The 144,179-nt window shown below is 44.6% G+C and overlaps 1 protein-coding gene across 2 annotated transcripts; it reads left to right on the top strand.

Moving 5' to 3' along the window:
* The first annotated feature begins 25,843 nt into the window (after positions 1–25,843).
* On the top strand, positions 25,844–103,931 carry WNT6 (Wnt family member 6). 2 transcript variants are annotated; one of them, XM_040439389.1, is made up of 4 exons: positions 25,844–26,192; positions 82,099–82,319; positions 90,078–90,382; positions 102,546–103,931. In XM_040439389.1, the coding sequence occupies exons 1-4, from the start codon at positions 26,116–26,118 to the stop codon at positions 103,005–103,007; spliced, it is 1,065 nt and encodes a 354-aa protein (XP_040295323.1). In that variant the 5' UTR covers positions 25,844–26,115; the 3' UTR covers positions 103,008–103,931. The 2 variants fall into 2 exon arrangements, with proteins under 2 accessions (XP_040295323.1, XP_040295324.1); XM_040439390.1 differs by having other exon boundaries at positions 26,082–26,192; positions 82,104–82,319.
* Positions 103,932–144,179: the final 40,248 nt, after the last annotated feature.

Here is a 144,179-nt window from a genome sequence, read left to right as displayed (position 1 = left end):
GCTTGTGGTCTTCCAGTAATGGCTGCAGGGCGTTCCCTCTCTGATGTTTCTCACCTGACACGCCAACGTCCATTATTCGTTGGAGAAGATGACTCTTTACCAATCATCGGAGGTCCAATTCAGATGCTGCCGAGAAAATTGGGGCCTTTTCTGCTGATGCAGCTTCATTATCAGAGGAGCAGTGACCGTCCGTCTGCTCCGGGGCCCCGTACACAGCAGGGTCTCTGATCTGTTGTGTTACACACGTCTGGTGCCCCCTGGGTCATTCTGGCGGTGAGCTGCTCCCCTGTAGGGAGTCTTCTACCCTCGAGCACCTTCGTAGCCGACGTTCACCTCTCACATCAGTGGCACGTGGTGCTCCGCAGTTTCCACGTCTCTTATTCACAATGGCGCCATTTGTCCACTCACCAGACACTTTCACCACAGCAGCACGAGAACAGTTCACTCTGCGCAGTGTCAGAAATACCGCCACCCGGGCCTGAAAGCCGATAATCATCCCTTCCTGCAACGCTGATAAACGGCCCCTATTACCCATGACAGCAACGAGGGACATGTGTGCAGACAGTCTATAACATAGCTTATATCCCACCGAGCCACCATAGTACACCTTATATACCCACCGAGCCAGCTCAGCACACCTTATATACCCACCGAGCCAGCTCAGCACACCTTATATACCCACCGAGCCAGCTCAGCACACCTTATATACCCACGAGCCAGCTCAGCACACCTTATATACACACCGAGCCAGCTCAGCACACCTTATATACCCACCGAGCCAGCCCAGCAAACCTTATATACCCACGAGCCAGCTCAGCACACCTTATATACCCACCGAGCCAGCTCAGCACACCTTATATACACACCGAGCCAGCTCAGCACACCTTATATACACACCGAGCCAGCTCAGCACACCGTATATACCCACCGAGCCAGCTCAGCACACCTTATATACACACCGAGCCAGCTCAGCAAACCTTATATACCCACGAGCCAGCTCAGCACACCTTATATACACACCGAGCCAGCTCAGCACACCTTATATACCCACCGAGCCAGCTCAGCACACCTTATATACACACCGAGCCAGCTCAGCACACCGTATATACCCACCGAGCCAGCTCAGCACACCTTATATACCCACGAGCCAGCTCAGCACACCTTATATACCCACCGAGCCAGCTCAGCACACCTTATATACACACCGAGCCAGCTCAGCACACCTTATATACCCACGAGCCAGCTCAGCAAACCTTATATACCCACGAGCCAGCTCAGCACACCTTATATACACACCGAGCCAGCTCAGCACACCTTATATACCCACCGAGCCAGCTCAGCACACCTTATATACACACCGAGCCAGCTCAGCACACCGTATATACCCACCGAGCCAGCTCAGCACACCTTATATACCCACGAGCCAGCTCAGCACACCTTATATACCCACCGAGCCAGCTCAGCACACCTTATATACACACCGAGCCAGCTCAGCAAACCTTATATACCCACGAGCCAGCTCAGCACACCTTATATACCCACCGAGCCAGCTCAGCACACCTTATATACACACCGAGCCAGCTCAGCACACCTTATATACCCACCGAGCCAGCTCAGCGCACCTTATATACACACCGAGCCAGCTCAGCACACCGTATATACCCACCGAGCCAGCTCAGCAAACCTTATATACCCACGAGCCAGCTCAGCACACCTTATATACCCACCGAGCCAGCTCAGCAAACCTTATATACCCACGAGCCAGCTCAGCACACCATATATACACACCGAGCCAACTCAGCACACCTTATATACTCACCGAGCCAGCTCAGCACACCTTATACACACACCGAGCCAGCTCAGCACACCTTATAAACCCACCGAGCCAGCTCAGCACACCTTATATACCCACCGAGCCAGCTCAGAACACCTTATATACCCACCGAGCCTGCTCAGCACACCTTATATACCCACCGAGCCAGCTCAGCACACCTTATATACCCAACGAGCCTGCTCAGCACACCTTATATACCCACCGAGCCAGCTCAGCACACCTTATATACCCACCGAGCCAGCTCAGCACACCTTATATACCCAACGAGCGAGCTCAGCAAACCTTATATACCCACTGAACCTGCTCAGCACACCTTATACCCACCGAGCCAGCTCAGCACACCTTATATACCCACCCACCGAGCACACACAAGCTCATTTGCTCAGCTCCTCCTGCTCAATAACCTGCTGCCTGCAGCTCAAACATTATGTTTAACAGGACAGGTTCCCTTTAAACAGATATTTTGTAGTACTCTCTGGAAGGTGTGTATCTAAGCCTATCGTGTGATTCAGTCTGGGGTCTGTGTATCTGAGCCTATTGTGTGTGATACTGCTTTCTGTTGGGCAGCGGTATATAAGCCCATCATGTGTGATACAGTCTGGGAGCTGTGTATCCAAGCCTGTCATGTGTGATACAGTCTGGGAGCTGTGTATCCAAGCCTATCACGTGTGATACAGTCTGGGAGCTGTGTATCCGAGCCTATCATGTGTGATACAGTCTGGGAGCTGTGTATCCGAGCCTATCATGTGTGATACAGTCTGGGAGCTGTGTATCCAAGCCTATCATGTGTGATACAGTCTGGGAGCTGTGTATCCAAGCCCATCATGTGTGATACAGTCTGGGAGCTGTGTATCCGAGCCTGTCATGTGTGATACATGGAGTGCACACAGTATATATCAGTCTTCCCTCCGGACACGATGTGAATCCCGGCTGTGGCAGGGGAAATGCTCTGGATTGCCTGTAATGCCCCTCGTGTCTGCGGCCCCAGCACAGATGATTGGAGCTGCATACTTGGGCTGTCAGTATGCACTGCAATCAGTTTCTTGCCCCTGGGCTGGTGGGGGTCTGGAGAAGCCCCTCACATGTCCTGCTGATATTGAAGCTGCCAGGATCTTGGGAATTGTAAGGATGATCCGCCGACTGCCTGACGGGGGGATAAAAGACCTCTCACCTCCAGATACAGCTCTAGAGCAGGGATCACCAACCTTCGGCACTCCAGCTGCTGTGAAACTACAACTCCCATAATGTACCCTTACTCCACTGTTCAATGTGGATTCTGGGAGTTGTAGTTTCTGAACAGCTTGCTGATCCCTGATCTGGAGCCTCCAGGTGACTGCACACAATCGTCCTCTCTGGGCAGGGGTCCTCAGCGGGCTAGGACCCTCCACACAAGGAAGGTGTTCACATTGTGGGGGCATGTCCCCAATGGAAACATCCAAATGCTCTGGGTGCAGGCTATTAGGTGCCCCCCTGTCTACAACACCATTGCACAGGGCATATGGACCCAGATTAGCAGTGGGCCTTGGTATCTGCCCAGTTTTGCCCCACATCCTGATACTCACTCTTCTCATTCCTCTTTACCCCAGGGGTCTAACACAGACCACGTGTGAAAGCAGGAACAAGCAGGGGAGAGTATCTGAAGAGTCTGGGGTCTTTATTAGTTTTGAGGGTCTTGGTTTAATCTGGAGTCTGCATTGATTTAGGGGGTTTGCTCTGGTGTCATGAATGGGGTCTGCATTTATTTAAGCATTTTGATCAGGGGACATTATCTAGGGGGTCTAGTTTGTATTACTTGAAATGGTTATAACTGGGGCCTGTATTTTTTTTATGGAGTCTGGTTTGGGAATTGTATTTAGGGGGTTTAGAATGGGGTCAGTATTTATTTAGGATGTATGGTCTGGTGGTCAGTATTTATTTAGGATGTATGGTCTGGTGGTCAGTATTTATTTAGGGGGTTTAGAATGGGGTCAGTATTTATTTAGGATGTATGGTCTAGGTGTCAGTATTTATTTAGGGGGTTTAGAATGGGGTCAGTATTTATTTAGGATGTATGGTCTGGGGTCTGTATTTAGTTAGGATGTATGGTCTGACGTCTGTACTTATTTAGGATATATGGTCTGGGGTCTGTATTTATTTAAGGTCTATGGTCTGGGGTCTGTATTTATTTAGGATGTATGGTCTGGGGTCTGTATTTATTTAAGGTGTATGGTCTGGGGTCTGTATTTATTTAGGATGTATGGTCTGGGGTCTGTATTTATTTAGGATGTATGGTCTGGGGTCTGTATTTATTTAGGATGTATGGTCTGGGGGTCTGTATTTATTTAGGATGTATGGTCTGGGGTCTGTATTTATTTAGGATGTATGGTGTGGGGGTCTGTATTTATTTAGGGGGTTTGTCGTGGGGTCTGTATTTATTTAGGATGTATGGTCTGGGGTCTGTATTTATTTAGGATGTATGGTGTGGGGGTCAGTATTTATTTAGGATGTATGGTGTGGGGGTCAGTATTTATTTAGGATGTATGGTCTGGGGTCTGTATTTATTTAGGATGTATGGTCTGGGGTCTGTATTTATTCAGGTTGTATGGTCTGGGGTCTGTATTTATTCAGGATGTATGGTGTGGGGGTCAGTGTTTGTTGTGGGGTCTGTATTTATTTAGGATGTATGGTCTGGGGTCTGTATTTATTTAGGATGTATGGTCTGGGGTCTGTATTTATTTAGGATGTATGGTGTGGGGTCTGTATTTATTTATTTAGGATGTATGGTGTGGGGGTCAGTATTTATTTAGGATGTATGGTGTGGGGGTCAGTATTTATTTAGGATGTATGGTCTGGGGTCTGTATTTATTTAGGATGTATGGTCTGGGGTCTGTATTTATTCAGGTTGTATGGTCTGGGGTCTGTATTTATTCAGGTTGTATGGTCTGGGGTCTGTATTTATTCAGGATGTATGGTGTGGGGGTCAGTGTTTGTTGTGGGGTCTGTATTTATTTAGGATGTATGGTCTGGGGTCTGTATTTATTTAGGATGTATGGTCTGGGGTCTGTATTTATTTAGGATGTATGGTGTGGGGTCTGTATTTATTTATTTAGGATGTATGGTGTGGGGGTCAGTATTTATTTAGGATGTATGGTGTGGGGGTCAGTATTTATTTAGGATGTATGGTCTGGGGTCTGTATTTATTTAGGATGTATGGTCTGGGGTCTGTATTTATTCAGGTTGTATGGTCTGGGGTCTGTATTTATTCAGGATGTATGGTGTGGGGGTCAGTATTTATTTAGGGGGTTTGTTGTGGGGTCTGTATTTATTTAGGATGTATGGTCTAGGTGTCAGTATTTATTTAGGGGGTTTGTCGTGGGGTCTGTATTTATTTAGGATGTATGGTCTGGGGTCTGTATTTATTTAGGATGTATGGTCTGGGGTCTGTATTTATTTAGGATGTATGGTCTGGGGTCTGTATTTATTTAGGATGTATGGTGTGGGGTCAGTATTTATTTAGGATGTATGGTCTGGGGGTCAGTATTTATTTAGGATGTATGGTCTGGGGTCTGTATTTATTTAGGATGTATGGTGTGGGGGTCTGTATTTATTTAAGGGGTTTGTCGTGGGGTCTGTATTTATTTAGGATGTATGGTCTGGGGTCTGTATTTATTTAGGATGTATGGTGTGGGGTCAGTATTTATTTAGGATGTATGGTCTGGGGGTCAGTATTTATTTAGGATGTATGGTCTGGGGGTCAGTATTTATTTAGGATGTATGGTCTGGGGTCTGTATTTATTCAGGATGTATGGTGTGGGGGTCAGTATTTATTTAGGGGGTTTGTTGTGGGGTCTGTATTTATTTAGGATGTATGGTCTAGGTGTCAGTATTTATTTAGGGGGTTTGTCGTGGGGTCTGTATTTATTTAGGATGTATGGTCTGGGGTCTGTATTTATTTAGGATGTATGGTCTGGGGTCTGTATTTATTTAGGATGTATGGTCTGGGGTCTGTATTTATTTAGGATGTATGGTGTGGGGTCAGTATTTATTTAGGATGTATGGTCTGGGGGTCAGTATTTATTTAGGATGTATGGTCTGGGGTCTGTATTTATTTAGGATGTATGGTGTGGGGGTCTGTATTTATTTAAGGGGTTTGTCGTGGGGTCTGTATTTATTTAGGATGTATGGTCTGGGGTCTGTATTTATTTAGGATGTATGGTGTGGGGTCAGTATTTATTTAGGATGTATGGTCTGGGGGTCAGTATTTATTTAGGATGTATGGTCTGGGGGTCAGTATTTATTTAGGATGTATGGTCTGGGGTCTGTATTTATTCAGGATGTATGGTCTGGGGTCAGTATTTATTTAGGGGGTTTATCCTGGGGTCAGTATTCGTTTAGAGGTTCTGGTCTGGGGTCTGTATTTATTTAGCGTGGTGGGGCAGGTCCATATAAATCACAGAAAAAATGCACCAAACGGATATGCCACTGACTATACTGGCTGGTCATAAATACAGATATTAAAAGCTGAGACTTTCGCCAATATATTCCTGTCAGGAAAATATCGGAGCCCATCATTGCACCACGTCACGGTCACTCAGCATGGCAAAGGGTCCTACCACTACGCTACCTATGGTGTGAACACGGTCTGAAGGCGATGTAATCCAGCTCGCAGCCAGGCTTCCACACAAACGCCTAGCAGGACAACTAGTGCAATGTGAACAAAGCCAAGACTGCAAGCCACGCCCATATCAGACCCTGTGATGGAGGTCACCAGGTGCAAAAGAGTGTTTGAATGCCAGGTAACGGCACATACACTACATATAGAACAAGACAACAACACAGAAATATAGTGGCAATACTGGAGGAGCGGCTCAACCCCTAACACTGTAGCGTGTTTTACATTGGAGGAGCAGCCCCACCGCATGTGGACCGCAGCAAACGACTATCCCCAGCAAAAAATGCATACGGTGGAGGATGTCGGCGCGGTCCACATGCACCACAAGAGCATCCTACACAAAACGGAGCATTGTGCGGATGTAAATACAATCATATAAATCACAGAAAAAATGCACCAAACGGATATGCCACTGACTATACTGGCTGGTCATAAATACAGATATTAAAAGCTGAGACTTTCGCCAATATATTCCTGTCAGGAAAATATCGGAGCCCATCATTGCACCACGTCACGGTCACTCAGCATGGCAAAGGGTCCTACCACTACGCTACCTATGGTGTGAACACGGTCTGAAGGCGATGTAATCCAGCTCGCAGCCAGGCTTCCACACAAACGCCTAGCAGGACAACTAGTGCAATGTGAACAAAGCCAAGACTGCAAGCCACGCCCATATCAGACCCTGTGATGGAGGTCACCAGGTGCAAAAGAGTGTTTGAATGCCAGGTAACGGCACATACACTACATATAGAACAAGACAACAACACAGAAATATAGTGGCAATACTGGAGGAGCGGCTCAACCCCTAACACTGTAGCGTGTTTTACATTGGAGGAGCAGCCCCACCGCATGTGGACCGCAGCAAACGACTATCCCCAGCAAAAAATGCATACGGTGGAGGATGTCGGCGCGGTCCACATGCACCACAAGAGCATCCTACACAAAACGGAGCATTGTGCGGATGTAAATACAATCATATAAATCACAGAAAAAATGCACCAAACGGATATGCCACTGACTATACTGGCTGGTCATAAATACAGATATTAAAAGCTGAGACTTTCGCCAATATATTCCTGTCAGGAAAATATCGGAGCCCATCATTGCACCACGTCACGGTCACTCAGCATGGCAAAGGGTCCTACCACTACGCTACCTATGGTGTGAACACGGTCTGAAGGCGATGTAATCCAGCTCGCAGCCAGGCTTCCACACAAACGCCTAGCAGGACAACTAGTGCAATGTGAACAAAGCCAAGACTGCAAGCCACGCCCATATCAGACCCTGTGATGGAGGTCACCAGGTGCAAAAGAGTGTTTGAATGCCAGGTAACGGCACATACACTACATATAGAACAAGACAACAACACAGAAATATAGTGGCAATACTGGAGGAGCGGCTCAACCCCTAACACTGTAGCGTGTTTTACATTGGAGGAGCAGCCCCACCGCATGTGGACCGCAGCAAACGACTATCCCCAGCAAAAAATGCATACGGTGGAGGATGTCGGCGCGGTCCACATGCACCACAAGAGCATCCTACACAAAACGGAGCATTGTGCGGATGTAAATACAATCATATAAATCACAGAAAAAATGCACCAAACGGATATGCCACTGACTATACTGGCTGGTCATAAATACAGATATTAAAAGCTGAGACTTTCGCCAATATATTCCTGTCAGGAAAATATCGGAGCCCATCATTGCAGTGGCATATCCGTTTGGTGCATTTTTTCTGTGATTTATATGATTGTATTTACATCCGCACAATGCTCCGTTTTGTGTAGGATGCTCTTGTGGTGCATGTGGACCGCGCCGACATCCTCCACCGTATGCATTTTTTGCTGGGGATAGTCGTTTGCTGCGGTCCACATGCGGTGGGGCTGCTCCTCCAATGTAAAACACGCTACAGTGTTAGGGGTTGAGCCGCTCCTCCAGTATTGCCACTATATTTCTGTGTTGTTGTCTTGTTCTATATGTAGTGTATGTGCCGTTACCTGGCATTCAAACACTCTTTTGCACCTGGTGACCTCCATCACAGGGTCTGATATGGGCGTGGCTTGCAGTCTTGGCTTTGTTCACATTGCACTAGTTGTCCTGCTAGGCGTTTGTGTGGAAGCCTGGCTGCGAGCTGGATTACATCGCCTTCAGACCGTGTTCACACCATAGGTAGCGTAGTGGTAGGACCCTTTGCCATGCTGAGTGACCGTGACGTGGTGCAATGATGGGCTCCGATATTTTCCTGACAGGAATATATTGGCGAAAGTCTCAGCTTTTAATATCTGTATTTATGACCAGCCAGTATAGTCAGTGGCATATCCGTTTGGTGCATTTTTTCTGTGATTTATATGATTGTATTTACATCCGCACAATGCTCCGTTTTGTGTAGGATGCTCTTGTGGTGCATGTGGACCGCGCCGACATCCTCCACCGTATGCATTTTTTGCTGGGGATAGTCGTTTGCTGCGGTCCACATGCGGTGGGGCTGCTCCTCCAATGTAAAACACGCTACAGTGTTAGGGGTTGAGCCGCTCCTCCAGTATTGCCACTATATTTCTGTGTTGTTGTCGTGGTGGGGCAGGTCCATGAATAGATTTTGTGAGATTTGTATTCATTTTGGGGTGTGATTAAGGGGGTCATTTCCACTACTTCTGATTCAAGTTTGGACTTTAGCCTATATAAATGGGCGGTGTGCCTCTTTGAGTGACACACACACATATATAGTGATATACACAATAGTGCACAAAAAGGGTTAATACTGGGAAGGTCACAGGGTCGGCTGGACCTGCAAGTTCCCAGGTATTGTAATCCGATACAGAAGTGGCTGCATTGGGGGAGTGAAGCGATTAGTCACAATCCATGTGCTGCAGCAGCCGGACCCCTGTAGCTGGGCCTGTAAATTAGGATGACAAGGGTTTTGTTATCACCATGTTTCAGCAGCTCTTCGTGGGACTTGGCGGGGCGACCCTCCTGCTCACCCGGCAGTCCTCAAACATAAATACATTAAAATTCTTCCACTGGCCTCAAGAATGTGCAAGGAAATAATGGCCTTATAATTTGTAACAACAATGGAACAAGAGGAAGAGGGGAGAGTCCGGTTAGAGAAGCAATGGGGCCGCGGACCCCAGCCACATCGGCATAGGGGCGTCATCAGTCAGAGGGGTGCATTGCTAAAAACTGGGCCACCTGTCCATCACAGATGGTGCACAATGCTAAGAAGTGATGGTCCATAACCTGCAAATCTCCAGCTGTTGGGAAACTACAGCTCCCAGCATGCCCTGACAGCCGCAGGCTTCTAGGAGTTGTAGTTTTCCGACAGCTGGAGAGCCACAGGTTGGGTAAATCTAGAGTTAAATGCAGCTTCTATAAAAAATATTCATACTCCTTGGACCCACACAGGATGTCAGGAGATGCTGGGAGTTGTAGTTTGCCAACAGATTCAAAACCAGAGGTTGCAGACAACGGTTTTAAGGCAATAACATGCTTGAAATAAACGGATTATAAAGAGCATGGTTAAAGGGGGTGTCCAGGATATGAAAAATATTGTTTGCCGTCTTCCAGACACAGCACGAACCTGTCGTGTAGTTGGGTCTGATTGTGGCTCAGCGGCAGTGAAGTTAGTGGGACTGGGCTGCAATACCAGGCACGACCTGGGGACTAAAAGAATGCAACTCCGTTGTCACGTCTGAGAGGGGAGTTGTCTGTGTATCTAACATGACTGGATGCTGCACCAGTCACAGCAGGCAATGGAGGGCTTGAGAGGGTGCAGGGTAAAATGTAGAGGGGGAGGGTAAATGCATGAGAGGGTTGTGACACAGTGAGATTGTTTGGTCTGGGAAAACAGGTATTTTCCTCCCAGCATGTGCTGCCGGGCTGATTTACAGCCAGGTGAGGTCAAATAAAGGACCGGATTTTAAGTGCCGGTCCAGGTTTTGGCAGCACCTGGCTGTCCTTAAATAGGCAGCTGGGCTCAGAAGCCAGGTCTCTGTGTTGGGATCTGGGAGCCTTGTGTCTGGATGAAGGCTTGCTATCTGTTTGGTTGGTGCTGCTATGGTCAAGAACTCTTTTTGCACTGAAAGTTCTCAAGAGCACAGTGGCCTCCTAAATTCTTACATGGAAGACGTTTGGAACCCCACCAAGAAGCTGGTCACCCCACCAAACTAAGTAACTGGGGGAGAAGGGCCTTCGTAACTGGGGGAGAGGTGACCAAGAACCCAATGGTCACACTAGTTGAGCTCCAGAGATCCTGTGTGCAGATGGGAGAAACTTCCAGAAGGTCAACCAACACTGCAGCCTCCACCTATCTGGGCTTTATGGCAGAGCGGCCAGAAAGACGCCAAAGCCACCTGGAGTTTACAGAAAAGCACCTAAAGGACCTCAGACTGTGAGAAACAAGGTTCTGTGCTCTGATAAAACCAAGACTGAACTTTTTGGTCTCAATTCTAAGCATCATATCTGGAGGAAACCAGGCGCCGCTCATCACCTGCCCAACACCATCCCTATAGTGAGGCATGGTGGTGGCAGCATCATGTTGGGGGGGACAGGGAGACCGGTCAGGGGGGGAGGGAAAGCTGAATGGAGAGATATTCTTAATGAAAACCTGATCCAGAAATCTGGACCTCAGAATGGGCTGAAGGTTCACCTTCCAACAAGACAATGACCATAAGCACACGGCCAAGACAAGACCGGAGCGGCTTAGGGACAACTCTGTGAATGTTCTAGAGTGGTCCAGCCAGAACCCTGACTTGAACCCAATGGAAAAATCTCTACAAATTGCTATACACTGATGGTCCTCATCAGGGTGTTTCACCCAGCTTTCTTAGAATCCAGAATGGTAAATGATACATAGAGTCACACACTAATATGTCCCTGGTCCCCATACTGCTGCCTGTCTAGGAATATTTACTGTTCAGTACAGGAAAGTTGGGTAATAACCCCATTTATATTGGTTGTCACTCACCTTTTCTAGAATCAGAAAAAAGTAAAATAGAAATATTCCTCTAAATTTGTTATGCACAAATGACCTCCGTCTGTTCTGGAAGCCTATGCTATACTCTGCTCCTGTGTCTCAGTGCTGGGGCTTTTGTGGGAGCCGTCACTCATATGGCGAGCAGGCCGGGCGGCAGGACTGGGATAATGGAAGCTGCACGGCAGGTGTCATTAGGAACTGGCAGCGCTTTTGTTTTCCCTCCAGTGTTTAGCTTGGATCCTCGCTTTTGCTTCGGTTACTGACATTAACTCATAATTTTCCACATTTTTTACATTCTGCAGTGTAATATCTGCACGTTCCAATAATAGTTTTTTTTACATGCATTTATACTTAAAGGGGAAAAACAGTTTAATTCTTTGCTATTTTTATCTTTTATTTGTTGTCTGCAGGTTCTGATTGTCATGCGTTAGATAAAGCTGATTAATTATACAATAACTTCCCCAATTATTCCTATGTTAAAGTTAGGCTACTTTCACACTTGCGACAGAGTGATCCGGCAAGCAGTTCCCTCGCTGATCCGGCAATCTACATGCAAACGGACAGCATTTGTAGACGGATGCGGATTTGCTTACAAATGCATTGCAAGAACGGATCCATCGCTCCGGATGTCATCCGAAGAAGCAGATCCGTTATATATATTTTTTTCACATTTTTACCGGTCTGCGTATGCGCAGACCAGAAGGACGGATCCCGCATTGCGGTATTTTTAATGCCGGATCAGGCACTAATACATTTCAATCCTGCATGCTGTGGTATTTTCTCCGTCCAAAACTCCGTTCAGTGACTGAACTGAAGACGTCCTGATGCATCCTGAACGGATCGCTCTCCATTCAGAATGCATTGGGATAAAACTGATCAGTTATTTCAGTTATTTTCCGGTATAGAGCCTCTAGGACGGAACTCAGTGCCGGAAAAGAAAAACGCTAATGTGAAAGTACCCTTATCCTTCTGAAGAACCCTGAGCTGAGGTGTGATTGTTCTTTCCACATGTAATTATATATATATATATATATAGAATGCAATATACAGAATAAAATCACAATAATTATGTAATATCACAGTGTAACATAGTAACATATAATAATCTAGAATCTAATGTCAGAGATTAATTCAATAATATCTGAACCTAAAATATAACCTAATAATAAATAACATAATATGATGTAATAATACTGTATAGAATATAGAACATGATGCAATATGCAGAATCATCACAATAACAGCATAACATCACAATGTAATGTATAATAATTTAAAATATAATCAAGTTTTAATATCATTAAAACAATAATATAATATATTAATCTAAAATATAACTTAATAATATAAAGTAATAATATATAATGTAGTGATAATATAATAATCCAAAGCATTATATAATCCAATATAAAGTACAATATAGAAATAATAATATATTATTGTGTAATATTTAAAGGGTTGTGCCAGGTTTAACCCTTTTCTGACCACTGCTGTACATATACAGCAGAAGTCATAACTTTAAATAAGGCATTGGGTCGTGAGAGCAACAGCTTCCATAGCTACCAGGTTTCTGCTGTTTAGACCTGGGACTAATGTCTGTGATAATGACTAGCATTGATCGCGAATTTTTATCGCGAATATTGGCACTTCGAGAATTTGCGAATATCTAGAATACAGTGCTATATCTTCGTAATTGCGAATATTCTAGATTTTCTTTCATCGGCATCCATGATCCCTCACTGCTTCTTGCTTGTGGGCCAATGAGTAGGCTGCAATATCTTTGACTTCAGGAGTAGTGTTGATCGCGAATTGTCGTATCGTGATTTTTTATCGCAAATTTTCCCATTGCCAATTTTCGCAATCAAGAAAATAATGACTGGAGATCACGAATTCTCGAATTCGCGAATATATGACGAATATTTGCGAAATATTGCAAATTCGAATATTGCCCCTTTCCGCTCATAACTGATAATGACAATTGCAGACATTTATCCCCTCATATTCTGTGGTCAATTGCAACTATGGTATCTGAGGCAGCTTTCCCTGGGAATGCTGCGCTCCCAGAGCTGAACAGCTTCCCCGAGCGGAGATCGGCAATTCATTATAATGTAAGGGTAAAGCAATCTAATAATTGCTTGTTATAGTCACCTAGAGAAACAAAAACAATTTTGAAAAGTTTTTAAAAATATAAAAAATAACAATTAAGAATATAAAAAATCAATCACCTCTTTTCCCCTTAATTAAGATAAACATAAATTATTAAAAAAATAAACCTCATCATAGACGCCCTTCATGTCCACAAATGCCCTAATTAATTAAATATAAATGTACTTATCCTGTATGGTTAATGCCCTAATTGAAAAAAAAAAAAGTATAAAAAAGGTGATTTGTCATTTTTTCGTTGTTTCACCTCCCCCAAAAAATTGAACAAAAAGTCATATACAGTACATGCCAAAATGGTATCAATACAAATTCCAGATTGCCCTGCTAAAAGTGAGCCCTCACACAGCTACATAGACTAAAAAAAAGTTCTGAAGGTCAGAATATTGCTATGAAAAGAAATAAAGGAATTTCCAAAGTTTTTATATATTTTTTTTGTGTTAAAACTCAAGAAAAACAATATAAATGTGGCATCACTGTAATCACACTGACCCAGAGAATGAAAGGCAGAGGTCAGTTTTACCACATAGGGAATGTCATAATAACAAAACTCATAAAACTGTGGCGGCATTGCGTTTTTTTTTTTTTCAATTCCATCCAATGTGGAATTTTTTCCCAGCTTCCCGCTACATTGGGTGCAACAACAAATGATGCCATTAGAAAGTACAAAAAACAATCCCTCATACGGCTATGTGAAAGGAAAATTTAAAAAAAGTTATGGCTCTGGGAAGACAGGGAGTGAAAAATAAAAATGGAAAAAAAAAATCTGGGGCAGAAAAGGTTAAAAGTTATCTCCTATCTGAGCAGTGGGGATCTGACTGATGGGGTTCCCACTGATCTAGAGAACAGGGGTCCCGCTCAGCTGTGCCGGGGGAGCGGCAGGCTGAGCATTCAGTTACTATGGGACTGCTGCTATATGAGAAACTGATATATGATGTGATTTCTTTCTGTGGATATTAGTAAACTGGAAAGTGATAGTCAGGATGGCGATCCAGAAATATCCAAACTCTCTGGCTTCCTCTAGTGTCCACAGAAAGAAAGTGCAGATCAGTTGATCAGGTGTCTATCTATCTATCTATCTATCTATCTATCTATCTATCTATCTATCTATCTATCTATCTATCTATCTATCTATCTCATATCTGAAGTGACCAACCGGGGTAGGGCGGGGAGGATGTGAGTGGTCTTTGGGGTAGTAGTACTCACAGTTTACAGTGGCTTTCCTCTCTCAGCCATGGAGTGAATAGAGGGCACACCCATTCTTTCCTCAGGGCACTCCCTTGTATTGGGTCTCCTGCCTGGTGGTAGTTGGGGTGCCCTTGGTGTTTAGTGGGGTGTAGGTGCAGGGCCGGGGGAGTACGGAGGCAACGATCAGGCTCATTGGTCATCTGTCTGTCCGTCTATAGAACACCTGTCATCTCCCAGAGAGACCCCAGTCTATCAGATATGCCTGTAACACTGTGACAGTACAGAATCTACATTGTAACAATTCCTCTCTCCACACATAGCGACCGCCGTACATGTCAGACTCCACCCCTTATGTCAGGAGTCGCTAAGCTCCGCCCAGGGTGTAAAGCTTTAGTAAGTTATAGTTGGAAGTGATGCATTATGGGACATAACTAAAATATATATATTAAAAAGGGTCTGTAGATCCCCATACTGCAGTACTCCGGCCCTGAAGCTGGGGGAAGGGTCCATGTGATATCAGATAATCCAGCGTGTAAATAAAATCCAAACATATATTGAAGTAAAGTCATTAACCCCCCCCCCCCCCCCCCCCGGGACCTTGCTGACATGTGTCCCCCGACTGTAGCAGGAGGAGAATGTGTTTTTTTATGGATTTACTTCAATACATTTTTCACTTTTTTCTTTACATGCTGGATCCGATTTTTGCTCTTTCTGGAGTCCACCGAGGAGGCCTGACTGAGGGCGTGATGTGATAACTGGGGGGGGGGGGGGGAGTCCGTATAACATTATGTGATAACTGGGGGAGGGGTGTCCGTATAACATTATGTGATAACTGGGGGGGTCCATATAACATTATGTGATAACTAGGGGGGTCCATATAACATTATGTGATAACTAGGGGGGTCCATATAACATTATGTGATAACTGGGGGGGGTCCATATAACATTATGTGATAACTGGGGGGGGGTCCATATAACATTATGTGATAACTGGGGGGGTCCATATAACATTATGTGATAACTGGGGGAGGGGTGTCCGTATAACATTATGTGATAACTGGGGGGGTCCATATAACATTATGTGATAACTAGGGGGGTCCATATAACATTATGTGATAACTGGGGGGGGGGGGGCCATATAACATTATGTGATAACTGGGGGGGGGTCCATATAACATTATGTGATAACTGGGGGAGGGGTGTCCGTATAACATTATGTGATAACTAGGGGGGTCCATATAACATTATGTGATGACTGGGGGGGTCCATATAACATTAGGTGATAACTGGGGGGTCCATATAACATTATGTGATGACTGGGGGTCCATATAACATTATGTGATGACTGGGGGTCCATATAACATTATGTGATAACTGGGGGGTCCATATAACATTATGTGATAACTGGGGGGGGGGTCCATATAACATTATGTGATAACTGGGGGGGGGGGCCATATAACATTAGGTCATAACTGGGGGGGTCCATATAACATTAGGTGATAACTGGGGGGTCCATATAACATTAGGTGATAACTGGGGGGGGGGGGGGTTCATATAACATTAGGTCATAACTGGGGGGGGGGGGCATATAACATTATGTGATAACTGGAGGGTCTATTACATGATGACTGGGGGGGTCCATTACATGATGACTGGGGGGGGGGTCCATTACATGATGACTGGGGGGGTGCATTACATGATGACTGGGGGGGGGGGTCCATTACATGATGACTGGGGGGGGGGGGCCCTTACATGATGACTGGGGGGGGGTCCATTACATGATGACTGGGGGGGGGTCCATTACATGATGACTGGGGGGGGGGTCCATTACATGATGACTGGGGGGGTCCATTACATGATGACTGGGGGGGTCCATTACATGATGACTGGGGGGGGTCCATTACATGATGACTGAGGGGGGTCCATTACATGATGACTGGGGGGGTCCATTACATGATGACTGGGGGGGTCCATTACATGATGACTGGGGGGGGGGGTCCATTACATGATGAGATTCTGTGAATGACCCGCCGCCAGGATCCGCCTGCACCTGCTGCCTTCAGCTTTGGTTCTGTTTTCCCAGCTTTGCCCCAAACCCCAGCGTCGAAAATCAAAGAGTTTTTTTTTTTTTCATTTGGCCCCTGATCTGATAAGCATTTACACCTGTCCGCCTGTCTGTGGCCACACCATTCACCATACGGGGGACCAGCGCCGCCGCCTCCTCCGCCGCAGCAGAAGATCCTGGTATTTCAGCACCGGCTGCTTCGCTCCATGTCAGGGTTATCTCTCAGCTGCGGACAGACAGCTCTTCAGGTGCACAATGAGCCCACCCGGAGCCTTCAAATACACGATTGTTCCAGGACTAAACCACACAGCAGCCATTTTATTAATACGGACAAGAGGTCCTATCAGCGGCTCCTTCATGGGGGTGCACCGCCGCCCGTCACGTCCTCGGCCGCGCACAGCTGTATTTGGCTGCAGGTGTTTTGTCTAGCAATGAAGGTGGAGAGGCGTCCGTCTGTGGCTGGACACCTGAACGGGAAGAGGGACCTTTGCCCTGCGGATTTTTGCTTCCCTTCTGATGGTCATTAGGAAACAGGAAAATGGCGCCTAACCTGACACCGCCACGATGTTGTCACAACACAAACAACAACAACCACAGAGGCACAAAGAGATTCCACGCCGTCCGCTCAGGGCAGCGGCAACAGACGCTGCAGGCTGCCAAGGGTTAACCGCATTCCCTCATGAAAGAAGCAAGTGGAAATTTTGGATGCAGAATATTGTTTTTTAGGTCGAAAATTTTGAATTTAAAGTATTTAGTAAATTTATAATTTGGGGAAATCATGTGAAAGAATTCATTGCAAAAAGAAAGAAAAGAGAATTCTTTCCCCACTAAATATATAGAAGTTTAAAACATTGTTCAATTTTAATTGTTCCTAATGCAATTATTATTTTTTTTTAATGGAAGCTTAAAGGGGTTGTCCAGCTTTTTTTTTTTTTTTTTTTTTAAACCTCCCCTCCCACCAAACAGTCCCTGAGTCCCGTGGATTCGTTCTGGCTGAATGGCTCCCGAGCTATCTGCACTGGACTTCTGGTCCCCATCAACTCCAGCATGTACCTTGTCCCATGCGCTGCTGCAGCCAGTGACTGGCCTCAGCGGTGTCATGCCCCTTATTCTCCTCTTGCAGCAATTCTCTATGTACCTTCGTAAAGTGGCATCCAATGGCACATGCCCCAATTTCTTTACAATCGGAGGCCCACAGATGGACTGCGGGGCCACTTTCATCTCTATGGTGCATTAGAAGCGCGGGGCCCCCAGCTGCCATTTATAATCCTGGTGTCTTCTTGTGTAGCAGAGGGGCAGCAGAGCTGTGACTACCACCTCCGCACCTCCTATACATGACTATTTATGGTGGTCGCAGTGGTTGTCACATTTTTGCCCCCCTCTAAGTGGAGCCGCCCTTTCATTATACCTAGGAGTCGTAAATAAACTTGCGGGAGTTTCAGATTTTTTTTCAGAATAAAAAGGAAATAAGAGTGAATGGAAAAAAGGAAATGAATTTGTTCGGACGCCCCCGACATGTGACCTTGTTCTTACTCTTTCTTCATGTGATTGAGAGCTCTTCATCCTCGACAAATTTCTCGACCGGCCCATCTGGCAAAGAATTCTTTTTTCCGACAATTTTTTTCTTTTTTTTCCTAAAAAGGCGGAGAAGACTTCACCTCATTCACCTGTCTCACTGCTCGGACTCTGAACTTAAAGGAATATTTCAGAGTTTTGCCCAAAGTGCCCCTTCCCCAACTCCTAATGTCCTTATCTGTCCCCATGACCTCATTTTAAGGGGTGTCTCGTCTGGAAAAACTCCACATACCCCATTAGGGCCTATGCGAGTTGTAATGGGGGTACCTTCTGAGGACCCCCCTCCTTTGTATCATAGCTGTCCATCCCCCCTAACAACCCAAACTACCTCCTCTCAATTCTAAATGTCATCTTAAAGTGCCATTGCTTACTGATGACGTCATCATGCTGGGGCTGATGATGTCACCGTGTCGGCACTGTAGCAGGGGCTGATAATGTCACCATGCTGGCACTGTAGCTGATGATGTCACCATGCTGGCACTGAAGCTAGGATTGATGATGTCATTGTGGCACTGCAACTGGAGTTGATGATGTCACCATGCTGGCACTGTAGCTAGGGTTGATGATGTCACCATGCTGGCACTGTAGCTGGGGTTGATGATGTCATCATGCTGGCACTGTAGTTGGGGCTGATAATGTCTACATGCTGGCGCTGTAGCTGATGATGTCACCATGCTGGCACTGTAGCTGGGGCTGATGATGTCACCATGCTGGCACTGTAGCAGGGGCTGATAATGTCTACATGCTGGCGCTGTAGCTGATGATGTCACCATACTGGCACTGTAGCTGGGGCTGATGATGTCATGCTGGCACTGTTGCTGGGGTTGATGATGTCACCATGCTGGCACTGTAGCTGGGGCTGATGATGTCATCCAGGCACTGCATACTTACATTATCACCCATCATTAGGCAGCCAGACACACAAGTCTCCTTAGGATACTTCAGGGGAACAGAATCTGATCTGGTCCATTGTCACCTGCATTTTTAAGATGGCTTCATGCCCAGGTGGGCTGGTGGTTCTACCCATCTTTTCAGGCGCTAATGCCCCAGCCATAATCGCTCCCAACTCCAGGCTTGGTCCACCACTTCTTGGTTAGTCTTCTTCCCTATACCCTTCGTTTTTTAGTTAAAGACCACTTGCCAGCAGGATCAACCCTACTAAATGAGGTACAGGTACCTGATCAGGGGGTGTTTGTCTGCTGGGACCACCACTGATCACAAGAATGGGGGTTCTCGGTCATGCATGCATGGGACTGAAGGAAATCGTCAGGCTTCTCTTTGGAGTCCGATAGAGCTGAATGGAGCAGCAGCAGCCATTTATTTAGAAGACTCAGGGACCCCGGTTTGGTGCGGGCCCCAACAGTCGGACCTCCATCAATTAGATACCTACCACTTATCCTATTACAGGGTTAAGGACAGTGGGACCATAACTATTATTGACCAACATGAAATGGACCGTCTCTTCACAGATCTGTCATCTCCTGTAGATTAGAGTGCAAGCTCTTGGTACACAGGCCATTCTCACCCTACATTACACTCACAAAACAATAGTACTTTCACAGATCATAAAATATCCACTGACTGCGAAACATGAATGGAGAAATAAACATTTATATTAATATTTCGTAATCCTCGGCCGAGCTCCATAAATCTCTCGGGCTGGAGAAGGGAAACGCGCCCTCGTGGGTTAGAATTTATTCTACTGCGAGCGCCGAGAGTCAGTGTTTGTGTAACGGAGACGCATAAAATTCTGTTTTCTAAACTGATTCATACTGAAAGTGGAATCTCAACAGAATCTCATAATTGTGAAATTCTCCATTGTACCCACAGGGTTTGTGGGGGACCTTAAAGGGGGGTTCTGGCTGTATGTAAATAAAGCTTGAAGGGGTCCTCTCACTTCAGCAAATGGCATTCATCATGTAGAGAAAGTTAATACAAGGCACTCACTGATATATTGTGATTCTCCATGTTGCCTCCTTTGCTTGAATCATTTTTCCATCACATTATACACTGCTCGTTTCCTTGGTTACGACCACCCTGCAATCCATCACCGGTGGTCGTGCTTGCACACTATAGGAAAAAGCGCCAGCCACTATGTGTTCCCGGCCACTAGAAAGGCCGTTGCTTTTTCCTATAGTCTGCAAGCACGACCACCGGTGATGGATTGCAGGGTGGTCGTAACCAAGGAAACGAGCAGTGTATAATGTGATGGAAAAATGATTCAAGCAAAGGAGGCAATATGGACAATCACAATACATTAGGAAGTGCCTTGTATTAACTTTCTCTACATAATAAAGACTATTTGCTGAAGTGAGAGGACCCCTTTAATCCTTGAACATTAAGAAGTTCGACAACTTTCTATTACACTTCACCAAGATCACTGCTTGCTCTTCTTGAATGAGTACATTATTGTTTATGTCCACAGGATGAGAACCTGAACTCACCTTGTACTTAACAGCTGAAGGTTTGCTACAATTGTATCCAGTCTAGACAATCATCATCAGCAGCACAAATCTCTCTCCTGTCCCGATAGTTTGCTACAATGTATCAATGCAGGTAAAATGTATCAGTCTGGAGTGCAGAATGTTTACCTCACAGAGGATTGTCTAGACTGGATACTATTGTAAACATGTTGCCCTCATAGAATGCACTTTTCTAATAACATTTAGGCCTCCTGCACACGAACCTGTGTGCCCCGTGGCCGCAATGCACGAACACCGTCCGCGGGGCAGCCGCAGCGCATCGCGGACCCATTCACTTTAATGGGTCCGCGATCCGGCCGTTCCGCAAAAAGATAGATGTTCTATCTTTTTGCGGAACAGAAGTACGGGGTGAAACATCACGGAAGCACTCCGTAGTGCTCCTGTAGGGTTCCATTCCCACATCTCCGGAATGCACACGGAACGGTGCACGTGTATTGCGGATCCGCAATATGGCCACGGAGCGCACACGTTCGTGTGCAGGAGGCCTTAGGCAAAGTTTGTCATTTGGCATTACATGAATTCGGGATGTTGTATATGTTGATTGGCATGGGACTGCTTGCAGTGGCTGGATGACAAACCCGTGAATGCTCCTTCCTATGTCTACAGTACATGTAGCAGGATCTTGTTTGTCATCATGTGATTTTGCGATGTTAGATTTAGGGCTCATTCACACAGCCGCTGTTCGGCCGTTCCGTGCATTACGGGCACCATCCGTGCGGCTACCGCGACGGATCCAGACCCATTCAACTTGATTGGGTCCGTGATCCGTCCGCACCACAAAAAATAGAACGTGTTCTATTTTTTTGCGGTGCGGAGGCACAGACAGAAACCCCACGTTCCGCACTGACCCTCCGGATTGCGGACCCATTCAAGTGACTGTTTGCGGGCACGGACGAACAACGGGTGTGTTCATGAGCCCTTACATGGGACTGCATGCTATTGCAGATCAGAAAAGAAGAAATTCCAGGATAAATTCAGCCCTGCTGCATCGTTACTATAAACTTGTATAACTCACTGCATCGGTGCTGGGCTAATGCTCAAGATGGGATGTGTTGCAATGCACCATAGATTGGGTCTGCACATACATGCCTATTTCTCCCACATGTTGGGAAGGACGGTTTGGTATCACAATCCAGAGAGGCACTTCACCCCCCCCCCCCCCCCCCCAACCCCCTCCCCCCCCCCCCCCCCACGTACAAGACTCCAGCCTCGGGCTACAGGTGAATTACTGACAGGCGGCATGCAGCAAAACTCATTTTTTATTAGACAGACAGAGGAAATGATTGACATTTTCATAGGACGACCTCTGCTCCCAGGACTCACAGCAGCTTCTGCTGCCTGGACAGAATCATCAAGGATGTGATCTAGAACAAAAGAGAAAAAAAGTAAATTCTCAGGGTATTGTGATTAGAGATGAGCGAATTTCATATTTAGAAATTCATTCAGGCTTCGTTTACTGGTAAAAAGCGAATTGCGTTACGGATTTCGTTTACCACGGACCATAACGCAATTCTATGACGGAATGCATAACAGAATGCCTTTAGAGGACTTCCGTTATTCATTACGCCATAACAGAAGTCTATGGGCTGCAAAACGGATCCGTCCGATTTCCGTTATGCAGGGAAGTCCTCTAAAGGCATTCCGTCATAGAATTGCGTTCTGGTCCGTGGCAACGAAATCCATAACTCAATTCACCTTTTACCGGTAAACGAAGCCTGAACGAATTTCATAACCTGAAATTCGCTCATCCCTAATTGCGATCATTACTCCACCTCATTGATTCCCTATGAGGAGAGGTGGGTTCACTACAACTACCATCGTGTACTGCATTCTCGTGATTGTTACCTGCAACTTTTTAACCCTAAGGATACATTGACGTTGCATAGTGGTCGTGGTAGTCTCTGTTTTTACTGTCCAAGCGCCCCCTAGCCTGAGGTGCGCAGCATATAATGATTTCAGGGACACAGACCTGTCAGAGCCAAAAAAAAATATACCAGTGTACATGGACAACTATGGGGGATGGATAACAGTGACATTCGTTAAACGTACGCACCCGAGGTTTTGGTTGGGAAGGAAACCTCTGGCGGACTTTACAGATGCAGTGTGAAAGGAGTCCTATGGCATACGCTGGGCGCTAACAATGTCTGTCCTTGTCCGCAAAATAGACAAGAATAGGACATTTTTTCGCGGAATGGACATGCAGACATACAGAAACTGACCCTTTGGCCTCTTGCACATGACCATATGGCTTTTTTCAGTATTTTGCGGTCCGCAAAAAACGGATCCGCAAAAAATACGGATGACGTCCGTGTGCATTCCGTTTTTTGCGGAACGGAACAGCTGGCCCCTGATAGAGCAGTACTATCCTTGTCCGTTATGCGGACAATAATAAGACATGTTCTATCTTTGAACGGAAAAAACGGAAACGGAAGGCATACAGAGTACCTTCCTTTTTTTTTTGCCGATCCATTGAAATTAATGGTTCCATATACGGTCTGTATACGGAACGCAAAAAACTGAAAAAAAAAATGGTTCCATCAAGTGAATGGTTCCACGTACGGACCTGTAAAAAAACGGAACGAAAACAGAAAAAATAAAACGCTTGATTGCATGAGCCCTAAGGCCTTGTTCACATTTCTGTGTCTGTTTCACGTCCATGATCAGTCCCTGCTTCATCTGTAAAGAGGTCCGTGAAGCATCAGTGTTTCGTCTGTGTCTGTTTTTTGCCCTCCGTGTGTCATCCATACTCCACAAACACTGCTAGGCTGGAAGTTCATTTCCAGAGCATCTTCTATCAGTGGTCAGTGAAAAACGGATCATACACAGATGCAACACGGATGCCATCTGTGTTGTGTCCGTGTTTATTCATGGACCCATAGACTATAATGGTTATGTTTTTTTCTGCATCATGGACCAAAGTAATGCATGTCTCCACACATTTTCACTGATCCGCGGGTACATGCTCTGTCCGTGGAAAATGCAGAGCGCATACGTCAGTGAAATGCAGAAATGTAAACGAGGCCTTCTAATGTCATTCTGTAGCTTTTCACTCTTTGGAGACTTTTCTACAATGGATTGATTGCAGGTCTGACATGTCCTTATCCGGCCACCAATATAATGGAAAAGAAAATGACATAGACTTTATAAATGAAGTGCACAGTATTGTAGTCCAGAGCAGAATTCACAATTCTGCAGATTGCTGGAGACAATAACCAAATCCTCCCACCCTTCACATAATGCAGGTATTGTAGACCTGAAGTTATCAGTCCATGACTGGTGCAAAAGTGACATTTCACAGGATGCAAGTTGTAGGAAAAATGTTTGTGCAGACACTGAGCAAGCAGGTGGTGCTGGCAGGTTTGAAATAAGACAATAAATGAAGCAATCTGTTTACAAACTTACCCCCAGAGTCTATGCAAGATAAGAAAATAACAAGAAATTGCCACTTTGATATACTTCACTCTCTTTATTCATCCTTCATGCTACAGTCAACCGAGCAGGCAATTATCGGGAAGGGACTGACAAGTACCTAAAAGTGCCCAGAAACGATGATTGAGATGAGATGAGATGAGAAAGATCATTTCACCTAATGAAACAGTGTTGCACATTCATTGGGTGATCGCTGGTATTTTGCAGTCTGCAAGACAAGGATCCACCAAAAATACAGATGAAGTCCATGTGACAGCTGTATTGAATCAGGTTTTTTTTGTTTGTTTTTTGCGGATCCATTGTAACAATGCCTATCCTTGTCCGCAAAATGGATTTTTTTTTTTCTAGGTACAATACGTCCTTAATTTATATAGACTGCCCATAATAGGAACATTGACGGAACAGACTCCCATAGCTCATTATTTTTATTGCATTTATATTCTATTTTTATTTTTATATATTTTAAAATTTTGATGACTTTTATTAGTGTGTTACGTACAAATAAAATCTGTTTGATATCTGAACGCCTTACGTCCTTTGTGATTCCTTATGGTGCGTGCCTATCCCTCTTTTACAAAAAATAGGACATGTTCTATCTTTTTTACAGAACGGCCATGTGGACGTATGGAAATGGAACGCACACTCTTTTTTTTTGCATATCCATTGAAGTGAATGGTTCCGCATACGGGCCGCAAAAAAAAAACAAAAAACAGGATGGAAATGGAAAACAAATACGTTAGTGTGCATGAGCCCTACACAGATTATCAGAATGAACATTCGTATTGACATTCGTTCCTGATAATCGGCCAATCGTGCGGCTAAAATCCTTTAAAGTCAAAAGACACCACCCCCCCTCCGCAGAAAGTCCTGAAGTCTTCCCATGTCTGCGTCTTGTGCCTGACGTGGTGCTGTTATCTCTCCTTCTCCTCTTCCATCAGTAGATAACCTCTGCCCAGGAGCTGCCACCTGCAGGGACTTCATTCCTGAGAGGTTTGCTCTGCAGTCCGACCCCTCCGCTTCCTCCTCGCACTATTGGGCATTTGTTACATTGTTGCAGTTTTTCCTCCTCTTTGTCCATTTATCACCAGTGGCTGCTTTAAGAAATTCATTTTATTTAATCCTCCCATTCTCTCCTCCCTGCAGAAGGAAGACACTGCCAGGTCTTCTCTGCATTCTTCTGCAAACTTTTGAATGACAGGGGAGATTTTGGGGGCTGGAGGGAGTAGATGGTGGACTGAGAGAAGTGCATTTCACCTGCGCCACCCTCTGCTGCATGGATATAGACCATGGTACAACTATCTACCCCCCCCCCCCCACTATGGAGGCAATGCACAATTAATAATTCTGATTCACCTCCCTCTATCTCTTCCCTCCTTTCCTCCTCCTTGTCTTTCATCTCTCCACCCACTACCCTTGTGTGTTCCTCCCAAAACTTGCTCCCCTTTCTTTGCTCTCAGCCTTGCAGGACAGTCTGTGCCCACTGATTGCGCACTGGAGCTACCTGGATTTTGTAGCCCCCCTGTCCCCAGAGCTCCAGCACATGCTGAGTAAAGCTACTGTCCTCCCACCTCTTCTCCATCCCCATAGGGAGAAAAAGTGAACAATCCAGGCATTCCTAGGAGTTTTCTACTTGTTGATGTAGCTCCTTGTGAGTTCTTGGCTGCCTCCCCTTGATTACACTGAGGAAGAAGCAGAAGGAGCTATATATCCATCTCATCTGTCTTGTGAAATTGTCTCACTCACCTTTGCCAGAGCCACCATGATGCCCCTGTCCAGGACTCAGCTGGGTCTCTTCTTCATACTCCTGTGTCCTGCAAACATCATAGGACTGTGGTGGTGAGTAGAACCCAGCAGCAGGCATTGATCCTAGAATGATGATGATGATGATGATGATGATGATGATGATGATGATAACCCTGGCTGACTTATCCCACAAGCTCTCACATGTCCCTCTCCACATGCCCAAGATATTTGATGAAGGTTATCCACAGCAAGCAGAGATCTGTTTGGGGTTAGTCCTCAATGTTTTGTCAGGAGCACAGTGAGGAGATGTCTAGGAGCTTGTCAAGTTGCTGCTAGAGATCAGTGACATAATGCAAAGGACTCCAAGACAGTGGAGCTGTTGAAAGACTGGGGAGCAATGCTCTGTGGCGCTTTGACAGCCTTGGGATTACATCTGATTGCTAAAAATAACAAGTGCTCTATAGGGTTGATGGAAATGTGGCCATGCTCTGCAGAGGCTGGAGTAGTGGTCTGCAAGGGACTTGATTAAGAGAGTGAATGAAGGGTTAAACACCATAAGGCATGCAAAGGGTTGCAGATGAGCAGGTCACTTCGTTTTGTAACTACAGTCCACCACTTGACAGGAGCTGGGAGTTCTGCTGGTGAGGAAACTGCAAGCCCGAAGTCGGGTCGGGATCTGGAGTTTCAGCGCAGGTTGCACACCCATTATAATACTGCTCTGTAATAATATCATGCACTGGCAGTAGCATGCTGGGAGTTGCAGTTCATCTAGAAAGCCACAAGTTGCACACATTCACTGACCTAAAAGCCTCAGTATTCCAGGACACAATAGATCCAGGTCAGCTGTTGATCAGTTGTACAGTATCATATGAGTGGAACTACAACCCTCAGCATTCTAGGACACACTGAGAATCCTAAATCCACATGCTGGAGTGGAGACTTGTCTGTAGCGTTGAGGAGACGGATCCAGTGTTGGATTATGACCCTCAGCATGTCGGGGTATGCTGGGACTTAGGCTTCTTTCACACCACCGCATGGCTTTTTCAGTGTTTAGCGGTCAGTTTTTCACGGATCCTTTGTTACGTTTTTTTGTTTCCGTTTTTTGTTTCCGTTTCTGTTCCGTTTTTCCGTATGGCATGTACAGTATACAGTAATTACATATTTAAAAAATTGGGCTAGGCATAACATTTTCAATAGATGGTTCCGCAAAAACGGAGCGGATACGGAAGACATACGGATGCATTTCCGTATGTGTTCCGTTTTTTCCATTGACTTGAATGGAGCCACGGAACGTGATTTGCGGGCAATAATAGGACACGTTCTATCTTTCAACGGAATGGAAAAATGGAAATATAGAAACGGAATGCATACGGAGTACATTCCGTTTTTTTTTGCGGAAGCATTGAAATGAATAGTTCCGTATACGGAACGCAAAAAACAGTCGTGTGAAAGAGGCCTTATAGGTTTCACATAGAAACGGTTAATGCAGGCTGTTTCCCCAATAGTTTTTGGACTTACACCCTCAGTTTGCCAAGAGGGTTATGGTTCTAGCTGCACCTTGTACCATTGCACTAAGAATGGTGACTGCCAGGCGGATATAAAGGACTGAGCAGGGTCTGCTGGGGCTTACAGTCAGGGTTGGACTGGCCCACCAGACTACTAGAGAATCCTCAGGTGGGCCCAGGTTCTGATATCATAATGGGCCCCAAAGATCCAGGAGAAAAATACAATTTGACTGCCTTGGAGCCAATCACGTGCCACTAGGATCTATTTCTTTGATTCAAAACCTGTTAGACTTTATTGATGATATTGGGGTTGGACCTCCGGAAAACAATTCCTCTGGTGAGCTCTTAGGAGCCCAGTCCGACATTGCATTGGTTGTGAGCTGTAGGACTACAAGCCTCAGCATGTCTACTGCTGGGGGGGGGGGGTGAGGAGCCAAAGGTTGCCTAATGCTGCTGCACTTCATTCTTGCAGTTACCCCTGGGAGCACAAACTGTAATCTTTGTTGTTTTTTTATCTTGATCTCAGTAAATTAATTATTACCAGGGAAAGTTTATAAAATATTTTATCTTGCGGACAAGTTCAGGCAGGAGCCACAGGTCGGGAAATAAACGGGTTAAACAACTCTGTAGCAGGATCTGGCAGGGGACGGGTTAAATATTTGCACAGAGAAAGATGTAGAGTGTGACCCGGGAGAAGGGTCTCCCTCAATCAGCGGGTCTTCATTTTGGATCCATACAGGGGGGAGGTGAGTTGTCTGGGGTCGGCACATATTGATCATATCACTCACCCTCACTGGGTTCTAAACCTTTCCCCAAAAGCTTGCACTCAGGTTGAACCTCATCTGCATGATGGTGGTTCTACCATATTGGATATGTGCCCATGTGCAAATCCTGCCTGGACCTCTGTATTTCCATCATTCCATATACTAACAGGAGATGAACAGTTAGGGTACAGTCCACCATATGGGTTCATTTTGGCCAACAGTAATATGAACCCTCCCTTAAATTGGAGGACATTGGATATTCGTTCTAATTATGGTTCTTGGCCATTGTGACCAATGGTAGGAGTGCTTTCTAATGTGTCATTGGTAACATTGTATTCTTTTATGCTTTGTAAATATTTATGGTTACACGTGCAGAATGTTTTTGGGGTTATACCCACATAAAGCAAGGTAGGACTGAACATCCATATGTTCTGCATTACATGCATAGGGTTACATTTGCGCCTTTTGCACTTAGGTTGATTTCACCTCCGACCTGTGGTTCTCCAGCTGATACAAAACTACAACTCTTTGGAATCCCTGACAGCCAACATGCAAGGAGTTGTAGTTCCGCAACAGCTGGAAAGCCAGCGGGTGCAGACTGCTCATCTGGACAATGGGGGAAATGTATCAAAACAGGTGCAAATGGAGAATTGGAGCAGTTGTCCACAGCAAACAATGAGATTCCGTCAGGAGTACAAAATCTGATCAGTTGTTTAATTTTCCCCCATGGGTAGTGCACTCAATAATTGGTTCTGATCATAAGGCTAGAGCAGCGACATGTAGGGTACAACTACACCGCAACACGTGTCATATTTTATAATGCTAGTCTATGGTGTCGCGCTGCGACTGAGACTCGACACTTGCACAAAAAGCCATCTTGGATGTAACATGTCGCGGCGCGACAATATAGACTTGCATTATAAAATATGTTGTGCGAAGTTGTGACAAATAGTCGCGCGACAAATGACGTCATGTAGCCATAACCTAAGACATGGCTTCCCCAGAATTAATATGCAACCTTAAAGGGAACCTGTCACCGGGATTTTGTGTATAGAGCTGAGGACATGGGCTGCTAGATGGCCGCTAGCACATCCGCAATATCCAGTCCCCATAGCTCTGTGTGCTTTTATTGTGTAAAAAAAAAAGATTTGATACATATGCAAATTACCCTGAGATGAGTCCTGTACGTGAGATTAGTCAGGGACAGGACTCATCTCAGGCTAATTTGCATATGTATCATATCGGGTTTTTTCCACAATAAAAGCACACAGAGCTATGGGGACTGGGTATTGCAGATGTGCTAGCGGCCATCTAGCAGCCCGTGTCCTCAGCTCTATACACAAAATCCCGGTGACAGGTTCCCTTTAAGGATCGCTACACACATTTTTTCACTGACATTTTTTTGGGTTGTACAAAAATGGCAGAATAGCCATATGCCTTTTCCTGGCCACCTGCAGTTTGATGTTTGAGGTTGAGCCTTTGGAGTGTTTTTTTTTCAGTGTTTTTGACCAATAATGTTTTATTCATGACATTTTTTTCCCTATAGAGAAGGCAATGTAAAAAGGCTTGAAAAAAACCCCAAGATCTGTGTTTATAAGGCTGCTTTCACTTGTTTTTGGTGGCATTTCTTGCAGCGGTTTTTTACTGATAAACACCAGCTCCAGATGTGAAATATGAAACACATACAACACAAGCCTGTTTTTTTGCTCCTGGCATTTTTGTTCATTAGGTGACACCACAAAAACCGCTGCAAAAAACAGGTGCCAAAAACAACCTCTCGCACTTAGGGCTCATTCACACGACCGTGGTTTGGTTCCGCTTCTGAGCTGCATTTTTTGTCGACTCGGTTGAGGACCCATTCACTTCAGTGGCTCCGCGAAAGATGCGGACAGCACTCCGTGTGCTGTCCGCATCCGTCGCTCTGTTCCGTGGCCCCGCAAAAATTATAGATCATGTCCTATTCTTGTCCATTTTGCGGACAAGAATAGGCATTTCTATAATGGGCCGTCCATTCCGTCCCGCAAATTGCAGAAGGCACACGGGCGGCATCCGTGTTTTGCGGATCCGCAATTTGCGGACCGCAAAAAACACAACACGTTCGTGTGAACAAGCCCTTATTCTGGTAATTTTTTCGTGTAAAAACCAGCAGATTCAAAATTACGTTTGTAAGCACCCCTAAAACAAGCAAAAAAATTAACATAATATTTTTTTATATATATCTATACATACTTGAGGGTCCTTTGCTTTCCTATAGACGTTAAGCTGGAGTTTATGGTGTAACTGCAAAAAATGCACCAAAAATGCAGAAAAACACCCGACCCAATATCCGATAATCTAGTGCAGCCACCACTATCGGCTCCATGTTTTGTGTTGAGTTTTCAGTTTGATATTATTGTTACATTTTATTGCGTTATACTGTTACAGTTGTCATTAACATGGTTTATGTGTTAATATAATGATGTCGCATGTAGTAACATATCATTTATAAAAATTAACAAATTCAATGGTTTTACTGTGACACTTGCAAGCTTCGTTTTACTAGTGAAACTACAAGTATCAGAATGTCCTCGCAGTTTGCACAACATTTGCAGTTTTCGCTTGAACTGGTCCCTGCTCTCCATGTAATGGCCTGTAGGTGTCGCTGCTGTTGTTACTGTCTATAAAAAGATTTAGTCACTGACTAAGATATATTACATAACATATAAATATGGAAAGAAGGGGCAGGGGTGTGAAGAGGGATTTCAGCATCAATGGAAAGATGGCAGAGGACGGGGGTTCTCTACAAAGCTGGGAGATGAATGGAGGTACTTTATATACTTTATTGAAGAATTGCTTAAATGGCAACTCCTGAGCCTGGTGCTATTACCACAGATATTCCCTGAGAACAGAAATATAGAATGTCAAGCACAGGGTCTGAAGCAGCTAAAAATCATATATATCCGTGTCCTTCATCTCATATGTCAGTTTTTTTGTAATAATATTATATTTAGAGATATGAAAAAGATGATACATGTTAGAAATAGATGATAGATAGATAAATAGATAATAGATAGATAAACAAATCCAGTTGCGGCTAATATGTTGTGTGGCTGCCATCAGGAGGATGCTGGGAGATGTCACATCCAGTGAGTCCGGGGTCTCCAGCTCTTTTGGAACCGCGTATCAAAAATGAAATGGTAACACATGATCTGAATTATGACCAGGCGTAAGTCATGGACAGCGCGAGAACTGACGCTGCCTGAGTCACCCCGGCTAATCGTGTCAGCCAAGGTCACATGACATGATGGGGGGAGTAGTAGTGTGCGGTCCTGTGATACTGTATCACACAGGATGGGCTTTGATACACTGACTCAGTGGGCAGTATCACACATAACAGACTTAAATAGTGGTCATTATATTTGCAGCTGTGCCTGTCTTGTACACGCTCTGCACAGGGGAGTAGAAGTGACCTTGACAATGAATCCAAGAGGGAGAAGAGCAGAGACGTCATTTATTATCTGCTATAACTACAGGTCACCCCAAATACTGAGAAGAGGACCGTCCTCAGGAGAGACGTATATAAATGTATGCAAGGTCAGTACAGGATAAGTAATGTATGTACAGAGTGACTGCACCAGCAGAATAGTGAGTGCAGCTCTGGAGTATAATACAGGAGGTAACTCAGGATCAGTACAGGATAAGTAATGTATGTACACAGTGACTCCACCAGCAGAATAGTGAGTGCAGCTCTGGAGTATAATACAGGATGTAACTCAGGATCAGTACAGGATAAGTAATGTATGTACACAGTGACTGCACCAGCAGAATAGTGAGTGCAGCTCTGGAGTATAATACAAGATGTAACTTAGGATCAGTACAGGATAAGTAATGTAATGTATGTACACAGTGACTCCACCAGCAGAATAGTGAGTGCAGCTCTGGAGTAACATACAGGATGTAACTCAGGATCAGTACAGGATAAGTAATGTAATGTATGTACACAGTGACTCCACCAGCAGAATAGTGAGTGCAGCTCTGAAGTAACATACAGAATGTAACTAAGGATCAGTAAGGGATAAATAATGTAATGTATGTACACAGTGACTCCACCAGCAGAATAGTGAGTACAGCTCTGGAGTATAATACAGGATGTAACTCAGGATTAGTACAGGATAGGTAATGTATGTACACAGTGACTGCACCAGCAGAATAATGAGTGCAGCTCTAGAGTATAATACAGGATGCAACTCAGGATCAGTACAGGATAAGTAATGTATGTACAGAGTGACTCCACCAGCAGAATAGTGAGTGCAGCTCTGGAGTATAATATAGGATGTAACTCAGGATCAGTACAGGATAAGTAATGTATGTACACAGTGACTGCGCCAGCAGAATAGTGAGTGCAGCTCTGGAGTAACATACAGGATGTAACTCAGGATCAGTACAGGATAAGTAATGTAATGTATGTACACAGTGCCTCCACCAGCAGAATAGTGAGTGCAGCTCTGGAGTATAATACAGGATGTAACTCAGGATCAGTACAGGAAAAGTAATGTATGTACACAGTGACTGCACCAGCAGAATAGTGAGCGCAGCTCTGGAGTAACATACAGGATGTAACTCAGGATTAGTACAGAATAAGTAATGTAATGTATGTACAAAGTGACTGCACCAGCAGAATAGTGAGTGCAGCTCTGGAGTATAATACAGGATGTAACTCAGGATCAGTACAGGATAAGTAATGTATATACACAGTAACTCCACCAGCAGAATAGTGAGTGCAGCTCTGGAGTATAATACAGACAGGTAATTACATTTTAAAGAGAATGTGTCATCAGAAAATGACCTACTCTTTAAATCCTGTTTTTATATTAAACACATTTTTAAATAATTTTTGGTGGTTACATTTAATTTTCCATGTCAATATCTATATTTAAAAAATACAGAAACTCCTACAGTTTTTGCACTGGCCACTATGCCTAATAATCGGAGCCACTTCTTGGTCTTTACGGATCATTGTACTTCAGTCATCTCATTATCATTACAGACAGGATTGCCATTACAGATATCACCTACATATAAAATACAGGATCCACTATTTACAGTCGGTGATATCACAGCTTATCTGCTTCCTCCTGATCTCTGCACAGGGCACAGAGCATGCCCAGAAAACTCCCATAGAAGTCAGTGAGGTCTTCTGACTATTGTGTCTATGGCCCATGGTGCCTGCTGTAAAGCATATGTCGAAATGCTGTTAAGAACAGCTCAGGCAAAATGGCCGACCCCATAATCATGTTTACAAATAGAATTTAAAAAAATCTACAATCCAAAAAGAAAATCTGATTAGAAAAAAGGAATATATGTCACTACCTGGTTTTAACTGGAACCAAAGAAAAAATTCAGTGACACATGATCTTAAATGAACAAGGAAAGGCAGTAATGTTTTATCAAAGTATAAACCTCAATAAAAAAAAGAGGTGACGTTTTTAAATTTTCATTGAACATGAAGCAAAGTGCAACAACACAAAATAGGAGGTGACGGTATAACAGCTGGAGCAGAAGTTGAGCGTGTGATATTGCCCCATTCACGGTACATGCAATAAATATACAGTACAGACCAAAAGTTTGGACACAGCTTCTCATTCAAAGAGTTTTCTTTATTTTCATGACTATGAAAATTGTAGATTCACACTGAAGGCATCAAAACTATGAATTAACACATGTGGAATTATATACATAACAAACAAGTGTGAAACAACTGAAAATATGTCATATTCTAGGTTCTTCCAAGTAGCCACCTTTTGCTTTGATTACTGCTTTGCACACTCTTGGCATTCTCTTGATGAGCTTCAAGAGGTAGTCCCCTGAGATGGTTTTCACTTCACAGGTGTGCCCTGTCAGGTTTAATAAGTGGGATTTCTTGCCTTATAAATGGGGTTGGGACCATCAGTTGCGTTGAGGAGAAGTCAGGTGGATACACAGCTGATAGTCCTACTGAATAGACTGTTAGAATTTGTATTATGGCAAGAAAAAAGCAGCTAAGTAAAGAAAAACGAGTGGCCATCATTACTTTAAGAAATAAAGGTCAGTCAGTCAGCCGAAAAAATTGGGAAAACTTTGAAAGTAAGGGCTATTTGACCATGAAGGAGAGTGATGGGGTGCTGCGCCAGATGACCTGGCCTCCACAGTCACCGGACCTGAACCCAATCGAGATGGTTTGGGGTGATCTGGACCGCAGAGTGAAGGCAAAAGGGCCAACAAGTGCTAAGCATCTCTGGGAACTCCTTCAAGACTGTTGGAAGACCATTTCAGGGGACTACCTCTTGAAGCTCATCAAGAGAATGCCAAGAGTGTGCAAAGCAGTAATCAAAGCAAAAGGTGGCTACTTTGAAGAACCTAGAATATGACATATTTTCAGTTGTTTCACACTTGTTTGTTATGTATATAATTCCACATGTGTTAATTCATAGTTTTGATGCCTTCATAGTCATGAAAATAAGGAAAACTCTTTGAATGAGAAGGTGTGTCCAAACTTTTGGTCTGTACTGTATATACTGTATATAAACTACTCACAAAAAGTTTAGGATATTTGGCTTGTGGGTGAAATTTCAGAATGAACCTAAAATCCCTCTGACCTTTACAGGAGAACTTAATGTGACCTTCTCTAAACTTTTGAATGCACATGTCCAACTCTTCAATGTTTCAGTACTTTTTGCACAACTTGCTTTTCTCTAACAAGGAGCTTAACGGCACAATTTACAACAGGTGAATCCATGAATCGCCAAAAAATGTCCTGGTTCAATTACACTGAACAAAAATATAAACACAACACTTTCGGTTTTGCTCCCATTTTGCATGAGCTGAACTCAAAGAGTGGTCTGCGGTTGTGAGGCCGGTTGGATGTGCTGCCAAATTCTCTAAAAAAACGCCTTTGGAGACGGCTTATGGTAGAGAAATGAACATTCATTGCACGGACAACAGCTCTGGTAGACATTCCTGCAGTCAGCATGCCAATTGCACGCTCCATTAAACGTTGCGACATCTGTGGCATTGTGCTGTGTGATCAAACTGCACATTTCAGAGTGGCCTTTTTATTGTGGGCAGTCTAAGGCACACCTGTGCAATATTCATGCTGTCTAATCAGCACCTTGATATGCCACACCTGTGAGGTGGGATGGATTATCTCGGCAAAGGAGAAGTGATCACTACACAGATTTAGACAGATTTGTGAACAATATTTGAGAGTAATGGGTCTTTTGTGTATGTAGAAAATGTTTCAGATCTTTGAGTTCAGCTCATGCAAAATGGGAGCAAAACCGATATTTTTGTTCAGTGTAGAATTGGTATTAAACCGTCCTCCTCATCATGCTGTTCACATTTTGACATCATGAGACCAAGACAACACCTAGCAACTGATCAACAGTACCTCGCCATTGCGAGGCTTCAAACAGGATGTTCTCAGATAGAAGTGGTCCCTGAGAGTCACAGAGTGTCATCAGCAGGTTGTATCAGAGATACAGAGAGACTGGAAGAGTCACAGAAAGGCAGAGAAGTGGACGTCCTTTGGCCACATCCCACACTGATGACCGCTTCATTGTGTGCAATGCCCTGCAGAGCCGGATGATGAATGCCACACAACTCCAGGCACATTTAAGGGAGGTGAGAGGCACCTAAGTGTCACGTCAGACCATTGGAAACGGTTTACATCAGGGTGGTCTGCGTTCTAGACAACCTGCAAGGGAACCCTGACAACAGGTGTCATCGTCTTGCATGGACCATGGAGCGTCTACGCTGGACGAGAGACTAGTTGGCCTCAGTGCTGTTCACTGATGAAGTTGATTCACGCTGAGCAGAAATGATGGCCGCCAATGACCAGACGAGCCTTTGGTGGTGGTGGTGTCAGTGTGGGCAGGTGTGTCTGGTCCATACAGAACTGCCCAACACTGTGAATGGTCCAGTGACAAGCCCATACTACTCGAAGAACATCATTAATCCAGTCATTGTGCCTCTGTATGAACAACACAGGCCTAATGTCATCTTCAAGGAGGACAATGCGCCAGCTCATCGAGGTGCCATCATTAGGGAACAGCTGCTGGAGGCTGGGGGACCTCAAATGGAGTAGCCTGCACTTTCTCCAGACCTGAATCCCATTGAAAACCTATGGGATCAGCTGAGCTGCCGTGTAGAGGCTCGTAACTCTGTACCCCAGAACCTCAATGACATGAGGGCCGCCCTTTAAGAAGAGAGGTATGCCATGCCTCAGCAGTCAATAAGGCAACTTGTGAGCAGCAGGAGACGTCGCTGTCAAGCTGGAATTGATGCTCAAGGCCACAGGACAAGTTATTGAGACACTGACATTTCTGTGGCGGTATACCCAGCACGGGGGTCGGCTTTTCTCTCCATAAATTGTGTGAGATGAGGAAACCACCATTGCTGCTTCTACTTAAATGCCCGACTTTCATGGTATAATATCACTGGAGCTGGAACTTTTTACGTTTTCCATAAATTTCACCCGAAAGCCAAATATCCCTAACTTTTAGTAGAGTGTATATATATATATATATACACTGCTCAAAAAAATAAAGGGAACACTTAAACAACACAATGTAACTCCAAGTCAATCACACTTCTGTGAAATCAAACTGTCCACTTAGGAAGCAACACTGAGTGACAATCAATTTCACATGCTGTTGTGCAAATGGGATAGACAACAGGTGGAAATTATAGGCAATTAGCAAGACACCCCCAATAAAGGAGTGGTTCTGCAGGTGGTGACCACAGACCACTTCTCAGTTCCTATGCTTCCTGGCTGATGTTTTGGTCACTTTTGAATGCTGGCGGTGCTTTCACTCTAGTGGTAGCATGAGACGGAGTCTACAACCCACACAAGTGGCTCAGGTAGTGCAGCTTATCCAGGGTGGCACATCAATGCGAGCTGTGGCAAGAAGGTTTGCTGTGTCTGTCAGCATAGTGTCCAGAGCATGGAGGCGCTACCAGGAGACAGGCCAGTACATCAGAAGATGTGGAGGAGGCCGTAGGAGGGCAACAACCCAGCAGCAGGATCGCTACCTCCGCCTTTGTGCAAGGAGGAACAGGAGGAGCACTGCCAGAGCCCTGCAAAATGACCTCCAGCAGGCCACAAATGTGCATGTGTCTGCTCAAACGGTCAGAAACAGACTCTATGAGGGTGATATGAGGGCCCGACGTCCACAGGTGGGGGTTGTGCTTACAGCCCAACACCGTGCAGGACGTTTGGCATTTGCCAGAGAACACCAAGATTGGTAAATTCGCCACTGGCGCCCTGTGCTCTTCACAGATGAAAGCAGGTTCACACTGAGCACATGTGTCAGACATGACAGAGTCTGGAGACGCCGTGGAGAACGTTCTGCTGCCTGCAACATCCTCCAGCATGACCGGTTTGGCATTGGGTCAGTAATGGTGTGGGGTGGCATTTCTTTGGAGGGCCACACAGCCCTCCATGTGCTCGCCAGAGGTAGCCTAACTGCCATTAGGTACCGAGATGAGATCCTCAGACCCCTTGTGAGACCATATGCTGATGCGGTTGGCCCTGGGTTCCTCCTAATGCAAGACAATGCTAGACCTCATGTGGCTGGAGTGTGTCAGCAGTTCCTGCAAGACGAAGGCATTGATGCTATGGACTGGCCCGCCCGTTCCCCAGACCTGAATCCAATTGAGCACATCTGGGACATCATGTCTCGCTCTATCCACCAACGTCACGTTGTACCACAGACTGTCCAGGAGTTGGCAGATGCTTTAGTCCAGGTCTGGGAGGAGATCCCTCAGGAGACCGTCCGCCACCTCATCAGGAGCATGCACAGGCGTTGTAGGGAGGTCATACAGGCACGTGGAGGCCACACACACTACTGAGCCTCATTTTGACTTGTTTTAAGGACATTACATCAAAGTTGGATCAGCCTGTAGTGTGTTTTTCCACTTTAATTTTGAGTGTGACTCCAAATCCAGACCTCCATGGGTTGAAAAATTTGATTTCCATTTTTTAATTTTTGTGTGATTTTGTTGTCAGCACATTCAACTATGTAAAGAACAAAGTATTTCAGAAGAATATTTAATTAACTCAGATCTAGGATGTGTTATTTTTGTGTTCCCTTTTTTTTTTTGAGCAGTGTACTATATCTATACAAGTTAATCATATCCTCCTTTAGATGCCTCTTCAAAACTAAATAAATGTAATTATTTTACTCTATCCTAATAACGAAGACCCTCCATTTCCATCATCAGTTTAGTTGCTCTCCTTTGTACTATTTCCAGCTCCAGGGCGTCCTTTCTATGGACTGGAGCCCAGAACTGAACTGCATATTCCAGATGAGGCCGCACCAATATTTAATTACCGTATTTATCGGCGTATAACACGCACTTTTTCCCCCTGAAAATAGGGGGCAAATCATGTATGCGTGTTATACGCCGATATTCATTGCGCTGTATGAGCCGGGAGAGAGGAGGGGCTGGAGTCCGTAACTAGGGGCGGGGCCCGGTGCAGTCACTGTACTCTTACACCGGGCCCCGCCGCTCACCAAAGTATTTATAAACGTGAATCCTTATCCTGTTATTAAGCTGCCCTCTCCCATGTTCCCATGTCCCCCCTGTATCCCCATAGCACTTACTTAAGCTTCAATAGCAGGCAGAGCGGACGGCAGCAGTAACGTCACTCACTGACGTAGAGCGCCTGCTCCGCCCCCTTTATGAATGAAGCAGGCGGAGCAGACGCTCGACGTCAGTGAGTGACGTTACTGCTGCCGTCCGCTCTGCCTGCTATGGAAGCGTGTTCGTAAGTGCTGTGGGGATACAGGGGGGACATGGGAGAGCGCAGCGTTAGTTCAACTTAATAACAGGATAAGGATTCACGTTTATAAATACTTCGGTGAGCAGAGGGCCGGTGTATTGGGGGACACTGTTATGAGGGGGATCTGTGGATGACATATAGCAGTGTCATCCACAGATCCCCCCCATAACAGTTCCATCCACAGATCCCCCCACCCCATAGCAGTACAATTTGAAATTTAATTTTTTTTCCTGAAATTTCCCTTAAAATGAAGGGTGCGTGTTATACGCCAGTGCGTGTTATACGCCGATAAATACGGTAACTCAGATCTAGGATGTGTTATTTTTGTGTTCCCTTTATTTTTTTGAGCAGTGTATATTCCACTTTGACCCCCCCCCCCCCCCCCCCCGCAGTCATACATTTATTACCTACCCTATGAATGTACTTTGTGACAAAACCCCTTTAAGCAGATCTCCAGACTCTTTGTGCCGCAGTTTCCTGATCCTATTTCCATATTGCAGTTTAGAATCTTTCTGTATTTGCTGCATTGACTTCCTGCAGAGCTTATGCTCATGCACAGCAGCCAGTCAGAGCAAGCAGAGCTGCAGCATAAAGCAAGGAGGACAGGGTAGTAGCCTGAGGATCTGATGAATTGGGATCTGGATTTTGGACTTCCTCAGTCTCTGATAGATAATGCCTCCGAGCTGGAGACGCCGATCATCACCAGCAGTTTTTGTGATGGCGGAATATTCGTTGCATCCCAAAAAAAAAAGTTAATGAAGTGGGAGGGAGAAGGAGGTCACTGCAGGACAAGCAGAAGTCCTGGAACAGGTAGCGGCAGGAAGAGGATAAACGGATTATCTGTCAGTCACCAAGACCTTGAGCAGGGACAGGGTCAGATCTGGAATGTGACCCATCAAGAGGTCGGCCGTCCTCTGAGTTATGGTGGACCCTGAGCTTCCCAGGGACTGACTCATAGCACAGGTGGCAGACTATCATGCAATGTATGTAATTACTGTACAGATGTAGCAGAGCTGATCCAGTTCACGTAGACCTGCAGAGTGACGCTCGCCTTGGCTGTAAACGTAAATCCTGGCATCTTTGTGTGAAATCTCTGTTGCCTTTTCAACTGATTTCATTAATTGGTTATTTATTTTTTTATTACACTTTGGGCTGTGCATAGAGCTAAACGGAAACTATCAACAAGTTGCATAACAAGTCTTGATGTCCTGTCCTGCCACAAATTGGTTTTGAATGTGGGATTAACCCTTTGACACCTTTATACCCCCATAGATCGGCTTTTTAACCCGTGAGTACACAGTGCAGGTATTAGACATTAGATATGGTTGGGCGGCCATGTGTTAGCCTGGGCCCTTCCCCAATTTGACAGTTCATGACCCATGGATTATAGAAACGACATTAAAAAAATTAAATAAAAAAGGCACTGTCATATGAAGAGCTGTCCAGAGCGGCTAGCCTGATTGCTGATGGTTTCCATGTAATCAGTTCTTTTTTTACAGAAACAAAATTAAATTTGATACTTTTTTCTATTGATTTAAAGTTAAAGAAATATTCCGGTTATGTACAATTAGCCCCTGTCCACAGAATAGGGCATAACTATTAGATCATGAGAACAGAGACCCCCAAGATGAATGGAGCGACCAGTCGGGCATGCACACAGAGTTCTCCCATAGAAATTAATTGAACGGCTGTGTACATGTCTGACCGGCATTTCGGGGAGCTCCACTGGGGTCCCCATTCTCATGATCGGTGGGGGTCCAACCGATCTAATACTTATCCCTTATCTTGTGGGTTGGCAATAAATGTACACAACCGGGATACCCCTTTAATGCGTTTACAATCATGTTGCTTACAGTCGTCTCTGCTACATCTGTATATCTGTTGTTAATTAGAAACCATTTTGGAAATGTGGGACGTTGCCGGCATAGTTTGGTCATTGTGTTCCCAGACGCGGATGGATGAGTTATACGAGATTGCAATGATCCGATGATTTTATATACAAGATATGATCATCTGGAATTTTGGGCAGGTTTAGCAATAGCGATGGGAAGTGACAACCGCTATGAGTGCAAAACCTGGTGGTCATAGGGGTTGTCACATATTTAGACTAGACTGCTCTTAAAGGGCAACTCTGCTTTCACTTTACACGTATTGCATTATGAGCAGTTCCCCAATACAATCATAGGCTTACATACCCCAGAGCAGGGATGAGCAACCTACTCCTGTGAAACTACAACTCCCAGTATGCAAACATGCTCGGCTGTTCTCATAACTACCATATAGGTGAATGGAACATTCTGGGAGTTGTAGTTTCCGAACATATAGAGTGCCGCTGGAGGTTGCTGATCCCTGCCCTAGAAACAGCCATTGGGGCCCAAATCAACTTGCCCCAATCCTTCTCTATGGGTATGTTCACAAGGATGGGAGGAAGCAAATAGAAGTCCATTAAAGAGGTTATCCAGGCTGCTGATATTGATGACCTATATCCTCAGGATAGGTTATTAATATCCAATCAGTCGGGGGTCTGGCACCCCTCTCCCCCACCCTTCAGCATTCTCCGATGCTGGATCTAGCACTTTCAATGGAACAGGAAGAACAGCGCCGTTCAAAGTGTAGTGGCCTTGCCGGGTTACTGCAGCTCATCTTCTGTTCACTTCAATGGGAGCTAAGCTGCAGTAACCCAGCACGGCCACTTCACATTGAACGGCGCTGTTCTTCCTGTTCCATTCAAAAGCTAATTGAGCGAACAGCTCATTGGGGGGATCCAGGGTGTCAGGCTCTCACGGATCAGATATTGATGACCTATAGGAGGTCAATATCAGAAACCTGAAAAACCCCTTTAAGTTCTGAAAACACCATTAGGAAGGGGCCCCAATTTGCCCTTGTTATGTGACCCCTGTGAGCGCTCCATTCACAGAATACTGACTACTATAAATGTATTTAAAGAAGGGAATTGATTCTGATACGGATTCCTAAGGTGCATTGGTCACATTCCCACTGTCAGGTAATAGGTCATATAGTCTATAGGGGTTTAGGGGTGGGGGACAGTTTCAGGACCCTCATCTATGAGGACAGAGGGGGGCATGCATTACCCAGACAGCCCATTGATTTAAATGGAGACTGTGTAATGTCTCATTTCCCCTGTGGTGGCGCTGTGGGGAAATCAACCACTTATAGCCATATTCCCCACAGATCATCGCTGATTGTTGGGGTCCCATCAGTGGGAAGCCCTGAGAACAGTATTTGGTCAAAGAGAGACTGTTCAAAAATAGAGACCCCTTTAACTATCCAGGTGCACATGGGAATTTAGGGGCTCATGCACATGACCATATGTATTTTGCGGTCCACAAAAAACGGATCCGCAAAAAATACGGATGACGTCCGTGTGCATTCCATATTTTGCGGAACGGAACAGCCGGCCCCTAATAGAACAGTCCTGTCCTTGTTCGTAATGCGGACAATAATAGGACATGTTCTATTTTGTTGCAGAACGGACATACGGAAACGGAATGCACACGGAGTAACTTCAGTTTTTTTTTTTGCGGACCCATTGAAATAAATGCTTCCGCTTACGGTCCGCAAAAAAAAACGGAATGGACACAGAAAGAAAATACGTTTGTGTGCATGAGCCCAAAAGGGGTAATCCAGGATTAGAAAACATGGCTGCTTTCTTGCTTTCTTGTATTGACGTGAATGGGGCTGAGCTGCAATACCACACATAGCCTGTGGACAGACGTGGCGCTGTTTTCAGAATAAAGTAGCCATGTGTTTTTCCAATCCTAGAAAATTCCCTCCATATGTTAACTGAAATGTCACAAAATACACCCAGAAACTTGAATTTGCTGCGTTTTTTCATAGCTTCTCAGTATCGGTGGGACGGAGGCGGAGAGCTTTATTACACGGATCGTAAAATGTATATCCAGGCTCGGTGAACTGGTATGTGTCAGAACATGAACTGTTTAAATCTATTAAGAATTTAATACATCCTTCCAAAGTAAGTGCTATTCTAGCCACAACCTGCAATTGTACGCAATTTATTATCTCAGGTGATTCATCTGTGCGCCCCGGCCGCGAACATCCCCCACCGTCACCCTCTGCCAAATCTGGCCTCATCTAAACCTCCTCCATGGCTCTTATCCCAAAATGATTTATTAAATGCCACATATACAGGTGTCGCTGCCAGAGGCGCAGACGTGGAAACCGAGAGGACTAGTGATAGGAAAAGGGAGCCCAGGGACCGTCTTTAAAGGGGTCCTCCACCTTGTAATATCGCTCTTTATTGGAGGAGGAACTACAGCAGCGGGGCATATAGCAAACAGCAGATTTATTTATACTAAGCCACACCTCTAACTCCGCCCAGTGCCGATACATGCCTAATCCCGCCCATACCTCCTTGTGCCCCCACACAGTAGTTATGCCCCCTTCATAGTAAAATGCCCCTTAGTGCCCCAACACAGTAGTTATGCCCCGTAGTTCCCCTACACAGAAATTATGCCGCCTTACTGAACCCACACAGTAGTTATGCCCCCTTAGTGCCCCCATACAGTAATTATGTCCCCTTAGTGTCCCCACACAGTAGTTATGCCCCCTTAGTGCCCCCACACAGTAGTTATGCCCCCTTAGTGCCCGCTTCATAGTAAAATGCCCCTTGGTGCCCCCACACAGTAGTTATGCCCCCATAGTGCCCCTACATATTAGAATGCCCCCTTCATGCACCCTCTGTAGACCGACACAGTAGAATGCCCCCTTAATGCACCCGCCCAGTAGTTATGCCCCCTTAGTTTCGTCACCTACTAATAAAAAGTAATACTCACCTAGCCCTGTTCCCCGATGAACAGAGCACATCCTGCACTTCTCGCAGCAGAGATATATGAGAGAAATTTGAGACGTCATCGCACCTGCTAAGATGAGCAGTACAGCACACAGGCCGATTACCTAGCAAGGGAATGATCCTCAACCTACTGTAAGTGCTCTCCTCCTCAGTTCAGCAGGAACGATGATATCACTGAATCACATGTAGAGCGCAGGCTGATGAATGGTGAAGCTTCACCATTGCATTCAACTGTATCTGTATCCTTAGGAAGCAGATATCGTTTAAATTGGGACATTCCTCAGCCATCCTGGGACTGCAGGAAAGTGGCCAAAATGCAGAACTGTCCCGCCAAATCTGGGACAGTTGAAAGGGGTGGTTATGTGTCAGCGGTAAACAGGGATACACCAAGAACATCGTATAAGCTCTGCAAAAATGTATAAATGCCCTGTAGTATACTTCCTATCTACTGATCATCATTATAGTATTTATATTCTTGTACATAGGAGCAGTATTACAGAAGTTATATTCTTGTACATAGGAGGCAGTATTATAGTAGTTATATTCTTCTACATATGAGTAGTATTATAGTAGTTTTATTCTTGCACATAGGAGCAGTATTATAGTAGTTATATTCTTGTACATAGGAGGCAGTATTATAGTAGTTTTATTCTTGTACATAGTAGGCAGCATTATAGTAGTTATATTCTTGTACATAGGAGCAGTATTATAGTAGTTATATTCCTGTACATAGGAGCAGTATTATAGTAGTTATATTCTTGTACATAGGAGCAGTATTATAGTAGTTATATTCTTGTACATAGGAGCAGTATTATAGTAGTTATATTCTTGTACATAGGAGCAGTATTATAGTAGTTATATTCTTGTATATAGGAGGCAGTATTATAGTAGTTATATTCTTGTACATATGAGCAGTATTATAGTAGTTATATTCTTGTACATAGGAGCAGTATTATAGTAGGTATATTCTTGTACATAGGAGCAGTATTATAGTAGTTATATTTTTGTACATAGGAGGCAGTATTATAGTAGTTATATTCTTGTACATAGGAGGCAGTATTATAGTAGTTATATTCTTGTACATAGGAGGCAGTATTATAGTAGTTATATTCTTGTACATAGGAGCAGTATTATAGTATTTATATTCTTGCACATAGGGGCAGTATTATAGTAGTTATATTATTGTACATAGGAGGCAGTATTATAGTAGTTATATTCTTGTACATAGGAGGCAGTATTATAGTAGTTATATTCTTGTACATAGGAGCAGTATTATAGTAGTTATATTCTTGTACATAGGGGCAGTATTATAGTAGTTATATTCTTGTACATAGGGGCAGTATTATAGTAGTTATATTCTTGTACATAGGGGCAGTATTATAGTAGTTATATTCTTGTACATAGGAGCAGTATTATAGTAGTTATATTCTTGTACATAGGAGCAGTATTATAGTAGTTATATTCTTGTACATAGGAGCAGTATTATAGTAGTTCTATTCTTGTACATAGGAGCAGTATTATAGTAGTTATATTCTTGTATATAGGAGCAGTATTATAGTAGTTATATTCTTGTACATAGGAGCAGTATTATTGTAGTTATATTCTTGTACATAGGGGGCAGTATAATAGTAGTTATATTCTTGTACATAGGAGCAGTATTATAGTAGTTATATTCTTGTACATAGGAGCAGTATTATAGTAGTTATATTCTTGTACATAGGAGCAGTATTATAGTAGTTATATTCTTGTACATAGGAGCAGTATTATAGTAGTTATATTCTTGTACATAGGAGCAGTATTATAGTAGTTATATTCTTGTACATAGGTGGCAGTATTATAGTAGTTATATTCTTGTACATAGGAGCATTATTATAGTAGTTATATTATTGTACATAGGAGGCAGTATTATAGTAGTTATATTCTTGTACATAGGAGGCAGTATTATAGTAGTTATATTCTTGTACATAGGAGCAGTATTATAGTAGTTATATTTTTGTACATAGGAGGCAGTATTATAGTAGTTATATTCTTGTACATAGGAGCAGTATTATAGTAGGTATATTCTTGTACATAGGAGCAGTATTATAGTAGTTATATTCTTGTACATAGGAGCAGTATTATAGTAGGTATATTCTTGTACATAGGAGCAGTATTATAGTAGTTATATTCTTATACATAGGAGTAGTATTATAGTAGTTATATTCTTGTACATAGGAGCAGTATTATAGTAGTTATATTCTTGTACATAGAAGCAGTATTATAGTAGTTATATTCTTGTACATAGGAGCAGTATTATAGTAGTTATATTCTTGTACATAGGAGCAGTATTATAGTAGTTATATTCTTATACATAGGAGTAGTATTATAGTAGTTATATTCTTGTACATAGGAGCAGTATTATAGTAGTTATATTCTTGTACATAGGAGGCAGTATTATAGTAGTTATATTCTTGTACATAGGAGCAGTATTATAGTAGTTATATTCTTGTACATAAGAGCAGTATTATAGTAGTTATATTTTTGTACATAGGAGGCAGTATTATAGTAGTTATATTCTTGTACATAGGAGCAGTATTATAGTAGGTATATTCTTGTACATAGGAGCAGTATTATAGTAGTTATATTTTTGTACATAGGAGGCAGTATTATAGTAGTTATATTCTTGTACATAGGAGCAGTATTATAGTAGTTATATTCTTGTACATAGAGGCAGTATTATAGTAGTTATATTCTTATACATAGGAGCAGTATTATAGTAGTTATATTCTTGTACATAGGAGCAGTATTATAGTAGTTATATTCTTGTATATAGGAGCAGTATTATAGTAGTTATATTCTTGTACATAGGAGCAGTATTATAGTAGTTATATTCTTGTACATAGGAGCAGTATTATAGTAGTTATATTCTTGTATATAGGAGCAGTATTATAGTAGTTATATTCTTGTACATAGGAGGCAGTATTATAGTAGTTATATTTTTGTACATAGGAGCAGTATTATAGTAGTTATATTCTTGTACATAGGAGCAGTATTATAGTAGTTATATTCTTGTATATAGGAGCAGTATTATAGTAGTTATATTCTTGTACATAGGAGCAGTATTATAGTAGTTATATTCTTGTACATAGGAGCAGTATTATAGTAGTTATATTCTTGTATATAGGAGCAGTATTATAGTAGTTATATTCTTGTACATAGGAGCAGTATTATAGTAGTTACTTCCTATTTGATGTGGAGTTATGGCTGTCATTGTCTTGTATCTAATATTCTTCTTTTCATGAAACAAGTCTGATGATAAAGTTTTCAGTCCTCATCTTCCAGTGAGTAAACACTTATGACAGATAAATACGTACAGAATGGACGTCTCTGGCGGAGACATCATACATGACATCATATCTATGTGGCAATCCAGGATTTTCAGACGCCGTCTCCATAGGCCTCTTTTTCTGGGTCTGCCCTGAATGCTGGAACTAATTATTGGTTCCAACACAGTGACAAACAGGAGGATGTGATTCATCTGATGTGTACACGATGACTTATCGATGGCGGTGACCTTCACAACGCTCGGGGAAATACGAGGAAACTTTAAATGTTATTTTCTCCTTTTCTTGTGCATTTCTCTCTTTGTAGGTACGGGCACTCAACCGTTTATTTAAATTGCGCCACTTTATACTGATTGTGCTTCATTGTTTACTCTGTTCAGCTTAGTCTATGATTTTTGGTAAAACTAATACATATATCAATGCAGTTCTTTGTAGCAGAGTGTGGTGCATGTCCAACATAATGGGGGTCATTTATCAAAGATTGGCGTTTATTAAAGACCTGTTCGCTGCCGGTGGATGCGCCTAATTGTGACGAGATGCATCCTCGTGTAGTGCAAGTCCCTAGATGTGGACTGGAGTAATTTTTAATCGCCATTTATGCCTGTTTCCCGGTGTAAATGTTTTAGTGAATTTTCTGGGCATGAACGCCTGGCCCTGCCCCCGCCACACCCGCAGCGGCGAGGACGGCATAAGCATTTTGTTGTATAGGCATTTAAAAAGTCACAAAACAGGGTGTTATGACTTTTTTAAACTAAAAATTGGTAAATCACTCCAACGTGTGCCATTTCTTTGGGGTCATATCATACTTTTGTATGCATCCAACAGGGAGGATGCAAGAGGAGCTATGGTGCACAGAATGGCTTGGGCCTGACCTGGGGACATTTAACTGCTCACTTGCATATACAGTATATTAGAGTAATTTTTTGACAGAATGAAGCAACGGATCCAAATGTGAAAATTATTTGTATCCTGTAAAAATACCTCCCTTTGACAAAAGGAATGGAATTCTGCATTGTCAATTTATTTAATAAATTTCTAGGAGGAATAACAGAGGGAAGGCAATACGCAGAGTTCTATTAGAAAACATAAAAGAATAGTCATATTGTAAGGATTGATGTACACTACATAGACACCCTGTGTAAGGGTGAGGCATTTAGCACATAGAAATAAATTAGGAAAGTAAAGTATAACTAAAGGAGGAGGGGGAATATTGTCATCTCTGTCTTGGACACCAGTGCCCTTCAAAAATCCTGCGGCTGATCTCATGAAGAAAATCCCTTTAAGGCTCCTTTCACACTGGCGTTGCATATTGGGGCCGGATGCGTTCAGGATGCGTTCAGGGAAAATGGTGCGATTTTGACACTAAAACAAGTCCATGTTTGCGTTTTTTTTCGCGTGGGTGCAAAACATTGTAATGCGTTTTGCACGCACATAAGAAAAATCGGCATGTTTGGTACCCAAACCAGAACCCGGACTTCTTCACAGAAGTTCGGGTTTGGGTTAGGTGTTGTGTAGATTTTATTATTTTCCCTTATAACATGGTTATAAGGATAAATAATAGCATTCTTAATACAGAATGCATAGTACAAGAGGGCTGGAGGGGTTAAAAAAAAATAAAAAATTATAATATGACTCACCTTAATTCACTTGATCGCGCAGCCGGCTTCTCTTCTGTCTTCTTCTTTGAGGAATAGGACCTTTGATGACGTCACTGCGCTCATCACATGGTCCATCACATGATATTTTTACCATGGTGATGGATCATGTGACGGACCATGTGATGAGCGCAGTGACGTCATCAAAGGTCCTTTTCCTGTGCACAGCAAAGATGAAGACAGAAGAGAAGTGGATTAAGGTGAGTTATATTATTATTATTTTTTTTAAACCCCTCCAGCCCTATTGTACTAAGCATTCTGTATTCAGAATGCTATTATTTTCCCTTATAACCATGTTATAAGGGAAAATAATAATGATCGGGTCCCTATCACGATCGTCTCCTAGCAACCGTGCGTGAAAATAGCACCGCATCCGCACTTGTTTGCAGATGCTTGCGATTTTCACGCAGCCCCATTCACTTCTATGGGGCCTGCGTTGCGTGAAAAACGCAGAATATAGAACATGCTGCGATTTTCACGGAACGCACAAGTGATGCGTGAAAATCACTGCTCGTGTGCACAGCCCCATAGAAATGAATGGGTCCGGATTCAGTGCGGGTGCAATGCGTTCAACTCACGCATTGCACCCGCGCGGAAAACTCTCTCGTGTGAAAGGGGCCTAAGGCTTCGTTCACATCACCATTCAGACTTTCCGTTCTCCAGCTCAGTTTTGGAGCAGGAGAACGGAAAGGACGGATTCGGCACATAACTGAGCCGAACGGATGGGTTCCGTTAGGAACCTCATCAGAAGATGATTTTGGAGCGGAGACAAAAGTTGTGCGTGCAGGACTTTTGTCTCTGCTTCAAAAATCTTCCTCTGAGCGGAAACCTATCGGACCCCATTAAAGTCTATGGGGTCGTTAGGTTCCGTTTGGCTCAGTTATGTGCCCAATCCGTCCTTTCCGTTCTCCTCCTCCAAAATGGAGGAGGAGAACAGAAAAGCTGAACGGTGATGTGAACGAAGCCTAATGCACGGATGCATTCATCTCTCCCATATAACAGCATTCCTTGCCAGATTTTCTGTTCAGGTCCCTAGGAAATCTGGGTGCCAACAGTATGCCTTCATTTTCTCCCTCACAGTAGTTAAGCCCACATTGTACCCCCCTCACAGTAGTAATGCCCTCAGTGTTAATAAAAAAAACAAAAAACAGTAACTACTCACCTTGTCCCGTTCCGGATGATCAGATCGCCTCCAGAACTCCCCTGCAGCCACAGATTGACCTGTAGCACTGAGTGGGAGGAGCACAGGCAGATTCCTCGACCTACACAGTCTGGCAGTGTGCGATCTGTGCCTGCGGGGCTGAATGGTGAAGCAGGGAGCAGACGGCTCCTAGAGGAGGGAAGGAGCGTGGGGAGCTGAGCGGTCAGTAAGTGAAAGGACCTCCAGCCTCCCAGCCCTCTAGCAGTGAGCGCTTCCATTTGTATTAATGTAAGCGCACATTGCATCCGGCACCCCTCTGGCAAAGCTGGCACCCATGGGTGAACGCCCCCCCCCCCCCCCCCTTGGCACACTACTGACCCTCTATATCACTCAGCTTTCTCCACCTACAGTTGCAAGAAAAAGTAAGTGAATCCTTTGGAATTTCCTGCATTTTTGCTTTGATTACTAATAAGACGTCTGAATGTTATAAAAGTAACAATTCTAAACAAACACAATGTAACTAAACTAATAAGACACAGGCAGCAGCACCCTATGTACCTTAAGCAGCTCACTGAGCAGCACATTGAGTATGCATCCACAGGGTTAGGCCACTTCTGCAGAGTAAGTGTTTAATCAGTTATTGTGAGCGAAATCCAGGAGTGGAGGCTACACAGAGATAAGGTATAATGGAGAGATGTTCACCTGTTCTGGTTATTGCTGACAAGCACTGAGACTCACTGACCAAACGCTGACTGTGTGAAAGCAGCCGGAGCGACTTCTCCAAGAACTGATTGGCATAAGGAAATGAGATTGGAAGTGTTGGGTTCTACAGGAACTTTGCATGTTAATTAAAGGCACACAAAGCCTGGTTACTGACAAAAGTGTTCTTCTCAAGAATGATTGCTTAGTGTGAACCATACGTTGAAGACCTCAGAAGATGTGTTATCGAGATCCATGAAATGGTCTACACATGTAGAAAATTCCGAACTGCTGCTACTCTTCCTGAAAGTGTATGTCCCCTTAATATCACTCCATGAGAACAATGGCCAATCCTGAGAGAGGTGAGAAAGAACCCAAGGGTAACAGCAAAAGACCCATAGAGGACTCTACAAATGGCAAAACTCTCTTTTTATTGGTCCACTAATATATAAGCACTGAGCAAGAATGGAGTTCATAGAAGAATACCACAAGGAGGTGGCACTGGTGGATAGAGAATCATGGTTTGCGGCTGTTGGATGGGGCATCATAATTTGATGCTAGTGGAGAGGACATCTTAATTGGGGATGGTGGAGGGGGCATCATGGTTTGGGGTTGTTGGAGGGGGCATCATGGTTTGGGGTTGTTGGAGGGGGCATCATAGTTTGGAGCTAGTGGAGGGAACATCTTGATTGGGGATGGTGGAGGGGGCATCATGGTTTGGGGTTGTTGGAGGGGGCATCATGGTTTGGAGTTGTTGGAGGGGGCATCATAGTTTGGAGCTAGTGGAGGGAACATCTTTATTGGGGATGGTGGAGGGGGCATCATGGTTTGGGGTTGTTGGAGGGGGCATCATGGTTTGGGGTTGTTGGAGGGGGAATCATGGTTTGAAGCTACTGGAGAGGACCTCTTAATTGGGGCTGGTGGAGGAGGCTTTGCTGCCTCAGGACCCGGATGTCTTGCGATCGTTGAGGGAACAATGAAATCTAAGGTGGATGAAAACATTTTACAGGATAATGTAAGGACAACGTCAATGATATCAAGTTGAAGAGACGTTGGGTGATGCAACAAGACAATGGCCGACATCAGTAAATCAACCAAAGAATGACTGAAAGATTTGTGTTTTGGAACGGCGAAGTCTTATTCCTGACCTTGGAGATGCTGTGGTCTGACCTGAGGAGTGTTATGTATGGGGGACAACAGAAACACGTTTGCAGAGAGGAATGGTCTAAACTTCCTCCTCAATGTTGTGCAAATCTTTTGGAGGATCTACAGGTTATAATACAGTATACAGGGGTTCACTTACTTTTTCTCCCTGCAATGTGGATGTGTGCTCAATTCAAGACTTGACCAACTGTCAATTACAACCGTTACTTCAGATACATTGTGTTGGTCTATAAGGGCAGGTTCACATCGCAGTTTGGTTTTCCTTTCTGATCCATTAGAAAACAAACAAATGGATCTTTTAGGGTCCATTCACACGTCCGCAGAATGGGTCCGGATCCGTTCTGCAATGTTGAGACCCATTCATTCTCTATGGGGCCGGAAGAGATGCGTACAGCACACAGTGTGCTGTCCGCATCCGCATTTCCGGAGCGCGGCCCCGATCTTCTGGTCCACGGCTCCCGAAAAAAAATAGAACAAGAATTGGCAGTTCTATGGGGGTGCCGGCCGGGTGTATTGCCGATACGCAATACACTACGATCGTGTGACTGGACCCTTATTTTTAGCATCTGGAAATGGCTAAAATGGATGCAAAATGAGCATAATTTTGTTTTCTGTTCTTCTGACGGCTCAGAACGGAAAACTAAATGGTGATGTGACCCCGGCCTAATTGTGACAATCAGAACTCATCTTATTAGTAATCCCTGGCGAAATCCCAGTCATTCCAAAGGGTTCACTTACTTTCTTGCAACTACATGAAATTACTGAATACAATCTTTTTTACATTGTTACAAAAAGACCCCAGCAACTTGATGACTTATAGTGAATGCTAATTGCCCCCTGACTGTACAGTAGCTCATGTTATAAACCCGCAATAAGGAAGAGGTTTCTCCACAAGTCATTGTCGGGACACCTGTCACACACGAGGGGTTAAATCCAGATTACAGGAATGGAAAGGCCCAGGGAGGGAGGCGTTGAAACAGGCTTGTCATGATAATTATAGATTTTGGTTGATTCCTAAAATTGTGTCAGATAGGACAAGCTCCGACAGACCCTGAGCTACTGGTGGAAAGGCAGAAGTTGGCAGCTGCTGTGCCCCCTCCTCCTCCCTGTGTACACAAATATACTAACGACACGCGCAGATTATACAAACAGTGGCGGATACGGTATACACACACGCAGAACATCGGGGGCAAAGGCTGCATGTTATAGTTATCAGATTGGACAAAGCTATGATCAGTGACCCCAGAGCAGAGACATTGGGGGTCATTTATCAAAGGGCGGCTTTTTACTTCTCATAAATAATACCACCATACAGCGGCCATATCTACTGACCAATAATATCAGTGTTCAGAGGACATATACTACTGCTATATAATACCACCATATAGCAACCATAAACTCCTATGTAAATGTGCCTGCTTTCCATCCACAGGCTACATCTAGGTGCACCTGTGAGGCCTGGGTTTAGTAAGACCGCAGAGTGCACCTGTCTGCGATTATTTTGTTATATTATTCATATACAGTACAGACCAAAAGTTTGGACACACCTTCTTATTCAAAGAGTTTTCTTTATTTTCATGACTATGAAGGCATCAAAACTATGAATTAACACATGTGGAATTATATACATAACAAACAAGTGTGAAACAACTGAAAATATGTCATATTCTAGGTTCTTCAAAGTAGCCACCTTTTGCTTTGATTACTGCTTTGCACACTCTTGGCATTCTCTTGATGAGCTTCAAGAGGTAGTCCCCTGAAATGGTCTTCCAACAGTCTTGAAGGAGTTCCCAGAGATGCTTAGCACTTGTTGGCCCTTTTGCCTTCACTCTGCGGTCCAGCTCACCGCAAACCATCTCGATTGGGTTCAGGTCCGGTGACTGTGGAGGCCAGGTCATCTGGCGCAGCACCCCATCACTCTCCTTCATGGTCAAATAGCCCTTACTTTCAAAGTTTTCCCAATTTTTCGGCTGACTGACTGACCTTCATTTCTTAAAGTAATGATGGCCACTCGTTTTTCTTTACTTAGCTGCTATTTTCTTGCCATAATACAAATTCTAACAGTCTATTCAGTAGGACTATCAGCTGTGTATCCACCTGACTTCTCCTCAACGCAACTGATGGTCCCAACCCCATTTATAAGGCAAGAAATCCCACTTATTAAACCTGACAGGGCACACCTGTGAAGTGAAAACCATTTCAGGGGACTGCCTCTTGGAGCTCATCAAGAGAATGCCAAGAGTGTGCAAAGCAGTAATCAAAGCAAAAGGTGGCTACTTTGAAGAACCTGGAATATGACATATTTTCAGTTGTTTCACACTTGTTTGTTATGTATATAATTCCACATGTGTTAATTCATAGTTTTGATGCCTTCATAGTCATGAAAATAAAGAAAACTCTTTGAATGAGAAGGTGTGTCCAAACTTTTGGTCTGTACTGTATATTACTGCCATATAATGCCCACATAATACTATCATTACAGTGAGCACATAGCATGCTATTCAGAACCTGCAGAATAATAGTGCTTATGTAACTACTGCAAAATGCCAACATAATTACCCCATATAGCATAGAGACTGAGTGCCCAAACTGCAACCCAGAACCCCCTTATTTATCGCAAAGTGGCGACACGGAAATTTAACCTGAATACTGAAAAATACAGGGCAAGTTAAGCTGTGGGGGCGAGGCTTAAAAAAGGACCCTGTAAAATGAGTGCCCCCTAGTTTTAAAATTACACTAGTGGCCCCCAGTATTAATAAGGCCCCCACCAGTGGCCCCCAGCATTAATAAGTCCCCCATTGGTGGCCCCCAGTATTAATAATGCCCCAATAGTGGCCCCTGAATATTAATAATGCCCCATTAGTGGGCCCCAGTATAAATAAGGCCCCCATTAGTGTCCCCAGTACTAATAATGCCCCATTAGTGATCCCCAGTATTAATAAGGCCCCCATTAGTGGCCCCCAGTATTAATAATGCCCCAGTTGTAGCCCCCAGTATTAAACAGGCCCCCGTTAGTGGACCCCAGTATTAATAAGGCCCCAGTACAACTAATGCCCCCATTAGCGCTCCCCTAGTATTATTTTTCCTCCATTAGTGGCCCCCAGTATTAATAATGCCCCAATAGTGGCCCCTGAATATTAATAATGCCCCATTAGTGGGCCCCAGTATAAATAATGCCCCATTAGTGGCCCCCAGTATTAATAATGCCCAAGTTGTGGCCCCCAGTATTAAACAGGCCCCTGTTAGTGGCTCCCAGTATTAATAATGCCCCATTAGTGGCCCCCAGTATTAAACAGGCCCCCGTTAGTGGCTCCTAGTATTAATAATGCCTCATTAGTGGCTCCCAGTATTAATAATGCCCCCATTAGAGGCCATAGTATTATTAATGCCGCCTTCCACACTCTTCTTGTGCAAAAAAAAAATAAGATACAAATAAAACTCACCTCCTCCATTTGATCGCACCGCGGGGAACCCTCGCTGCTCACTGGTAGCTGAGGACAGCACACGCGCTCCAGTGTGATGACGTTTCGCAGGTCCTGGTATGCATGCCATAGGTTCACCACCACTGCCATAGAGTGTCTATATACTATTGCAGTACAGTAAACACAGAGGTGCCTAGAAAATAATGCAAAAGAGTACCCGCGTAATAGTGCTATACAGTGTCTATATGACAGTGAACAAGTAGCGGTATTAAACAGTGCCCGGGTAGGTAGGTCTATATCGCCTATATAGTAATCCTACAGGACCCACATAATAGTGCCTAACCATGGACCATACAATTCCTATCTAATATACAGTGCTTAAAGGGGACCTGTCACCGGGATTTTGTGTATAGAGCTGAGGTCATGGGTTGCTAGATGGCCGCTAGCACATCCACAATACCCAGTCCCCATAGCTCTGTGTGCTTTAATTGTGTAAAAAAAAAAAAAGGATTTGATACATATGCAAATTAACCTGAGATGAGTCCTGTACGTGAGATGAGTCGGGGACAGGACTCATCTCAGGGTAATTTGCATATGTATCAAATCATTTTTTTTACACAATAAAAGCACACAGAGCTATGGGGACTGGGTATTGCGGATGTGCTAGCGGCCATCTAGCAGCCCATGTCCTCAGCTCTATACACAAAATCCAGGTGACAGGTTCCCTTTAAATAATGTACATAATGATGTCATTCAGTGCCAACATTTTAGTGCCATATAGTGAACACATAACAGCGCCATATATGTGCCTACATACAGTGTCATACAGTGGTCACATAGTAGTGCAGTTCAGTGTCTAGATAGTAATTCCATACCAGTTACAACATAATAGTACCATACACATGAAATACTACCTAGAGCTTACATAATTGTGCCATAAGGCGCCAACAAAATTATGTCATACAAGGGGCACATCAGTGCCATCCAGAGCTTACATCATTGCGCCATTTGGTGCCTACAGAATAGTGCTATAGAGTGCTCATATAATAAGACCATTACAGTGTATACATATCAGTGCCATACAGTGTATATAGGGTGGGCACACAGTGGCGGAGGCTCCGTTGCCCACATTATAACCTGATGCCAGGTAGATGCAGATTGTAACAGCGGACACAGGGTGGGATAAATGTGACTTTCTAGGATTTGGAGTGCCCTTTGTATCTTCCCTGGAAGGGTTAATGGCACGCTTGACGTTCCCGCTGAGTGCCGCTTCTGGTCTTACGGTAAAACAGATGGGTTTGTTATTCAGTAGTGGGCACGGTGCCCAGCAGCAAGCATGGGTAATTGAGTGCTAACATATGGCTGCATGGGCACACATGTGGCGGCATTACTCATTTACAGTGGTTCTGGCTGCTGCAGGATTGGATTATTTCATACACCACTGAATCATGAAACAGAAGACAGAGCCCTTATAATCCGAGAACGAGCAGCTGCCCAGGGATGTTGGGAGTGGTAGTTAGTGGAGAGGCCCAGGGCCAGGTGAAAAGGTTATAATCCTCTGATTGAGAACCGAGCAGCAAATATGAAATTCCTCCGCTGTGCCAACCTGCCTGGTATGGAAGATTGTATTGATAAAGGGGAATCTGTGCCAACCTGTCGTCGGTGCTAAGACCGGGCAACTAACGAGGGCAGAGGGAGCCTACCAGATGGCATCAGAGGTGGAGACGGCCCTGGAGGGTTGGGCATGTTGTCCTCTACTGGCATTAGCCCTGGCATAAGTATATATATATACATATACAGTGCTGTGTATCTAATGCTGCCATGTGTGATATAGTCTTCTGAGCAGCTGTATCTAAGCCTATAACGTGTGATACAGTCACAGTGAACCATACAGCACTACAATCCCCATCATGCAACGTTGCTATGTTTAATTATAAAATGATGCCCTAGGAACACATTCTGAGATGTTGTATCTAAGCCTATCCTGTGTGATACTGCCAGCAGAGATGCTGTATCTTAGCCTATCCTGGGTGATACTGCCAGCAGAGATGCTGTATCTAACCCTATCCTGTGTGATACTGCCAGCCGACATGCTGTATCTTAGCCTATCCTGTGTGATACTGCCAGCAGAGACTCTGTATCTAAGTGTATCCTGTGTGATACTGCCAGCAGACATAATGTATCCAAGCTTATCCTCAGAGATACTGCCTACAGAGACACTGTATCTAAGTATATGCTCTGTGATACTGTCCGTAGAGACACTGTTTCTAACCCTATCCTGTGTGATACTGCCAGCAGACATGCTGTATCTAAGCCTATCCTGTGTGGTACTGCCAGCAGAGATGCTGTATCTTAGCCTATCCTGTGTGATACTGCCAGCAGAGATGCTGTATCTTAGCCTATCCTGTGTGATACTGCCAGCAGAGACTCTGTATCTAAGTGTATCCTGTGTGATACTGCCATCTGACGTATCCAAGCTTATCCTCAGAGATACTGCCTACAGAGACACTGTATCTAAGTATATGCTCTGTGATACTGTCTGTAGAGATGCTGTATCTTAGCCTATCCTGTGTGATACTGCCAGCAGAGATGCTGTATCTAAGCCTATCCTGTGTGATACTGCCAGCAGAGATGCTGTATCTTAGCCTATCCTGTGTGGTACTGCCAGCAGACATGCTGTATCTTAGCCTATCCTGTGTGGTACTGCCAGCAGACATGCTGTATCTTAGCCTATCCTGTGTGGTACTGCCAGCAGACATGCTGTATCTAAGCCTATCCTGTGTGATACTGCCAGCAGACATGCTGTATCTTAGCCTATCCTTTGTGACACTGAGTGATGTTGTATCTAATTCTAAGCCTATCCTCTGGGATACTGCCTGCAGAGACACTGTATCTAAGCCTATGCTGTGCGATACTGTCTGTAGAGATGCTGTATCTAAGCCTACCCTATGTGATACACCAGTTCAGGGCGCAGTATCTAAGTCTATATTGTGTGATACTGTCTCACAGCACTACACGGCGCTATAGTCCCCATCATGACATGGCTATTATAAAACACTTGGTACTACACAGTGGTGACCACATATACCGCTCTGTGGTGTGTGATTGTCTACTCCGGGGCTTTAAGATCTATTTGTACCAAACGTAAAAAATAAGATAAAGTGTGAACAAAGTCCAAGACCAGAATCATCCCCAGACGGATAGGATCTGAGCAGGGCACAGGGCACTCCCATAGGATCTGTATATGCCTGCCTGCAGTGAGCTCCCCCTAGTGGTGGCTGCACGGAGCCAGAATCTTATCATTATTTAATTGTATCTTATGAAATGAACGTCTTTACTGCTCCAGATCCCAGTTTATATTTCTAGGCTCAGATTTACTTGTTTGGCACAGTACTAGCTACCTTCATGCTATTAATGGGGGCACCATTATATGGCAGTGTTATTTGTGGATTAGCTGTGTACAGTATGATTCCATTAGTTATGTGTACAGTATGACAGCATTATTTGTGTACTGTATGGTGGATTAGTTGTGTACTGTATGATCCCATTAGTTATGTGTACAGTATGACAGCACTATTTGTGTAACATATTGTAGCATTTGTTATGTGTACAGTATGACAGCATTAACTGTGTAATGTCTGGTGCATTACATGTTTACAGTATAACATCATTATTTGTGTACTGTATTTTAGTATTAGTTATATGTACACTATTACAGCTTTTATTTGTGCACTGTTTGGTCGCATTAGTGGTGCGTACAGTATGACAGCACTATTTGTGTACTGTATTGTAGCATTACTTGTGTGTATAGTTATTGGTATATTACATATTTTTATATATGTATTATATAGGATATTGACATGGATCTAACATTGGAGGACATTTAATCAGCCGATAATCATAGTTGCAGCATTATTTGTGTACTGTATGGTGGCATTACGTGTGTGCACAGTATGACAGCACTATTTGTGTATTGTATGGTAGCATTACGTGTGTGCACAGTATGACAGCACTATTTGTGTATTGTATGGTAGCATTACGTGTGTGTACAGTATGACAGCACTATTTGTGTACTGTATGGTAGCATTACTTGTGTGTACAGTATGACAGCACTATTTCTGTACTGTATGGTAGCATTACTTGTGTGTACAGTATGACAGCACTATTTCTGTACTGTATGGTAGCATTACTTGTGTGTACAGTATGACAGCACTATTTCTGTACTGTATGGAAGCATTACTTGTGTGCACAGTATGACAGCACTATTTGTGTATTGTATGGTAGCATTACGTGTGTGCACAGTATGACAGCACTATTTGTGTATTGTATGGTAGCATTACGTGTGTGTACAGTATGACAGCACTATTTCTGTACTGTATGGTAGCATTACTTGTGTGTACAGTATGACAGCACTATTTCTGTACTGTATGGTAGCATTACTTGTGTGTACAGTATGACAGCACTATTTCTGTACTGTATGGTAGCATTACTTGTGTGTACAGTATGACAGCACTATTTCTGTACTGTATGGAAGCATTACTTGTGTGTACAGTATGACAGCACTATTTCTGTACTGTATGGTAGCATTACTTGTGTGTACAGTATGACAGCACTATTTCTGTACTGTATGGTAGCATTACTTGTGTGTACAGTATGACAGCACTATTTCTGTACTATATGGTAGCACTGCTTGTGTGTACAGTATGGTAGCATTAGTTGTGTGTACAGTATGACAGCACTATTTCTGTACTGTATGGTAGCATTACTTGTGTGTACAGTATGACAGCACTATTTCTGTACTATATGGTAGCATTAGTTGTGTGTACAGTATGACAGCACTATTTCTGTACTGTATGGTAGCATTACTTTGTGTGCACATCTTTGTGTAATGATACAATGTCTGACAGGTGTGTTTGCTTTTATTTATAACGGTGCTGCGGCCATTAGGTTTAGTGGCCCCTTAACCGTCAGCCCCCGTGGCTCATAGCCGTGTGTGGTTTCCTGTATGTCCTGGCTCCGCCACCACCTGCAGGAGGATGACCCGGACTAGAAATCTGAGAATTAGTATGCTGGATAGAAGACATTGCTGCAGGCGCTCCATGTCCTGCTATGTGCCGTATACAAGCAGTAAATACAGAGGAGCGGCCTTTGGTGTCTTGGGTTTATTCCAGGATTTACTTAAAGGGGAAATAGTCATCATATTTGGAGTATTATAAAGCCTGATAGCAGGATATACGGTGGCGGCAGTGTTAGGGTTAAAGGGGTTGTCTAGTTTTATGTACATAAAGTTTAATTACAGTATAAGTAAAGTTCTGCAACTTTGTTATAGAATTTGTTTCCAATGTTTATCTCCAGAGGTTGAAAGCCTGTCCTGATCATGACATGAAAGCAGGATTTATTACCAGAGAGCGCTATGTCACACCGTAAGGCGAAGGGCACACTGGTCGGAATTTGCGAATGGAAGTTCTGCCACAGGAGACAAATCTCATCCGCAGTCTGCGGACATTTTCTGTACGTGCATTTCTGCTGCATTCATTCATATTGATGGCTGCAGTGCTACACTGTGATCCTTGGTCACACGACGACACCTGTCTTGCTGAGGATCGCTGTGTAGCTCTAGTCAGAGAATACCGCCACGCGAGTGCAGATTTTAAAACAGAAATCCCGTGCTGATTTTTCATGCAGATTTCTGTGCATTTCCGTACGAAATCTGCACCACAGTCCGCATGTGTTAGGGCTTGTTCACATCACCGTTATGGATTCCTGCATAATGGAAACCAGGATGAATCTGTTATGCTGCCCATAGACTTGTATTATGAAGGATCAAAATGATGTTTTAGTATATGCAAATGAGCCTCTAGGAGCAACGGGGGCGTTACCACTACACTTAAATGCTCTGCTCTCTCTGCAACTTCCGCGCTCTCTCCACTTTGATTGACAGGACCAGACATGATGATGTTTTCACTGCCTGGCCCTGTCAATCAAACTGCAGAGGGTGCAGCAGTTGCAGAGAGAGCGGAGCCTCTAGGACTAAGGCATCTTGCACACGACCGTATTCCCTCCATGAGTGGCCTCCCAGATTTGCAGTACACTGTATAATACATTTCTTGCAAATCTTTGGGGTGGAGTCAGTGGCGTAACTAGAGTGCTATGGGCCCCTTTGGATCGGGGCCCCTCCTCCACGCCATGCCCGGAGAAACGGGGGAGTTACCTTTAGGCTTCTTGCACACAACCGTATGCCCTCCGAGATATACAGTCCGTGAGCGGGCCATATGTCCCGGAGCGACATTGATCGTGCGCATGGGAGTACAGCGCATCATAGATTACAATGATGCTGTGCGCGTCGGGCCGCCCGCGGGGCTATTGTCCCGCACTCATATGATCATATGGCCTGATGTGCACAGTATAACTCTCTAACATAGAGAAGCAATTACAACTTACCCGGGAGAAATATCAATACCACCTCAAAGAGAGAAAACACCGTCAGTTCATCAGGGATCTCTCCGATTTTAAGGAAAACCATATTTAGTCCTCCTTAATTAACAGTAAGAGAGACAATAAACAGAGTAATTCAGAACGGTCCTCTACTGAGACGGGAGACAGGCCCCAAGACCAACAAGTACCCTAAAAGGGGGACACCAAGACGGGGTCGCTCTCGGGGCTCTTACCGAGGACGTGATACACGTTTTTTAGGGCAACCCAACCAGACCCTAGAATATCCACTCCGCAGCCGTACACAACCGCCTCCAACGTAATCTCAGGACCACAAGTGGTCAATCTCTCTTCACGTCCTCCTACCCAAGACGAAATTAAAACCTAAGAACTGGGTCTGTCCTTTGTGCCTACCCCTAGATTTGATAGATTCACGGCAGTCAAAGATCTACATTTGTTTGTTCGCAAATTAAGGTGGCACAAACACTTTAAACATATGGACAAACGCCAATGTCTTGAACTGGGGATCTACTAGCGGATGTGCAACTTCTACACTCCTTAGATATGGAGGACAACTCCGCTTTAGGCATCCGCCCTTTTACCAATCTAAAACTGAAAAGTACTAAAATGCCACGAGCTCCAGTGAAATATGTGTCAAGCTCTATTGTCTGATGGTGAGACTTATGAGATCCTCGATACAGACCCTACTGATGTCTATGAGCGCGAACTGAAAACTATTCTGGATGAAGCGAAGGGCTCTCATGTAATTTCACCTGAGGAATACGCTTTCCTTTTTCCTCCACATCCTCGTAGGTCCACGTTTTACTGTCTCCCCAAAATCCACAAGGGGTTGTCACCCCTCAAAGGGAGACCGATGGTGTCCGGCGTAGGTAACCTGAGTCAAAATCTTGGTATCTACATTGACCGTATTTTGGCTCCCTTTGTTACTGCTTTGCCATCTTATACTAGGGACACTACCGACCTTCTAAAACGCTTGGAAGGCCTTGCCTCGGAGGGAACCTGCCTTCTATCAAGCATTACAGGCTTTGTACTCCTCTATATCGCATCATTTGGGCCTGATGGCAGTGGAACATTTCCTCAAGTCCCGTGGTTGCCAATATCGCGCCCACAGCCAATTCATCCTCCGTATCCTTGAATTTACCCTGACCAGGAATTTTTTCTCCTCAGGGCTACAGCGATGGGGAGCCCATGTGCCCCCTCCTACGCTAACTTATTTCTGGGCTGGTGGGAGGAGACCCTGGTATTCAGGGATGAGGAATCGGAGGATCTATCTAGAATTGGTCTGTGCGCGCGATATATCGACGACATCTTCATCTTCTGGAATGGCAACAAAATGCCGTTTGAATCCTTTGTTTCGCAATTGAATCTTAATCGGATAGGCATGAGCTTCCCTTGTGAGTCACACCCCTCTATAGTCTACCATTTTTGGATATCAAAGTCACAAGAAATGCCAAAGACGAACTAGACACTTCTATTCAAGGGAAAACTTATTCCACCAATTCCCTCCTGAGGTGGGAGAGCAGCCACTCAGGAGGAGAGGGATTCCGAGGGGCCAACATCTCCGGCTGAGGAGAAATTGCTCAAACAAGCGGCTGATCTGAGGACACGGTTTTAACAAAGGGGATAGCCCAACATAGACCCCTTATAAGGCAGCTCTATCCCAACATAGACCCTCCCTACTGACCCCCAATCGGTCCAGTAACTTAGATGCCAAAGTGTTACGTATAATTACCACCTTTTCCAGTGGATCAAAACAAGTGAGACAAATTTTACAACTCCACTGGGAGATTCTTAAAATGGACCCTGACTTGGGGGATGTTCTTGGCTGGATTATCCCCAGATCACGTATAGACGGGGGTCGCAGTTTACGCGACAAACTAGTTCACACCCCCTTTTCTTCCAACCGGACACTGGTCCAATGTTGTGGGTTGTTACAAGTGTGGCAAACTGTGTAGCCTGTAAGCATATCCTTTACCAGCTCTGTTACCGGTAAAACCTACTCCATCTCACAGTCCATTAACTGTAAATCCAAGGGAGTGATCTACCGTATTTTGTGTGAATGTGGCACTATAACTACACGTGAACTTCGAAGGAGGCTAGGCGAGCACCTGGGAGACATCTTACACAGAAGAGACACTCCGCTAGCTAAGCATGTACATTTAGGGAGAGATCAATTACGATTTATGGGCATTGATCTGGTCAAACCCCCACCCAGAGGGGGCAACTGGGACAGGGATCTTCTCCAGCGCCAATCACGCTGGATATTCTACCTAAAAACATCAGCCCCTCTGGGTCTCAACGAGAGACTCAATTCTGGTTGCTTCATATGATGAGTTACTGTCCAGCTTTAGTCACGTTGTGATATAGAGGATACCCCTCTCTACCAATGATCTAATATATGGTATATGCCCCCCATGTAGTCCCCATATCTTAGGAGTATCTAAGTCTGCTTAGTTGGCTAAATTTGGGTAACCCTTTCATCTCCTCTTCTCTTGAATTTTGCCAAAAATGACAATAATTGTTCTATTGATTGTAATTACTAGGTGACCATGGACGCACACGAGTTGTGCGTCCCTTAGCGTTTCTTGTTTACTTCTGTAACCAGGTAACCACCTGCGCCGCCTCTCCTTATCTTACTATTGGCCGCCCCCATGACCGCGGCGCTAGCGCCTGGCGTCACGCGCCGACGCCAGACGTGGGGTGGGGGCCTTCCCTTTAAATCCACTGGTGAGGTGCATTATCGCTGCTGGTAGTTTTTTACCCCGACCATGGGGGTGACCCTGAAAGCGTAGGATTAATATATCCTCGTGACCAATTAGCTTAGGATCACCACTTCCTTCCCTTAGATGCCCCCTCTCACCTGAGGGGCATTTACAATTATATCTAGATTTGATCCAGTTTTCGCTGTAGGTTTTCTTTCCTTTTGTACGTACTCCCCTGAAGAGTCGACACGGACAGAAACGTGCCATGTCGGGGTGTCATTAGGAGCGCATGAACTGGCTACAATAAATACTTTTTAGATCTAGGGATCAGGTGCGATTAGGGACAGGTATCCGGACGGGGTCGCCCCTATCGGGGCGGGTGCTCTGTATTGGTAGGTAGAATGAAGCTAGCCCCCTTCCCCGTTAATAGGGTTCACTAGGGCACTGAGCTTCATCATCTATACAGACCCTGTCGACTACCGTGGCTTTCCATTGGACCTACCTCTGACATCCTCCTGATCCGCCTCCCTTGAAACCTCTCCTGGTCCCATCATACGTATTGGTCTGGTAAGACTGCTCGACCTTTTACTAGGTGGCGCCAGGTTTGGACCCCTCATGTTTTTAGTGTCTTGCATCACAGTGGTGTGTTTTATCCGTACACTTAGGCCTCTTTCACACGGGCGTCATGTTTTTGGGCCGGATAAGATGCGGGTGCGTCGCGGGAAAATGTGCGATTTTTCAGCGCGAGTGCAAAACATTGTAATGCGTTTTGCACGCGCGTGAGAAAAATCGGCATGTTTGGTACACAAACCCGAACCCGGACTTCTTCACAGAAGTTCGGGTTTGGGTTAGGTGTTCTGTAGATTGTATTATTTTCCCTTATAACATGGTTATAAGGGAAAATAATAGCATTCTGAATACAGAATGCTTAGTACAATAGGGCTGGAGGGGTTAAAAAATTTTTTAACTCACCTTAATCCACTTGTTCGCTCAGCCGGCATCTCTTCTGTCTTCAGGACCTGGGTAAAGGACCTTTGATGACATTACTACGCTCATCACATGGTCCATCACATGATCCATCACCATGGTGATGGATGATGTGACAGACCATGTGATGACTGCAGTGACGTCACCACAGATCCTTTTCCTGTGCACAGGAAAGCTGAAGACAGAAGAGATGTCGGCTGCGCGAGCAAATGGATTAAGGTGAGTTACATTTTTTATTTTTATTTTTTTAACCCCTCCAGCGCTATTGTACTAAGCATTCTGTATTCAGAATGCTATTATTTTCCCTTATAACCATGTTATAAGGGAAAATAATAAAGATCGGGTCCCCATCCCGATTGTCTCCTAGCAAACGTGCGTGAAAATCGCACCGCATCCGCACTTGCTTGTGATTTTTTTTACGCAGCCCCATTCACTTCTATGGGGCCTGCGTTGCGTGAAAAACGCACAAAATAGAGCATGCTGCGATTTTCACGCAATGCTCAAGTGATGCGTGAAAATCACCGCTCGTGTGCACAGCCCCATAGAAATGAATGGGTCGGGATTCAGTGCGGGTGCAATGCGTTCTACTCACGCATTGCACCCGCGCGGAAAACTCGCCTGTGTGAAAGGGGCCTTAATTAAAAGTTATGTTTTAGATATTGACACTCTCCCCCTTGGAGCCTTTTTTCTTGGTTAAATCCATAATCGCCTGCAAATTCACTGCTAACCCTGTTTAAAAACAAAACTAATTTTCTGCAGATTTTTTTCTGCACATCTGAACCCAGGCATCAGTGTCAGGCGGACATGATCATGGCGGCTTTCACAAATTCCATTCAGATCTTGAAAATGGTGAAAAACTAAAACATTATTAGAAAGTAGCAAGACATGTAATGATGCAATGATGATGCCTCATTTACATAAACATAAAACTAGACAACCCCTTTAAGAAGACCATGACATCGGGTCTGGTAGAACGCTGCAGACCCTTCATTCTTTCAGTTGACAGGTTTGAATCAAGGCTTGGAAGCAGTCACCCAGCTTTCCCAGAAACAGATATCAATGAATGCCATTTAGACCTACTTTTTAAGAAAACCCTGCTTCACACAGTAGGGCCTCGTTCACATTTCCGTGTCAGTGTCACGCCGGTAAAAAAAAAAAGCGTACATGTTTCATCCGTGAAGCTGTCCGTGAAGGATCCGTGGTTGGTCCGCGTGTCCGTTTTTACCATCCGTGTGTCATCCGTAATTTACTGACGTTGCTCAGCTGAATATTAATTTCCAAAGAAACTCCTATTAGTCTTCAGTGAAAAACGGACGCAACACGGACACAACACAGATGCCATCTGTGTTGTGTCAGTGATTTTCACGGACCCATAGACTTCTGTGGGCGTGCTTGGTCCGCATCACGGGTCAAAATAGTGCATGTCCCACGGTCAGTAAAAAATACTGAAATGTGAACAGACACATCTAAATCAATGGGTACGTGTGCTGTCCAGTGAAAAACGGAAATATGAACGAGGCCTCAGTGTTTGATCAGTGTTTAGTCAGTGATTTTTATCAGTGATTGTGAGCAAAAACCAAGACAGGTCCAAAATACAGAACAGATGCAAGCCCTTCTATTACTCCTTATGTCTGTGTAGCCTCCAGTCCTGGTTTCGGCTCACTGCCACTGATGGAAATCACTGATCAAACACTGACCAAATCACTGAAGTGTGAACTAGGCCCCAGGAGGACTCCAGGACTTACTGATGATTTATTCGATTTCAGGGGCTATGCCTGAAACCAAACAAACCCTAGGTATGGGGTGTGTAAAAAGTGGTATACCCCTTTAAGAATACCACCCCTCGCTTCCTGACTGCCCTGTATAATGAAACTCTGTTTGTGAGTCTGATTTGCCTGCACAGTCGAGACGACAGTTTATCAGGTTATTACGTTGTGTGCCGGGAAGGGTTAATGGCGCAGCCGCTTATTAGCCGGTATTGAGAACAAAGGACGAGTTCAGAGAAAGGGGAATCAAGTCCGGAAAATAAATTGTTTTTAATATAGAGGGAGCGCTTTATCTCTGGCGCGAGCTCAGCTACTGGTTTATATTTTCATTGTTGTGTGCGCAACGCCATTAACCCTTTACTGACCGCTGCTGAGACGCAAATGATCGGCTTCTTCTAAGGAAGTGCATTCTAGTCATAAATCACCTGCTAATGGTGTTTGTAAATTGTTCCATTCTGTGTCTGATACATTGTTACACATCAAATGGTTCTACACAAACAGAGGTGACAATCAAGATGCCCTGCAGAGGTCCAGCCCATACTGGAAGAGCAATACAGCACACCGCCTGCTGGTGACAGAGAGTACTGCACCATCTCCTGTATATAATTATATATGTACAGCTGGTATAAGTTATACATCTTCTTGTATATAGTGATATGGACCGTGCTGGTATAACCTGGGCATCTCCTGTATATAACTATATATGTACAGCCGGTATAAGTTATACATCTTCTTGTATATAGTGATATGGAGCATGCTGGTATAACCTGGGTATCTCCTGTCTATAATTATATATGTACAGCTGGTATAAGTTATACATCTTCTTGTATATAGTGATATGGACCATGCTGGTATAACCTGGGTATCTCCTGTATATAATTATATACAGTGGGGGAAATAATTATTTGACCCCTCACTGATTTTGTAAGTTTGTCCAATGACAAAGAAATGAAAAGTCTCAGAACAGTATCATTTCAATGGTAGGTTTATTGTAACAGTGGCAGATAGCACATCAAAAGGAAAATCGAAAAAATAACTTTAAATAAAAGATAGCAACTGATTTGCATTTCATTGAGTGAAATAAGTATTTGAACCCTCTAACAAAAAAAGACTTAATACTTGGTGGAAAAACCCTTGTTTGCAAGCACAGAGGTCAAACGTTTCTTGTAATTGATGACCAAGTTTGCGCACATTTTAGGAGGAATGTTGGTCCACTCCTCTTTGCAGATCATCTCTAAATCCCTAAGGTTTCGAGGCTGTCTCTGTGCAACTCTGAGCTTGAGCTCCCTCCATAGGTTTTCGATTGGATTAAGGTCCGGAGACTGACTAGGCCACTCCATGACCTTAATGTGCTTCTTCTTGAGCCACTCCTTTGTTGCCTTTGCTGTATGTTTTGGGTCATTGTCATGCTGGAACACCCATCCACGACCCATTTTCAGTTTCCTGGCAGAGGGAAGGAGGTTGTCGCTCAGGATTTCACGATACATGGCTCCGTCCATTTTCCCGTTTATGCGAATAAGTTGTCCTGTGCCCTTAGCAGAAAAACACCCCCAAAGCAAAATGTTTCCACCCCCATGCTTGACGGTGGGGACGGTGTTTTGGGGGTCATAGGCAGCATTTTTCTTCCTCCAAACACAGCGAGTTGAGTTAATGCCAAAGAGCTCTATTTTGGTCTCATCAGACCACAGCACCTTCTCCCAGTCACTCTCTGAATCATTCAGGTGTTCATTGGCAAACTTCAGACGGGCCTGCACATGTGCCTTCCTGAGCAGGGGGACCTTGCGAGCCCTGCAGGATTTTAATCCATTGCGGTGTAATGTGTTTCCAATGGTTTTCTTGGTGACTGTGGTCCCTGCTAATTTGAGGTCATTAACTAACTCCTCCCGTGTAGTTCTAGGATGCTTTTTCACCTTTCTCAGAACCATTGACACCCCACGAGGTGAGATCTTGCGTGGAGCCCCAGAGCGAGGTCGATTGATGGTCATTTTGTGCTCCTTCCATTTTCGAACAATCGCACCAACAGTTGTCACCTTCTCTCCCAGCTTCTTGCTAATGGTTTTGTAGCCCATTCCAGCCTTGTGCAGGTCTACAATTTTGTCTCTGACATCCTTGGACAGCTCTTTGGTCTTTCCCATGTTGGAGAGTTTGGAGTCTGCTTGATTGATTGATTCTGTGGACAGGTGTCTTTTATACAGGTGACTAGTTAAGACAGGTGTCCTTAATGAGGGTGACTAATTGAGTAGAAGTGTCTAACCACTCTGTGGGAGCCAGAACTCTTAATGGTTGGTAGGGGTTCAAATACTTATTTCACTCAATGAAATGCAAATCAGTTGCTATCTTTTATTTAAAGTTATTTTTTCGAATTTTCCTTTTGATGTGCTATCTGCCACTGTTACAATAAACCTACCATTGAAATGATACTGTTCTGAGACTTTTCATTTCTTTGTCATTGGACAAACTTACAAAATCAGTGAGGGGTCAAATAATTATTTCCCCCACTGTATGTACAGCTGATATAAGTTATACATCTTCTTGTATATAGTGATATGGAGCATGCTGGTATAATCTGGGCATCTCCTGTATATAATTATATATGTACAGCTGGTATAAGTTATACATCTTCTTGTATATAGTGATATGGAGCATGCTGGTATAACCTGGGCATCTCCTGTATATAATTATATATGTACAGCCGGTATAAGTTATACATCTTCTTGTATATAGTGATATGGACCATGCTGGTATAACCTGGGCATCTCCTGTATATAATTATATATGTACAGCTGGTATAAGTTATACATCTTCTTGTATATAGTGATATGGAGCATGCTGGTATAAGTTATACATCTTCTTGTATATAGTGATATGGACCATGCTGGTATAACCTGGGAATCTCCTGTATATAATTATATATGTACAGCTGGTATAAGTTATACATCTTCTTGTATATAGTGATATGGACCATGCTGGTATAACCTGGGTATCTCCTGTATATAATTATATATGTACAGCTGGTATAAGTTATACATCTTCTTGTATATAGTGATATGGAGCATGCTGGTATAACCTGGGAATCTCCTGTATATAATTATATATGTACAGCTGGTATAATCTGGGCATCTCCTGTATATAATTATATATGTACAGCTGGTATAAGTTATACATCTTCTTGTATATAGTGATATGGAGCATGCTGGTATAACCTGGGCATCTCCTGTATATAATTATATATGTACAGCTGGTATAAGTTATACATCTTCTTGTATATAGTGATATGGAGCATGCTGGTATAAGTTATACATCTTCTTGTATATAGTGATATGGACCATGCTGGTATAACCTGGGAATCTCCTGTATATAATTATATATGTACAGCTGGTATAAGTTATACATCTTCTTGTATATAGTGATATGGACCATGCTGGTATAACCTGGGCATCTCCGGTATATAATTATATATGTACAGCTGGTATAAGTTATACATCTTCTTGTATATAGTGATATGGACCATGCTGGTATAACCTGGGCATCTCCTGTATATAATTATATATGTACAGCTGGTATAAGTTATACATCTTATGTATATAGTGATATGGACCACGCTGGTATAACCTGGGTATCTCCTGTATATAATAATACATGTACAGCTGGTATAAGTTATACATCTTCTTGTATATAGTGATATGGACCATGCTGGTATAACCTGGGTATCTCCTGTATATAATTATATATGTACAGCTGGTAAAAGTTATACATCTTCTTGTATATAGTGATATGGAGCATGCTGGTATAACCTGGGTATCTCCTGTATATAATAATACATGTACAGCTGGTATAAGTTATACATCTTCTTGTATATAGTGATATGGACCATGCTGGTATAACCTGGGTATCTCCTGTATATAATTATATATGTACAGCTGGTATAACCTGGGCACCTCCTGTATATAATTGTATATGTACAGCTGGTATAAGTTATACATCTTCTTGTATATAGTGATATGGAGCATGCTGGTATAACCTGGGTATCTCCTGTATATAATTATATATCTACAGCTGGTATAAGTTATACATCTTCTTGTATATAGTGATATGGAGCATGCTGGTATAACCTGGGCATCTCCTGTATATAATTATATATGTACAGCTGGTATAACCTGGGTATCTCCTGTATATAATTATATATGTACAGCTGGTATAAGTTATACATCTTCCTGTATATAGTGATATGGCCCATGCTGGTATAACCTGGGTATCTCCTGTATATAATTATATATGTACAGCTGGTATAAGTTAGACATCTTCTTGTATATAGTAATATGGAGCATGCTGGAATAACCTGGGTATCTCCTGTATATAAATAAGTGAAGTTTTTACCATTTTCCAAACAATATTTTAAGGGCGCCTTCAAACGACAGGTTTTGTTGCAGAATATTTCTGCTACTGAAAATGAGTTGCATCCATTTACATAGGGCTGTTCTGGCAGCAAGCACATGGAATTCAGATGAATGGAACGGTTTTTCAGTCACAGAAACTTTCTGCAACAAAATCTGCCAAGTGTGAAGGCGTCCTAAAACTGCAGAAGTGGTTCTTAAATAATCAGGCTTTATTTACACCAAACACGACGTTAGTAAAGTATAATTGCATGTGTTGGTTTCCTTTGCAGCATGTTCTGATCTCTTTAGGGGTTGCACAATGTATATAGTTTGATTCGGAGAGCTGTCGGCACAGCAGAGCTGAAGGTGTTCCTGTGATCTAGTGCAGGGGACTTCTATGAGAGTATATATCTCCTCTGCTGTGCTGTTACTGAATGTACAGTCGTGGCCAAAAGTTTTGAGAATGACAAAAATATTGGAAATTGGAAAAGTTGCTGCTTAAGTTTTTAGAATAGCAATTTGCATATACTCCAGAATGTTATGAAGAGTGATCAGATGAATTGCATAGTCCTTATTTGCCATGAACATTAACTTAATCCCAAAAAAACCTTTCCACTGCATTTCATTGCTGTCATTAAAGGACCTGCTGAGATTATTTCAGTAATCGTCTTGTTAACTCAGGTGAGAATGTTGACGAGCACAAGGCTGGAGATCATTATGTCAGGCTGATTGGGTTAAAATGGCAGACTTGACATGTTAAAAGGAGGGTGATGCTTGAAATCATTGTTCTTCCATTGTTAACCATGGTGACCTGCAAAGAAACGCGTGCAGCCATCATTGCGTTGCATAAAAATGGCTTCACAGGCAAGGATACTGTGGCTACTAAGATTGCACCTCAATCAACAATTTATAGGATCATCAAGAACTTCAAGGAAAGAGGTTCAATTCTTGCTAAGAAGGCTTCAGGGCGTCCAAGAAAGTCCAGCAAGCGCCAGGATCGTCTCCTAAAGAGGATTCAGCTGCAGGATCGGAGTGCCACCAGTGCAGAGCTTGCTCAGGAATGGCAGCAGGCAGGTGTGAGCGCATCTGCACGCACAGTGAGGCCAAGACTTTTGGAAGATGGCCTGGTGTCAAGAAGAGCAGCAAAGAAGCCACTTCTCTCCAAAAAAAACATCATCAGGGACAGATTGATCTTCTGCAGAAAGTTTGGTGAATGGACGGCTGAGGACTGGGGCAAAGTCATATTCTCCGATGAAGCCTCTTTCCGATTGTTTGGGGCATCTGGAAAAAGGCTTGTCCGGAGAAGAGAAGGTGAGCACTACCATCAGTCCTGTGTCATGCCAACAGTAAAGCATCCTGGGACCATTCATGTGTGGGGTTGCTTCTCATCCAAGGGAGTGGGCTCACTCACAATTTTACCCAAAACAGCCATGAATAAAGAATAGCACCAAAACACCCTCCAACAGCAACTTCTTCCAACAATCCAACAACAGTTTGGTGAAGAACAAAGCATTTTCCAGCACGATGGAGCACCGTGCCATAAGGCAAAAGTGATAACTAAGTGGCTCGGGGACCAAAACATTGACATTTTGAGTCCATAGTCTGGAAACTGCCCAGATCTTAATCCCATTGAGAACTTGTGGTCAATCCTCAAGAGGCGGGTGGACAAACAAAAACCCACTAATTCTGACAAACTCCAAGAAGTGATTATGAAAGAATGGGTTGCTATCAGTCAGGAATTGGCCCAGAAGTGGATTGAGAGCATGCCCAGTCAGATTGCAGAGGTCCTGAAAAAGAAGGGCCAACACAGCAAATACTGACTCTTTGCATAAATGTCATGTAATTGTCGATAAAAGCCTTTGAAACGTATGAAGTGCGTGTAATTATATTTCACTACATCACAGAAACAACTGAAACTAAGATCTAAAAGCAGTTTAGCAGCAAACTTTGTGAAAACTAATATTTGTGTCATTCCCAAAACTTTTGGCCACGACTGTAGGGTAAAAGAGGATTCAACGCTTATAGGATGAGGGTCAGACATGTGTGGCATACACAGACTAGAGGTAGTAAAGCTCTGCTCATATATTAGGGGATTGCCCACTAAGCAACTGACTAGCATATAAACACATGCACCTTCAACAGAATATCTGACATTCATTTATGAAAGCCTCACATGTGCCCGCATTCTGATGAGGACATCAGGGGGTATCAGTGTGCCCAGTCTCTTTTGGCAGCAATTTTGCTGATAGGTCTGTATGAAGGAGTGGATGTTATTACAATTTCCTAATGTAAAGTAGAAGATTTAAAAGGGTTGCACAGGATTTGGAAAATATGGTTGCATTCTTCCAAAACTGTGCCACACCTTTCCACAGGCTGATTGTGGCATTGCAGCTCAGCCTCATTCACTTTCGTGGAGCTCAACAGCAACACCAGACAAAATCCATAGACCGAGGTGACAGCCCCTTAGAGATATTACAGGAGTCAATGTCATTTTTTAACTGCCTAAGAATTAAAGCACAAAACAAAATTTCTTTGAACCCAAAATATATGAAATCTTCTTTCAGAATATAACGTTAATCTACATAAAAAGTATAAAGCAGAATACTGAGCACAGCTCTGGAGTATAATGTAACTCAGGATTAGTACAGGATCAGTAATATAATGTATATACACTGTGACTGCACCAGCAGAATAGTGAGTGCAGCTCTGGAGTATAATACAGGATGTAACTCAGAATCAGTACAGGATAAGTAATGTAATGTATGTACACAGTGACTGCACCAGCAGAATAGTGAGTGCAGCTCTGGAGAATAATACAGGATGTATCTCAGGATCAGTACAAAATAAGTAATGTAATGTATGTACACAGTGACTGCACCAGCAGAATAGTGAGTGCAGCTCTGGAGTATAATACAGGATGTAACTCAGGATCAGTACAGGGGAAGTAATGTATGTACACAGTGACTGCACCAGCAGAATAGTGAGTGCAGCTCTGGAGTATAATACAGGATGTAACTCAGGATCAGTACAGGATAAGTAATGTATGTACACAGTGACTGCACCAGCAGAATAGTGAGTGCAGCTCTGGAGTATAGTACAGGATGTAACTCAGGATCAGTACAGGGGAAGTAATGTATGTACACAGTGACTGCACCAGCAGAATAGTGAGTGCAGCTCTGGAGTATAGTACAGGATGTAACTCAGGATCAGTACAGGGGAAGTAATGTATGTACACAGTGACTGCACCAGCAGAATAGTGAGTGCAGCTCTGGAGTATAATACAGGATGTAACTCAGGATCAGTACAGGATAAGTAATGTATGTACACAGTGACTCCACCAGCAGAATAGTGAGTGCAGCTCTGAAGTATAATACATGATGTAACTCATAATCAGTACAGGATAAGTAATGTATGTACACAGTGTCTGCACCAGCAGAATAGTGAGTGCAGCTCTGGAGTATAATACAGGATGTAACTCAGGATCAGTACAGGATAAGTAATGTATGTACACAGTGACTCCTTCAGCAGAATAGTGAGTGCAGCTCTGGAGTATAATACAGGATGTAACTCAGGATCAGTACAGGATAAGTAATGTAATGTATGTACACAGTGACTGCACCAGCAGAATAGTGAGTGCAGCTCTGGAGTATAATACAGGATGTAACTCAGGATCAGTACAGGATAAGTAATGTAATGTATGTACACAGTGACTCCACCAGCAGAATAGTGAGTGCAGCTCTGGAGTATAATACAGGATGTAACTCAGGATCAGTACAGGATAAGTAATGTATGTACACAGTGACTGCACCAGCAGAATAGTGAGTGCAGCTCTGGAGTATAATGCAGGATGTAACTCAGGATGAGTACAGGATAAGTAATGTATGTACACAGTGACTGCACCAGCAGAATAGTGAGTGCAGCTCTGAAGTATAATACATGATGTAACTCAGGATCAGTACAGGATAAGTAATGTATGTACACAGTGTCTGCACCAGCAGAATAGTGAGTGCAGCTCTGGAGTATAATACAGGATGTAACTCAGGATCAGTACAGGATAAGTAATGTTATATATGTACACAGTGACTCCTTCAGCAGAATAGTGAGTGCAGCTCTAGAGTATAATACAGGATGTAACTCAGGATCAGTACAGGATAAGTAATATAATGTATGTACACAGTGACTGCACCAGCAGAATAGTGAGTGCAGCTCTGGAGTATAATACAGGATGTAACTCAGGATCAGTACAGGATAAGTAATGTAATGTATATACACAGTGACTCCACCAGCAGAATAGTGAGTGCAGCTCTGGAGTATAATACAGGACGTAACTCAGGATCAGTACAGGATAAGTAATGTAATGTATATACACAGTGCTCCACCAGCAGAATAGCGAGTGCAGCTATGGAGTATAATACAGGATGTAACTCAGGATCAGTTCAGGATAAGTAATGTATGTACACAGTGACTGCACCAGCAGAATAGTGAGTGCAGCTCTGGAGTATAATACAGGATGTAACTCAGGATCAGTACAAGATAAGTAATGTATGTACACAGTGACTGCACCAGCAGAATAGTGAGTGCAGCTCTGGAGTATAATGCAGGATGTAACTCAGGATGAGTACAGGATAAGTAATGTATGTACACAGTGACTGCACCAGCAGAATAGTGAGTGCAGCTCTGAAGTATAATACATGATGTAACTCAGGATCAGTACAGGAAAAGTAATGTATGTACACAGTGTCTGCACCAGCAGAATAGTGAGTGCAGCTCTGGAGTATAATACAGGATGTAACTCAGGATCAGTTCAGGATAAGTAATGTATGTACACAGTGACTGCACCAGCAGAATAGTGAGTGCAGCTCTGGAGTATAATACAGGATGTAACTCAGGATCAGTACAAGATAAGTAATGTATGTACACAGTGACTGCACCAGCAGAATAGTGAGTGCAGCTCTGGAGTATAATGCAGGATGTAACTCAGGATGAGTACAGGATAAGTAATGTATGTACACAGTGACTGCACCAGCAGAATAGTGAGTGCAGCTCTGAAGTATAATACATGATGTAACTCAGGATCAGTACAGGAAAAGTAATGTATGTACACAGTGTCTGCACCAGCAGAATAGTGAGTGCAGCTCTGGAGTATAATACAGGATGTAACTCAGGATCAGTACAGGATAAGTAATGTAATGTATGTACACAGTGACTGCACCAGCAGAATAGTGAGTGCAGCTCTGGAGTATAATACAGGATGTAACTCAGGATCAGTACAGGATAAGTAATGTAATGTATGTACACAGTGACTGCACCAGCAGAATAGTGAGTGCAGCTCTGGAGTATAATACAGGATGTAACTCAGGATCAGTACAGGATAAGTAATGTAATGTATATACACAGTGACTCCACCAGCAGAATAGCGAGTGCAGCTCTGGAGTATAATACAGGATGTAACTCAGGATCAGTTCAGGATAAGTAATGTATGTACACAGTGACTGCACCAGCAGAATAGTGAGTGCAGCTCTGGAGTATAATACAGGATAAGTAATGTATGTACACAGTGACTCCACTTTTTATGTATTGATTCAGTTTATAATCTGCTCTCACACTTGGAGTTATGCTCCTCTTTTTGACAAACTGATTCTTCTTCCCTGGATGTTGATCCCTCGCGCCGTCTCCTGTTCGGGCGCTGCTCTCCCCAGACAGTAGCACAGATGTTGTCACTTAATCTTTGCTCTCTGAGGCATCATCCGTGCACTGGTGACTGGCAGCAGTCAGCCCGGCAGGTGGGATTAGGTTCTTGCAGGTGGTCCAACCAGAGGAGATGTTGCCTGCAGTAGACAGTAGAATTGCTGCAATTATGTCAAGCTATTTTTTTTAAATCATATTTTTCTTCAAATATTAACCCCTTACAGTCAGCTAAAAGTACAGTTGCATAAAAAGCAAGAGAACAGGTACAGTTGTCATAGATTATTATGATGCATTAGGGAATTGTTATTTTAGCAGTTCTCCAACTGATACAAGGTGAGTCCCGGGGCACAGGCTCGTCTCCCGAGGACTTTCCAGTGAGTCATTATGGTTGCTGTCAACAGGCGGGGATCTCTTTAACACTTGGTCTCCCGCTTTGCAGCACTGTTATCCATCGTCAGTATCAGGCCTCGGGGGGTGGACTATTTGTTTGCATTTTTCAGAAGATGAAGTGACATAGGAGAGGGAAAATAAGAAAAGAGAGTGGGGAAAGACAGAAGAATTCCTGGGGGTAGAAATCTTCTGCTGTGATTGACAGGTGACATGAGATCGACATCAGAAAGCTGCAAACTTGTACACATGCCTGGAATGTGAGCGCTCACAGCACCAGGGGATCACACTGGCAGCTAAACGGTTAACCAAAACTAAAGCTGTAGTATTTCTAATTATCTCTACCTCCTGTATTTCCAGTGCAGGTACATTTACAGCTGCCCCTCTGTAATCGACTTTAGGTTTACTGGCCCTTTAAAAAACAATCCTTGTCGTCCTCAGGCCTCATGCATACGGCCGCGCCTGTATTGTGCATCACAATCCGAAAGGTGCTGTGCGGAATGGATGCACGGAACCCCAGGGAAGCACTACGGAGTGCCTCCGCACTGCAAAAAATAGCAAATGTTCTATGTTTTATGTGCTGCGGAGAGGTCACGGAATGGGTCTGGATCCGTCTGCGGAATCTGCACGGATATTGGAAAGGCCGAGCAATGGCCGTGTGCGTGAGGCCTCAGTCTGATTGATCCATAGGTATCTACAGAATGATCTTCTAGAATCCGGCGGGTGCAGCATTATGGCTTCATGCATCATAGATCCAAATTATGGCCAAGCATCAATGCGTGACAGGTGAACAAGTGTTTTTCATTGATCTCGCCTGACTCCTTATTAGGCTACTTTCACACTTGTGTTTTTGCTGGATCCGACAGGGTTCAGCAAAAACGCTTCCGTTACTGATAATACGACCGTCTGCATCTGTTATGAACGGATCAGTTTGTATTATCTGTAACATAGCCGAGACGGATCAGTCGTGAACTCAATTTGAAAGTCAATGGGGGACGGATCAGTTTTCTATTGTGTCAGAGTTAAACGGATTCATCCCCATTGACTTGCATTGTGGGTCATGCCGGATCCGTTTTTGCTCCACATCCCAGGACGGAAAGAAAACCGCAGCATGCTGCGGTTTGTTCTCCGGTATGAAAACGCAACCACACGGAACGGAATGCATTTTGGAGCGCTCCGTTCTGTTCAGTCACATTTTGTCCCCATTGACAATGAATGGGGACAAAACGGAAGCGTTCTTTTGCGGTATTGAGACCCTATGACGGATCTCAATACCGGAAAATAGAAACGCTAGTGTGAATGTAGCCTTACATAGAAAACATGGCCGCTGCTTTGACAGGTTGAAGGAGGCTACAACAAAAAATTTAACTTCGCAAATAGTCTTTATTTAAAAATCTCCTACCATATGTGTATACAGTTCCTAGGCAAAACTATGTGTCTCCATGGTTACAGACTACAAACAGACCTTGTGTAGTCTGATCCTGCAGTCAAAGGTTACTCCACTCCATGTTCTACTGTTGGCAGGTTAGGAGAGGAGGCCAATGAATGGAGCAAAGCAGACCGTACGAATATGCCGCATATTGGCCAAACGCACCAATCTCCGGTGGATTGGGGTCTCCGGCTGCTCCCCGACAGCAGATGTTAGGCAAGATAAGGATGGGGCTGTTGGACTTCATCTTGCCTGAGGAGACGACATGTCTGGCTGTGGCTTATTCTTCTCTCCCCATCCAGAACACATGCACACTCGGCTGAGCTGACTATGCGTGCATTTTGGGTTCGGGAGAATCAGTAGTCGGCTGACGGGTATCTCATATTTATGGCTAGCCTTAAAAGGGGTTTTCCGAGATTTTAATACTGAAGACCTAGCCCCAGGATAGGTCATCAGTATCTGATCGGTGGGGGCGCAGTACCAAGCACGGCCACTATACAATGTACGGCGCTGTGCTTGGTGAGCTGCACAAAGGCCGCGGCACTCACAGGAGTAAACAGCTGATCAGCAGGGGTTTCGGGTGTCGGACCCCCACCGATCAGGTACTGATGAACTTTCCTGAGGATGGTTCATCGATATCAAGATCTCAGAAAGACCCTTTAGAGGCACATTCTGATAACTTTTAGATTGGTGGTGGTCGTCCATTGCGCCATTCAAATGGAGGACACAGGACCCTTAGGCCCCTTGCAGACGAGGGAGTATTCTGGGCGGGTGCAATGTGTGATGTGAACGCATAGCACCCACACTGAATCCTGACCCATTCATTTCAATGGGGCTGTGCACATGAGCGTGGGTTTTCACGCATCACTTGTGCGTTGCGTGAAAATCGCAGCATGTTCTATATTTGGCGATTTTCACGCAACGCTGGGCCCATAGAAGTGAATGGAGCTGCGTGAAAATCACATCGCATCCGCAAGCAAGGATGGCTGCTAAGAGATGTTGTTTGTATACATTCAGTTTTTTATCACGCGCGTGCAAAACGCATCAAAACGCACTGCACCCGCGCGATAAAAACTGAACAACTCAACGCGATCGCAGGGAAAACTGAATGACTTTGCCTACGAAATTGCGCAGTTTTCACTGAACGCATCCGCAACCCATCCGGACCTAATCCAGACACGCTCGACTGCTAGGGGCCTCAGGCCTCATTCACACGAACAATACGGATTAGGTCCGGATGCGTTCAGTGAAACTCGCACCATTTTGCAAGCAGGTTCATTCAGTTTTGTCTGCGATTGCGTTCAGTTTTTTCCGCGCGGGTGCAATGCGTTCTGATGCGTTTTTCACACGTGTGATAAAAAACTGAAGGTTTACAAACAACATCTCCTAGCAACCATCAGTGAAAAGCCGTCACGCATTGCACCCGCGTGGAAAACTCGCTCGTGTGAAAGGGGCCTTACTCTAGTGATCAGTGGGACCCCCACCCATCAAACACATTCGCTATCCAGAGGAGACGGATAACGTATTTTTACTAGAAAAGCCTAATAAACACATGACTGCAGGATCTGACTACATAGGGTCTGTTTGTAGTCTGTAACCATGGAGACACACAGGTCTGCATAGGAGCATTAAGCCTGTGTTTGACCCAGCCATCATACAAGCGTTCCTTCCCGGCAATCGTCTGCTCGCTAGCGGAGGAGACCGCTGCTATTACATGCAGCCATCGCTTGTGCCATCGCTCATCCCCATGCTTTCTAGTTGTTTGCTGCCGGCAAATCGCGATCTTTTAGCATGCTTATCGTTTAGGTAATCGGCGGCAGTATTACACTGCCAGATGATCGCTATGAGCGCTACCAGTGTAATACCGCCTTTAGACTTTAAAACAAAACTATTCCTTCATTATTATTATTTTCGTTGCACTGCAGCAATAATAATCGTGGTTGCAAAAGTCTACATACCCCGAACAACATTCTGTTATTGGGCGTGTAACCAGATTTTTTTTTCTGCTCCTTATTATATCAAGCAACTGCACTGTGAGCAACTGCACAAAGTCAGTCCCGCTTTCCATCCTAAGGGCTCATGCACATGACCGCGTGCCGGCCTTGCCTTGCTGCAGACCGCAAATTCCAGTCTGCAATGCAGGGGCACCGACTGTGTGCCCACCGTCTGCGGACGAGGACCCATTGACTTGAATGGGATCTGCATCCAACAGTCCACATCTGCATGCACTACTTTTTGTCAGCGGAGGAGGCACATACAGAAAACCTACGGAAGCGCTCCATAGTGCTTCCATGGGCCTCCGTTCTGCACTGCACTGTATCTGCTGGATGGGTCTGCCTCCGCGATACGGTGCGGCCGGTGCCCGTATATATCGCAGACCTGCTGTTTGCGTGTGCACGAGGCCTAAGACTATGTGAGAGGGAATTTCTCACGTCGATTGTCAACCACTCTCAACAAAATCACTACACTCATCATTTTAATCCTCCTGCGGTCGCCCGAATGGAACAATAGCTGGACTCCTCGTCGGTGCCGAGACAGAGAAAATATTGCTTTATCTTTCTATATTTGACTAATATTATTTCACAGCTTCCAAATAATACGAGGCACTGTCTACTTTGTTGTGCTTTTCTCTTCTGCAGAGGACGGGCGGGGCGGTGTCCCAGGGCGAGGAGGGAAGCGGGCTGCGGGGGGTGCTGTTTCTCCGGCCGCAGAGATCGGAGGTCCCTTGGCAAGGACCTGGATAGAATAACATTGGGCGGCTTGTAAAGAACATTGAGTCATATCATTGTAACAAGCGGGGCTTTGTGTGACAGCGGCGCCCAGATGTACAGCACCGTCCACTCTCCTCCACTTATTTTCTCTTCTTTTCTCTCTCTTTTTTTTTTTATTTTTTACTAATTTGGCAGGGCAGTTGGCAGCCCCCTGGTGATGGACCCCAACAGCATCTGCAGGAAAACCAAGCGCCTGGCCGGCAAACAGGCCGAGCTGTGCCAGACGGAACCAGAGATCGTCAGCGAGGTGGCTAAGGGTGCCAAGATGGCAGTGCGAGAGTGCCAGTACCAGTTCAGGTCCAGGCGGTGGAACTGCACCAGTCACAACAAGTATTTTGGAAAGATCCTGCAGCAAGGTAATCAACCTCATGGGGGCGCTCCTGCTCAGTTCTAGGACGCCCCCCTCCCCTAATCATGATGACTTATTTGATCAATGTGTATATCTGAACCCGGGCTGGAATTATTCTCATTCTTATATTATTATGGGACAGACGATGATGACGCAAGATTTCTAGGAAAGAAAATAGGAGATAAACAACTGCCGATATAGCAATTCCCTAAATATATTATTTATCCTTGCCTGCAGACCACAAGTCTCCAATCTGTTGCTCCTCGACTGCGGCAAAACTACAAATCCCAGCATGCCCTGAAACCTGCAGATTGCAGCTGAGTGCTATAGACTATAGAAAATGTATCCAATGCTTTAGTAAATACACTTTGTAGCAATTTGGCGGAAACAGAATACAGTTGAGTTGCACTGAGCCCCCCCCTGCGCGACCTATGGTACGTGGTAAGTGGTTGACCCTGTAACCAATTGTGCATTGACGCCCTGGAGCTTCAAGTTACATCACTGGATGTGGTCACTGTATACTAAAAAGTTCCACAACTTTCTAATATAGTTCCTAACTATTTTAAGGTATCTGCTTGCAGTCAGTGAATGAAATCATTCCCATTCATAGGCTGAAAACCCACACAGGTTGTGAACCAAGACAATAGAGACAGTGAGTTGAGCATTGTAGCAAACTGTCAACTGCGAGAAGTCTTAGGCTAGAGAGACATATTTTCAGTCCCTAGATTTAAACAAGAATGTTCCCATTCACTGACAACAACCAGAGATCTTGCACCAGATGGACAGAGCCCTGTGTGGACAGAGACAGGCATGAACTATGCCAGCAAGTGCACAATGTACATTTTCTTCCCACAATTTACCTTTGCTTTGTCATCCAGATCACATTGGCTTCGGTGCCAAATGTTTTAGCTGCTAAAAATATCCTAAATTATTGGTTGTTGAGGAGGAAGCGGAAGGTCGAGAGCGAGCGGGTTCTCGTCGCAGAAGTTGTAACTGATGCTTTTACCCCCACCGGGTCCTGTTCACTCAGAATAAGCCCTGGCTGTATGACCCAATGAGACATTTCCCCTGCAGCAATAGAATGGCACAAGAATAGCTCCTTTCACTGACAACAAGCAGAGATCTTCCAAATGTTGAAGAATTGTAAGCCAAATATATTAGAAAGTCTAAGAACGAGGAATAACAACAGGTCAGGAACAGGGGGAACGACAACAGATGGGCAGAAATGGGAGGAACGCCAACATTTCAGGGGCAAGAACTGGCAGAATGCCAACAGGTGAGGGGTGGAAAAGGGGAATGCAAACAGGTCATGGGCAGGGGCATAACTAGAAAAGAATGGGCCCCATAGAAAATTCCTGCAACCCCCCCTCCCGTGGCTAGTCAAGACCGCCCACGCTCACAATACAACCCGCACCCACTCAGTAGTTATGCCCCCTTAAAGGGGTTATCCCCGTTGGGAGGCCTGTTGTTGGCGGGGTAAGTATCACCTGTATGAGGTGCCCTGGCATCTTGGGGGGCATTATAAGGGATGGATAACCCCTTTAACTGTAGTTACGCTTCCTTAGGCCTCCTGCACACAATCTTTTTTTATTTTTTCCGTTTACAGGCCGTTTTTTTGCGTTCTGTATATGATAGAACATGTCCTATTATTGCCTGCAAATCACGTTCCGTGGCTCCATTCAAGTCAATGGGTCTGCAAAAAAAAGGAACACATACGGAATGTACTCCGTATGTCTTCCGTATCCGTTCCGTTTTTGCGGAACCATCTATTGAAAATTTTATGCCCAGCCCAATTTTTTCTATGTAATTACTGTATACTGTATATGCCATATGGAAAAACGGAATGGAAAAAGGAAATGGAAACAAAAAAACGGAACAACGGATCCGTGAAAAACAGACCGCAAAACACTGAAAAAGCCATACGGTCGTGTGCAAGAGGCGTTAGTCCCCGCTCACAGCATTGTCCCCCCACCTTACATTAGTGAAGCCCCTAAAATATCAGTAATACTCACCTGGCCCATTCTCCCGATGAACGGAGCACATCCCGCCCTCTCCAGTAGGTGCGAGGCAGAGACGTCATAGAGCCTGCTGGGCGGAGTAGTAGAGCGCACAGGCCGGGGACTGATCCTCAGCCCAGCAGACTTGATGATAAGCACAGGAACCATAGTAGTATTATTTAGGTTATATACTATATGGCAGTGTTATTTGGAAACAGTATAGTAGCATTATTTAGGTTATATATGGAAGCATTATTTGGGCACTATATGGTAGTATGAGGACATCCATTACCACCCAGGCCTCGCCTGCCAGTGCACACAGACAGGGCCTGTTTCTATATGCCAGTAATATGTGGGCACTATATAGTACAGGGATGGCCAACCTGAGGCCCTCCAGCTGTTGCAAAACTACATCTCCCAGCATGCCCACACTGCCTACAGCAAAGCATAGTGGGAGATGTAGTTTTACAACAGCTGGAGGGCCGCAGGTTGGCCATCCCTGATATAGTAGTATTATGTAGGAACCATATGACAGCTTTATTTGGGAACAATAGTAGTATTGTTAAGGCACCATATAGTAGTATTATTTAGGTAGTATATGGTGGTATTATTTGGGCACTATATGGTAGTATTTTTAAGACACTATACGAAAGTATTATTTGGGCACTAGATGGCAGCTTTATTTGGGCAATATGAAGTACTAATTTAGGCACTTTTTGGCAGTATTCCTGGGGCACTATATAGTTGTAGTTGGGCACTGTATTACATTATTAATATTAAGGCTCCATATAGCAGTATTATTTAGGTACTGTATGGCAGTATTATTTGGGCATTGTATGGTGGTATTATTTTGGCCCTATATTACAGTATTATTTGGTCATTATGACAGTATATTTAGGCACTATATGGCAGTGTTTGAGCACTGTATGTCGGTATTAGTCATTCATGTTTTTTGACCAGGGGTTTCCACATCCAGTATCTTCTTGACCCACCCCTGCCACTGGGCATCGCCACCACATCCCGATACCAGGTCAGTGTTCAGAGGGAGATCATTTCTCATTTTGACCCCAAGCAGCAGAAATACTTGTCGTGTCCTCGGCATACAGGGTACATCGCCCCTGAGATCAGGGTGGTCTATCCTACAATGTATACCGCAAAATCCTTTAAGGACGGGACGTCACCTTATAAAAAGTTCTAATTCCCCCAAGTTCAAAAGGCGACAATTAAGACATCACCTGTCAGACGGCTGCAAATCCCAAAGGAGTGGTTTTTGATGCGTAAATGGTGGATGAGCGGCGCTTTAAAGGCATTAAGGACGGTAAAGAGGAGCCACGACGGATAACGCCGGGATGTCACATGGGACAAGGAGGAAGATGGAGACCACAAGAGAGGAGCACCACACGTCTGATACCTGTAACCATTCCTGGGGGGATCCGTAAATCACACGGCAGACAAGAAAACATTCTTTTCCTTTATGAAACCCGCTCATTGTCTCGGAGCATTCCTAATTGCTTCATTACAACAGCGGGGGAACATGTCTAAGCAGTAAAGCTGAGGACTTATGTAAAATGGAGCAATAATCGTATTCCTGCCCGCGGGGGGAAAGGAAGCGGTAGGCGAAAACTCCCCACAGTTCAACTCAGGAGGGACCGAGAACTCCAAATACTCCAGCGGCTGCCTGAGGATTTACCCATGATATTAAGTAACTTTTATTGCCAGACACCTCCAGAGCTGCATTCAAAATTCTTCAGGTAACATCTTGAAGTCAGTCAGCAGCAATATGCTGTCAGATACATCCCTAAGGGGTTGTTCGAGTTTTTGATATTGATGGCCAATTCTCGGTGTAGATCCTCAATATCAGATGGGCTGGGGTCCAACTCCCAGGACCCCCACCAAACAACGAGGTCTCTTCGTAGGCTATTGATGGCACGTTTATCGGTCACGTGTCCTAGGCGCGGCTCTGTCCCATTGTAGTGAATGGAGCTAAGTTGCAATACCAAACATGGCCACTATAGAATAGATGGCGCTGTGCTTGGTAACAGCTGATCAGTGGGGGTCTTGGGTGTTGGACTCCAACTGATCTGATAATGATAACCTATCCTGAGGATAGACCATCAATATCAGAATCTCAAATAAATCCCTTTAAAGTTACATCTCCCAGGGGTGCACCAGGCAGCACCAGGTAGGGGCAAGAGGGGGATTATCTGTTTCTGCAGTATAGTATTGGCGCTGTGTTACCCTGTATGTTTTGTAGCTCTGTGTGTAATATTTTCCAAGTATGTCTTTAACAGTAGGGCTGGAGAGAAGGGGTTAGGTTAAGAAATTGGCATTGGGGGGTTGGGGGGCACCGTTTTTGCCTTAGGCAGCAGAAAGGCTAGGTGCACCCCTGCATCTCCCACAGTGCAAAGGAGCAGAACCATGTTCTTTCCAACAGGAGGCAGCAGAGATGGTGAAATGATGTGACCTGAGCAATAACAGGAAGCCAGCAGAATAGTGATTGCAGCTCTGGATGGAAATGGACTACCCCTCAGAGCCAGATCAACAACCATGGCACTCTGTGGGATAGATGCAAGAAAACTGGGATGTGGTCGGAGCTCGTAAATGGTAGAGGCCCTGGACATGTGCCTCTTATGCCCTTTCAAAGTCCCTGCAAGATACAAGTCAACTTTAAAATCACTTTTCATCATTTTCTCATTTTTATGAAAAAACCTGCATGTTCTGATAGATTTAAAACCTCAGCTTGTTGCCAGTAAATAGAAAGGAGCGAATCAAATCCCACGAAATTCGATCCGAATTTCAGGATAAATTTGATTCACCTCGAAGCTGAATTTCCTCGTGCTTCGTGTCAGCGAATCGATTTAACCTGAAATAGCATAAAAAACTAAAAAATTCTAACTTACCTCCTCCATTTTCTCGCGACCGGCAGCCAGCTTCCATCTTGATTGAAGATCACAGCCAAAATCACGTGCGTGGTGACGTATGACGTCACCAGCCAAGCGTGATGACGTAATCTCGCCGGATTTCGCTCCAGATCTTCAAGCAAGATGGCGGCGGCCGGCCCGTTGCGAGCAAATAGAGGAGGTAAGTTTGATTTAACACTCAGGTGCCATGATCATGTATGAACGCGACATCTGAGGGGTACAATGATAGGGGTGGCGCTATCGCTGTTCCCTGTCCTTGCACCCGCTACTTAAAAAAACATTTTTGTAAAATTCAGCGAATCAGCTGAATCGAACTTTTCATAAATTCGCTCATCTCTACCAGTGAATCAGGACATTCCTTCTTCACATTGAGATTCTGCAAACCCTTCCTGACCTGGTCCTCCTCTCTGGAGGTTTGTCACAGTGTATCGTTCTACACAAGTGTTTATCAACAAATAAATGTGCTAAACAAAGCAGCAAGACAAAGCTCTTTCATGTCTTTACCTGCACCGATACATTGTAGAAGACCATTTAAAGTGCTCCCTCCCTCCCCCAACCGTTCAGGACTATAAGAAGCCCTGTTATCATCCCGTTTCCCCCCTAAAAATATAAGAAAGAAGGACAACTCTGAGATATACTGCATTTCAACAATGTGATGTCTTTAGCATTGCCAGACCCTATGCCGGTCGGTGATGGCTAACCTCCAGCACACCATCTGTGGTGAAGCTACGACTCCCAGCATGCTCCATTCATTTCTATGGAGTTCTGAGAACAGCCAAGCAAGTGTACATCTTCGGAGTTGTAGTGCCGGTGGTTGGGCATCACAGGCCTATGCTGATGGCTGCTTCGGGGTTGACATAAGATAGAGCATGAATCTCCAATCTGATTATATTGTTACTTTAGGAGGTAATCGGCGCCAGATGCTTATCTCTCCCTTCTCTATAGAAATAACATGTTTGGGTGGGCTGGACACATATGTCATGGAGGTGATTGAAGCATCATATCTATATCTTGTATGTCCACTTAAATACCGGTCATGCCTACTATTGATCATCTCGTGTTGTATGGCTTCCCTGCTGCAGGCGCCTTGTTACCACTGTTTCTAGACTTAGATGCAATCAGTCTCCACGGATCATTGTTTTCTCTCATTGGGGAATTTGACGGACATAGAAAGTGAGCATGATGTGAATGGAATGTCCCTAACGCCTTCCTATACGTCTGAGCCGGGAGTTATAACTTAGCCTTAGGGGACCTGCTGAAGGATCCCTCAGAGATTGCAGCGCTGTCTCAAAACTACAACTCCCAGCAGGCCCTGACAGCCAAGGTCTATCGGGACCTACTAAGATCTGTAGTTTTGCAAGAACTGGAGAGCAGCAATCTGCTGTAGAGCATACATCAAGAACATGACAGATATGGTGGGTCTTATAGGCATCCAGGCATGAGGTTGGTCACTTTTCATAATTGATTTGGGTCTCAGCATCTTAGGAGAACTTTAAAGTGTATACCTCCCCCCTGAACATCATTTTCTCCTTTTTATCATTTATTGTCTTGTTACCATATTAGAATACCTGTGTTTGTGACACGGCTCCAACCAAATCTACATGGCCATGGAGTCAAATGATAAAATTCTGTTGCCTGCAGCCATCACTAGGGGGAGCTCAGGAGCTTACTTCAAACTATTTATCCATTGACCTCAATAATAATAGAGTATGCAGGGAGCTCCCTCCCACCCGAGTGGTGGCTGCAGGATGACAATTGTATCAGATAACTGTCTGTGCATGGGGATTTGGAGCTCTGTATCAGAAAAATGTGGACCTGTTCACTATAAAACTAAATTTGCTCAGAGTGTTGGACCTGAAAAGGACAAAATGTAGGGGCTGCAGCCTCTTCATAGTCTTACCAATGAATGGAGCGGCAGAGCTGTGTGAGCGGCAGTGTCTCTGCACAGGGAAAACTTAGAAGGGGACATAATACTGAGTCAGCACTGATTCATTATCAGGATTGGTTGGGGTCCCAGGGATCCCCCCCCCCCCCCCCCCCCCCCCACACACACACACACTGATGGCACACCCAAGCTTTACTTTATGAGACTGGAGAACCCCTTTAAGGTGTACTAGTTACCAAATCTGATATCCTGTGTTCTGCTTAATGCAAGAGCCGAATGGGCATGGCAAGATACAGGGATTCTTTGAGTCATGCTCCGCCCCTCTAATCTTGCACTTGATATAACACACTGTTCCTTTAAAGAAAAATGCATTTTTTTTAGCGCTTCCTAATGCTATTGAAACATAACTCCCACCATCCACAACTGACTCCATTTGGCGTCTGCAATAAACTACTGAAGTGGAAATCCTATGAAACATTTTGCTATTATTGTTATTATTGCTTTGTTCCGGGTGTCAGCGCCAGCCACGATTATCTGATGGCAATAAACGCTGCTGGATACCATCGTCATTACTGTTCCCGGGGTAGACGATGAACCCAATCGCCGTAACTGTCGCAGACGTTCATTCCTATTTGGACCGATGTGACAAGATCCTATTGTCTCAGGGCAATTACTAGGAGATGAAATAAATCTAGCATTGCCTCCGGCTGGATCCTCTTACCCCCTTGGTATATTGTGACTGGCAGATCCCCCTCTTTGGCAAAAACCAAAAAAACTCAAATTTATGAACCTCAGCCAAGAGAGGAAGAGCCATAGCGTAATGCGAGAAGATACAATTTGCTGCACTTTAGTTCCGAGCTTGTACACAATGTATCATTTCTAGGGGCTAATTTGGAGAAAATGAATATTGTAAATATTTAGGAAAATGATTGGCAATTAATAATTCCTTTTATTCCCTGCAGATATCCGGGAGACGGCCTTTGTTTACGCCATAACTGCGGCCGGGGTGATCCACGCGGTGACGCAGGCTTGCAGCATGGGGGAGCTGATGCAGTGTGGCTGCGAAGTGACACGGAACTGGGCGCCGCCGCCGCCTCTCGCCATTGGACCAGGGGCAGATGGATCGTCGTGGGAGTGGGGAGGCTGCGGCGACGACGTGGAGTACGGCTATGAGAAGTCGCGGCAGTTCATGGACGCAAAGAGAAAAAAGGGGAAAAGCGACATCCGCACCTTGATTGACCTGCATAACAATGAAGCAGGAAGGCTGGTAAGGATTCTTTACAGTAAGGGTGGGTTCACACTAGCGTTAGGGATTCCGTTATGGCTTTCCGTTATAACATGGTTATATCAGAAAATAATGAACTCCATATGAAGGAAGGACGGATCCGTTCTTCTGCCCATAGACTTGTATTATGCCAGAATGCAAAACGGAAGCCTTTAAAAGACATTCCGTTTGCTTTCCGTCCTAATAGAAGTTTATGGGAATCAAGACGGATCGCTTACGCTTTCCCATAGACTTCTATTAGGACGGAAAGCAAACGGAATGTCGTTTAAAGGCTTCCGTTTTGCATTCTGTCTGGGAATTCCATTGTTTTCCGTTATAACCATGTTATAACGGAAAGCCGTAACGGAATACCTAACGCTAGTGTGAACCCACCCTAAGAGTAGTAATGCAGAAAGTAGGAGCTGGATATCCTTGCAATACTTCCAAAACCTCATAGGACTTGTAGTTCCAGAACATACAGAGCTTTCCAATGGTTCTGGCTCCATTACTCTACTGATCACATGATTTTTTTCTTAGTTTTAAAGTGAATTTAGTGTTTTTGACCCATGCTGATCGGGTATTGGTGGCGTATCCTAGTGACAACCTCTTTAGTTAAAGGGGCTGTATAGGATTAGAATAGCATGGCTGCTGTCTATCAGAACAGCGCCACCCATATACACAGGTGGTGTGTGGTATTGCAGCTCAGCCTCCTTCACTTCAATGGAGCTGAGCTGCAATACCAGACACAATCTGCAGACAGGTGGGGCAGCATTTTTGTCTAATCCTGCCTCGGTCACTGGATTGACCTCTCTCTCAGACTTTCAGGAACCTGCAGTGAGGAGCGATGTGACACAATGGGTAATATCTATTAACTGGGGAATGGGTTATACCCCTAAATTCTCCCTGAGATGGAGTTTTAGGGGGTGTACAGTTATCAAACAGAGTTGGACCCTTGTGACCCCAAGACCAAATAGCACACGGTAGGTGGAGGACCCCGTTTCAGATTTTGCATTGGTGCTCAGGGGCTTCAAATTGACCCTCTAATATACCCCACTGTAGTGTAATTCCCCATCTACTGCACTGACAACCCCCAGTGCACTTGTAAAGTTCCTGTGTAATGTCCCTTTAATTGTGTCAACAAGCAGAACAGAATTCTGACTCAAAAAAAGAAGAAGTGCCAAATAACCGTGATTTACAGGGATAGTCTAGGCAGAGCCGTCTGCGCTCATTCTCCGCTGTCACTCAGAGGCACTGAGGAGCGGTGAGGACAATGGATTTTGGCTTCATCCCCTGAGACCTGTGGTTTCCTATCCACGATCATTGAAAAGTATTTTAATTAAAGAGCCAGGTGAAGGAAGAGGCTTCCATGAATCATGAATTAATTAGCAATGAGCGATGGATTGGGGAGGCAGAGGCAGCCATGTGGCCATGGAAAATTCCTGGGGGTGGTGGGTTTTGCCTGCAGGGGATAGAAGGTGCATTCCATAAGAGAAGCATCTAGGTGTTATCTCACCAATCTATCTCTGCACCTCCTCCTCTGTCCTCTCTATCTCTCACTCCCTGTCTTCCTGTCTCTTTAGCTTCATCCATTTGCTTAATTTCTATTCTATTTTTATTTTTTTGGGATCGGAAGCCCACGGAAGCACTACGAAGCACCTCCATGCCGCAAAAATAGAACATGTCCTAATTTTAGCGGTGTGGACTATATCTTGTGGATTGCGCACCCATTCAAGTCAGTGGGTCCGCATCTGCAAATGGCCTGTACACGGACAGTGCCTGTGCATTGCGGACTGCTATTTGCACGGACATCAGACACTGTGTACATACATTACATTACTTATCCTGTACCGATTCTGAATTACATCCTGTATTATACTCCAGAGCTGCACTCACTATTCTGCTGGTGCAGTCACTGTGTACATACATTACTTATCCTGTACTGATCCTGAGTTACATCCAGTATTATACTCCAGAGCTGCACTCACTATTCTGCTGGTGCAGTCACTGTGTACATACATTACATTACTTATCCTGTACCGATTCTGAATTACATCCTGTATTATACTCCAGAGCTGCACTCACTATTCTGCTGGTGCAGTCACTGTGTACATACATTACTTATCCTGTACTGATCCTGAGTTACATCCAGTATTATACTCCAGAGCTGCACTCACTATTCTGCTGGTGCAGTCACTGTGTACATACATTACATTACTTATCCTGTATCGATTCTGAATTACATCCTGTATTATACTCCAGAGCTGAACTCACTATTCTGCTGGTGCAGTCACTGTGTACATACATTACATTACTTATCCTGTACTGATCCTGAGTTACATCCTGTATTATACTACAGAGCTGCGTTCACTATTCTGTTGGTGCAGTCACTGTGTACATACATTACATTACTTATCCTGTACTGATCCTGAGTTACATCCTGTATTATACTCCAGAGCAGCACTCACTATTCTGCTGGTGTAGTCACTGTGTACATACATTACTTATCCTGTACTGATCCAAAATTACATCCTGTATTATACTCCAGAGCTGCACTCACTATTCTGCTGGTGCAGTCACTGTGTACAAACATATTACTTACCCTCTACTGATCCTGAGTTACATCCTGTATTATACTCCAGAGCTGCACTCACTATTCTGCTGGTGCAGTCACTGTGTACATACATTACTTATCCTGTACTGATCCCGAGTTACATCCTGTATTATACTCCAGAGCAGCACTCACTATTCTGCTGGTGTAGTCACTGTGTACATACATTACTTATCCTGTACTGATCCAAAATTACATCCTGTATTATATTCCAGAGCTGCACTCACTATTCTGCTGGTGGAGTCACTGTGTACATACATTACATTACTTATCCTGTACTGATCCTGAGTTACATCCTGTATTATACTCCAGAGCTGCACTCACTATTCTGCTGGTGCAGTCACTCTGTACATACATTACTTATCCTGTACTGATCCTGAGTTACATCCTGTATTATACTCCAGAGCTGCACTCACTATTCTGCTGGTGGAGTCACTGTGTACATACATTACTTATCCTGTACTGATCTTGAGTTACACCCTGTATTATACTCCAGAGCTGCACTCGCTATTCTGCTGGTGCAGTCTCTGTGTACATACATTACTTATCCTGTACTGATCCTGAGTTACATCCTGTATTATACTCCAGAGCTGCACTCACTATTCTGCTGGTGCGGTCACTGTGTACATACATTACTTATCCTGTACTGACTCTGAGTTACATCCTGTATTATACTCCAGAGCTGCACTCGCTATTCTGCTGGTGCAGTCTTCGTGTACATACATTACTTATCCTGTACTGATCCTAAGTTACATTCTGTATTATACAACAGAGTCGCATGTACTGTCATTGGAAACAATCAGTAAACATGTCCAAACATTCCTAACTAGGGATGAGCGAATCGACAGTACAGTCGTACAGTGCTAAAATGTATTGGCTTTAATGAGCCGAAGTTATTGCTTCATGAAGTCTCGCGAGAATTCGCGTAATAACTTCATAAATTAATTTCTACTGTAAAAAAACATTTCCCGAACTCTGATTCGGTTCCAAGGTACCACTTGTGCTATGCAGTCGCTTTGCAGAGTCGCAGGTTTTTATATACATTAATTCCAGGGGAGGCTCTTTTACAGCTTCCATGTATTCCTGGCCTTAGGCCGGTTTAAGACACACGGCAGACATGGATTTTAAGTGAAAAATGCATTGTATCCGGAACAAGTGCGGGTTCGATGCGTTTTTCACTGATGGTTGCCCGGAGACGTTGTTTGTAAACCTTCAGGTTTTTTATCACGAGCGTGAAAAACGCATCAAAACACATTGCACCCGCGTGGAAAAAACTGAACAACTGAATGCAATCGCAGACAAAACTGACTGAAGTTGCTTGCAAAATGGTGCGAGTTTCACTGAACGCACCCTGAACGCATCCGGACCTCATCCGTCACGCTCGTGTGAAAGGGGCCTAACTTCCCGTTTGCACAGTGTCTCCCTGCAGACCTGATATTCACCAGTCATATCAAGCGCTGTCTCCACTTGCTGTCAACGCGGAGCTGTCTAACTGCTGACAGATTGCTTTAATAATCTACAGTCAGCAGTTTGCTATTCCAGAACGCAACCGTTCCAACATGTGGCTTCTGATACTGTCTAATTCCTAAAAAATTACGGTATTTCCTTGTTTATTATTTTTAAAGGACACTTGAAATGATGGAAAATCAATACCCCCATCATCCGCAGTGGCAGGAAGCCTCAGTGCATTGAAAAATAGATTATCCCTTTGGAAATTTCCATCAGATACATAAGACATATCACCACCAGATGTTGCATCACAGTAGTTCAGGGTGGCGCTGAGCAGTGAAAACCCAAAAGGGACCTCAGCCCATTATTCAGAGACTGGAACCCCCACTAGGACTATCCCCTTAATGTTCACACCGCCCTCTTATACTGGAGATGTACATGGCTGATACACTCTGTATCATCAGGCTCCAGTGGTCAGTATTCACATGGGACGCCAGACAGGGTCCGGGAGCCCCACAGGCCATCAGCGCCCCCTCCCCCAGCAACTTCAAAGCTTCATCACTGTAGAATAAAAAGTTCTGCAACTTTCTAATAAACTTTGTACATTAATTCCTCACCATTTTCAAGATCTCTGTTTGCTGCCAGTAAAAGGCGTTTATAACCAGAGACTAAAATCCCATACATACCGAATACTTCACACAGCAGAGGGTTTGTTACAGTTCACTAGCCAACCCTCACAGAGATACGGCGGGTCCGAAATACACGGGGAACCGGCCGTGTGCGCATTCCGCATCACGGATGCGGACCCATTCACAAATCCGGAGATGCGGTGCAGAACAGAACGGAACCACTACGGGGTTCCGATCCATGCTTCCATTCCGCAAAAAAATAGAACTTGCTCTATCTTTTTTCAGAAAGGACGGATCACAGACCCATTCAAGGTGAATGGGTCTGGATCAGTTCCGGCCGCCGCACGGACGTTGCCCGTGCATTGGGGACCGCAAATTGCGGTCCCCAATGCACGGAACGGAACCAATACGTTTGTGTGAAAGAGGCCTTAAACACATCAGCAGGACAAATCTCCATCCTGCCCTGATCCATTGTTACAATGTGTAGTATCGGTGCAGGTACAATGTATCCATCTGTTTTGCTATTATCTAGAGTGGATACAATTGTAACAAACCTTAAATTGTGGAAAATATTAGGTTTTCAGCCTTTGGATGTAAATATGATTAATACCATCTGTAGACACCAAACTGAGAACTTGAAGGGGTTGTCAAATGAAAAATATTCCACAGTTTTGAAACCAGCACCTGGATCTGAATACTTTTGTAATTGCATATAGTGACCGAGTTATTCCATGAAATCTGTCTGTAGAGCGCCAGCTGCAGTTGGCTCTTTTTCTAATCTCTCTGTCCTGCTTACTGAGACGGAAGCACATGCTCAGTTCTCTCCTTAAACCGCCATCAGCTGCAGCAGAAAGTTCACACCCCTGAGAAAGGACTCGCCCCGTAAGCTGATAGCCGTAAATAAATCTAACAGAACAACTGGAGCTACTTATGGGGAGATGTCTGGATCCATGTGAGGTGCAGGGCTGGTCGTAGCTTTGTTAGGCCTCCTGCACACGAACGTGTGCGCCCTGTTGCCGTATTTCAGACTGCATTTGCGAATCCGCAATACACGGGTGCCATTCCGTGGGCATTCCGCATCACGGAACCATTCACTTGAATGGGTCCGGAGATGCAGAACGGAAGCACGGAATGGAACCCTACAGGAGAACTACAGAGTGCTTCCGTGGGGTTTCGTCCCGTAGTTCTGTTCCGCAAAAAGAAAATGTCCTATCTTTTGTGATCCGCTGTGGCTGCCCCACGGACGGTGTTTGTGCATTGCGGCCCGCAGCACGGCCACGTGGCGCACACGTTCGTGTGCAGGAGACCTTAGAAAGAGATTGTCATATACTAGATTATGTATGATTTTCTTTTTACATTATTCATGGGATAACCGCTTTAAAGGGGTTTTCCACCTCTTAGATAACGATGACCTACATTATCTTCAAGAAAGGTCAGCAGTATCAGATTGGTGGGGGTCCAACACCTCGCACCTCCATCGATTGGCTATTTTTGTCAGTCGCTGCTGCCAGAAACAAAAGAGGTTGACAAAGCCACCAGCGGAAAGCTCCATCCACTGAGAGCAGATACAAGGCGTCCTTTCATGGTCACCATGCTGTCTTGTTGGGGGTGTCACTTGTCGGATTCTCACCGATCTGATATTGATGATCTGTCCCATGGATAGGATTGGAAAATATCTAAAAAAATATATATCTGCCTGTCTATGTATTTTATATCTATCTACCGTTTATCTATGTAACTAGCTATTATCTATCAATCATCTCGATCTATAATCCAAAATGCAATGAAAGCATCTCTGGGAGTGCCGTGGAATTTCTTTCTTTTTCTATCTATAATATCTATCTGATATGGATCTCCTTATTTCCTGTGTCTTAGTTGGACGATGCAGATTCTCCTCCTGTAGTGACATATTGTCTTACAGTATAACTTTACCCCACAGACCTGACACTATTTTGTCTAGATATAGTTTGAGTAACGGCACTTGGCACTGTACCCGGACCCCTCCAGGCCGCTACATTTTCAGGTTGAGCATTTATATGTCAGGATAATTGTAGGTTCAGAATTGTTTCAACTTGTTTGACTGATAATATATATTGTGCAGTGATTCCACCGCACAGGATAGAAATCTTTATCTCATTGCAGTAAAGTATTCTGGGAAATAGAGCCATGGGGCTTTAATACTCTACAGTAATCAAGTAAAATTCAAGAGCGCCCCCATCCTTCTTAGGGTCCATTCACACGTCCGTAGTATATTGCGGATCCACAATACACCCGGCCGGCACCCCCATAGAAATACCTATTCTTGTCTGCAAATGCAGACAAGAATAGGACATGTTCTATTTTATTCCGGAGCCGCGGATCGGAAGATGTGTGCTGTCCGCATCCATTCCTGCCCCATAGAGAATGAATGGGTCCACACCCGTTCCGCAGAATTGCGGAACGGATGCGGACCCATTCTACGGACGTGTGAATGGACCCTTAATCAGGACCAGTAGGAAAATGTAGACTGAGCAACAATATCTTTATCTAAACATCTGTGTGGTTACTTCTCTTGTACAGATCCTCAGTTACATCCTGTATTATACTCCAGAGCTGCACTCACTATTCTGCTGGTGCAGTCACTGTGTATATACATTACTTATCCTGTACTGATCCTGAGTTACATCCTGTATTATACTCCAGAGCTGCACTCACTATTCTGCTGGTGCAGTCACTGTGTATATACATTACTTATCCTGTACTGATCCTTAGTTACATCCTGTATTATACTCCAGAGCAGCACTCACTATTCTGCTGGTGCAGTCTCTGTGTACATACATTACTTATCCTGTACTGATCCTGAGTTACATCCTGTATTATACTCCAGAGCTGCACTCACTATTCTGCTGGTGCAGTCTCTGTGTACATACATTACATTACTTATCCTGTACTGATCCTTAGTTACATCCTGTATTATACTCCAGAGCAGCACTCATTATTCTGCTGGTGCAGTCTCTGTGTACATACATTACTTATCCTGTACTGATCCTGAGTTACATCCTGTATTATACTGCAGAGCTGCACTCACTATTCTGCTGGTGGAGTCACTGTGTACATACATTACTTATCCTGTACTGATCCTGAGTTACATCCTGTATTATACTGCAGAGCTGCACTCACTATTCTGCTGGTGCAGTCACTGTGTACATACATTACTTATCCTGTACTGATCCTGAGTTACATCCTGTATTATACTCCAGAGCTGCACTCACTATACTGCTGGTGGAGTCACTGTGTCTATACATTACTTATCCTATACTGATCCTGAGTGACATCCTGTATTATACTCCAGAGCTGCATTCACTATTTTGGTGGTGGAGTCACTGTGTACATACATTACTTATCCTGTACTGATCCTGAGTTACATCCTGTATTATACTCCAGAGCTGCACTCACTATTCTGCTGGTGGAGTCACTGTGTCTATACATTACTTATCCTGTACTGATCCTGAGTGACATCCTGTATTATACTCCAGAGCTGCATTCACTATTTTGGTGGTGGAGTTACTGTGTATATACATTTGCAGTGGCCAGGTTTGGGGTGGCCCTAACACTACGCTAGGTCCCCCGGACACCGATGAGGTGTCACCATGTGTTGCTGCTTTCCAGAAGGGATAGTAAGGCGTGGTGCACCCCCATGGGAAATAAGTCCAGAGAGTCGGGTCTGCCGTTAACCAGGGTCTTTCTTTTCTGGAAGAATTCAGGCGAGGCATAGGGTTGGCTTCTCCAGTCTCCTGGCAGAAGAAGGGTTTGATGCTCAGGAAGGGCCTGAGCTAGCTGTCCCTCTCCTTCTCTCTCTCAGAAGGCTGGTACCCTGGTCAAAGGCTGGAGCTCCATGGTCTGTAGCTCGGTAGTCTGGGTGGCTCCTTGGTCACAGGGCTGGTGACTCATGGTCTGTGGCTCAGCGTCCCCATCTCAGCGTCTTCTTCTGGTCACTCATGCAGACCGGCAGAGTCTTTCCCTCCAAGCACTGTTCCCTGCAGAACACTAGGGGCTCGGACTGCTCTACTTATATAAAGTTTTAGCTAGACTAGAACCTTCTAATGGGAGGGATAGAGAAGCTCAGCACAAACAGATACATTGTAACACTTTCCATCTGGCATAGACTTACATTAGGCTACATTCACACTGGCGTTTCGGTTTCCATTTGTGAGATCCGTTCAGGGCTCAGCGGTCCAAAACGGATCAGTTTTGCCCTAATGCATTCTAAATGGAAAAGGATCCGCTCAGAATGCGTCAGTTTGCCTCCGATCAGTCTCCATTCCGCTCTGGAGACTGCCTGCAGCATTTTGCAGTCCGCCTGATGAAGCAGAGCCAAACGGATCCGTCCTGGCACACAATGTAAGTCAATGGGGACGGATCCATTTTCTATGACACAATAGAAAACGGAGCCGTCCCCCATTGACTTTCATTGGTGTTCAAGACGGATCCGTCATGGCTATAGCAGACATAATACAACCGGATCCGTTCATGACGGATGCATGCGGTTGTATTATTGTAACGGAACGCTAATGTGAAAGTAGCCTTAGAGCTTCAGTGAAACTCAATGGCAATGACACAGCAGTTTTTCCAGCCAAAAACAAGTTTCCAGACATAACAACAGAGCTAAACCAGACAGTCACAAGGTCAGTCTGCCTGGTTTTGGTGGTAAACTACGTCTGACTTTTCCCTCCAAAACATGCTCTTCTTTAAGGGTCCATTCACATGTCCGCATTATGGGTCTGCATCCGTTCCACAATTTTGCAGAATAGGTGCAGACCCATTCATTTTTAATGGGGCCGCACTTTCGTTCCGCAGCCCCACAAAAATCTGCAGCCACGGACAAGAAAAGGCATTTCTATTAAAGTGCCGGCCATGTGCGGTCCGCAAAATGCAGAACGCACATGGCCAGTGTCCGTGTTTTGCGGATCTGCAATTTGCGGACCGCAAAACACTTGCGTACATGTGAATGTACCCTATGGCAGCTGTGGAAAATTACCAGCTTCTTATTCAAAGTCCCAAAAGTCTCTCAGCATTCATTAACCCTTTCCACAGAGCCTTGCAATTACATTGCAAATAAACAGAATATACACTCACCTAAAGAATTATTAGTGCCCCCATACTAATACGGTGTTGGACCCCCTTTTGTCTTCAGAACTGCCTTAATTCTACGTGGCATTGATTCCACAAGGTGCTGATAGCATTCTTTAGAAATGTTGGCCCATATTGATAGGATAGCATCTTGCAGTTGATGGAGATTTGAGGGATGCACATCCAGGGCACGAAGCTCCCGTTCCACCACATCCCAAAGATGCTCTATTGGGTTGAGATCTGGTGACTGTGGGGCCATTTTAGTGCAGTGAACTCATTGTCATGTTCAAGAAACCAATGTGAAATGATTGGAGCTTTGTGACATGGTGCATTATCCTGCTGGAAGTAGCCATCAGAGGATGGAGACATGTTCTCATTCTGTTTACCCCAAATTCGGACTCTACGATTTGAATGTCTCAACAGAAATCGAGACTCATCAGACCAGGCAACATTTTTCCAGTCTTCAACAGTCCAATTTTGGTGAGCTCGTGCAAATTGTAGCCTCTTTTTCCTATTTGTAGTGGAGATGAGTGGTACCCGGTGGGGTCTTCTGCTGTTGTAGCCCATCCGCCTCAAGGTTGTGCATGTTGTGGCTTCACAAATGCTTTGCTGTAGACCTCGGTTGTAACGAGTGGTTATTTCAGTCAACGTTGCTCTTCTATCAGCTTGAATCAGTCGGCCCATTCTCCTCTGACCTCTAGCATCCACAAGGCATTTTTGCCCACAGGACGGCCGCATACTGGATGTTTTTCCCTTTTCACACCATTCTTTGTAAACCCTAGAAATGGTTGTGCGTGAAAATCCCAGTAACTGAGCAGATTGTGAAATACTCAGACCGGCCCGTCTGGCACCAACAACCATGCCACGCTCAAAATTGCTTAAATCACCTTTCTTTCCCATTCTGACATTCAGTTTGGAGTTCAGGAGATTGTCTTGACCAGGAGCACCCCCCTAAATGCATTGAAGCAACTGCCATGTGATTGGTTGACTAGATAATTGCATTAATGAGAAATAGAACAGGTGTTCCTAATAATTCTTTAGGTGAGTGTATATCCCAACAGACATATAAAATGCAGTTAAACAGTATTAAACAGTGCAGGTTAATAACCCTTTTAAGATAAATAAAGTAAGAAGTTTTAACTTTGCATAGGGGAAACAGGCGAAAAATGTCCACAGATGTCCAGACTTCACAGTACCTATACTCCAGGGCACTACATATTACATTACTTCCTGTACTGATCCTGAGTTACCTTCTGTATTATACTCCAGAGCTGCACTCACTATTCTGCTGGTGCAGTCACTGTGTACATACATTACATTACTTATCCTGCACTGATCCTGAGTTACATCCTGTATTATACTCCAGAGCTGCACTCACTATTCTGCTGGTGCAGTCACTGTGTACATACATTACTTCTCCTGTACTGATCCTGAGTTATATCCTGTATTATACTCCAGAGCTGCACTCACTATTCTGCTGGTGCAGTCACTGTGTACATACATTACATTACTTATCCTGTACTGATCCTGAGTTACATCCTGTATTATACTCCAGAGCTGCACTCACTATTCTGCTGGTGCAGTCACTGTGTACATACATTACTTATCCTGTACTGATCCTGAGTTACATCCTGTATTATACTCCAGAGCTGCACTCACTATTCTGCTGGTGCAGTCACTGTGTACATACATTACTTATCCTGTACTGATCCTGAGTTACATCCTGTATTATACTCCAGAGCTGCACTCACTATTTTGTGATTTACAGTGATTGTAGTCATTGAGTGTTATCTATATTTTTTTACCAATTAAAACTAGATAGTGACCCATTTTTCTTCTTTTCTAATTTGCTTTTATTTTGATGTTATATTTTTATTGCATTCATTCTTTTCATGATTATGGGCTGTCTTGCCTAATCTGATGTTAACAGCATTTAGAGATTTGCTTTACAGCAGACCATAAAACCCAGTGGTCTAGAGATGTTCATTGCCTTCTTAGGGTTTTGTGAACATGCTTTATGAATTGTGCAAGGTTATTTTGCAGGGAGGAGGAGTAGATAAGCTATGACCATCACCTACTGTTAATGGTGGATGCAGTGTCAGCTTGTTTTGAGGCTCAGCGTGAGAATTGCAGGGTTTCAGGATTATTTTTAAGTACAGAAAATAATTTTTTTTTTTTAAATTCTTTAAAACATAAAGCGCAATCTTCCCATACTTCCCAACTTTTTTCATGTTTTGCTGGATTATCCCTCAAAATGAACTTGAAACGGGGCAAAACTTATGTACGTTAGAAAGTGGGTGTTTCTAGGAGTTTATTGGGCGTTCCTGGCTATAAAATGTATTTCACTGGTTTATGTTTTTTCTTGCTGCAGGCGGTGAAGAACTACATGAGGACAGAGTGTAAATGCCACGGCCTCTCCGGCTCCTGCACGCTGCGTACCTGCTGGAAGAAAATGCCGCACTTCCGGGAAGTAGGAGACCGACTGCTTGAGCGATTCAACGGGGCCTTTAAAGTCATGGGAGGCAATGACGGCAAGACAATAATTCCAGTCGGACACAACATCAAACCCCCCGACAAACAAGACTTGATTTACTCCGCCGACTCCCCTGATTTCTGCCAAGCCAACCGAAAAACCGGTTCCCCAGGGACACGGGGCCGTGTTTGTAACAGCACCGCTCTGGACGTTGGGGGGTGTGACCTGCTGTGCTGCGGGAGGGGGTATCGGGAGGAAACTGTGGTAGTGGAGGAGAGCTGCCTGTGCCGCTTCCACTGGTGCTGCGTGGTAAACTGCAATAAATGCACTGAAAGGAAAGAGCTCAGTATGTGCCTATGAGATGGACTGGAAGGAGAAAGGAAATGGCTCTGCTGTCCTCATGGGGGCACCTGGAGGTCGACCCAGGACTCTGGCCTAGATGCCCCCTCTAAAAACAGAGCTGGTGGACTAAAGTGACATGGAGACTAAGACTGTGCCTCATAGCAGATGAACACAAGGGCGTGTCCTCAAAAAGACTCATTACCTGAATAGGGGGCAACAAAAAAGTATCATTTTATAGATAATATATATATATATATGTATGTATGTATGTAAACGTATACACAGGAGCAGAAGTATAATTTCTCCACTAAATGCCGAGCGACGTTTCATAGTGTCTGCAGAACCGTCATTTGGAGCTGGACTAGGTGCACCCAGCGGTGGAGCAAGTGCATTGGGTCTAGCACCGAGCAGCTTCTCCCCCATTAAGTCATTCTGAAATCCAAAGCCAGTACCGAACCCCCTAGATCTGCAATGATGTTTGGATGGGGAAGGGGTGATTGGTGACCCCACTTATGGGCAGCCAACTGCAGGCATTACTCTGCATTAAATAGGCGCCCACATTTTTTTTTTTCTGTAGGGCCTTCCCCTTACGGTAAAGTCGAAGCCGGCAATTTCACTGGAAACCGTCTAATGTGTATAGGGGTGTCCCCTACAGGGATCATGGAGGTTAGAAGGATCGGGCAGCTGGATTTCAACATGGCTGATCCAGGCCTGGAAGTGGCCTATTCTCCTCACACACACGCACACCGGGCCGGGCAGGGGATGCATGTGTATAGGGGGGGTTCTGGAGAAAGAGCTGCATGAGCGTTGGCCAAGCAGTAATTGCCACCACAGTGTGTCCTAGAAGATGACCAATGCAAATCACCTCTGCCCCAAAAGTATTACCCTGCCCCAGAATATACCCATTATCTCCACTAGCACTGCCTTTATTTGTGGTCAATACCAGTAGAGGAATTCTGTACAGGGATGGCATATTGCTGGGGGGTCTGACCACCAAGCCAGAGAATGAAGGGGCCACAATGCTGTACCCCGGCTGCCCACTCCCCAGAAACTGTAGTGTGGCCCCTATGCTGGCTGCACAGTCATATATACGTCTGGGGGGACTGATGCAGCTCTTGACCCCTTCATTCCCAGAGGTCAGATCTCCACCTGTCATACCATATCCTAGCGAAATACTGTCACTGTACAAGATGGGAATATCCCTTTAAGAACAATACACTCTGGTCATCAATGCTGGCGCTTGCCTTCCCGCCTGCATCATCGTCCATGATCTTGCAAGGTTGCACCGTTATTAGTATGTGCCATTAACATTGGCGTCAGCAGAATGAATCCCAGGGGGGCCCCGTGGCCCTGCTACTGAGCACTCGAAGTGCTGGACCATCAAATGCCGAACTAATGGATGCAATGTGATGAGCTCTTCAATGCTGAAAAATATCAGGACGTTCATGCCAGTGGTGACCCAAGGAAGGAGAAGTCCACTGAGCGGTATGGACCACATGAAATACTACTTGCACTCATGAGATGAGATTAACCGCAGGTACTCCTATCATCCCCGGCGCAGAGCCGCCATCTTTCTAACCTCAGAGCCCCATGGCTATACACTCAGCACTTATTCTCCAGCCTGTGGGACGTCTTCCATCTTCAGACCTGATCCTGGTTTGATGGTTTTTAACTGTGAAAAAGTAATTCTGAGAATTTGTCGCCATTCGCAAAAGGGAAACATAAACCCTCAAAATCGGAGGAGGGCGCTCCCTGTACGGATACGCGGCAGGGGGGTGCACGAGCAACATGTAAAAGGGATTTGTGGGGTTTTATATAAATGAAGCTCAAATGAAAAGTTCTGCAACGTTGTAATTTACTTTATGTTTTGATTCCAACTACCATTTTCAAGATCTCTGCTTGCTGTCAGTGAATGAGACCATTCTTGTTTACATCCCAAATCTGATGCCTGTGTTCACACTGCCGTCCTGATGGCTAAAATAGATCCACTGTGTGACCTCCTCATAGATTCAATTTATTACAGCAAAGAATAATGTAGAATCCTGATGCCAATCTGAACGGAGCTTTGTGCTTCTCACAGCTAAGCGTTTGCTACAATTGTATCCAGTCTAGACAATCCTCTGTGAACTAAACAGTGAGACTGATACATTGTAACAAACTCTGGACGCAGTTGTAGTAAAGCCCCAGCTATGAGAAGCATATGGTATGTGAAGGTTTTCAGCCTTTGAATGCAAACAGGGATATTTCCATTCCCTGACAACAAGAAGAAATTATGAAATTGTTAGGACTTAAGACACAAAAAGGGGTTCTCATAATGCAATGATTAAAAGGGGTTGTTCACCTTTGGGGGGTTTGGGCGCCCCCTCCCCACCTTACTTACCTATCCCCTGCCACTGGGTCGCCACCGCTGCCTATTTCAGATTCCTTACTCTCAACATCCGCTTTGGCGCCGGTGCAGCCAATGACTGGCTTCAGCGGTGACCCTTCCCCATTGAATCATGTCAGTTGGTCACCGCTCTGGCCAGTCAGTGGCTGAAATGGCATCAAAACAGATGTTGACGGCGGTGGATCGGGGCGCGGCAGTGAAGGAGTTAGGGCCCAGCAGCGGGGAGCAGGTAAGTATGCTTCCCTTTGCGGGGGTGGACTGCCCAAACACCTCCAAAAGGTGAATGCTTTAGGGCTCATGCACACGAACTTATTTTTTGTATGTCTGTTCTGTTTTTTTGCAGCCCGTAGGCAGAACCATTCATTTCAATGGGGCCGCACAAAAAAATGTACATGACTCCGTGTGCATTCCATATCCATAGGTCCGCAAGTCCACTCCGCAAAAAAATAGAACATGTCCTATTCTTGTCAATTTTGCACACAATGGACGGCCACGCGTTGTGTATCCTGTGTGCTCACTACACGGTGCTGCTCTTTGTACAGGATTCAGCTTGCATTCTTGTCATGTAATCCCCGTTGTACAGATTCATACGCCATTTCTACGACAAACTGTGTGTACTATAATCTTGTATTTTTAGTAATAAAGATATTAAAGATGTTCCTCTCACAATCGGATGACAAATTAGAACAAAAGAACAAACTTTATTTTTTTTTGTTACATTGTCTTCTTCTCCATTCCTTGCTAAAGCTGCATTCAAAAGTTTTGCTACATTGTGGGAGTGCAGGTAACGGTTACGTAGGGATGAGCTGATAGGCACTGTTGTCTTCTTCCAAGGGTAAGCCGGGGAATTTTTAAAGCAGCTCTGGATGTGACTGGAGAATAAGACGTCAGCGCAAAGTTACGTAACATCTTATGTAGATTATAAGCATCAAATGTTGAATGCAGCATTAACAGGAGTCACATGGGTGCAGTCATGTGACCTCTAAGCTCCACCCAGAGTAGGAAATATTTACTCTTTGAAGTGATACATAAAGAAACATAAATTATACATTTCCATTCAGCCATTTTTAAATCAGGATTATCATTGGTTTCTATTTGGTCATCAATGTATCTTAAAGGGATATAGCTGAGGTTTTCGGAGTGTATAAAAATTAGCTAAAAGGATGGGGGTGGTAGTGCTTCAAACCAATCAGTCAGATCATAGGTGCTATGAAAATACGGTCAAGTGTCCCAGTACCCTACTGGGGAGGGACAAAGGGACATCTGTGGATTGCAATGTATGGTGGTGTCCATGGCAGAGGCACTATCATAGGGGACGTTCTGGCAGGCAATGAATGGGGCATGTGTCATGTAGATGTGCGTTCTCTATGCACTAGTGAACACTGGTGAACAGAGATAGGAGTATGAGATGGACTGAGAGGCATCAAACAGATTGCCAAGATAATACTGCCATGCATTGCTAATAAAAAAAATACCATCATAAAGTGCACAAATATTAATGCTATAGTGTTCATGCAGTCCACAAACATACCACTATACATGTCTCTGATTATACTATACAATTTCAAAAATAAAATAATTCCGCCATATAGCACCTATTGAACGGTGCCTTGGTGTACTGAAAACACTGACACAAACACACTTTTACAGTGCTCAATAAATTCCACTATTCAAAGCCAACGTATCACATCATGTCCAAAAATGATAGCGCCACCCAGTGCCCAAATAAAAGCGCTGCAGAGTACCGCAGTGATACAGCGTACAGTTTTCCAGAAAGTCTAATAGTCTGGCGCTCAGGAGAAACGATAAATTCTGAAAAGCAGAAGCAGAAAACTGAGATAAGAGATTATGAAACGTCTGGGCAGATGTTATCTTGGCGCGGTAGTGCAGCCCGCCTTCTCTGCTGAGGAGTTTTATACCGTTTTCTATGACCATAAAATAATTCAGATAATTGTCCGCTCCCAGAAATGACTATAAGATATGTACTGTTCTACCATACCACGCCATAATACCGCCATATAGTGTTAAAAGAATAGCACCTTGCAGCATACAGACAAATGCTGGTTAAATGGCATCAGTCACCACGATACTGGAGTATTATCTGCAGTGATTCGTGAGCAGTGCCGCAAATACGGAGTCCAGATTGCGGTTTTCGATTTTCCTCCATTGGTGTGAATGCGCCATTAATCTGAATCACCGCAGACTCTCCCATCAATATGAAGCTCATCCGGGCTGAATCAGAACTGTTTGTGATACTGTCTTCTGAGCAGTGTATCTCAGCTTATGTTGTGTGATACCATCTGCTGAGCTGCTGTATCTAAGCCTATTACTGTCTGCTGAGCCAGTGTACCCAGGCTTTTCATGTGCAAAACTGTTCCGCTGATGTATCTAAGCCTATCGTGTATGATACTCTCTGCTGAGCTGCTGTATCCAAGCCTGTCATGTGTGATACTGTCTGCTGAGCCGGTGTATCTAATCCTATCACGTGTCATGCTGAGCTGCTGTATGGAATGCTATCATGTGCACTACTATCTGCTGAGCTGCTGTATCTAAGCCTATCATGTATGATACTCCCTGATTATCTGCTAATCTAAGCCCATCATGTGTGATACTATTGTACTGATGTATCTAAGCCTATCATGTGATTTTACAGTCTGCTGAACTGCTGTATCTAGGCCTATCATGTGCGATACTGTCTAGATATCTGCTCATCTAATCCTATCCTGTGTGATACTGTCTGCAGAGCAGCTGTATCTAATCCTATCATGTGTCATACTAACTGATCATATACTTATCTAAGCCTGTGCATACTGTCTTCTAAGTTGATGTATCTCATCCGATCCGACGCGATCATCAGCTGATGTATCTAAAGCTGGCCATACACATGAGGTAACAGTTGGCTACTTTCACGACTCTGATTTGGATTTCGGAAGGCTGGTGCGGCAGAGAACAGCCTACCGGAATTCTCCGGAAGCGGCGCTGTTGGGTGCGGACGGACTGTCCTCCAGAGATCCGTACGTATTCCGGCAGACAAGTATCGAACCGGCCGGACACAAACCGATGCATGTTGCCGATTGTGTCTGTCCGATTCTCCGCTTGTTCTCCGGAGTTTTTTCAGGCCATCTTTCCTGATCTTCTCATTCACCTAAATACTCGGCTTGGCTGAGCATGCACATGGAGTAAAGGGGGAGAAAGCCACAACCACTTATATATCTCCTGACGCTTGAGTCCAACTGCTGAGACCCCCCCCTACGGGACATGACAACAGGGCACTCCGAGTTCCCCAAATAAATGGAAATATTCCTGCGTAAACACATCTCCATTCATTTGAGAAATTTAGGACCCCCCCCCCCCCCCGATCAGATTGTTTATAACTTAGGAACGCCCATTTAATTTATAGCATAAGAACACTATACAGTTGTGTTCAAAATAATAGCAGTCAGACATCACTAACCTGATCAATCACTGTTTTTGGTAGAAATGATATTTCTACATGGCAAATAATTTACTAGCAGGTGTAGTAGAGTAACAGAAATCCAACAGACCCAATAGTCATGACATGCATGCTGCTGATTCTGCGTCATTCAATCACTTATTGAAAGGGGCATGTTCAAAATAATAGCAGTGTGGAGTTCAATGAATGAGGTCATTCATTCTTTGAAAAACAGGTGGCAATTATTTCCCTTATTTAAAGGGTTTCTATCACTTCATATGACATAATTAGCTGTCAGACACTAGCGATCTGCTAGTGTCTGCTCTGGCCAACCATCCTACTATAATCACTTGTGGGGCAGCGGTTTTGCTAAAAAACTAACTTTTATAAATATGCTAATGAGCCTCTAGGTGCTATGTGGGCGTCATTAGCACCTAGAGGCTCCGTCTACCTTCATACACAGCCGCCGCCCAGCGCGTCCCTCCAGCCCGCCCATGTCCTCCTCCGTGTGACGCAGCGGACGAGTTCTCGCGCATGCGCCGTGCGCGGCTGTATTCGGCGCATTTGAGATCTCAGCTCGGAGCGGTCAGACATTCAATGCGCATGCGCCGAATACAGCCGCGCATGCGCATTGAATGTCTGACCGCTCCGAGCTGAGATCTCAAATGCGCCGAATACAGCCGCGCACGGCGCATGCGCGAGAACTCGTCCGCTGCGTCACACGGAGGAGGACATGGGCGGGCTGGAGGGACGCGCTGGGCGGCAGCTGTGTATGAAGGTAGACGGAGCCTCTAGGTGCTAATGACGCCCACATAGCACCTAGAGGCTCATTAGCATATTTATAAAAGTTAGTTTTTTAGCAAAACCGCTGCCCCACAAGTGATTATAGTAGGATGGTTGGCCAGAGCAGACACTAGCAGATCGCTAGTGTCTGACAGCTAATTATGTCATATGAAGTGATAGAAACCCTTTAAGGAAGGAAGGCGGCAAATGTTGTACCTGCCGGTTACAGCGCATTTATCTCTAAAATTCTGAGGAAAATGGGTCGTTCCAGACATTGTTCAGAAGAACAGCGTACCTTGATTAAAAAGTTGATTGGAGAGGGGAAAACATATAAAGAAGTGCAGAAAATGACCGGCTGCTCGGCTAAAATGATCGCAAATGATTTAAAATGGCAACAAAAACCTGAAAGACGTGGAAGAAAGCAAAAAACTACCATTTGAATGGATAGAAGAATAGCCAAAATGTCAAGGACTCGGCCAACAATCAGCTCCAGGAAGATGACAGAAGGTGTAAAGTTCCCTGTGAGTCCTGTTACAATGAGAAGACGCCGATGTGAAGCCGAGCGATCTGCAAGAAGCCCCCGCAAAGTCCCACTGTAGGAAAAAAGACGTGTGCTGAAGAGCTTACAATCTGCCAAAGAGCCCATTGACGGCCTAAAGAGACGTTCTGTGGACTGATGGAAGTAAGATTGATCTTTTTGGGTCTAGTGGCCGGAGACATTTTGTCAGACGACCCCCAAACACTGAATTCAGCCCCAGTACACTGTGAAGACAGTAAAGCATGGTGGACAAGCATCATGATATGGGGATGTGTCTCATACTACGGTGTTGGCCTATTTATCACAGACCAGGGATCATGGATCAGTGTGAATCCATCAGAATACTGGAAGAGGTCACGCTGCCTTATGCTGAAGAGGAAATGCCCTTGAAATGGGTGTTCCCACAAGACAACGACCCCAAACACTCCAGTAAACGGGCAACATCTTGGCTCCAGACCAACAAGACTGACGTTATGGAGCGGCCGGCCCGATCCCCGGATCTTCATCCAATAGAAAACTTGTGGGTGACATCAAAAAAGCAGTTTCTGAGGCAAAACCAAGAAATAGAGAAGAACTGTGGAATGTGGTCCGATCCTCCTGGGCTGGAGAACCTGGTCACAGGGGCCCGAAGGTGGTCGACTCCGAGCAGCACAGACGTCCAGCAGTTCTCAGAGACAGCGGTTATACAACTAGATATTAGTGAAGGGATTCAGAGGAAAGAAAATCTTCAAACATTTCTCAGTTTATATAGTGAGTGTTTGAGTTTGTAAAGAAGAATACAAACACTGCTATTTTTTTGAACAGTCTAATATTCACTTTTCTAAAAAAAATTCTAGAGGAACAACACAAATTTGATATATTTTTCTTCATGTTTTGATTAGGAATAGAATGTGTAGTGTTCCAATGCATTTGTGTGGATGGAAATAAAAGCTATTAGAAGGATTTTGAACTTTATTCACTTTTTAAACACACTGCTATTATTTTGAACACAACTGTACATCACTTCTATGGAAAAAAAACAAATTCCACTATCTATTCCCAGCATGCCATTCCACTGTTGTCCAGCAGAGGGAGCACAATACCTGCTTATGCTGCACATGGCACTGTGCACACCAGCAGCAGCCACAGGTTACTGGTCAGACTGAACAGCCATCATACTTCGGATGGGGCAGACAGCGAGATGATATTAATGGTGGAAATCCAGCGGCGACATCTCCTATAAATAACGTTCTGCTCCAGTAATCCTCAAGCGGCGGACAAGCCGTAATCGGCAGCCCACGACTGACTGCTGCAGCGGCTCTTTAAAAGCTACATGAATAAAACATCCTGGCATTTTAATAAATATAATTGCGAGCGCCTCTCCGTTACTGGCGTACAAGGTTACACAATGGAGCGAGCGCTGCCAACTCCGAGCCGACAAATGCGCTCATGTCAATGGGAGTTTTCAGGCGTGGCTGCCAAATCGGAGCAATCGCATCAGGATGAGACAAGTGACAGGCACCGGTTCCCAATCATCCAGGCCGGGCAGATGAGGACAGAACAGAGCGCCTCCTATCATCGGGTGGGAACCACACATTACAAACCCCACATGGGCGGATGGGCCCCTGTGACGTTGGTCGTAGGTCATCTGGGGGTCCCTGGTGGTCGCTGTGCGGCTGCGGGGCATCACAGCTGCGCTATAAAATGCACTCTCATCCTATAGTATCTGTACCTACCTGATCTCGTGAGTGCACATCATATCCCTGCACATTCCTGCCTCCTTATGTAATGTCCCCCAAGTAAACTCCGCACGCACTGCGTTCTGTGGTGGGGCCTGCATCGCTGTGCAAGATGTGTCATACATGAATCACTGCTGCACTTGGCTTCTTCTATATATTTTTTGTAACATTGTAACTAGGGATGAGCGAATCGACTTCGGATGAAACCTCAGAAGTCAATTTGCATAAAACGTTGTTCTAATACTGTACGGAGCAGGAGTGAGACTTCGCGAAGCAATGACTTCGGCTCATGGGAGCCAATACATTCTAATACTGTACAGAACTCCTGCACCGTACAGTATTAGAACAAAGTTGTATCCGAAATCGATTCGCTCATCCCTAATTGTAACAACACAAAACATTCTGCTGAGGAATTGCATTACAAGCCATTGCCCAATGATAAGTTATTATTATATCCCCGCTCAGTTCTCTACAGAGACTTGTTTATCAAGCAATGCTCCATAGGAAACAATGTATCCGAATTACATTCCAACAGCCGGACAGGAGGCAGGTGATTCAGGGTTCTTGCCCCTCATTGGTACAGGGCAGGGTACTGAATGGCTGGATGAGATGCATAAGGCTCATGCACACGAACGTATTTTATTTCCGTGTCCGTCCCGTTTTTTTTGCAGACCGTACGCAGAACCATTCATTTCAAAGGGTCCGCAAAAAAAACTAAAGTTACTCCCTGTGCATTCCGTTTGCGTATATCCGCATTATGGACAAGGATAGGACTGTTCTATTAGGGGCCGGCTGTTCCATTCCGCAAAATACGGAATGCATACAGATGTCATACGTATTTTTTGCAGATTCGTTTTTTGCAGACTGCAAAAATACATACGTTTGTGTGCATGAGCCTTTAGAAGCAGTTCGGGGGATGCTGCTCCTCAGAGGTGTACGGAGACTTCTATCTCAGGCAATGCTACATGGGAAAAAAATATGCAAATTAGATCACACCAGCCGGACCAGAGACGCCCCGCTGCATTGCGCCCATCCCTGCCGCAGAGAATGCTTCATGGTTTAGTATTATTCAGACAGTGTTTTGCACTCTTATTCGATTATTCTATTTGAGCACTATATGGCGGTATTTCTACTGCGCGCCCTGCAGATTCTCATGTTTTGCAGCGTACAGGGTTAAGGTATAGGGAGCAGGTTTTCTCCTGGCCCAGAGTTAGGCTGGCACAGGTGAGCTAACCCTTTACCTCTTTGTAGGATTGAATTCAGGCATACCGGACAACTAATCCCATCCTCAGCAGAGCGATCGCCCTGATGGAATTAGCTAATCCTCCCACTTTGCAAACAAAAACCAGCACGAGAACAACCTTGGCAGCAGGACCGGACTGATCTAACCCCTGCCGTGCTGGGCGAGTCTTCTCAGCTCTGTCACATATGGTGTATGGCCCTCCGACACCGAGAGGTTAACACCGAGGCTTACTCATCTCCAAAACATCACTTAACTCTATAAACTACAGAAATTATTCTATAATCCGCAAAAAATAAATAAAAAATCACTAAAAAATAATTGCAGGACAACAAAAAAAACTGCCAGAATAGTACAGAAGAGACAATATTATAGTAGTTATATTCCTGTACATAGGGGGCAGTATTATAGTAGTTATATATTCTTGTACATAGGAGGCAGTATTATAGTAGTTATATTCTTGTACATAGGAGGCAGTATTATAGTAGTTATATTCTTGTGCATAGGAGCAGTATTATAGTAGTTATATTCTTGTACAGAAGAGACAATATTATAGTAGTTATATTCCTGTACATAGGGGGCAGTATTATAGTAGTTATATTCTTGTACATAGAAGCAGTATTATAGTAGTTGTATTCTTGTACATAGGAGCAGTATTATAGTAGTTATATTATTGTACATAGGAGCAGTATTATAGTAGTTATATTCTTGTACATAGGAGGCAGTATTATAGTAGTTATATTCTTGTATATAGGGGGCAGTATTATAGTAGTTATATTCTTGTACATAGGAGCAGTATTATAGTAGTTATATTCTTGTACATAGGAGCAGTATTATAGTAGTTATATTCTTGTACATAGGGGGCAGTATTATAGTAGTTATATTCTTGTACATAGGAGGCAGTATTATAGTAGTTATATTCTTGTACATAGGAGGCAGTATTATAGTAGGTATATTCTTGTACATAGGAGCAGTATTATAGTAGTTATATTCTTGCACATAGCAGTATTATAGTAGTTATATTCTTGTACATAGGAGCAGTATTATAGTAGTTATATTCTTGTACATAGGAGCAGTATTATAGTAGTTATATTCTTGTACATAGGAGGCAGTATTATAGTAGTTATATTCTTGTACATAGGAGGTAGTATTATAGTAGTTATATTCTTGTACATAGGAGGCAGTATTATAGTAGTTATATTCCTGTACATAGGAGCAGTATTATAGTAGTGATATTCCTGTACATAGGAGCAGTATTATAGTAGTTATATTCTTGTACATAGGAGCAGTATTATAGTAGTTATATTCTTGTACATAGGAGCAGTATTATAGTAGTTATATTCTTGTACATATGAGCAGTATTATAGTAGTTATATTCTTGTACATAGGAAGCAGTATTATAGTAGTTATATTCTTGTACATAGGAAGCAGTATTATAGTAGTTATATTCTTGTACATAGGAGCAGTATTATAGTAGTTATATTCTTGTACATAGGAGGCAGTATTATAGTAGTTATATTCTTGTACATAGGAGCAGTATTATAGTAGTTATATTCTTGTACATAGGAGCAGTATTATAGTAGTTATATTCTTGTACATAGGAGCAGTATTATAGTAGTTCTATTCTTGTACATAGGAGCAGTATTATAGTAGTTATATTCTTGTACATAGGAGCAGTATTATAGTAGTTATATTCTTGTGCATATAAGCAGTATTATAGTAGTTATATTCTTGTACATAGGAGCAGTATTATAGTAGTTATATTCTTGTACATAGGAGCAGTATTATAGTAGTTATATTCTTGTACATATAGAAGCAGTATTATAGTAGTTATATTCTTGTAGATAGGAGCAGTATTATAGTAGTTATATTCTTGTGCAGATGGTACAGTATTATAATATTTATATCCCTTTAGATAGGGCTAGTATTATAGTTTTGTTGTCATAGTTATATTTGTATACATTCTCCACTTTGTGTATCAACTGATATAAAATATATTAGTCAGCAGGGGGCGACAAAGAGCACAGAAGAATTTTCCATATGCTACTGTCCTGGATCTCCAGTTTTATCCAGTTTCTATATTGCCCACTCCTTTGGCTGTTCAGTCAGTCCAGGTCTGCTGGGTGGGTCATGGTTCTACGGCTCTGTGGTTCTGTAAGGTTCAACCCTAATTTTTGAAGATTATTTTTGACTACAGAGGTTTAGATAACATATGCTGAAGTTTGGATGGAGCTTGGATGTCCCTATAATTGTGGTTCGGGCATCTGTTGCAGACACATCTTCCCACTAACACAGCTGCGTAGCTGGAATCCGACAACTAAATAAATGCAACACATGGAGGATTTCAGGATGATGAGCAGATTTGATTTCGCATCTGATGAGCTCTGTGGACTAGAGCCTCATGTCTTTCCATGTGTATGTACTAGAGATGAGCAAATCAATTCTAAACTAATTGGATTCATCATGAAATTCATAATTCAAATTCTTCTTCCAAATGAATGCAAAGTTTTGGCGATTTGGTTCAAACATCTGTCGCAAAGCAATTTCAGCTGCTTTACTTTTAAAAGGTGAAGAATGGCATGACCCAGGCGCTGCCCTGACGAGTGGTTAGCCCACAATGCTTTGCAGTCAGCATGACAGCCAATCAGGAGGCAGGATATTGGCTGGTCTTTCAGACTATATGAATTATTAGGCAGAAAGTAAGCTTTTATCCTTAGGGACTGCATAGGGGCAGTTAGTGAACTGTGGGTCTGTTCATAACTTCATGTATTACACTACAGGAGAGACACTTAATATTTTTCTGTGCATGAGTCTGTCATCTTTTGTCCAAAAATCTGTTGCAAAAGTTCTACAGTTTAAGGGCTCATGCACACGGCCGTTGCCCCGCCATAGCTGTATTGCGGCCGGCATACGGCGGGTCCGCAATACACGGGGCACCGGCCGGAGATACGGTGCGAAAGAACGGATCGGAACCCCATGGAAGCACTACGGAGTGCTTCCGTGGTGTTTCTGGTTGTGCCTCCGCACCGCAAAAAAGTAGTGCATGCACTACTTTTTGGCGGTGCAAACCGTCGGATGCGGATCGCGGACCCCATTCAAGTGAATAGGTCCGCGATTCGCATGCAGCTGCATTACGTCCGCAGCACGGGAACGGAGCCCTTACATTCGTGGGCATGAGCCCTAAAAGTGTGAAATAGGCATATTTCGCACCCTCACCAACAGTATATATGTCTTCGCATATGCTGTGCAATTGATCCTTTTTCTTTCCAAAAACCTGTTGCAATGCTTTTCCAGTTTGTGCATGTGTAATAACCCTATTTTAATTTGTGTATATTTTGGTTGCACAATGGAATATCAAATTGCATCATTTTTTTTTTACCCAATAAGGCCTCCTGCACACGACCGTAGGTGTCCCGTTGCCGTATTGCGGACCGCATTTGCGGATCCGCAATACACCGGCACCGTTCCGTGTGCATTCCGCATCACGGATGCGGACCTATTCACTTCAATGGGTCCGCAAATCCGGAGATAAGGAATGGAAGCACGTAACGGAACCCTACGGAAGCACTATGGAGTGCCCCAAGGACGGTGTTCGTGCATTGTGGACCGCATTTTGCGGGCTGCAGCACGGCCACCGGGAGCACACGTTCATGTGCAGGTGGCCTAAGGGACAATTTTTGGCAAGTATTTTGGAAATTTTTGGCACTGTGTGTTCCTTAAAGATGCTGTCAACCATGCGTTTATCCATAGCTATATATGTGTCACTCTGACATTATTTACTATTGCTGTCATTGAGTTTAAGAGCTTAATCCCTTGAGACATCTGCCATAAAAGTTCACTGGATGTCCCCACTTTAAAGATAGCGCCCACTCCGGAGCAGTGTGGGTGCCATAGCCGCCCGGTTTCTGCTCTTTCAAACAGAAGACGACCGGAGACAATGTCGGCGATCGGCGATAACGCTGATCGCAGACATTTAACCCCTCAGATTCCATGGTCTATTGTGACCACGGCATCTGCGGTGGCTTTCCCAGGGAGCTCTGCACTCCCGGGGCCTGAACGGCTCCCCAATGCAGCGATCAGAGAAGTCGTCCATTCTCTGTGGTAGCCTTGAACTTTAGGAGAGGCTCAAGGCTACTACCACAGCAATAAGTTCTAATGGAGCCCCATATGTGACGGGGCTCGATAAGAATGTATTGAATGTCCATAGACTGCAATTATCACATATTGAAGTGGACCTACCGAAAGTATCTAAGGGGATTTAATCTAAGTGTAAAAATAAGTTTAAAAAACGAAAAAAATATAACCAAATATAAAAATTACTCCATAATAAAAAAAATTAAATATAGAATATTTGTACCGCTGTGTCCCAAATATGAATGTATTTATCCCATACAGTGAACACTGTAATGGGAAAAAAATGGCCAATTTGCTGTTTTTTTTTACACTTCACCTCCATGAAAACACTGAATAAAATTGTGATCAAAAAGGCATATACACCCCAATATGTTATAATTGAAAACTACACGTCACTCCCACAAAAATCAGCCCTCACACAGCTCCGTAGACATAAATATAAAAAAATTAACGGGGGTCAGAAGATTGTGATGCAAATCAAAAAATCAGTTTTTTTTTTAAAGTTTTTTATTTTTTTATTTTATTAAAACACAAGAAAAACCTATACAAATGTGGTATCGCTGTGATCGTACCGACCCAGAGAATGAAGGGAACAGCTCAGTTTTACCACATACGGAATGATGTAAAAACAAAACACATAAAACTATGGCGGAAGTGCCTTTTTTTTGTAATTCCACCCCATTTGGTATTTTTTTTCCAGCTTTCCACTACATAGTATGCAACATTAAACGGGGCCATTAGAAAGTACAAACTTTTCCCGCAAAAACTTAACCCTGATATAACTATGTGAATGGAAACATTTTAAAGTTATGGCTCCAGGAAGACAGGGAGTGAAAAACGGAAAACGCAAAAACAGAAAATCGCCCAGTGCTCAAGGGATTAACGGAGCGCGGAAGAGCAAAAATGTGTGAAAAAAATAGGAAAGACAAGAGATATGATAGATGATCAATACAGGATGCATGGTAGAGTTAGATACATTGGCTCTGCAAACAGTATCACACATGACAAACTTAGATACACTGGATGTGCAGACAGTATTGCACATAATAGATGAGGCCTCTTGCACACAAACGTTTTTTTTTCCGTTTATGTTCCGTTTTTTGCGTTCCTTAAACGGACTGTATACGGAACCATTCATTTCAATGGATCCGCCAAAAAATGAAGGTATTCCGTATGCCTTCCGTTTCCGTATTTCCGTTCAAAGATAGAACATATCCTATTATTGTCCACATAACGGACAAGGATAGGACTGTTCTATCAGGGGCCAGCTGTTCCGCTCCGCAAAAAAACGGAATGCACACGGACGTCATCTGTATTTTTTGCAGATCCGTTTTTTGCGGACCACAAAATACTGAAAAAGCCATACGGTCGTGTGCAAGAGGCCTTATACTGTATACAGCAGGTCAGCAGTCAGTATCGCACGAGAAAGGTTTGGATACATTGGATCTGTAGTATCACATGATGGACATAGATACAGTGGCTCAGCAGACAGATACACGGAGATACACTTATTACTCAATCAAAGTATTAGCGTGGCTGTATTTAAACACCCAAACAATGCAGCGTGGCTTTCTGGCGCCCCCTAGCTGCCAACACCCTGGCTTCATGCACAGGCAGCCCTTCCACCTACATCCCTCAGTGTTCGGCCTCATGCACACGACCGTGGTGTGTTTTGCGGTCCGAAAATTGCGGACCTGCAAAACATGGAAGGCGTCCGTGTGCGTTCCGCAATTTGCAGAACAGCACGGATAGGCATTGATATAACTGCCTATTCTTGTCCGCAAAACGGACAAGAATAGGACAGGTTATATTTTTTTTGCGGGGCAACGGAACGGAGCAACGGATGCGGACAGCACATGGAATGCTGTCCGCATCTTTTGCGGCCCCATTGAAGTGAATAGGTCCGCATCCGAGCCGCCAAAACTGCGGCTCGGATGCGGACTAAAACAACGGTCGTGTGCATGAGGCCTTAGGCCTCTTTCACACGACCGTATGGCTTTGCGCTCATGCACACTAACGTTTTTTGCGTTCCGTATACGGGCCGTATTTTGATTTCTGTATACGGAACCATTCATTTCAATGGGTCCGCAAAAGATGCGGACAGCACTCTGTGTGCTGTCCGCATCCGTTGCTCCGTTCCGTGGCCCCGCAAAAATTATGAGGCATGTCCTATTCTTGTCCGTTTTGCGGACAACAATAGGCATTTCTATAATGGGCCTCGTGTTCCGTTCCGCAAATTGCGGAAGGCACAAGGATGGCATCCGTTTTTTGCGGATCCGCAATTTGTGGACCGCAAAAAAACGGCACGGTTGTGTGCATGTGTGCATCAGTGTTTTGTGGTCCGTTTTTCATGGATCCGTTGTTCCGTTTTGTGTTTCCGTTTTTCCGTATGCCAAATACAGTATACAGTAATTACATAGAAAAAATTGGGCTGGGCATAAAATTTTCAATAGATGGTTTCGCAAAAACGGAACGGGCACGGAAGACATACGGATGCATTTCCGTATGTGTTCCGTTTTTTTTGGCGGAACTATTGACTTGAATGGAGCCACAGAACGTGATTTGCGGGCAATAATAGGACATGTTCTATCTTTCAACGGAACGGAAAAACGGAAATACAGGATCGGAATGCTTACGGAGTATATTCCGTTTTTTTGCGGAACCATTGAAATGAATGGTTCTGTATACGGACCGTATATGGAATGCAAAACACGGTCCGTAAACGAAAAAAAACAAAAAACAGTCGTGTGCAAGAGGCCTAACGTGTGTCGAACGTTTCGTGCATTGGGGACCACAATTTGCGGTCCCCAATACACGGGCAACATCCGTGCGGATTCCACAGACGGATCCAGACCCATTCAACTTGAACGGGGCGTGATCTGTCCGCGGTGCGAGGCACAGAGAGAAACCCCACAGAAGCGCTCCGTGGTGCTTCCGTGCCTCCGTTCCTTCCAGACTGCGGACCCATTCAATGTTTGCGGGCCACAATACGGGCACGGCCGGGCAAAGGCCGTGTGCATGAGGCCTTACATATGATAGGCTTAGATACACAAAGGCAGTATCACACATGCAGGGCTCACATACATTACAACCCAAAGCACCAGTCCACTTGTTATATATCTGAAATGACGTATTATGGGACAGATCCAAACCGGAGAACACGACGGACTCAGGAATCCGAGGAAAAGGGAATATTTGGGGTTAGTTTGGCTTCAGGCCCATTGACTAGAGATAATAAGTAACCATCGTTTTTCGCTGAGACTCTCACCCAACGGCCAATCAAAAACCTGCTATTATATGACTTCAAACACGGCGGCGGCTTTATTCCGACAGTGAAATTACTGCCAGATCCCGGCATCTGCTCGGCCACAGGAGAAGGCAGGAAACATTATGTAACCTCCAGAGCTCCCAGCACTGCTACTACTACCCTCAATGGCAGGGGCGGACATATCGCCTGTGCAGCTGCGCAGGGGCCCGGCATGTAAGGGGGCCCATTCATACTAGTGAGCCCTTCTGGAAGCACTCACCAGTATGAATGGGCCCCCTCTAGTATGCAAGAGAGAGGCGGTGGAGAGAAGCGCTTACTTACCCCTCCCTGGTCTCCTCCGGCCTGACTGCGTACAGCGCGCGCTATTACCGGACGCTGTACGCAGTCCGGTCACGTGACTGTGCAGCGCGGGCTGTTGGAGACCAGCAAGGCAGGCGGCACTCACATCAGGACACCCCGAGGACATGGAGAGCAGCGGAGCAGGAGAGGCAAGTTAGAATTATTTATCTTTAGATCGGAGGCCTGATGGGGGTCTGTCACATCGATATGGGGGGCATGAATAAATAATTAACCAACTGATATTAGGAGAGCAAGTGACATATGGGGGGCCTGCCTATTTTATATACTGGCACACACACATGGGGGGCACTGTGGGGGTGGGGAACAATATGGGGGCCCTATCTTATATACTGGCACACATGGGGGGCACTATGGAGAAGGGGGGAGAGGAGCACTATTGGGGCACGATATAGGAGTATTTTATACTGGCGCAAATTATAGGGCTCTATGGGGACCTTGTCTCAACTGGGGGCACTAAGAAGGTTTTTTTGGGCACACATTATGAGGGCACTATGGGGACATTGGCTCTACAGGGGGCACTAAGAGGAGGTATTTTTTATACTGCCACACAACAGGGCATTTTTATTTTTATTGTAACACATAATAAAGAGAATTATTACCGGGGACATTATGGTGGGCTTTATTACAGTTGAGGAACTATGAGGAACATGAATACTAGTATGAGCACTATGGGAGCATTATTACTTCTGGGACACAGTGGGGTCATTATTACTGTAGGGGCACTATTACCACTACGTGTTGTCTGGTAGATAATTATTTCTATTGGTGGGACTTTGGGGAGCACCCTGGCACGGTATCAGCTTAGCACAATTATTTTTGGGGAACATTATGTTTACACTATTAGTGTCAGGGACACTGTTATCTGGGCGCAGTTATTTTTTAGGACTCTGTGTGCCAGTAATTATTGAAGGGGAACTATCTGTGTGTAACCTGTATAGGGAGCACAGAGGGCACAGTATTGGGGGTGGCAGGATGGGTGTTCAGAAGGTGGGAGGAGGATGGAAAAGTAGGAAACTAAGATGTCCGTCTGTCAAACCCTGCAGAGAGAAGAGATGACTGAAAGAAATCATCATGGCGGTCTGGTCTGAAAGGAGAAGATGAGGACAGAGAACATCTACATCAACGAAGACGTCCCTGGATGTAAGAGGCATGGGGCTTCACATTGGAGTTAGTGATTCTGGCAGAGAACAGCTGCCCGCCGGAGTGCTCCCGCACTGCTGGATGCAGACAGAATGCCCGCCGGTCCCATTAACTATAATGGGGTCTGGCAGAGATCGGTCACAATCTGGCAAAAATGCTGAGAATCAGCGGGACACAAACCGCTGCATGCCTGAGTTTGTGTCCGGCCAATTCCTTGCGTTTTCTGCCGGATCAGGTGGCCGGAGCGTAGTGCTGCCGGTGCGAAAGTAGCCCTAACCTGTATGTTTTGTATTGCTATAAGTAATGTTAGGACGGAATTGGTTATGTTGCGAATTTAGCTTGGGGGGGGGGGGCAGGCACATACTTTGCACAGGGGCCCTCCGCTGTCTGTGTCCGCCCCTGCTCAATGGGCATATCCGGAAAACTGCACTTGACGCCTTTGTCATATTAACACATATGAGATCCCTTAAAGACCGGCCTATTATGGTAACTACTTGCATTCCCTATAAAATAGCAATGGTGGTGCAGTCTGCAATAAAGGTCCATCTGGGTGTTACCAGTTGGGGGGGTCCATGCAGTTTTATATTAGTCAATCAAGGCTGCCAGTGTTAGGCCTCTTCTGTTTACGTTCCGTTTTTTGCTTTCCGTATACGGTCCATATACGGAACCATTTGTTTCAATGGATCCGCAAAAAAACAGAAGGTACTCCATATACCTTCTGTTTCCGTATTTCCATTCCGTTCAAAGATAGAACATGTCCTATTATTGTCCGCATAACGGACAAGGATAGGACTGTTCTATCAGTGGTCGGCTGTTCCGTTCCGCAAAAAACGGAATGCACATGGATGTCATCCGTATTTTTTGCGGATCTGCAATATACTGAAAAAGCCATACGGTCGTGTGCAAGAGGCCTTAGGGCTCATGCACACGAACTCATTTTCTTTCCACTTCCGTTCCATTTTTTTTGCGGACTGTATGTGGAACCATTCACTTCAATGGGGCTGTAGAAAATACAGAAGTTAGGGCTCGTTCACACAAACGCGTGCTGCCCATTGCCGTATTGTGGACCGCATTTGGGGACCGTTCCGTGGCCATTCCGCATCACGGATGCGGACCCATTCAATCCGGAGATGCGGACGGAACACTACGGAGTGCTTTCTTGGGTTCCGTTCCGTGCCTCCACATCGCAAAAAGATAGAACTTACTCTATCTTTTTGCGGAAGGGAAGGATCGCGGACCCATTCAAGTGAATGGGTCTGCGATCCGCATGCGCCTGCCCCACGGACGGTGCCCGTGCATTGCGGACCTCAATTTGTGGTCCACAGCATGGGCACGGGCTTCACACGTTCGTTTGAACGAGGCCTTACTCAGTGTGCCTTTCGTTTTCCGTTTGTCCGCATGGCCGTTACGCAAAAAAGTAGTGCATGTCCTATTATTGTCCACAAATCACGGTCCGAGGCCCCATTCAAGTCAATGGGTCCGCAAAAAATACAGAACGCACACGGAACACATCCGTATGTTATCCGTATTTCATCCGTATTTTGTGGATCCATACTGTATAAATGCTATGCCCAGCCCATAGCATTAATAAGTTACTGTTTCTGTATACGATCCGCAAAAAAAACCGGATCAAATCCGGAAACCATACGGATATGTTTTGTGCAATAACGGATCGGAAGAGGACTTAAATCAGAGGAAAAAAAAAACTCAGATACGGAACAACGGATCAGTGAAAAACGAACCGCAAAACAACAACGGTCGTGTGCATGAGCCCGACACACACCCAAGTGTTACTACCCTTTACTGACCTTTATTGCAGACCGATGGTAATTCATTCATAAACTTCTAGATGGAATAACAGAGGAACGGCACAACATAGAGTCATAAGAATAGATGCTATAGGATTGTTACTACATGGGGAATGCAAGCAGTTACTAAAAACAGACAAAAGAGGCAACAGGGTCTTTTAATTAGAACAGTACATTTATATGAATCTACAATTTTCTGCATTTTCCAAAAATATATGAATATATAGAACTAATGTATAGTAGACATAATATATATATAAAGGGCAGGATAAAACTCTATCCTGTCCTCAGTTTGCTACAATGTATCAGACATAATATATAAGGGACAGCATAGAACTCTATTCTGTGCTGGTAGTTTGATAAAATGTATCAGGCCTCTTGCACACGACCGTATGGCTTTTTCAGTATTTTGCGGTCTGCAGAAAACGGATCCGCAAAAAATACGGATGATGTCCGTGTGCATTCCGTTTTTTGCGGAACAGAAAAACTGGCCCCTAATAGAACAGTACTATCCTTGTCCGTTATGTGGACAAAAATAGGACAAGTTCTATCTTTGAACGGAACGGAAAAACGGAAATGGAAGGCATACATTTTTTTTTGCGTATCCATTGAAATGAATGGTTCCGTATATGGAATGGAAACGGAAAAAAAAAACATTCGTGTGCAAGAGGCCTCAGTCTGTAATCTATGAATTAACTTAGCAAATAATATTTTTCATTGAAGTTAGGAGATCCTCCCAATGTATACCTCCAAATGTGATGTGAATAGATCCTCATCTTGCACTGAACTTCTGCTCCGGTCACACACACAGCTGCAAGGATTTCATGACAGTTATTTTACCTGCAGGATGCATTGTTGCAAACCATCAGGACATGAGAGAGATTTGTGCAGCTGATAGAGGATTGTCTAGACCAATACAATTGTAACAAACCCTCAGCTGCAGAAAGCATTAGATCACTGTTTTGTGCCAGAACTATGGGATGCATTTTCCACTATGGCCACTAGGGGGGTTCTTTGCTAATAACATGCAGTCTAAAGGCAGCATTTCTTTAGGTTTGTGAACTGGTTATTATCTGGTATATTATTACTGGTTATGTGATGATGTGTTTTATCTCCTCTCCTCAAGGGGCTTCCTTACCAGAAGTTCATTATAGGTTATCTACCTCTCACAGCTGTGCGTTTTCTACAATGATGGACATTTTTCAATAGTGTCATAAGGCCGATGAATTTCAGATTCCCTTCCACCTACACCAACAGAGAAAAAGGACAAATTTAATAATTTTTCCTCTCTTCCTCTCTTTGGTGACAAATTAGAAAATTGAAGTTTCTGAAATAAACTTGCTAAATAATGGTGTCAAGCCGCTATTAGTTACATAGGTTTCTCTCCTGTTACAATGTATCAGTGCAGGCAAAATGTATCCATCAAGATTGTTCAGTTCTCAGAGAAATGTCTAGACTGAATACAATTGTAGCAAATTGCAATTAAACAGCCTGGACTCCAAACTGATACATTGTAACAATCTATCAGGACACATCTCTCTTACACACCTCAGTGGACTATGGACGTGGTCTCCACGGACAGCACACGTTCCCATTGACTTTAATGTGTATATTCACACATCAGTGGTTTTCCATGGACTGTGGCGACACGGAAGCATGCCCTATTTTTGTCCCTGATTATGGATCCCTCACACACTTTACAGCATGCACACGACCGTTGTGTGTTTTGCAGCCATCAAAACACAGATGGCGTCCTGCAATTTGCGGAACGGCATGGACAGCCATTAATATAACGTGGACAAGAATAGGACAGGTTATATTTTTTTTGCGGGCCACGGAACGGAGCAATGGATGCGGACAGCACACGGAGTGAATGGGTCTGCATCCGAGCCGCCAAAACTGCGGCTCGGATGCGGACCAAAACAACGGCCGTGTGCATGAGGCCTAAGGGCTCATGTACATGACCGTAAGTATTTTGCTGTCCACAAAAAACAGATCCGCAAAAAATATAGATGACGTCTGTGTGCGTTCTATATTTTGAGGAACGGAACATCTGGCCCCTAATAGAAGAGTCCTACCCTTGTCCGTAATGCGGACTATAATAGGACATGTTCTATTTTTTTGAGGAACGGACATACCGAAACGGAATACACACGGAGTAACTTCCGTTTTTTGCAGACCCATTGAAGTGAATGGTTCTGCATACGGTCCGCAAAAAAAAATCAACGGACACGGAAATAAAATACATTCGTGTGCATGAGCCCTAAAGGTCTGTGAAAATCACAGACACAACACATCTGTGTCTAGTCCGTGGTTTTCACTGACCGCCGACAGGAGATGCTCTGGAAATGAATCTTCAGCCTAGCAGTGTGCGTGGAATACAGAGATGAGACATGGAGGGCAAAAAAGGGACAAACGGACCAAACACAGATTCATCACGGACATCTGCATGAAAGGGGCCTTAATGTTACTTTCAAAACTCTTCACCCTTTGCATGAAAACAAGCTGGTTCCCACTGACTGACAGCAAGCAGAGATCTTAAAAAGGATGAGGCATAAAACACAAGTTGTCCACTTTTCATTATACAAGTGGTTTATATTTAGATTACATCACGTTACTTTATAACTACTCCTGTCACCCAACCACCTGGTCCTGGATTACCTCTGAGCCCCCGACACATCCATCCCCTATTACCTAAATCCTTCTTCTAACAACTAAGACTCCCAACGCACTCCCATCATCCTCCAGCCCGATGAGAAGCTCTTATTATCATAAATGCTTGCACTTTCAGACTATTATTAGCCAATAAATGATATCACTTAATTATACATTTCCTCAGTTCAAACACATGAACACATCCAATAATTTACCACCGTTCACACCTGACATGTCTCCTGCTGCCAACTGTAACCAAGTGCATCTACGAGGTGACAAGATACCATCATTTCATAGTCAAGCTAGTTCATATCTTTTTCTCCAGTCACATCCAAAGCTGCTTTCAGAACCCTGCTGTTTGCTCAGTGGGTCTTAACTCAACCCTTTCGTCAGATTTGTGACCTGACAACTTAGCTATCACTGTAATAGACCTCTGAAGTCCCACAATGCACTGCTCTCTGGCAACAGGAATTCCAAACTTAGATTTAGACTTGAATAGAGAAGAAACCATTGTGCAACTAAAAGTCAGTATGATTGAAGTGCTGACCTGAACTCCTCCATGTTGTTGATGTAACTTGTAGGAAACGGATTCCGCCGCAGCTCTGCAGTAACCGCATCCGGTTGCAAAGGGAACTCTATAGCAGCTTCTTCGGAGGGGTTTTTCAGATTCATATAAATACAGTTTAGCCAATGAAATGGTCAGCGCCGACTTCCTGAAATACTTTGCATTTCAATTCCGCACCATTTTTAAGATCTCTGCTTACTGTCCGTAAACGGAAATATTCTTGTTTACAACCAAGAGGCTGAAAATCTGCATGTTGCCAATACAGCTTATGTGTGAATTGCATCTTAGGGCACTTTCACACTAGCATTTTTCTTTTTCGGTATTGAGGGACGTCACAGGGGCTCAATACCAGAAAAAAACTGATCCGTTTTATCCTAATGCATTCTGTACATATGATAAGCGGTGCACATACATAATACAGACAAGTGCACTAAGCATGAACAGGACGAGTTACAGACTGGTACAGGAGGAGAGAGGGCCCTGCCCGTGAGGGCTTACAATCTACATGGTATGGGAGAAGGACACAGTAGGTGCGGGTGAAGCTGGTCATGGCGGTATAGAGGCAGCGGGGTCACTGGTTGTAGGCTTGTCTGAAGAGGTGGGTTTTCAGGTTTCTTTTGAAGGATTCCACTGTCGGTGAGAGTCTGATATGTTGGGGTAGCGAGTTCCAGAGTATGGGGGATGCACGGGAGAAATCTTGGAGTCGATTGTGGGAAGAGGCGATAAGAGGAGAGGAGAGAAGGAGGTCTTGTGAGGATCGGAGAGTGCGTGTGGGAGTGTATCGGGAAAGTAGCTCAGAGATGTAGGGAGGGGACAGGTTATGGACGGCCTTGTATGTATTTGTTAGTACTTTGAAGTGAATTCGTTGGGCAATGGGGAGCCGGTGAAGGGATTGGCAGAGGGGAGAGGCAGAGGAATAATAGGGTGAGAGGTGGATTAGTCGGGCATCAGAGTTGAGGATAGATTGGAGGGGTGCGAGAGTGCTAGATGGAAGGCCACAGAGGAGAGTATTGCAGTAGTCTAGGTGGGAGATGATGAGGGCATGTACAAGCATTTTCGCAGATTCAAAGTTAAGGAAAGCGCTGATGCGGGAGATGTCTTTGAGTTGGAGGCGGCAGGTGGTGGAAAGGGCTTGGATGTGCGGTCGGAAGGAAAGTGCAGAATCAAAGGTCACTCCAAGGCAGCGGACTTGGTTGACCGGGGAGAGTGTGCAGCCTTTGATAGTGATAGATAGGTCTGCTGAGGGGGTTGAACAAGATGGGGGAAAGATGATGAATTCTGTCTTATCCATGTTGAGTTTAAGAAAGCGAGAGGCGAAGAAGGATGATATAGAAGATAGACATTGTGGGATTCGTGATAGTAAGGTGGTGATGTCTGGATCAGAAAGGTAGATCTGTGTGTCATCAGCATAAGAGTGATACTGAAAGCCATGGGACTCTATGAGCTGTCCCAGGCCAAAAGTGTAGATAGAGAAGAGCAGGGGTCCTAGGACAGAGCCTTGCGGGACATCAACAGAGAGGGAATGAGACGAGGAGGTGGTGCGAGAGTGGGAGACGCTAAATGTACGGTCTGTGAGGTATGATGTGATCCAGAAGATGGCCAGGTCCGTGATGCCAAGAGATGAGAGAGTTTATAACAGAAGGGAGTGGTCAACAGTGTCGAAGGCAGAGGACAGGTCAAGGAGAAGGGGGATAGAGTATTGTTTCTTGGTTTTGGCTGTCAGTAGGTCATTGGTGACTTTGGTAAGGGCAGTCTCGGTCGAGTGGTGGGGTCGGAAGCCAGATTGTAGCCGGTCAAAGAGGGAGCAGGAGGAGAGGTGGGAGGACAGTTCTGAATGGACATGTTGTTCAAGTAGCTTTGAGGCATATGGAAGAAGTGATATGGGGCGATAACTGGACAAGGAAGATGGGTCAAGTGAAGGCTTTTTGAGGATGGGTGTAATGGTAGCATGTTTAAAAGCAGAGGGGAAGACACCAGAGGTTAGTGATAGGTTGAAGAGATGAGTTAGGGCTGGGATAAACACTGTGGTGAGGTTAGGGATGAGGTGGGATGGGATTAGGTCAAGTGCACAGGTGGTCAGATGAGATTTGGAGAGTAGAGTGGAGAGTTTTTCTTCTGTAATGGTGGAGAAGCGGGTTTTGGGAGAAGAGGACCGAGCAGTTGTGTAGAGGGTCTGTGGGGACTGTGCAGTAAAGCTTTCTCTGATGTGGACTATCTTTTGTGGACGGAGAAAATACCGCAGCATGCTGAAGTTTTCTCTCCAGCCAAAAATCCTGAACACTTGCGGGAATGCTGCAATGAAATGTATCAATGCCGGATCCGGTACTAAGTGTTCCAGAAAACCGGATCTGCGCATGCGCAGACCTTTAAAAATGAGGAAAAATAAATACCGGATCCGGAAAGATGGATCCGGTATTGCAATGCATTTGTCAGACGGATCCGCATTTGCATCCGTCTCACAAATGCATCCGTTAGCGTCTGGATTGCCGGATCTGGCAGGCAGTTCCGGTGACGGAACTGCCTGCCGGAATCCTCTGCCGCAAGTATGAAAGTAGCCTAATCTAGAAGTTCACAGTGAACGAACCAGCCTGGACTCCAGAGGGATACATTTCACTGATACATTGTAGCAAACTACTAGGACAGGAGAGGAATTTATGCAGCTGCTTAAATTTAGTTTACAGAGCAAAGCCACCTCTCCACCAAGATCTAGTCTCTCCTTTCAAGAATTTGCAAATTGCCTATGTAATACTTCCACTTCACCAGTCGGCAGGACTCAGATGATAACTACTGGGAAGCTTTTAAGCGGTTTCTACATTCTTTGACCTGTAGGACAGCTCAGGGGGGAGGCGGTGCTCAGTTTCTTTAGTACAGGCAGTGGTTCCTTAATTTTACCTTTGGCAGACATATTTGTAAAAAGTTGCTTCCTGTCATCACCACTAGAGGGAGCTCTCTGTGCACCTGTATACAGCCTCCATTGACCTGAGCAGAAGCTTTTCACAGCTCGGCCTCTAGTGGTAGCAACAGGTAGTGAAGGTTTTAACAAGTCTATATACATGGAGTCGAGAAGTAGGGCTCTGTGCTACAGAATCAGAGCCTTTCCAAGTATATTGGAAAAATTCTCCAAATCCTGTACTGCTGATTTCTGAGAAACATGAATTGTGATGGAGGATTCTCTTTAGGGCTCATGCACACGAACGTAAGGGCTCTGTGCTGCAGATTGCAGCGATCCGCAATGTATGGGCACCGGCCGCGTGCACTCCGTGACTTGAATTGGTCCTCAATCTGCAAGATACGGAAAAAGATAGGAAATATCTTATCTTTTGCATTGTGGAGGCATGGTCCCGAAATCCCACGGAAGCGCTTCTGCGGGCCTTTCGATCCGTGCCTCCGCTCAGCAAAAGATAGGATATGTCCTATCTTTTGCCGTATCTTGCAAATCGCAGAGCCATTCAAGTCAATAGGTCTGCATCAGCAGCACGGAGTGCATGCGGCCAGTGCCCGTATATTGTGGACTCACCATTTGCGGTCCACATTACGGGCGTTGAGCCCTCATGTTCGTGGACATAAGCCCTAAGGCCCCTTTCTCACAAGCGAGTTTTCCATGCAGGTGCAATGCAAGAAGTGAACGCATAGCACCCGCACCGAATCCTGACGCATTCATTTTAAGGGGTCTGTGCACATGAGCTTTTTTTTTTTTCACGCATCAATTCTGCGTTGTGTGAGAATCGCAGCACGTTCTATATTCCGTGTTTTTCACGCAGCCCTGGCCCCATAGAAGTGAATGGAGCTTCAGTAAAAAAACGCATTGTATCCGGATGTAACCTGCTTGCAGTCCGAGTGTAAAGCGTTTTTCACTGATGGTTGATCGGAGATGTTGTTTGTAAATCTTCCGGGTTTTTTTCACGTGCGTGAAAAATGCATCAAAACTGATGGCACCCCCGCGGAAAAACTGAAGCATTGAACGTAATCGCAGACAAAACTTACTGAACCTGCTTGCGAAATGGTGCGAGTTTCACTGAACGCACCCAGAGCCAATCCGTATCGTTCGTGCGACTCTGTGTAAGTGCATGAATGTGTCTGTGTAATTAGGGCTGGAGTAGTAAATACGTGAGCGATGTAATTAGACATTGTGCTGCACGTCTCCTGCTCTTTCATCCTGCATCACAATGATAAAATCACAGGTCTGTGCGGTGACAGTGCACATTACAGAAAACCCGGACGAGTTACATTGTTGCTGAAATTCCTATTGTGCTGTTGACGCAGATAAAAGCATATTTTCTGTGAGGAGCGTAATTTATGAGCGGCGGCGGAGTCTGGGGCATCGCTGCATCACAGGCAAATGTGGACTGTATGTGATAATGAGCAGGACAAGAGCTCCAGGCAAGACGTGTGCGACCTACTGAGCAGGATCTCCCTCCGACACATCGTTTCGTCATCTGAGAAGACTGTAGGTTTTTAAGTGTCTGATCGAAGAACATGAAAACAGGGGTGCTGTGCGCCCCTCCATATGGACAGAGCGGTGGTCCGGCATTCTCTAGCAGAGTACAGCCCCCGACTATTTCTAAGGCCTCTTTCACACGGGCGTTGCGGGAAAAGGTGCGGGTGCGTTGCGGGAATATGCACGATTTTTCCGCGCGAGTGCGAAACATTGTAATGCGTTTTGCACTCGTGTGAGAAAAATCGTGCATGTTTGGTACAGAATGCATAGTACGATAGGGCTGGAGGGGTTAAAAAATAAATAAAAAATAATTAAACTCACCTTAATCCACTTGCTCGCGCAGCCCGGCTTCTCTTCTGTCTCCTCCTTTGCTGATTGCAGGAAAAGGACCTGTGGTGACGTCACTCCGGTCATCACATGGTCCATCACATGATCCATCACCATGGTAAAAGATCATGTGATGACTGGAGTAACGTCACCACGGGTCCTTTTCCTGCAATCAGCAAAGGAGGAGATAGAAGAGATGCCGGGCTGCGCGAGCAAGTGGATTAAGGTGAGTTTAATAAAAAAAAAAAATTTTTTTAACCCCTCCAGCGCTATTGTACTATGCATTCTGTATTCCGAATGCTATTATTTTCCCTTATAACCATGTTATAAGGGAAAATAATAATGATCGGGTCTCCCTCCCGATCGTCTCCTAGCAACCGTGCGTGAAAATCGCACCACATCCGCACTTGCTTGCGATTTTCACGCAACCCCATTCATTTCTATGGGGCCTGCGTTACGTGAAAAACGCACAAAGAGGAGCATGCTGCGTTTTTCACGCAACGCACAAGTGATGCGTGAAAATCACCGCTTGTGTGCACAGCCCCATAGAAATGAATGGGTCGGGATTCAGTGCGGGTGCAATGCGTTCAACTCACGCATCGCATCCGCGCGTAATACTCGCCCGTGTGAAAGGGGCCTAAGGGTTCGGTCACACAGTCAGGTTTCTGCATGCAGCTTTGAAAGCCAAGACCAGGAGTGGATTGAAAAAAGATGAGTCTTATCTGCCCCTTAACCACCTCCGGACCGCTGTACGCACAGACGCGTCCTGGAGGTGGTTGTTTCATTCCGAGTGGACGCGCCGGCGCTTCCTCTCGCAAGACGCAAGATTTCGGTCACAGCCGGCCCGCGCATTCGCATCGCGGGCCGGCAAATGTTCGAGGAGAATTGCATCAGCAACCTGCCAGCCAATGATCGTCGCTGGCAGGTTGCTGATTTTTTAAAAATCGAATCACAAGCCATATAACAGATAATATTAGTAAATATGATCTGTTATATGGCTTCTCTGCTTCTCTGCTGGTCCTTTTCGTCGGTTGGATCCAGCACAGGAGCAGACTGAACTGTGAGTACCCACCAAACACTACACCTTAGCCCCAGATCACCCCCCTGCACCCCAATTAACCCTTTGATCGCCCCTGTCAATCACTAGTGAAAGACAAAAAGTGATCAGTGTAAACTGTCACTTTTTTTTTCACTAGTATTGGCTGTTAGGTTTTAGGGATAGTTTAGGCCCCTTGGTTAGGTAGTTAGCGTCAGTTAGCGCCCACCGCACCGCAGTCACTGATTCGCTGATTAGCGTATCGCTAATCAGCATTTGTACTTTTATAGTATCTGTAAGTGATCAGAACTGATCACGGTCAGATCTATAATTGTATTAGTGTCACCTTAGTTCGCCCTCCACCCAAAACGCAGTGTTTGCCCGATCAGGCCTGATCGGTCGCCCACACGTGCGTTCACCCACGCCCGCCCCACCGCAGTGACAAAAAATATATATTTTTTGATCACTGCACATTCACTTTACACGCACTGCGGCGATAAAAAAATTAGTTTTGATATTTTTTATCAACCGCAGCAGCCTCCGGTACTTCGCTAGCCTCCCCTTTGTAAGACAGGTTTGCTTTTTTTCTTGGGTAGTCTCAGGGAATACCCCTAAATTTAGTAGTCCAAAATGTCAAACAGGGGGTATTCTTCTGAAGAGGCCTACAGGATTCTGACCCAGTCGGATGAGGAGTGGGAACCCTCATCTGACGAATCTAGCGGGTCAGAATATGAACCTGTAGAGAGCAGTGGCAGTCTGACCCAAAGTTCGGACGAGGAGGTTGAGGTCCCTGGCAGCACCAGGCGTACCCGGCCCCGTGTCGCTAGACCACAGGTTGTGCAGGATCCGTTTCAAGAGCAGCAGAGTGGGGCTGTCGCTGCCGGATCACGTGGTGAGGCATACACCAGCAGCGCAGCCCATCCTGGACCTAGTACCAGCACTGCCGTACAACATGGTGAAGTAGCGAGCACCAGAAGGGCAGTTGAAGCTGGTACGGTGGCACGTGCAATAGTTACCCCGTCGCAGCCACCGCGCAGACAGGCCCGTAGAGCCCCTAGAGTCCCTGAGGTGCTGGCAAATCCTGATTGGCAGTCACCAACTTCAGCCGCACCTGTAGTTCCCCCTTTCACCGCCCAGTCTGGAGTTCGGGTTGAGACGGCTCAAATCGGTTCGGCCCTGGGATTTTTTGAGCTGTTCTTGACTGCGGAGCTCTTGGACTTAGTCGTGGCAGAGACCAACCAGTATGCCACACAATTTATAACCGCAAACCCGGGAAGCTTTTATGCCCAGCCTTTCCGGTGGAAACCAGTCCAAGTTTCCGAACTTAAAATTTTTCTGGGCCTGACAAAAAAGCATGAATTGCGGTCATATTGGTCCACGAACCCGATTCATCACATGCCCATGTTCTCTGCTGCTATGTCCAGGGCACGATTTGAGGCCATCCTCCGTTTTCTGCATTTTAGCGACAACACCACCTCCCGTCCCAGAGGCCACCCAGCTTTTGACCGGCTCCACAAAATTCGGCCCCTCATAGACCATTTCAACCAGAAATTTGCAGATTTGTATACCCCTGAGCAAAACATCTGCGTAGACGAGTCCCTAATACATTTTACCGGTCGCCTTGGCTTCAAACAATACATCCCAAGCAAGCGTGCCCGGTATGGGGTCAAATTGTATAAGCTCTGTGAAAGTGCCACAGGCTATACCCACAAATTTCGGATCTATGAGGGAAAAGATCAGACCCTGGAGCCGGTCGGTTGCCCTGACTACCTGGGGAGCAGTGGGAAGACAGTCTGGGACTTGGTGTCACCCTTATTCGGCAAGGGGTACCATCTTTATGTGGACAATTTTTACACAAGTGTGGCCCTCTTTAGGCATTTGTTTCTAGAACGGATTTGCGCCTGTGGCACCGCGCGAACTAGTCGCGTGGGCTTCCCCCAACGGCTTGTAGCCACCCGTCTTGCAAGGGGGGAGAGGGCTGCCTTGTGTAACGAAGAACTGCTCGCGGTGAAATGGAGAGACAAGCGTGACGTTTACATGCTCTCCTCCATTCACGCAGACACGACAATCCAAATTGAAAGGGCAACCCGTGTCATTGAAAAGCCCCTCTCAGTCCACGACTATAATGCGCTCATGGGAGGGGTGGACTTCAATGACCAGATGTTGTCTCCGTATTTAGTTTCCCGCAGAACCAGACGCTGGTATAAGAAGGTGTCTGTATATTTAATTCAATTGGCGCTGTACAATAGTTTTGTTCTCTACAGTAAGGCTGGGAGAACAGGATCCTTCCTCAAATTCCAGGAAGAGATCATCGAGAACCTCCTTTACCCAGGAGGTTCCGTGGCCCCATCCACCAGTGTAGTTAGCCGTCTACACGAGCGACATTTCCCCAGTGTCGTTGCTGGTACCTCAACCCAACCGCCACCCCGAAAAAAATGTCGTGTCTGTAGCAGGAGTGGAATAAGGCGTGACACCCGCTATTTCTGTCCTGACTGCCCTGACCACCCTGCCCTATGCTTAGGGGAGTGTTTCCAGAAGTACCACACACAGGTACACCTAGCATAGGGATCACATCTCACAGGACAGGCACACAGGGCTATTAGGGCCCTTTTACTCACAGCTGCTGCAAACCTCTCCTTTCACCTGGGATAAAGTGCATAACGTACTTTGCCACATCTTTGGGCGATTTGCGCTTTGCACATTGTCCCATGGGGAAGGAGAGGTTTGTTCTATAAAGGTAAAAAAAACTAAACAAAAAAAAAATTACCGGTAAGTAAAAAAGTTAAAAAAGTTAAAAAAAAGTTAATATGTTCTGTTCTAAAGTTAATAAATTTATTGCGTTGCGGCCTGGTTTTTTCTTTTTTGTTTTGTTTTTTTTACCTTCTAGGTGGACCAACCGATCGACCAGCTGCAGCACTGATGTGCATTCGGACAGAAGCATTGCGCTGCTGTCAGATTACACGCAAGTCGGTGTATGCGGCGCTGCAAGACGAGATTTCTCCTCTGCAGTAAAAGATACGTTTGCCGAGGCATATGAGCTGAGGAGGTGGCGGTGTTCATATACTTTGGCAAACACTTTGTATATATAAAAAAAAAAATCCCGGCAATGATTTCTTCATCCACATCGATTGATGTGAATGGAGAAATCTGGTTTGCCAGGGCATACGAGCTGAAGTGGGTATGGATGTTGGGCGGAGCTCCTATGTCCTGGCAGACGCCTTTCCCCTCCTTTTTCTTTTTTTGGCAGAGATTTTTTCATCCACATTGATCGATGCGAATGAAGAAATCTGTGCCGTTCATTTTTTATTTCAGCCCAGAGGCTGAACGGAAAAAAAAAATCTCATTACCCGTATGCTCAATATAAGGAGAATAGCAGAAACTCCTAATGCTGGGCATACATGTAATGATTGCGGAGACCCTCAAATGCCAGGGCAGTACAAACACCCCACAAATAACACCATTTTGGAAAGAAGACACCCCAAGGTATTCGCTGAGGGGCATATTGAGTCCATGAAAGATTGAAATTTTTGTCCCAAGTTAGCGGAAAGGGAGACTTTGTGAGAACAAAATCAAAAAAATCAATTTCCGCTAACTTGTGCCAAAAATTTTTTTTTTCTATGAACTCGCCATGCCCCTCATTGAATACCTTGGGGTATCTTCTTTCCAAAATGGGGTCACATGTGGGGTATTTATACTGCCCTGGCATTTTAGGGGCCCCAAAGCGTGAGAAGAAGTCTGGTATCCAAATGTCTAAAAATGCCCTCCTAAAAGGAATTTGGGCACCTTTGCCCACCTAGGCTGCAAAAAATTGTCACACATGTGGTATCTCCGTATTCAGGAGAAGTTGGGGAATATGTTTTGGGGTGTCATTTTACATATACCCATGCTGGGTGAGATAAATATCTTGGTCAAATGCCAACTTTGTATAAAAAAAGGGGAAAAGTTGTCTTTTGCCAAGATATTTCTCTCACCCAGCATGGGTATATGTAAAATGACACCACAAAACACATTCCCCAACTTCTCCTGAATACGGAGATACCACATGTGTGACACTTTTTTGCAGCCTAGGTGGGCAAAGGGGCCCACATTCCAAAGAGCACCTTTAGGATTTCACAGGTCATTTACCTACTTACCACACATGAGGGCCCCTGGAAAATGCCAGGGCAGTATAACTACCCCACAAGTGACCCCATTTTGGAAAGAAGACACCCCAAGGTATTCCGTGAGGGGCATGGCGAGTTCCTAGAATTTTTTATTTTTTGTCACAAGTTAGTGGAAAATGATGATTTTTTTTTTTTTTTTTTTCATACAAAGTCTCATATTCCACTAACTTGTGACAAAAAATAAAAACTTCCATGAACTCACTATGCCCATCAGCGAATACCTTGGGGTCTCTTCTTTCCAAAATGGGGTCACTTGTGGGGTAGTTATACTGCCCTGGCATTCTGGGGGCCCAAATGTGTGGTAAGGAGTTTGAAATCAAATTCTGTAAAAAATGACCGGTGAAATCCGAAAGGTGCTCTTTGTAATATGGGCCCCTTTGCCCACCTAGGCTGCAAAAAAGTGTCACACATCTGGTATCTCCGTACTCAGGAGAAGTTGGGGAATGTGTTTTGGGGTGTCATTTTACATATACCCATGCTGGGTGAGAGAAATATCTTGGCAAAAGACAACTTTTCCCATTTTTTTTATACAAAGTTGGCATTTGACCAAGATATTTATCTCACCCAGCATGGGTATATGTAAAAAGACACCCCAAAACACATTCCTCAACTTCTCCTGAATACAGAAATACCAGATGTGTGACACTTTTTTGCAGCCTAGGTGGGCAAAGGGGCCCATATTCCAAAGAGCACCTTTCGGATTTCACTAGTAATTTTTTACAGAATTTGATTTCAAACTCCTTACCACACATTTGGGCCCCTAGAATGCCAGGGCAGTATAACTACCCCACAAGTGACCCCATTTTGGAAAGAAGACACCCCAAGGTATTCCGTGAGGGGCATGGCGAGTTCCTAGAATAATAATCATCATTTTCCGCTAACTTGTGACAAAAAATAAAAAGTTCTATGAACTCACTATGCCCATCAGCGAATACCTTAGGGTGTGTACTTTCCGAAATGGGGTCATTTGTGGGGTGTTTGTACTGTCTGGCCATTGTAGAACCTCAGGAAACATGACAGGTGCTCAGAAAGTCAGAGCTGCTTCAAAAAGCGGAAATTCACATTTTTGTACCATAGTTTGTAAACGCTATAACTTTTACCCAAACCATTTTTTTTTTTTACCCAAACATTTTTTTTTTATCAAAGACATGTAGAACATTAAATTTAGAGCAAAATTTATATATGGATGTCGTTTTTTTTGCAAAATTTTACAACTGAAAGTGAAAAATGTCATTTTTTTGCAAAAAAATCGTTAAATTTCGATTAATAACAAAAAAAGTAAAAATGTCAGCAGCAATGAAATACCACCAAATGAAAGCTCTATTAGTGAGAAGAAAAGGAGGTAAAATTCATTTGGGTGGTAAGTTGCATGACCGAGCAATAAATGGTGAAAGTAGTGTAGGTCAGAAGTGTAAAAAGTGGCCTGGTCTTTCAGGGTGTTTAAGCACTGGGGGCTGAGGTGGTTAATACTTTTTTTTTCTTTGATGATCCGCTCCGGATTTAGTTGACCGTGTGGCCGTACCCTAACAGGTTCGTAGAGGTGAATGGAGCAGCAAGGTGCAGGCTTCAATCACATGGTAGGACAGAGGACCAGCGCTCAGTGGCGGTCGCCTATCCTGTGGATATAGGATACGTTTAAATCTTGGGACAATACCTTTAATCATCATTTTATGGTAATGTTACTAGATTTACAAATAATGTGCTTTAGGCCTCTTTCACACAACCATTTTTTTTTCCCGTTTACAGGCCGTGTTTTGCGTTCCGTATACGGTCCGTATACGGAACCATTCATTTCAATGGTTCCGCAAAAAAAACTGAATGTACTCCGTATGCATTGCGTTGAAAGATAGAACATGTTCTATTATTGCCCGCAAATCACGTTCCGTGGTTCCATTCAAGTCAATGGGTCCGCAAAAAAAAGGAACACATACGGAAATGCATCCGTATGTCTTCCGTATCCGTTCTGTTTTTGCGGAACCATCTATTGAAAATTTTATGCCCAGCCCAATTTTTCCTATGTAATTACTGTATACTGTATATGCCATACGGAAAAACGGAACAGAAACACAAAGGAAACAAAAAACGGAACAAGGGATCCATGAAAAACGGACCGCAAAACACTGAAAAAGACATACAGTCCTGTGAAAGAGGCCTAAGGCCTCTTTCACACGGGCTTTGCGGGAGCGTTGCGGGAACATGCGCAATTTTTCTGCGCGAGTGCAAAACATTGTAATGCGTTTTGCACTCGCGTGAGAAAAATCATGCATGTTTGGTACCCAAACCCGAACTTCTTCACAGAAGTTCGGGCTTGGGATCGGAGTTCTGTAGATTGTATTATTTCCCCTTATAACATAGTTATAAGGGAAAATAATAGCATTCTGAATACAGAATGCATAGTACAATAGCGCTGGAGGGGTTAAAAAAAAATAATAATAATTTAACTCACCTTAATCCACTTGATCGCGCAGCCTGCATCTCCTTCTGTCTTCTTTTTTGCTGTGTGCAGGAAAAGGACCTGTGGTGACGTCACTCCGGTCATCACATGGTCCATCACATGATCCATCACCATGGTAAAAGATCATGTGGCGGACCATGTGATGACCGGAGTGACGTCACCACAGGTCCTTTTCCTGCACACAGCAAAAAAGAAGACAGAAGGAGATGCCGGCTGCGCGATCAAGTGGATTAAGGTGAGTTAAATTATTTTTTTATTTTTTTTAACCCCTCCAGCGCTATTGTACTATGCATTCTGTATTCAGAATGCTATTATTTTCCCTTATAACCATGTTATAAGGGGAAATAATAATGATCGGGTCTCCATCCCGATCGTCTCCTAGCAACCGTGCGTGAAAATCGCACCACATCCGCACTTGCTTGCAGATGCTTGCGATTTTCACGCATTTATTTCTATGGGGCCTGCGTTACGTGAAAAACGCACAAAGAGGAGCATGCCGCGATTTTCACGCAACGCACAAGTGATGCGTGAAAATCACCGCTTGTGTGCACAGCCCCATAGAAATGATTGGGTCAGGATTCAGTGCGGGTGCAATGCGTTCAACTCACGCATCGCATCCGCGCGGAATACTCGCCCGTGTGAAAGGGGCCTTAGGCTCCATTCACACATCCATGTGTGTTTTGAGGATCCACGGATCCGCAAAACATGGTCACCGGCAATGTGCGTTCCGCATTTTGCGGACCACACATCGCCAGCACTAATAGAATATGCCTATTCTTGCAGACAAGAATAGGACATGTTCTATTTTTTTCGGGAAAGGAAAAATGCGGACCTGGAAGTGGTCCGCATTTCCGGAGCCGGGCATCACATTGTGCAGCCCCATGAAAATGAATGGGTCCACAATTCCGTTCCGCAAAATGTGGAACGAAATTGCGGACGTGTGAATGGAGCCTTATATGGTTTTCATTTTCTACTCTACTCACATTCAAAGCTGTAAAGACTCCAGACTGATTTCTTTTAAAGGGGTTGTGTCCTCTCACATATGTCACTAGGATCCCACCTCTGGGGCCCACTCCTATCTGTAGAACAGGGCCCCTCATGTGTGGGGTGCCTTCCTATCACTCCTATGGAAGTTCTGAAAATATATACTGAACTCAGGGGGGCCGCGCTTGTGCAGTTCTCTCTCGTTCACTTTGGAGATAGGGATGAGACCCCCGCACCTATCTGACATTGGTGAGATATCGCTAGGATGAGACAACCCCTGTAACTGCACTGATACACTGTAACAAGGAGAGAGCTTTGTGCTGATGGATTGTCTAGAATGGATACATTTGTAGTGAATCCTGTTAAGCCTGTAGATGTAAACAAGAATGTTCTCCTTCACTGACAGCAAGCAGAGATGCTTAAAATAGCAAGGAGCAAAGTATACTAGAAAGTTGCAGAACTTTCCATTGGTCCTGTGATCACATTGATTTTCCTCTGATGGTCACACGTCCTGACAATATATTATATATGCCTCCGGGTTGGCTGCACGTGATCCAATAATAAATGATCACAGGATCTTTACTTCCTCTGCACAGACTTCTCCAGCAGTGAAGATGTTAACAGGAATCCCCCAGTGCAGGTCCTGCATCCAGACAAATCTAGCTGTGAATTCTTAGGAAATTGTCCATGACAAACATGCAGAACCCACCCTGAGACTTTCTCCCCCCTGTCACTCACAGTCATGCAGCCTTTAACCCATTCACAGGCCCATGCTATATAAATACCAAGATCTATGCTTGCTGTCAGTAAATGGAAACATTTCTGTTTATGTCCACAGTTAAAAACCCATTCTGAATGAATGCTTATCACAGCTGAGAGTTTGTTAAAGTTGCTTAAACGCTCCACTAAATACTTAGGCCTCCTTCACACAAATGATATGGATTGTGACGGCAGGATCAACCCTATTAAACCAAGCGTACTGCCTGGTAGGGCAGATCCTGCAGAGGTCTCAAGCACGCGACCGCGGAAGGTCCGTGCCCATATTGCAGCCTGCAAACAGCGGGTCCACAATAGACGGGCAGTGGCCATGTGTGCACCGTATCATGGATGCAGAACCATTCACTTGGATGCGTCCGCAATCCGGAAGACACGGCGCAGTGCGGAATAGAGGCACGGATCGGAATCACTAGGGAGGGCTGCTCTGGGTTTTCTGTTTGTGCATGTACTGTTTGGATGTGCGTTGCCGCAACCCTCTGTGTCGCGCCCTTTCATTTGCATACAGAGGAAGGGCTCATTCACGCGAACGTGTGATGCCCGTTCCCGTATTGCGGACCGCATTTTCGGATCCGCAATACACTTGCCACCATTCCGTGGCCATTCCGCATCACGGATGCGGACCCATTCATTTCAATGGGTCCGCAAATCCGGAGATGCGGAACGGTGCGGAACAGAAGAACGTAACGGAACACTACGGTAGCACTACGGAGTGCTTTCTGGGGTTCCGTTCTGTGCTTCTGCACCGCAAAAAGATAGAACATGCTCTATCTTTTTGCGGAACGGAAGGATTGCGGACTCATTCAAGTGAATGGGTCTGCAATCCCCATGCGCCTGCCCCACGGACGGTGCCCGCTCATTGCGGACCGCAATTTGCGGTCCACAGCACGGGCACGGGCTTCACACATTCGTGTAAATGAGCCCTAACACTCAGCAATGCCACAACGACTTTTCACAAGGCAGGAATCATCTTAATCAACAGGATCAACCCTGCCAGACAGTCTGAGTGGTTTAATAGGGTTGATCCTGTGGATAGGCGCTCTTAAAACAGCACAAATCTCTCTCTCTTGTCTTGTTACAATGTATCGGTGCAGGTAAAATGTGTCAGACTGGATACAATTGTAGCAAAAATATAAAACAAGTTAAATAAATACAGTTTGGGGAAGCTTTCAGCTTCAGTGTGAAAATAAAAAATTGCACTGAGTGGACGGGCTCTTCCTAGTGTGATGTCACTCCTGTACTGTGTGCTCTCAGCCAATCAGATGCCTCTCCTACATCAGCTTGCAGTCTCATGGACACAGAAGAAGAGGAGCTGCAGCTGCATCCCCCTCCTCCCTCTCTTCTATGTACCGTTTTACACTAGATGGATTTTTCGGAGCCTGAGGAAGGCTGTGAATATTTACAGATATCCTGCGGGCAGGGAAGGGCACTACAGGCCGCTGGCAGGTGAGGAAGATGCCCCTGTTCGGGTTGAGGGCCATTCACATCAGTTTGCTATTGTCCTCTTTCAGTCAATTCATAAGCAAAATGGAACTGGCTACAGGGAATACTTCTGTCACGGGAATTATGTAACAGCACGGTGATTAAAATAAAGGCTCGTCAGTGGTTACTGTCATTTAAAGGGGAAATCCAGCCTTCGCAACAAGTTACAAATAGGAGGTGATATGATGGCGGACGACCAGACCTTGTAGTGAGTATGGAGATCGCATCCTGTGCTGAACGTATCCTGGCCCCTGAAAGGCTACAAAATGGTCCATTAAAGGGGTATTCTGCTTGTTTCAAGTTTTTCCCTTATCCACAGCATGTGCGACCGGCTGTTCCGTTCATTTCAGGGGGGCTGCGGAGGGTATGGGGCCCCCATTCTCATAATCTGTGGGGGTCCCAGCAGTAGGACCCTCAACGATCTAATTGTTATCCCTTATTCTGTGGACTTGAAACGAGTGGAATACACCTGTAAGGGGTCCGAAATGGTTTCTAATGAATAAGTAAACTGGGAAGCACTGGTGACAAAACTACATCCCCCCCCCGCCCCCCGCCCCCAGCGATGGCACCCTCAATCAGAACCATAGGAGATGCTGCATCTTCAGGCCGAGACCGCTCCCTCCTTTAAGGGCTCGTTCACACGACCGTTGGTGTCCCGTTCCCGGATTGCGGACCGCATTTGCGGATCCGCAATACACGGGCACCGTTCCGTGTCCATTCCGCATCACGGATGCGGACCGACCTTTTCACTTCAATGGGTCCGCAAATCCAGAGACGCGGAACGGAAGCACAGAACGAAACACTACAGAAGCACTACGGAGTGCTTCCTGGGATTCCGTTCCGTGCCTCCGCACCGCAAAAAGATAGAACATGCTCTATCTTTTTGCGGAACGGAGGGATCGCGGACCCATTCAAGTGAATGGGTCCACGATCCCCATGCAGCTGCCCCGCGGAGACGGTGCCCGTGCATTGCAGACCACAATTTGCGGTCCACAACACGGGCTTCACACCTTTGTGCGAATGAGCCCTTAGGCAAAGTTTCCGCAACTATGCGACTTTTATGATGGTTCATCCCCTTGCCCTTAGGCAGCAGTAAAAAAAAAGAGACATTTCTACCTTAAAACGTCACCAACTTTATGTCCTTGACTCTTGAGTCATCTGTTTCTCTTGACTTTTCGAAACTTTTACGCCTTTTATTAGCCTCATGTGAACGACAACCAATATTTCGGACGTCACAGCCGCCATGGAGGTGGTCACCCAGCTTTCCCAGACTTCTGAACAGTCAACCTCGCTAATTATACACTAATAGACCAAGGAAACCTGGGTGACAACCCTCGTGAGGTTTATAGTGGTGGAAATATCGGTTGTCAGTTAACTTTTTTCAGACTCCATAATGGCAAATGCATTTGTTGATGGAGTCGCGGACCGCGCTCTACAGATCTCCCAGCTCATTGACAACCACCGTGAGAGCTGTAACGGTGGAAATATTGGTTGTCAGCTCAA

The sequence above is a fragment of the Bufo bufo genome, chromosome 7 (genome assembly GCF_905171765.1).
Source record: "Bufo bufo chromosome 7, aBufBuf1.1, whole genome shotgun sequence".
Lineage (NCBI taxonomy): Eukaryota > Metazoa > Chordata > Amphibia > Anura > Bufonidae > Bufo > Bufo bufo.
The sequence above is the reverse complement of the archived record's forward strand: the minus strand, read 5'-3'. Positions and strand labels throughout refer to the sequence as shown.

Coding starts and splice junctions, on each gene's coding strand:
- WNT6 (XM_040439389.1), top strand. CDS start 26,116: ATGATGCCCCTGTCCAGGACTCAGCTGGGTCTCTTCTTCATACTCCTG. Junction 26,193..82,098: donor AACATCATAGGACTGTGGTG/GTGAGTAGAACC, acceptor CTAATTTGGCAG/GGCAGTTGGCAGCCCCCTGG. Junction 90,383..102,545: donor ACAATGAAGCAGGAAGGCTG/GTAAGGATTCTT, acceptor TTCTTGCTGCAG/GCGGTGAAGAACTACATGAG.